Raw genomic sequence first — 144179 nt, forward strand, 5'->3', positions numbered from 1 at the left:
AAGTTGTCTGCTTATTGTCTATGTCCTGAGACTTTCTTTGAGGCTGATTTTAAAAGTGATGGAGATCTTAATCTAGCTGTCTAGGCAACACAGCATTCAGGAAGTCTCACGGGTGTTACTGGCAGATTTTATTGTGATATTCGGGAGTAGAAATGTTTAAAGAACTTGAAAGGCAGGAGTAAAACTAGGGCTAAGGAAGTTGCAATTGTTATAAGACTTTACTGACACTAAAGAAATGCTGAAGACTATCCAGAAGAAAGATGGCTTGAGGTTATCTCAGGAGCTGGCAAGCCCACACCCACCTCAAACTCAAGGAAATAAAAGTAAAAATTCTCTTTGAGACCAGTAGGACACCCTTCTTGCACAAGGGGGCCTAGGAAGTTGTTTTTCAACATGCTCAGCAACGCAGACATTCACATGCTGCTTCAGCAAAGGTCCCTGCAGACTTGGCTACTGCTCAAGATGGTGACAGTCTTGGTGTCAACCATGTGGTGCTGGTTCTGCAGGAATTCAGAATGCTGGAGTTAGGGGGTCATGGAGGCTTCCACCAAGATTTCAAAGGAAGATCTTGGAAACCAGGCAAAGTGCAGCAGGGTCAGAGTCCCTGTGGGCATGCCCTGAAAAGATAAGGTGTGGAGATTTGAGGAGGAAGCCAAAGCTGCAGTGGAGACCCCCAAGATTAAGAAATGCCAGTAACATGGGACATCAACCTAGAAAAGCTGCAGGAATTGAGCAGAGACAAGCCAACACAAAGGCCACTTGGGCTGCAACCAACAAGGCCATAGGGATGTAGCTACAGAAGACCTTTGGAGAGGACATTATGCCATGTGCTCCAGATGCTGGACACATAACTATAGGCGCTGTTTGCCCAGCTGGATTTCAGTCTTGCTTTGGTCCCATTACTTTTTTCCTATGCCCCTATTTTTGTAAATGGAAATGTTTACTCAGTATCTTTATACAATGGATACCTGTAAATTGCTTCTAACTTTAGAAGCTCACAATGCCAGATTGCCTTGAGCCTCAGAGAAGACTTTGAACTTGAACTTTGAGCAATCTTGGAACTGTTGAGACTATAAGGACTCTTGGGAATGGACTAAACATAATTTGCATTGTCTGATGAATGTGAGCTTTTAGAGGCCAGAGGTGGAATGTTATGGTTTGGATATGAGAAGTCCCCCCAAAGCTTATACATGAGACAATGCAAGAAAGTTCAAAGAAGAAATGATTGGGTAATGACAGCATTAACCCAATCAGTGAATCCTTCTGATGAAATTAACTGAGTGGTAACTGAAGTGGTAGGGTGTGACTGGAGGAGGTGGGAATTGGGGTGGTGACTTGGAAGTATATATTTGTATCTGGCAAGTGAAGGCCTCTCTGCTTTCTGATCACCATTTGAGCTGCTTCCCTCTGCCACACTATGATGTCCTGGCTCAACTTGAGCCCCCAGGAATGAAGCCTGCTGTCTGTGGATTGAGACCTCTGAAATCACGAACTCCTAAATTCTTCCTCCTCTACAGTTGTTCTGGTTGGGTCTTGTAGTCACAGCAATGACAAAGCTAACTAAAACAATGCCTTTCAGCTATTTTTTATTATTTAAATTGTCTTGGAGCTACTCTCTCTACTCACTTACCACTCTCATTTCTGGCAGGGATCCTGGCAGAGCAGTTTGTTCCTGATGGGCCCCACCTACACCTCTACCATGAAAACCACTGGATGAAGCTAATGAACTGGCAGCACTGCACCATGTACCTATTCTTTGCAGTCTCAGGAATCATTGACATGCTCACCTACCTTGCCTCCCATGTCCCCTTGGGGGTAGACAGATTGGTTTTGGCTATGGCAGTATTCACTGAAGGTAACTTAGTAAAATGGATGGAGAAAAGGGAGGAGAGTCAGACAAGTTAAATTTATGAGATCAAAAGATAAATGACCAAAAATATTGCAAATTCAACTCAGGACTCCCAAACCTTGAATAGGACTTTGTCCTATGCTCTGGATGATCCCGACTGCATAATCTATAAAGCATCTCATGAAAGCTTAAGGCCTTAAGACAGTTCTCAAAGGTTCTGGCTAACACTGCACAGAGCCTCCCTGCCTTCCCACTGCCACCATACTGCACTCATACATGTGCATACTCCTATGCACGGGTGCACACATGCACATATATTCACATAGATACAATGCTTCAGGACTGACTGACTGCTACTATATATGGGGTAAATCCTTTTGGTTAAGGAAGAGACACTGCACCCTACTCCACCTCTTGGGGTGTTATTGTGTTGGCCTCCATTACAAGTCTCAAGAAACACACTGCATTAGTCAACTTTCTACCACTATTATTAAACACCTGACATAAGCTACTTAAAGAAGGTCAGTTGGGCTCACAGTTTTGAAGTTTCAAGTTCAAGACTGAGCGGCCCTGTCTGACCTCAAATCATGAAGATTGCACATCAAAGCAAGAGCATATGTAAGAGCAAAATGGTCACATTTTGAACCAGGAACAAAGAGAAGGAGAGATTGGGTTTCCCCGTGAAAAGCAACCCTTCCCCATGACCTAAAGACCTCAAACTAAGCCCCTCCTCTTAAAAGATCCACAGCAACTCCCTATACCAGCACCCTGAGGGCCAAGCCTTTACATATTGACCTTTGAGAGACACTCAAACATAGCACCCACCCAACTGCTCAGGGGAAAGTGGTAGAATCCCAATATACCTCACATTAACTGAAGTATGAAGAAAGCATTTTGTAATCCAATCACTTCTACCTCAGCAGAGTTGAAACAGAAGGTTGAAGAAGGGAAAAACTGAATTTCAAGTATACGTACTCACAGCTTGTTATAAAGCAGCACCATATATCACTTATCCATTCTGTATAGAACCTTACTATGGATTCTGGAGAGTTATCGTTTTAATACATCTTTCTTGACACTCTTACCATACCTACGAAATTAACTTAATCTGCACCTGTTTGTTGTCCTGGAACACTTCCTAAAAGAAGAAGCTATCTTTGAGACAGATCTAAGAGAAAATTCCAATAACAGGAAAAGCCCAGGGTGAATTCTCTTAAGTATTAACAAGCAAGTCTCTGATGGCTGTCATTTGGTTCGTGGCAGGTTTTCTCTTCTACTACCATGTTCATAACCGATCTCCACTGGACCAGCATATCCACTCACTCCTGCTGTATGCTTTGTTTGGAGGCAGTATCAGTATCTCCCTGGAGGTGATCTTTCGGGACAATATTGTGCTGGAACTTTTCCGAACCAGTCTGGTTATTCTTCAGGGAACTTGGTTCTGGCAGGTGATTATTCACACCAACATTCTTTATATGGTCTAGATTGAGGAGTCCCCTCAAGTGTGCCCAAGAAAATCCTGAAGGCAAAATGTCTGAAAACGCAGCATACACCCCACAGGAATGTTTTCAAATGGCCCCTTTCTCCCTAGGCCCATACCCTGACCTATGTGCTTTTTCTGTTACTATCCTGTTGCTGCATTAACCTGTGGCAAGACTTCCCTAGTACAGGCAGGCACTGGTACCTTCTACAAGTCCCACTTCCTAACTTTCCCACAATTAACATTCCTGTATGAAAAGGCCTGAGATAGTGGGTAGCTTAAGCAAACCTGGTGGCCACTGGGGAAGGCTGGCTTCTCAGGACAACTAACCAAAAGACCAATTTCTTCTTCATCTAACCCACCAGATTGGGTTTGTGCTGTTCCCACCTTTTGGAACACCTGCATGGGACCAGAATGATGAGGCCAACATCATGTTCATCACCATGTGCTTCTGCTGGCACTACTTGGTTGCCCTCTGCATTGTGGCCATCAACTATTCTCTTGTTTACTGGTATGTTCTTTTTTTGACAAGTACTAATCCTAGGCAGTGTTGATTAACTTCTACTTGTGTTAATAGGTGCCAACTATATGCCAAATCCTAGGTAAGGCACTCGATACTTCAGAATAGTTATTACAACTCTCATTTTACCAATGAGGATGATAAAGGCTTTTTGATGTTAAATGACCTGACTAGGTCATAGTACCCTGACATACCAAAGTCTCACATACAGCTCTGATATTAAGGCTGTAGTACAATAGGGAAAACTCTGAACTAGGGATCAGTACTGGGCTGTAGACCCTGCTGTTACTGGTTCATCTGGGACTCCTCTTCTATTTCTGGTCTTGTTTTGCCTACTTGCTAGAAATGTTATCAAAACATATGCCGAGGCAGAAAGTGCTCTCTAGAGTGCTTCTTAGCAGTACAGACTATAATAGCTATTAACTCCCACGTACTCACTGTGTCACAGGCATAGATAACTCTCAACACTGTATTACCCCACTTTGCTCTATAGCTTTATGATGAACTGTTAATGTTTTACAGATGGGGAAATCAAAGTTTCAAGACTGAGTAACTTGACCAAGGTCATCCAACCAGTAAATGTCGGTGCCTTGCAGTACAAGGATGACTTACAGCATATGGTTTTACAGTTCTATGGCTGTTGTAGCTGCCCCTCCTTTTTTCCTAGGTGCTTATTTTCCTAGACCCAAAGCAAACACACTACACCCAGAAGAGTCCATAACAGACCAAACAGAAAGGAGTTATAGTCATGGTTACCATCAGTCTACTCCCTGGTCAGTGAAACAGCTGAATCTGAGCTCAATTATGACATTTCAGTCACACTAAGTATTGTCTGAGGTGTCAGATATACAAACACATATCACAATATTTAATAGAGATGTGAAGAAAATGCTTTAAGAACCAATAGGTATTTTTAAATCCTCAGATGAGGAAGGATCTTTTTCTGCCTAATCTAATTGGACCTCATTGTTTTTTCTATTACAGCCTTCTGACACGGATAAAGAAACATGGAGGAGAAATTATTGGGATTCAGACACTGAAGTCCAATCACACTTACCAGACTGCACTTTTGAGTGGCTCAGATGAGGAACGAGATTAGGCCATGGACTTTCGGAGACCTCCTATCCCTTTGAGCCCCGGAGTGAATATAGCTTATTCCCTCATTTTGAGGCTTACCTTGGTCTGCTCCTAAGGCTCCATACATTTGTACCTCCTCATTTAATACAAGGCTGGAGGCTTTAGTACAGGAAATTAGGCCTCTGATGTTTTGTGTATTTTGCTGTTTGGATTCTTAAACATAAGGTAACTTAGTCTGTGTTAGTGTAATATCCTTCATAAAAAGAAATGAGGTAATACCTGTAAGTAATAAGCCTGTGCATCTGTATAGAGAAATCAAAGACTGAACACCTAAAACAGGAAATGACCTTGTGAATGAAATAATATGAGTCGTGCAAGACGTCATGCTGCTTTTCCTTCAAGAAAACAGGTTATTTTCTTATTGGAAAAACATCAGGACACATGTGAATGATAGTGCTTTTACTTTAAAGCTATAATTCTAACTTGTATTTTTTTTTTAAGTAAAGCAATTTACAAGCAAATTTTAAATATTTTAAATATTACTTGTTAAACATTTTCTAACTAATCTTAACAGAGCACTGCAATGCCTCCATTGATAAGGGACAAAATTAGGCCAAAGATATATATATATATATATATATATATATATATATATATTTTTTTTTTTTTTTAAACAGGAAGTTAATTAGTAGCCCAGCCAGGCTTGTGGAACTCAGCTGTTTTGACTTCTAAAGTCACCCAAAAGAGGGTGCCAAAAGGAAATCTGTACAGTGAGGTACAGAGAAAAACATCAGGTTATGGAATGCCTTGAATTTCAACACAGCTGAAAGCAAAAGACATGAATTCTGAATTAGTAATATAAAATCTTGATATTATATAATCTTGGTTTCAGATGTTTTTTCCTTTAAAAAAAAAAAAATTCTTTCAACAGATGTCTACTTTGCACCAGATCTGAAATGGTTGTCCCAAGTAATGAAATATGTGTTCAGCAAGGAGCTGACAGTCTAGTGTTAGGGGGGAGACAGTGTAGGCATTTACACAGTGTGGTGGGGCTTTGAGAGGTAAACACGAACCAAGATAGAGGAAGCAAGAGAGTTGTTTCTATAGGGAGTCTGTCCTACAAAGAGCTTACTCCAGGTACAGAAAGTGCAAAGGCAATGAAAAGGAGGAAAGAACATAGATAATTAAATATATGAAGTTGAACAGGCAGATAAAAGTGAACTAGCATAAAGCTGAAGGGTCTTAAGAGACCACCTAACACCTTTTATTTGTACAGCATTTTCTGGATGAGATGCATTCTCTCATTTGGTTCTCACAGCTGTCTTTCAAACTTGACGCCAAAACTTAGGGATTAAAAATGAGCTACTAAAAACATTGATTTAGTTATTATAGAGAGCTGGATCCCCTTTTTCCATCTACCTTGGTGTTGCCAGCTGAATGGGAACTCAAACATTCAACAAACAGTGCCAGGCACAGCGGTGCAAGTCTGTAATCCCAGCAGCTCAGGAGGCTGAGGCAGGAGGATTACAAGTTTGAGGCCAGCCCCAGCAACTTAGTGAGGCCCTAAGCAACTTAGTTAAGATCCTGTCTCAGAATAAAATATAAAAAAGGACTGGGGATATTGCTCAATGGTAAAGCACCTCTGGTAACCCCCATCCAAAAATCAAAGTATTGAAGGACTCATTATTAGCAATTAATGTAAAATATGCATTTTTCATAGGGACTAGAGGTGGGAAGAACTTAGTTTCTGTTTTATTTTCACAAGAAAGATATACATTTGGGGTCTTGTTGTTGTTGTTTTAAGGGGTAGACTAAGAAATGTAATACTCTCTAGAGTGAGTAGTTGAGGTGTGAAAATCGGATAGGAGATATTAAAATTTATTTTGATGCAAGCCCCACATCATGGTTTGGAACACCTTAATGGAAGTGATCAACCCTGGCATAAACATTCTTAGATATGATACTAAAGTACAAATGGATCATGATGTTGTTCATCAACTTCTCTCTTGGATATGTTGTCTGAATAATTTTACCAACCTCTGTCAACCAGCTTAATGGCTGTCGCCAGATTTCAAGAACTGTTCCCCATCAGAGCTGCCCCATCACCTGGAGTTCTGAAGTCTACATGTGAAGGAAGCATATATGGTACAAATACTGGTGCTCTCACCATAAACAACTCTCACTCTATGCTATTCCACCATCAGGCTGAATAGTGTCAATATTAGATCTCCCAGGGAGTCAAGCCACACTGACATCCTAAAATAGGCCTGTGTTTCACATCCCTGCTCTCTAGAACATACACATCTGTAGCACAAAGCAGTTAGATAACTTCAGTAGATTAACTTGTAGGATAGGGCTTCAGCTGAATGCCAGCGCTACTTTTATGGCATCATTTGTTAAGTAAATTCAGAAGAGGTTTGTTTTTAACCAGCAATAAATATCTCAGACAGAATATCTCAAATTTCTATCTTTTTCTCTTTCGTGCCACATGTCACATGGCTTCCTATGTGAAAAGTAACTCTTAGAATGATCTCTATATTATAAAACACAGATGAACTCTACTTCACTCAAGTAAAGTACCCTGTTGTTCCCTCCCTCTAGTCTCTACCTCTCACCATTTCCAGTCTTATTTCTGTGCCAGTCTTCCATACACCCATCAAGAGTTCTATCTTACCTGTCTCCTCTGCCCTCTGGAATTTAGGGTTCCCACCTTCCAACTCTGATTGTCCCCAACGCCCATCATGATACATCCTAGCCACCCTCCCCTTAAGAATGCAGCAGAGAAGGAATCTTAAGATCAGAAGTCTGAGTTTTCACCTTGGTTCTGTTTTTAATCTTCAGTCATACTCATCTTCTCACAGCTAAAAGGGGGCTGATACATCTATTTTACAGAACTGCAATAGGAAATTATAAAACCACTGGGTAACCAACAAGTCACTCTAACCTTTTTCTCTTTCTCAGCACCTTGCCTAATACCCACCTGCAACATAGCTACCATCTAAACCAGGCCACTTCCATTCTGTGTCCTCCAGCTCTACTTCCCCACCCAGATCCTATACAAGACCACCACTAACAGTCCACAGGTTCAAGATAAATTTTTTAATAATATGAATAACTTCTAAGTGAGATAGGGAAGCCCTATCACTGCAAAAAAAGCATTCCTACCACCCCTGCCCCATGATAGGTGAGGCATATGTTATAAATGACCAGTTCCTTAAGTACTTGGGACATTTTAAAATACCATTCTGAGTTCCACTTAGAGCTGAAAGTGGCTGAGGACTGCAATAACCAGGAATAAATAAATTGAAATCCAGACTAACCTCTTCTGAAGCTGGTAGTGCCCAACCCTGCACACTGCCAACTTTCTACCTGCTGTTTCTCCTGCCAGAGATCAACATACTTTTTCTTAAAGGGTTATAAAAGTATATCACTTCAGGATTGAGGGCCACACAGTCTCTATGATATCTACTCGATTCTGCCTGCTAACTTGAAAGCAGCCATAGATACTACATAAACAAATGGGTGTGGGCTATGTTCCAATAAAACTTTATTTACAAAAACTGGTGGTTGGGCCCAAGAGCCTGGGGTTTGTGACTCCAACTCTAGAACAAAACAGAATGCACAATCTCTGAAATGCAACAAAGTTGGTGCTGCAAAGTCTCTGTCACTGTACTCTGCCCACTGGGCAGACGAAGGTATGGACCACAATCAAGACCCCAACAAAGAGGTGATGCCAGAACAATCCCATTTTGGGGAATCCACACTACCTAACTTCTATGTGTTTTTTTTTATCTCATAGACTCTCAACTACAATGTAGTTATCAAATCAGCCACCAACTGGCTAGGATTCTCATTCTGGTCAAAAAAACAAGTGGTCATTTTAGAGGGGAGCTAAAGCCCACATTTCTATTTGATGAAGAGTGCAATAGGCTCTTTAAAAAAATAAGTTACACAAAATTTTCAGAACACAAAACTCATATCTAGACCACAAGTCACAAAGAAAACCAGAAACTAAAAAATACAACCCTTAGAACAAGGCTTACACACTGCCTGCCCACTCTAAATAGTAAGCCTTCCCTGGGCGTCCTACTCTCAGGAGAGAACTTTGGCTTGAATGATGGAATCATGACCTTCCACGACTGTTGACAGAATCTTCTCCTAGATTGGTAGAGAGCAGACTCAGGAACCTGGAGTAAAACATTCTTAGGGCTCCAGTATGGTGTATGGCAGCAGAATCAAGGCCGTTTCTATCCTCCCCACTAGCCTGCCTTTAACAGACAAGCTTGGAGGAATAACGAAACCTCCGTGCTCCCTTTCTTTGAGCCAAGGCAGACCAGGAGTGATCTTTTATGGAAGCCACCTCTGTCACAATCACTGCTGTTCAGGTGCCTGTTTAGGAGATGGAGCTGTGGTCACAACAACAGTGGAGACTGCTTTGGAGGAACCAGAAGCTGTACCCTGCTGGAGGTGAGATGCGGGAACAGTCTGGATGCGCACCTGTTTGCAAAGAGAAGGTCTGGTCAGTGGACTACAAGTAGGTGCATCAGTTAAGAACAGTAACGGAAACAGAAAAGTCTGATGTGGCCAAGAGTCTGCCTTGGACCTTACCTGTGTGGCCTGACCTTGCTGCTGAAGTTGCTGCAACTGTTGGGCAGTGAGGAAACTAACAGGCTTATTGCCAGCAATGAGCTTAGTACCTGCTGGCATGGTGGTGAGGATGATATTTCGGCCCAAGCCACTCAGGCTGTGGAGGGAAAGCAGAAGTAAGGTATAACTATATCATGGGATATTGTCTCTGCCCTGGATTTAGGTTGTGCACTGAAGGAAAACAGGCAGGTCTGGTGTTCAGTCAAAACTCCAGCATTCCAGATTCACATGGACACAAGCTGCTAAGACCCCACCCTTCTTCCAGCTTCTATGCTTCCCATGGCAGAAAAGGGTGAGCACAGAAGGCCCTAGCACTCTGGATAAAATGGTCCTAGACTCTATATCTATTACCCTAACCAGAAGACACAGCCCAGAAGGGTGTGTGCTCCTGGCAAAAACACCTCCTGAGCCAGATGTGGTGTTGTGCACCACAGTGCCAGCTATTCGGGAGGCTGAGACAGGAGGACCACTGGAATCCAGACGTTCAGAGTCAGCCTGGGCAACATAGCAAAACCTCAACTCTTAAAACAAGAAAACGAGCTGGGCATGGTGGCACACGCCTGTAATCCCAACAGCTTGGGAGGGTAAGGCAGAACTGCAGGTTCAATGCCAGACTCAGCAACTTAGTGATGCTGTAAGCAACCTAGTGAGATGCTACCTCAAAATAAAAAGGGCTGGGGATGCGGCTCAGTGGTAAAATGCCCCTGGGTTCAATCCCTGGTTCCCAGAAAAAAAGAAAAAGAAAATGAAGCCCTGCCTCAAATAGCCATGTCACATAAGCTGGTTTGATAGTGGTAGACTTGATTTCATCCTGCCCTTTATCTTGATTAAGTCAGGGCCACAGGAAGTCATCATCCTCCGAACTGTCCTAAGTTCAGAGCTCAAACGTCAAAGGCAGGTGCCTCACACTCCTCTTCTATCACTTGATGCATTAGGTTTTTTTTTTTAAATTACTCCTCACCCCATCCTGCAATCTATGTTTGAAAACAGTACAGATTTTTGTCCATTTTAATTAGAGTACCTAAAACAGTACTACATGTTCAATAAATATTGTTGATGAACATGGCAATTATTGATGAGCATTGGTGTGGGGGACACAGAAATACCAGCTGCCATCCCATTCTGTGACAAGGACTGACATTATATTCCATCCCCACCTCCACCCCTGAGGATGCTCCTTCACTACAAACAGACTCACTTGGCTCCCAGGTTGCCTTTGATGATAGGGGCTGTGACCACACTCTTGCCCTTCATTGGCTGGCTAATCACAGACAGTGGAACTGTGATCCGTGTAGGTAGCTTCCCCTGCAGAGAAAAAGAAATTGGCTTTTGAGGAATAGAAGAAAGGAAGACCACCAAGCATCATTACAGGGAAAAAGAAGTGAGGAGCACTTTCAGTCCCTATTTTTTACCACAGTCCAAATATTCTGAGGTCAGGGCCCAAGCAACCCTACATAAAAGGGTTCACACTGGTAGTAAGGTGTCACCTGGCCTATTATCATCTTACAATCTTCTTTCATGGGTATAAAACCTGTACCTGAACTACATAGTAAAGTGTGTGTTCATTCACTACAGTCCTAGGTTTTGAGCCCCTAGGAGGAGAGGCTTAAGCATCTCAGTATCCCCCAACATATGGTACAGTGCTGGGGACCTAGAACTATGAGGTGGAACACACATGAGGAAGGAGCGAGAAGCCCAAGAGTTAACAGAGAAAGGACACAGCTACCCCCTCACTGGAATGCAGGCTCACTGAGGGGGAACAAACAGCCAGGCATGCAGGATAAAGAACAAGTCACATTCTCCAAGTGCTTTCTGTTTTTCCAAGATAAGAGAGGTCAGTTAGGGGATACCAATAATAAACTCAACCAAGTGAAAAGTCCACTAAACTTACCAGCTAAGTCCCAAGAAGAACCTAGATGAAAAAAAGGGTAAAGGCCAATATATTAAGGGTTCTGGGAGGGATTAATGGTCACCGGTTCCCAAAGTGCCTGGTTTCTAATGCATGTTTAATAATACAATTTGTTTTGGGCAGTGCTGGGGATGGAACCCAAGGCCTCATGCACATTCCACTGAGCTATACTCCCCAGCCCAGTAATACAATTTCTATGTAGTAAAATCTTAGGTAAATTAAATCTAATTTTTAAAAAAAAAATCAAGAGGGGTGGTTGTGTCAGGAGTGGTGGTACACACCTGTAATCCCAGCAACTCCAGAGACTGAGGCAGGAAGATACCAGGTTTAAGGCCAGCCTGGGCAACTTAGCAATTTATTTCAAAATAAAACACAAAAAGGACCAGGGATGTAGTTCAGTGGTAGAACAATGCCCTGGGTTCAATCTCCAGAACCACCACCACCAAAAAAAAAAGAGGGGACAGTTGATAAGAAGCTAAGCAAAGACATAGATGGGCATGCATATAATTCTAACTATTTCGGTAGCTAAGGCTGGATAAGCCAGTTATATTTACCTAGACTGAATGTCTGAGTGACACAGGGAGATGCCACTGGGTAGGACCTTTTGGTGTCAGGAGGAAGATTCAAGAGGGCAGAGGTAGATTGGGTAAACACGGTTTCCTCACTTCCTTAACTTTACCCTTTGTGATTTGGAAACATATAATTATTTTCCCTTAACCACATTACGTAAGTTTTTTTTTTTTTTGGTGTTGTTGCTTAAGAACATGTATATCCGTCTTCCTTCATCACCCTGGCTTTTATCCCAAATTATTAAACTTTTTCTATGTAGCTTGCTTAGAAAAATAAAAACATGTTTTATATCCTCCATACACTAGAATGGTGTTCCTTACTCCAAGATCAAAGAAAACACACATCTAGAAACACGTTGAGGTTGATATAGGGAGTTAGTTCATAATAAACAAATCATTTCAAGTTGGTGAGAAAGGGATAAACTAGTTGATGATTTGGGGATAACTTGAAAATATGAAATGAGATCCCTACTTCATGATACAGAATTATGTTTTAAATGGACAATCACTTATACTTTTTTAAACTCATAATTTTGTAAAAATAAAATTCTTAGTTATCTTTATAATCCTGGAGAAAGGTAGGCATAGGCACAAAACCTAGAATACGTAAAGTGTTAATAAGATTTAATCAATAATATTGTAAATACCTATAAAGTGAGAGGTACCAAATGTAAGGATGAAAGATGACAGACTGAAATATATTCTATACACATAAAAAGGGCCACCTCGAACAATATAAAAAAAGTCAAATACCTCCCTTCCCTCAAAAACAAGCAAAAATTTCTTTTCCACTAAAGAGCACATGCCAATCTCTATACAATGTATGCTCAACCTCACTCATGATCAGGGAAACAAAACTGAAAAGGAACGCCCTTTCCACTAGTAAGACAGGAACATAAAGTTAAACAGCCTTCTAACTTGAACCAGCCAGCTCTGGTTAGGGTTGGAGACTTGCTGATGAGAACGATTGTGTGGCCTTTCTGACAGCACAAGTAGAGTATCAAAGCCTCCAATTGTGCCTCACTGTGCCTCCTCCTCACAATCTCCACCCTAAATACAAACAACCCAGAAATACATACATATTCAAACACACACACCACAACATTCACAGTGGTACTGGGAAAGTGGAAACTGTATTCTTTTTTTTGGTACTGGGGATTGCATCCAGGGGCACTCAACCACTGAGCCACATCCCCAGTCCCTTTTTATATTTTACTTAGAGAAAGGGTCTCACTGAGTTGCTAAACACCCCACTAAGTTGGTGAGACTGACTGAACTCGTGATCCTCTTGCCTCAGGCTCCTGAGCCACTGGGATTACAGGTGTGTGCCACATCCTCTGGCTTGGATATATATTAACACAATCCCTTTTATGAATCGCTACATCATCAGAAAGGATGTAGCCAGTATCTCTCTCTCTGGTGTAGAATCTCTAAGACTTCTTTAAAAAAAAAAAAAAGAGAGAGTAAGGGCTCTTGTAGATTTTTTTTTCCTTAAATTATGTGTATATATATATGAAAATGCACAGGAAAAGGACTCATAGGATAAATGCTGTGTTACTAATAATAATTAGCAGTTATAAACGAAGAACTGGTAGAGGGATGAAAGAAATTTTACATTTTACTCTATACTGTTAGCACCATTCTTACAATTTTGTGTAAGAACGTATGCATGAACTATACCATTATAAAATGTGGTTCATAAAAATACATAAATCCATTTGGATCAAAGAAAAGAATACAGACAGGACTTCTAATTTCCACACCTACAAAGACATTTCTTTGGTCCTAGCGAGTCTCCTGAGGGATGGGGAGCTAACAACCTTAAGAGACTTCCTGAAGAGAGGGATACTCTTTACCACTGACATTACTCACAGCCTGGGACGTGGACACAACCGTGGTGCTGACGGGGACCTGCCGCACAGTGGGGGCTCCTGTCCCGATGCTGATAGGTGTGTTTGCAGCCCCAGAAGCTACAGCCACAGTCTTGGACACAGCAGCATTCATACTGGGCAAGGATACTGCTGAAGAATGGACAGTTCCAGACCCACTGGCCACTGAGGCCCCTTGCTTGGCATGGGCTGCAACAGTGATGGTCTGGCCTGCTTTGGGAGGCATTACTCCCAGGCCCTGCACGATGCGAATTGTGGCAGCTGGCTTCGCTTCTGAAGAGGCCACTGTATTTTTTCCCTTCTGATCTGCCACACTCACACCAAGGGCTGGCATCAAGCGAAAAGCTGAACTGGAGGGCTCTGCTGGCTTGAGGTCGGGAGTCACTTTGACCACAGTGGTGCCTGCTGGAGCAGATGAAGGAGCATTGGCTGAACTGGCCTTGGCAGGGCTATCAGTTGCATGGACTGGATTGGAAGTGACATGTAAGGTGGCAGAGATGCCTTTGCCTGCAGTACCACCTCCTGTCCCGAAGAGGTCCTGAGTCAATTTTACTGTGGTAACTTGGGACTTAGCCAACGTGGCCATCATGTCCGGTGTGATTCGAAGAACCGTCTGGCCCTTGGCATCTGTGGTGATGGAAGAGGGCGGCAGTCGCAGTACATCCTTACCCTGAATTCGGAAGTTTGTGGCTGTGAGTGGGATGCTGTTGCCTGTCTGGGGCTTCACACCAAGCTGCCCAGTGATGGCCACCTGTATGGGGGAGACACAGCATTAATGAAGGGGTTCATGATGCTGACTGATCACACAATAAAATTAAGCAAACCTCTATTTCATGTATGTTTCATATATCTTTACCTTTTTATTTTGAAAATAATAAACAGGCACAAAAGTAGAGAAGACCACAGCATACACCCTTCTCCCACCTTCATAAGTAATCACTTTGTATCCTTTCCCACCTTGGGGAGAGAAGGGTAGAAGAGAGGAACTGTAATTTTTTGGGGGGAGTAGACATTGGGGTTTAAACCCAGGGCCTTATCACTAAGCCACACTTACATCCTCAGCCCCTAGGAACTGGAACATTTTAAAGTCTATCCAAGATTGATCATTTTACTAATCAAGACTTATCTACAGGGCGGGGGTTGTGGTTCAGTGGTACAGTGCTTGCCTGGCATGTGTGAGGCACTGGGTTCAATTCTCAGCATCACATATAAATAAATAAACTAAATAACAGTTCATCAAAGACTTATCTATACAGAAGTTCAATAGATTAGACCAAGAGGAATGAAGGGAAGGAAGGGAGAATAGGGAAGACAGTGGAATGAATCTGACATAATTTCCTGTGTACATGTATGTGTGTGTATGTGTGTGTGTGTGTGTGTGTGTGTGTGTATATACACCACAGTGAATCTCAATATTGTGTATATCCACAAGACTGGGATCCTAATTAGAGTAAGATATATTCCATGTTTGTATAAATATATCAAAATAGATTCTATTGTCATATATAACTAAAAAGAACAATAAAAAATTTTAAAAAGACTTATCTATATATCCCTAACCTAGGAAAGGACTTTAAAAAAATTTTTTTTTAAAAATCACAATGCTATCATTACTATTCAACATAATTACATCTGTATATAACAGTATTTCCCCATCAGTCTCAAGTATATTTTATTCTATTTATGGTTGGATCACCTTTATTATGAGAGTAGTAGTGTGCTGAGGTATCTGGCTCTAGAGCCAGACTCCGTGGGTTCATATCAACTCAAAAAGAAAGTCAAATGCTCCATGAGAACCTTCCTCTCTATGGCCCCTCTACTGGACCACTGCCACACAGACATGCCATGACACTGGACATCCTAAATACAAACAACCCTGGCTCTGCTCCATACTGCCCTCCTTGCTTCACTCAATTCCCCTTCACATTCCACTCCAGCCCAGTTCTCAGAAAAGCAAAATTCCTCTAAAAATTACTTATACTCACTAACTCTGCTTCATCATCTTACACTCTTTTGAAGCCATTCCCAAAAAGCCCCTGGAACTCGTCACATTTATTCAACTATATACAATGAGTCTCTTCTTACACTCTTCACCACACCCAATATAAGCACTGCTTTCTCCTGCATGAGCACATTTTTGTATCTGCCTTGCAGTCCCTACACCTCAGTTTTCTTGCATCTTGGAAAACGAGACCACTATCTAGTCACTGCAACCAAAGCCCATGGGGGCCATTTTCAACTCCCTTTTCTTAAGCCACCATGCTTTAGCCATATGTTCATGCTTGCTCACTTGTAAACCAGTTACAATGGCTTTCCTGCTGTTTCTCAAATGTATTCACTTTCCATGCCTAAGTCTGGAATGCTTTATCTCCTAGTCATCATCGTAACCATAGCACACCAACTTCATTTGTCTCCCTCAAATTTCATCTCCTCATAGAGGCCAACTCCCATCATCGTGGATGAAATTAGCACACTACCATTCTCCAACACTGCCCTGTCTACTGAGCCTCACAGCATCTCTCTTTTGTGTGTGTGTGTGTGTGTGTGTGTGTGTGTATGATGCTGGGGATTGAACCCATGGCCTTGTGCTACCAACTGAGCTTTATCCCAAGCCCCTCACAGCATCTCTTATTCTCTGACACTGATGTACTTATCTGTCTCCTTGCCCTCCGAGAACACAAATTCCACAAAGGCAGGGCTCAGTCTACTTAACAGACTACTAAATCCCCAATCCTTCACATAGTGCCTGCCACAAGAGACAGTGAACAACTGCTGAATGAAAAGGCTACTTCATTGTTATATAACTCCACTTCATTTATAAAATGAGAATAACAGAAGTATCTATCACCCTCCAGTGCTTGAGAAACAGACCACTAACATCTATAAAATGGCAAGGCATGGTACAGATACATAGGAAGCACTCCTGTCAATATTTCTACTAGTCTGCAAATACAAATGTATTCTACCATTACTGGTGTAAACTGAAAAGCCAATTAGAATATGGCCATGGGAATTTAAATAAGTCCTTGGAGAGTCTCACTAAATCCATAAACTACTACCAAATGCTAAATTATATGGAAAGAAATGGAAGACATCCCTTGAGCATCCACAGAAATTGCAACTGTCTTGAACGGAAACATAGCTGAAGAACCTATAAACAAAGAGCCCAAGATGACAAATCTTTTTTCCACAGACATCTGTCTGTTCAGGACCTCCAGCCTGAGGTTTCTGTTTTGGGACAAAAAAAAAAAAAAAAAAGAGAACCACCTGGAGAATTCCACGTACCTGCTTGATGATGTTCTGTCCTGTAACATTTTGAATGACTGCAGTTGTAGAGGCACTTGGAGCCGAGCTCCCAGGGGAACTTGTGGCTGGCTTGCTCACAGGGCTGGCTGCAGCAGGGAGACTTGTCACCGTAAGCCCTGTCTGCATGGGTCCAGGCCGCTGTACACTGGGTGCCCCAGTTTGCGCTTTGATTGGAACAGTGGCCATGACTGCCTGTTCAAGGTGTGAGGCAGAGAGGTCAATTAGACCCTGAAATGGAAATCAGCACTCCAAGGCAGGATCTCCCCATGTGTCACCACCCAAGAATGTTCTTCTAAAAGTCCTACTACTCTCTCAGTGTTCAAGGCTCAACACTCTCTGAAACAGACACTGCAAATTTCCTGTATTTGTATAAAACACTTTAATTTTCAGAACATCTTTACATTTAGCATCTGGTTATTCCTACATATTCAGGGCATATATTCTCCTTTTATATACAATAAGAGAAAAATGAAGTAAAGAGGATAAAAATCTTCTGTAAAATCATACAGACAGTCATTGGAATACCCAAGACACATGGCTAAGGCACAATGGAAGGAGCCTGAGATTTAAACTAAAAGGTTTATCAGATTTATATCCCACCTCTACAACGGTACTATTGTTTGAACAATGGGAAAATTACTGAAGTTCTCCTGAAGGTCTGATTTCCAACATGTAAAACAGAGTATCTAAAAATGCTTACATGGTTTTAAATATAAAATGAGTTATCTTAGTGAACTTTATCCTCAGGAACAACAATCTATGATCCCCTGGTCCTTCTCCAGACTTTGACCATTTGACTCATCAGCCTACCTCAGTCAGTCCACAGTCCTGTTTCCCAGTGACCTACAGTTTCCATTTACCTGGGGTACTACTTTGGTCTGTGTGGCAGTGGCTGGCACCCGGATCTGTGGTCCTGGTGGCATCTGTGGCAGTGTCTGTGTTGGTCCTGCTGACTGCTGTGGGACAGCAGGAAGGCTAGGTTGAGCCACCACCCGCACCTGGGGCAGTCCAGCTGAGCCAGAGTGGCTTACAACTCGGGCAGCAGCCTGTGAACTGGGTGGAGTCTGGCTGGAAGCTGGGGATAGCATTGTTCCTAGCTGTGGCATTGTTGGTGAGGACACCAGAAGAACCCTATGAGGAACATCAAGGAAACAAAAATAAGAATTTAAGTGGTGGCACACACTTGTAATTCCAGCTACTCAGGAAGCTGAGACAGGAGGATAAAAAGTTTGAGTCTAGCATGGGCAACTCAGCAATACCCTACCTCAAAAACAAAAGTTTTCAAAAAGGTGTGGGTATATAGCTCATATAATGCTCCTGAATTCCATCATAGCCCCAAACACACACACACACAAAGAAAACAACCTTAGAACATGCATACAAGAGGATTTTGGAGGGGAAAATATAGAAACAAAACAGAGGCACTTACCCTGAACTAGACTTAGCTGGTTCTGAGACAGAAGTAGAGCCACTTTTGTTCACTGATGACACAGGCGGAGGGGAAATTGGGGTGGTAGGCAATGCTGGTGTGGTGGGGGTTACAGGAGTTACTGGGGTGGGTGGCATACTAGAGTCACTGAGGCTCATCTGGCTTTGCTCAGAAGGTCCACTGCTGAGGACTTTTAATGAAGTCTCCTTGCTATTGGACTTCTAGAAAAGATGAGAAAGGGAAATTTACCACAGGTGTCATAAAGGCTCCAGAAAGGAAGGCGTGGGTGGACTCTTCGGCTCCTGATGCACAGTGTTAAGTACCTAGACCTAGTCCCAGGATTCTCAAGAGGGTTCTTCATGAGATCACTTACCACCTTGGATGGGGGCTTGGGTTTTTGCTGAAGGGCTTTTCTGGCTTTAGCCGCAGCTGCTTGTGCTTGGTGAATCCGCTCTATAAACAAAAGTGAGAAGCTTCAGCAAGATTTGGATCTTAGTATATTAAGGGGGTGGGAGTGGGGGGGGGCACTTTGCTAAAACCCAAGGCCTTGCTGGTGGTAAGACCCTGCCTCCATAATCCTATTCTACCTGAATGCCAATGGAAAGAATGATGGAACTGGGACAGAAAGTCAGAATCATCACTGGTCTACTTGGACACACTCCCCAGAAGCCTCACACACCAAACTCTTCTTCGCTCCGGTCCCGATGCAGGTAGATCCACAGCTTCCGTCCAATGTCATATTTCACACAAGGATCTTTTTCATAATGTAGTCGATCCAGGGCACCACTCACTACTGTGTTGACCTGAGAACAGAGAAAAGGGAAGTAAGGGTCAGGCCAGAGCCAGATAACAGAAGCTGTTTGGAATCCAGAGAAAAATCCCTAGATGATTCATAGCTGACGATATAACAGACTATATCTCAGTCTAGCTATGTCTTCTTAGTGGCTCACCAAATCACCTGGCAAAACAAAAAATGCTATAAATTCCTGAGACAAAAAAAAAAAAAAAAAAATTCCTGAGACAGTGATGTTTTCACTGTAAGAATATTTTGAATTCTAACTATAGCAACTTTTCTTTTACTATAAGCTAAAGGAAAACCTAGAGCTGCTTCTGTGTTTCACTGACAGGGGTTTTGGTCACCACTGTGTGCATTTTTCAAGTTCTTTTTTTTTTTTCCTTTCTTCATTTAGTTGTGTTTTTGCTTTTGAGACAGGTTCTCACTGTGTTGTCCAGGCTGGCCTCAAACTCACAATCCTCCTGCCTCAGCCTCATGATTAGTTGGGATTATAGGTACACCACTGCACCGGTTTTTCTTCATTTTCCGGGGGGGGGGGGGGAGGTAATAATCAGGGATTGAACCCAGAGGTGCTTAACCACTGAACCACATCCCCAGCCCATTTTTATTTTTTACTTTGAGATAGGGTCTCACTAAGTTGCTTAGGGCCTCTCTGAGTTGCTGAGGCTGGCTCTGAACTTAGTGATCCTCCTATGTTTCCTAATAAGTTTTCCTTCTTTTTTTAAAATATTTTTTAGTTATAGATGGACACAATAGCTTTGTTTATTAATTTATTTTCATGTGGTGCTAAGGATAGAACCCAGTGCCTCACACGTGCTGAGGCAAATGATCTACCACTGAGTCACAACCCCAGCCCTCTAAAAAGTTTTCTGAAATACATTCTGAAAGAAAGCAAAGCAAAGTTGTTTCTCCAATTTACCTGAGTGCTGGTAACATCTGGTGCAAGAAACTGGGAGTCCTTGAGCAGTTCGCAGATCTCTGCCCGTGTGCCTTCTCCATTAGGCAGCCGAGCTGCTGCATCCCGAACTGATAACATTAGGAAATGCAAAGCCCAAGAGTCAAGCAATATCCCCCTACTTGCTCTAGTGGGGTGATGCTCCCTGCAGTTAGTGCTCTTCAGCCTCCCAACTCAGCATCGGGCACACTGACCCCTAGTGGCTGAAAGCTCTGCCACTGGTGTTTCCTACACACTTTCACAGAGGCAAGAATAAAGTCCACAGATATCTTAGAATTCAGTGGGTCCATCAATTCAGGTAAGAAAAATTTATCTTTCACTGAAATTTAGAATCTCCTTTGATTATAAACACAAGGTAATAAACCATGTATTGGCAGTGCTGCGATGTTGTAAGAGAAATTAAATATTTTCATATTATAAATGTCAAACACATCTCCATATCTGGAAGTTACAGATATATTTATAAGACCTGTTGCTAGATCCTGTCAATTAAAACAAAAACTCATATTTCTACACATTGTTTTAATTGTTTTGATAACTATTTCAATATGATTGGCTTCTTTATAACTCTAAGAATTTAATGTATATTTAGAATTAGTATAACTATGGGAAGGGATCCATGAGTTTCACCAGACTGCCAAAGGGATTCATGGCACAACAAAATCTTTAAGGAAGCAAAGTGATATAGTTAAACCTATTCAGCTGGCCTCTGAGCACTTCCTAAATGAACATAAATAATAGCACACCTTCAGAAAAGAACAGTGATTCTTGCCACCAATCTCTAAGAGCAGAATCCCCCCTTCATTTCCCAATTCAAAGCTTCCAAATGCTACGCCTGACTCACCCCAGGGTGGAGGAGGCGGGTGGGGGGTATGCAGGGAGGACAGAGATGACTTGAGGAAAGATTCAGAATGAAAAAATAAATCACCACATACCAAGAGACAGGATGGTGACATAGGCAGGCCGGTCAGAGCGCAGAAGGGAATGTTCCCGAGCTTTGTTGAGGGAAGTCTCCTTGTCAAACACACCCTTCACTGGCCCCACCACAGACTCAAAGCCATGCATGCGAAAGGTGAATGCCTTATGGGGTTGGCTGTATCTGTAACGCTCCTACACAGAGAAAAGGGAGAAGGCTTCTGAGTCAGAATCAGTGGAGTTCACTCTAGATCCACATGGGGAGATTAAAATGGGAATGGAATGAAAAATTCCCCCAAGGATGACGAGCCAACTACAGTGAGAAAAGGATGGTCCTCAGAACTGGTTATTGAGCAAAGGATGAAGAAATAAAATGCATTTTGCTAAAGAAATCATCAAAGTAGTTTGTTTCTCTCTCTCTCTATATATATATATACATTATATATATATACTGTGTATATATATATATATATACACACATATATATATACATATACATATATATATATATACATTTTTTTTTTGCCCTCCTTAGGTATATTAGGCAGGTGAGAATCAGCAAATTCTTACGATCTCTCAGGCCCATTACAGCTCTAACAGACTAAAACTTTCCCCACATCACTTCTGCAACCCCCACGCCCCCGCCACAATCAATCCCAACCAACAGAATATCCACGGTGAAGGTATGAATTTCCTCCATGAAGGTAGACTCAAGAGTCAGGCTCAGCACTTCAATCTACAGGGCCTCACAGAAACAGACCTACTCTATCTTCTCCATATTTCTTACCTGCTCCTGAAAAACCCGTTTCTCCTCCCCAGTGCTGGGCCGCACCACATAGTCAGTTCTTCTGAAACATAAAGAATTTTGTCTTAACTCTGACTTACTAGCAGATAGGTCACAGATCCATCTCCTTTCTTTAACACCAGAACCATTCTCTTTGAAACACACAAAAAAAATGTCCCTTCAGAAATGTCCCTTTAGATGTACTCAACTCTTACAAACTCCACTTTCCAGCTCCTACCAAGTAACTCTTGATGGTATTTCCAAAAATTACTTGATACTTAGAAATCCAGAAAAGTATTGGGCAGGTGGAAATTAAGCTGATATCTTGCTGCTAAATCCAATTTAATGGCAACGAAAAATTAGATAGCAAGGGTATATTTCCTGGCTCACAGGAAACTTACAAATGCTTGTACTACCCCCACTTCTACTAAATGCACAGGCTTAGGGTGCAGCTCATGGGTAGAGTACTGGCCTAAGATGCATGAGGCCCTAGGTTTAATCCTCCATGCTGAAAAAAAAAAAAAAAAAATCTAACTGCAAAACCACACCAGACAGGAAAGAGCAATATGAGAGGAGTCACTCACGGGATGTAAATTCTAGTGAATTCCTGTCACTAACCCTCAACAAATAATGTAACCTCATAACCCAACTTCTTTACAGAAATGAGGAGGTTGGGGGGCTGAGGTTGTGGCTCAATGGTAGAATGCTCGCCTAGCATGCTTGCGGCACTGGGTTTGATTCTTAGCACCACATAAATGTAAAATAAAAGATATTGTGTCCACCTAAAACTAAAAACTAAATATTAAAAAAAATTAAAAAAAAAGAAAAGAAAGGAGGAGGATGGGTTAGATAACTCATTTTCAAATGGGAAACCCAGGAGGACAACATGTGGAAAATAGTATGTTCACATATAAGGGAGATCAAATCCCCTCAGACTCTACTGCACATCCCCTCCTAGCATCAAGAACTCCTGGGGCTGAGGTTGGGGCTTGGTGATACTTGCCTGGCACATGTGAGGCACTGGGTTCGATCCTCAGCACCACATAAAAATAAATAAATAAAACAAAGGTCTTATATCCATCTACAACTAAAATAAACATTTAAAAAAGAAAGAACTCCTTCCACAGGCAGCCATTCATATCAATGGATATATATTGCCCTCGTTAGGTATATTAGGCAGGTGAGAATCAGCAAATTCTTATGATCTCTCAGGCCCATTACAGCTCTAACAGACTAAGACATGTAAGTACCAGGAATCATAGTTTCATGGGATACCACCCACCATTAGAGTGCTATACTCACACCCGAGGGACAGGTGTTGTAGCATCTGAGCTGTCTTCATTTTCTTGCTGGAGAAAAGGAAAACATTAACAGGTAAATGGACTGGAGAATTTTCACTAATTTGAGAGTTCTAGAAAACAAAAGGGGAAGAGTTGGTATTTTGAAAAATTATACCTTACAAAAGGCCTGGTCTTTGGTCTCTAGCCACAGCTGGAAGAGCGCAGCTAATTCCTTTTCATTATCTTGAGACTGGCCTATAAGAAAGTGGGGGAAAGAAGACAAAATCTAAGGTGTAACTCAGAATCCCCCTTTCTCTTTACCTTCTTAACCTATGACAAAGAGAGAATACATCAGGACTGAAGCCAAGATCCTTAGCACTGCCTTTCCCTTCACAGACTATACCCTCACTGCTATGTATCACCTCCTTAGACAATTCACTCAACAGGTATTTGCTGAGTAACCACTATGTGCCAGGTACTACCTGTGGAGAAGCTGGGGTCATCCAGTGAATTCAGTCTCTGCCCTCAAGAAGTTTATAGTAAAGTGAGAAAAGAGCATATATTAAATAAACCCAATATGGAAAGTGGTAGGCATCACATGTTATGAAAACTTACAACAGGGATTGGCTAGTGAGCCACAAAGGCATTCTAAACACTGGCACAGCAATCAGAAGCCTAAGACAGGGGAAGAAGAAAAAAAAAGGACTCCTCCTGGTCTGCCTAGAAAAGAAAATCACTCTGTCGGTGCCCTTCTCTCATTTGTTCAGAGCCCTCCTGAAGCTCTTGACACATAATGTACCTAAATCTCTTAACCAGGCTAGACTAGAAGTCACCATTAATCAGCATCATCCAGGTCTGCTTGTGAGAGAATGTCCCTGTGCTTCCCAAAAAGGTCACATCCACCAAGATGCTTCTCTTTGATTTCAGTAGTTGGCATACAATACCACCAATACCCATCTCCAGGAACCTTTGTGCTTCCAGAAATGCTACTGCAAAACCAGGTAGTTCTATCGCCCATCTTTTTCTCCTGTTTGGTGGTTCTTATATATTTTAGATATTAGCCCTTTATCACATATATGGTTTTCAGGTATTTTCTGAGAGAAAATTGGTTCTCCCTTGATTCTTAACTATAGGGAGGCTGACTGCTCATTCTCTCATAGCCATGTCCTTCAATGAAGTCAGGAGACAGAGGTGAGATTTTTCAAAGATTTCAGACATTTCTCCTAGTTCTTTTTTTTTAATTTTTTTTTTTTTTAGTTGTAGATGGACACAATATCTTTCATTTTATTTATTTATTTTTATGTGATGCTGAGGATCAAACCCAGGGTTTTGTACATGCTAGGCGAGCAAGCCCTCTCCTAGTTCTTTTTAGAAAAATAAGAACAAAAGCCTGTTCCTAAAACACAGAACCCAGAAATAAACCCACGCATATAGTCAATTCACTTTTGGCCAGGGTGTTAAGAACATTCAATGAGGTAAAGACAGTCTGCAAAAAGCAGTGTTGGGGAAACTGGATATCCACATTTAAAAGAATGAAATTAGATTCTTCCATCATACTATATGCAAAAACCAATGGTTTAATCATTTAAACATGTGGCCTGAAACTATAAAACTCCTATGAGAAAACCACAGAAAGCTCTATGAGATTAGTCTTAACCTTTTTGATATGATACCAAAAGCATAGGCAACAAAAGCAAAAACAAGTAAATGGGATAACAGGAAACTAGAAAGCTTCTGCACAGCATAGAAATAATCAACAGAGAGAAAAGCCAAGCTACAGAATAGAAGGGGAATAACTGCAAACGATATATGTGATAAAGGGCTAAAACATCTAAATTATATAAGGAATATCTACAAATCAATGATAAGAAAATCACCAACATGATTTAAAAAGGAACAAAGAACCTGAATAGACAATTCTTATATTTCTATTCCAAAGAAGAAATATGAATGGCCAACACGTACATGAAAAGGTGCTCAATATCACTAATCATCAAGGAACTTCAAATCAAAAGTACTACTGAGATATCACCTCACACTTATTAGGATGGCTACTGTTAAAAAAGACAAGAAAAGAAAAAGATAAAGTAGAGGGAAGAATATGGAGAAAAGAGAAACCTTATGCACTGTTGGTAGGAATGTAAAATGGTGCAGTAACCATGAAAAATAGTACAGAAGCTCCTCAAAAAAATTAAAAACAGACCTACCATATGGTCAAGCAATCCCATTTCTAATTATAAGGGGGAAAAAAAAAAAAAAACCCTGAAATCAGGATCTCAAACACATATCTGCACTCCAATGTGCCCTGCAGCATCATTCACAATAGCCAAGATATGAAAACAACCCAAATGTCCATCAGTGGATGAATGAATAAATATGCTATAACATAAAATGGAGTATTATTCAGTCTTAGAAAATAGGAAATCCTGCCATTTGCAACAAGGATAAACCTAACGGACACTATGTTAAGTGAAATAAATTAAAGGACAAATTTATTTCACTTAACACTTATACAGGGTGCCTCAAATGCTCAAAGTCACAGAAACAGAGAACAGAATTGATAGTTACCAGGAGCAGGAGTAGTAAAATCAAAGTAGGGGAATAGCTGCTCCAAAGGTATGAAGTTTCCATTATGAAATGTCAAGATGAATAAGTTCTAGAGACCTGCTGTAGGACTTAGTTGTGTACTTAATGAAACTGTACTGTGCCACTTCGAAATTTATTAAGAAGATGGATGTCATGTTAATGTTCTTGCCAGAAAAAGGGGGAAGGGAGATACAGAAGTTTGAAAGGTCTATCTTGACTGTGGGGATGGTTCCCAGGTGTATGCGTGTATGTCCAAACTCATCAAATTACATACATTAAATAAGCAGTTTTTAATGTATCAATTACACATCAATAAAGCTGGGGGGAAGCCTGTTCCCTGAGGCTTTTGCTCTCCACCTGTACACCCCAATCCCCACTCCTGCGGTTTTGCATCTAGTCCTTTCTCCTCACAGGAACTGGCTCACCCTCTCTGACTACTCCACACCCTGCCACTATGAGGAAGACCCACATCCACATGAGCAGTATATCCAATATCCTAACCTCTCAGTTGGTGAAATCTCCTCCTCTACCATAACCTCCTCCCTCCACTCCACTCCACTCCACTCCACTCCACTCCACTCCACTCAATCATTCCCACAAGCACACCAGTTCCTAAAGCTGCTCTATTTTCAAAATGCCTACTTCAGTTTCTCAACTGGGGTTGCATTTTGAAGAATTACCTGGAAACTTTTGAAAATATCAAAGTTCAGACCCCATCCCAACCATTTAATCAGAATCCCTGTGGTAAGGTCCAGGAATAGATATTTTTTTAAAAAAATTCCACTGACCATAGTACACAGCCAGTCAGGATGAAGAACCCACACTCTGCTTTCTAAACATAATGGCCTGGATTTCACCTTGCCCGTTTACTCCCATGAAAGCTTCACTTGGACCCAGCAGGACAGTTCCCAATGACACCTCTACTTCTCAGCTGCCACTGGCCCAGATCTCTCTCTCTTTTCTCTCCATTCAGTGCAGATTCCTGGTCCAGTAATATGCTTCCCAACAGAGTAATACCTTTACCTCTGCCCTCTGATTTTCTGCATCATTTCAATCTAGCAAAATTCAAATTCTGAACTATCCACATTCTCCATGCTTCAAATTAAGCAGCTGAGGACCCCTAGAGGAAAAAGTGCACAAACAGACAGAAGAAGGCCAAAGAAGTGAACAATGAGCAGCCTCCCCTGGCAGCACTCATGACTTCCTAGCTATCCTATGTCATCTATGGTCACACTGCTTCACACAATGACCATCTCCTACTCTCCTCAGACTTCCCTTCTCATCAGCAACAATCTCACCTCTCTCACCTTCTACTTTACACTGAAAATGTCAACAGACCAAACTTCCTACAAAGACCAATCAGCCCACTGCTATATATCCATTATTTCCTTCTTTCCTCCTGCTAGTTAGGAAGAAATGTGCTAGCTCCTGCCATACAGAGCTCACCGTCTTCCCACTTCCCAGGAATATATGTGATGCATTTTCCCTTCTCTCTTTCATGTTCAATCTTCTCCTCAAGGTCCACAGTACCCTTCCCATCAACATTTAAACTTACTCAAGGTTTCTCCCATTTAAAATTCCTCTATTGGCCACAAATCTCCCTTACTATCCTGCCCTTGCCCAGCTAAATCTCTAGAAATTCACTGGCTCTTTAATCAGTGATGTGCTGGTAAATTTTTAACTGGTTATACGAAAGGGGGCCCTGACTGGTCACATTTACAGATTCCCATGGTGTACACCAATACATGGCAAACTAGCCACCTGCTTTTGTAAATATATTTTTGTAGAAAACATCCCCACCTGTTCATTCCCCTACTGTCTGGAAGCTGAGCATTATAATGGCAGAGATAAGGGGTAATAACAGAAAGCATCTATTCCACAAGCTTAAAGTACTTATTATCTGGTCTTATAAGGACAGTTTGCAGAGCCAATGTAAATATTATCACTATGGTTGACTCCAGCCACGACCTGAAGACCATAGGCACAGCAGCACCATGAATCACCTTCAACTCACACTGTCCCCAACCCTCATCCTTCACTAAGGATTCACTATTCACTAAAAATTTTGCAATCTGTTCCATATTTACAATCTCTTATATTTACCCTACTGAATCTTTTAATCACTTGGCTCCCAAGAGTCAACAACCTCAGAATTTTCTTCCTGTCTCTGTAGCCATGTCCTCTCTACATGAGCTGCATTCAGCTGTCTCTACTGTGGAGTTTCTCAAGGCTTAGTCCTCAACCCTCTTTTTTCCTCACTTGACACTTCCTCCCTAGATGACAGCCTCATCTGTGCCCTTCTGATGTAGACAGCAAACCCTCTGGGAATTTCAGTAGAAAACCAATACTGAATTAAATTATTCTCTTATCACCATCACCAGGTAACAGCCAATAGAGTAAGCAGAACTTTATAAATTTAAAATAAAGGACACTGTTCTTTAGAAACTGCTTTACTTGGGGCAGTCCTATATCTCACTGCACATCATCCTTAATAAAAAAGCCCATTTTTAATAAATAAAAATAACTGTAGTACAAATGAATCCCACACCATTGGCATGCTTAATATAAATGCTGATGCTACTATAAAATACAACAGCAGATTTGAATGTCACCATCCACAGGCTATATCATAATAAAAAGACTATTCCATATTACTCAGCAATAAAAGAGAATAAACTCATGGCATTTGCAGGTAAATGGATGGAGTTAGAGAAGATAATGCTAAGTGAAGTTAGCCAATCCCAAAAAACCAAACGCCAAATGTTTTCTTTGATATAAGGAGGCTGATTCATAATGGGATAGGGAGCGGGAGCATGGGAGGAATAGATGAACTCTAGATGGAGCAGACAGGTTGGAGGGGAAGGGAGGGGGCATGGGGTAATTAATAATGGTGGAATGTGATGATCATTATTATCCAAAATACAGGTATGAAGACACGAATTGGTGTGAATATACTATGTATACAACCAGAAATATGAAAAATTATGCTCTATATTTGTAATAAGAATTGTAATGCATTTTGCAGTCATAGATAAATAAAAATAATAATAAAAATTAAAAAAAAATAAAAAGACTATTCCATTTCAGCTTTGGGAGCAAAGTCCAAATGGGGGTGGAGATGAAACCTATACTTTAAGAGTACAGGGGTCTTAAAGAATTCCTTCACAGACAAAAATAAAGTCGAATATCGCCCTTTTGCCAATCTCCTGCACTATATTGACTAGAATACATAAGAAGCTGGAGAGGACAGGAGAAAGGTAGGTAATACAAATTACTTACCAAGCAATTTCCACTGCTGGGTTTTCTCTTTGAATTCAACAAATGGAGAGAAACTGGAAGGAACAGCTGCAAGAAATAAATCACATGAACCAACCACACAGGTGATAGAATGTGTTAAACTCAGGACAAAAGGCTACATACCCCTGAGCTCTGAAAGATTCTGAGAACTTTATGGTGTGGCAAAAGACATGGTATGATGCAAAGGCAAAATAGACCAAACAAGAATTTAGGCAAAAATTTCTCTATGAATTTGTCTAAGAATTTAGACAAAAAAAGAAAAACAGTGACCCTTCAAAAAAATGACCTTACCTCGGCTTTCTCCAGCAAGATACTGAAGGGCAGGCAATACCAACTCAGCCCAGTTAGGGGCTGCAGAGAACCAGCTGTTGAGGGAGCTGGCTGGAGATGACTGCCAATCCAAAACTCTTTCCTCCAGCTGGCGGGGAGAAAAGGAAGACAGAAGCCAGTTAAATTCTCTATATCAGCAATTCAAGACATGCTAGTGCAAGCTGGGTCCGTTTGCTCAAGTTACCCAAGTCCCAGAGCAAGCTGGCTGCAGAGCTTTGGGAGGAATCCCCTCAAGCTAGGGATTCCAATAATTTCAAAACTTTAGTGTACAGGACTGGGGTAATGGCTCAGTGGTAGAGCACCTGCCTAGCACGTGTGAGGCACTGGGTTCAATCCTCAGCACCACATAAAAATAAATGAAATAAAGGTATTTTGTCCATCTACCAAAAATAAAAAAAAAAAAAAAAATCTTTGATGTACATCTGACTTTTCCAAAACTCTTACCATAGGAAGGCTAGCTTGATTCTCCAGAAGCAAGATCTCTAATAGAAGAGAGAAAAAACTGGAAGAAATCTCATTGATTCCAAGGCAAGGCTTGAGGTCTTCCAGGGGCCTAATGAGAGAAGAAAAATATAACAACAACCACAAAGACCAAAAACACATTCTAAATTTGTTCAAGTCCCCCAAACTTCCTAGCAGTTATAAAAGCTCAAGAAAGGGACACACAATACATTTTCCTAACAGGATCCCTGACACTCAGAGCCAACTCACACATGCCTCAAAGGAACAGTTATAGCCTCCAGCTTAATCTCCAAACTTAAACCTTAACACCATGTAATCTATTGCTCACTTACTCTTCCTTGATAGAAGGTATTGCCAGTGGAGATGGGGCCTGTGAGAGAGGTGGGACCCCTTCAGTGTTGCTCAAAGTTTCAGCCAGATCCTCTGCCTCTGATTTAATCAGCTTTATTTTCTTCTTTTTCTTTTCCTCTTTTTCCTTCACCTTTTTTTTAAGGACAGCCAAGTCATATAAGGCTGGGAAGAATAAGGAACATAAGTCACTGAACTGCTTCTTCTATATTAGAAATAAGGGGTCTTTATCTGCGTATTTCCTCAAACCCAACAAAGAAAAGTCTTAGTAATTTACTAAGATATTTAGATGTTTTTAAGACAAAATGGAATGAGTGATTTACAGCTTAATTTTAACACCTAATGATACTTTGTATTAATTTTGAATTCCTAAGGGCAGTAACAAAGTAAAAGGTATCAGCATGAAAGATGTGGATTCATTTATTTTTGCCACATGTAGACAGACTCATACAATTTAACACCAAAGTCAGGTGAAAATCATCCGGAGGAAGAGACCTATAGTCCTTTACCTGCTAGTGAGCCCTTCCTGCCAGCATTTACTCGAGTCATGATGTCACTGAGGGTCAGGTCCCCTGTCAAAAGGTCCGGGTGATCCTAGATGTGATATTCAGAGATTTGGTTATGGCCCAGAAAGGAAGCAAAAACTGATGGTGACTGTGCCAATTTACCTAACAACCAGATGTCCCAGACACCTGAGGAAATCATGTTGAATTAAAACTACACAGAGATAAAAACAATTGCTCTTCATAATAGTACACAGGGGAAACTTTGGTGTTCTGTTGCACGGCATTTACAATTCATACAGCTCTTCTGCATTCCTTATCTCATGTGCTCTTCAAGCAGTCTTCCTAATATTGTTAGTGTTTAAAATGTTTGAAAAAAGCATTCAGAGGAGTTAAGGGATCTGCTCAATGTTCTGACTTCCAATGTAGGACTCTTCTTATCTCACTGCTCTGCCCAGACTACCCTCTTTTCTCCATCGTACTCTCTGGCTTGATTTAGTTGAGTGGAATAACCGAAATAGTAAAAAGTACGGAGAGAAAAGGGTCTGGCTCTCAGCTCTAGCACTTACTGGCTGTTTGACTGAAGACAAACTCCTTAACCTTGCTGAGCGCTGAAGACATGGAGACAATTCATTCACATACCAAACAGTGCCGTGGCAAAGCTTGAAGCTTGCCTTATAAAGCCAAAACACCTGTCATCACCTCTTATCTCTGATGCTAATTAGCCTCTCTAATTGCTCCCATCCTCTAACAATAACAGAGAAGCACAAAAGAGGTGGTGACTACTAGTATCCTCCTCGGGATAACCATGCCAAAGAGAGTCAACTGAAAATCACAACTGGCCACATCCATCCCAATCTTACTGGTTGATGTTTCCGCTTCTCATGGTGCTTCTTTAACATTATCTTCAGGTCACTGTCCCCCAGTTCTATTTTATCTGAGAGAAAATGAACCAAACCACATGGACTAGGTCATTCACTACAACAGTGCTCTAATTTAAATCTTCCTGGTCACTTGTGACATTCAAAAGTAAGATAATCCTCTGAGTTTCCCTTTTGATTCCTGTGTACTACAAGTACCAAAAACCTTTATTCAGTCACCGTCAGCACTTCTCCTTTCCTTTTTTTTTTTTTTTTAAATGATTTTGTTACTTGGCTGGTCTAAAAGCACATTTAAGCTTCATAACATTTTTGATTCCTATTCCAAATTCAAATTCTTCTCCAATTTCAGAGACATTCAAAGGAATTGCTAAAGCTCTGGTTATCTCTTTTGTGCTATGACTGAACTATTATTTCAAAATTCTGCTTTCTATATCTCAAAACACTAGCTGATCAGCTCTGGACAATTGTTTTTTGTTTTTTTGTTTTTTGTTTTTAAATGAAAGAAGGTCTACCTCTAGATATAAAAAAAGCAGAATGGTACAAAAACTTATCCCCATCACCTTCATTTAAGGAGCACTGCTTGTTTTGGGGCAGGCGGGAATCTAGACACTACCTCCCTTTAAGGAGTTCTCACTTCTGCACTGTGATTTCCTAGGATAGCAATGGCATCAGCTCAGTTCTCACCTGTAGTTTTCATATCCGTGGTGGAAAGCGTGGGCACCACCCTCAGGGGCACCGCAGGACTAGGAGAACGCGCTGGAGAGCTCGGAAGCCATGAGCTGAGATCTTCAAAAGAAAATTTTTCTTGTAAATCCAACGTGGCTGTGGACTCCAATAGGGGAGATTGGGTAAGTGGCCATTTGGGTTCAACAGGGCTAAGCCAACAACATGGAGGCCAGGGTTCCACATTCCTTTCTGACCCTTCCCCAGATGAGCTGGAGCACACTTAGGTCATTTAAACGGCTCTTCCAGGAAGAGAGACTTCAACAGAGTGATGGGGTCGCATTGCAGCAGGCCAACAGTCACTACTACTCTCCTGTAAGGGGAAAAGCAGTTCTCTCAAGTGGCACAATGGCACCAGAAGGCCTACTGTGGAGAGACCCTGCCCTGCAGGGATTAATCCAAGAGGTTCTCACTAACTCAAGTGCCACATAAGCACACAGTAAAAAGGGCATGGAGTCACTCCCACCTGATAGCAGTGTCTCGGTGACTCAAAGACCAAGGGCTAATGAGTCCCACTATCCACCCCCCCAGACAAGACAACTCATAAAGGACTTCTTTACCAAGGGGATAAATGGGCTACCACTGGCTCCAATGCCCCAGCTAACCCAAGTGCCCAAAGACACTCACCCTCTTCATCAGAGGATGGGGCAGTGTCGCCACACTCCTCCTTCACTTCCCTCAAGACCTTCAAGTAGCGCTGCTGGGTCCGCCACTCCCGCTCCTCAGGGCTTCGGGATGGTGAAGGACGCTTCTGCCTGAAGGGAAGGGTTGGGCCACTCCTTCGGGCCATCTCCAGTAAATCCTAGGCAGAAAATCAAATGGGAATACATGTAATCATCAAATCTTTAACATACACTGTATACTCGTAAGGCTACATTTAAAGTTTAATTCCCCACTCCATCATAGAGAAAGATGCAGATACATGAACATGTTCAAATAAAAATGACATATATTAATTACAGGTTGAGCATTCCTAATCCAAAATCCATAATCCAAAGTGCTCCAAAATCCAAAACTTTATGAGTGCATGACACTACAAGTGGAAAATTCTATACCTGACCTCATATAACAGGCTGAAGTCAAAACAAAAGTGTACTAAAAATAGTATATAAATTACCTTTAAGCTATGTACATAAGGTATATTTGAAATGAATGAATTCATGTTTAGACTTGGGTCCCATACCCAAGATATCAATATGTGTATGCAAATATTCCAAAATCCAAAAAAAGTAAATAAAATCTGAAATCCAAAACACATCTAGTTCCAAGGACTTCAGATAAGGATTACTCAACCTATATTAATGAAAAAAATCCCAAATCTGAACACTGAATTTCTCCACAGAAAATGAATACTTATGCTACATCCAAATATTTCTATACTTAAGTTCAAAAAACCACTTAAAGAACTCAGAACAACTTTGCCTCTGAGAATTACCTGGCTGGAAAAGACCCAGAGGCCACTGAGCTTTATGTTCTACAGGTCCATCACAGCAGAGGCCTTGTGTACACTTGCACATCAATTCCAGAGCATCCTAGTTTTCCTCAATAACCCATGATGAATCTGAAATCCATTTGTTTATCTTAGTAAATATGGAAGCTACTATATTTCATTAATTTTAGGAAGCACTTACTGTTTCATGTTTTAACATCTCTGAAATCAAAACACATTATAAAACTGATAAGGAAAAAAAAAGACATAGCTGGGAAGGGAAAAGGGAAAATAAAAAGACACAACTTAAATGTATTGTAGCTTAATTGGTAGCATTTTTTTCTTAGTGGTTATCATCTGTGTTTTGCCTCTGAACCATTTCTTGATACCTGTGCATATACTGCCCATATTTTATATTCAGTTCCCAGCATTACTTACACTCCGGGAAGCAAGAATCTGCTTTAGCAGTCGATGGAAATACTGCTGCTGAGAGTTGAGGTATCGCTTGTACTGTGACTTGAAGCATAGCTGCCGATACTTGACCACCTCAGGGTTAAAGTGTCCATCTTAAAAAAATAGAGATACAACTATATACATACCAGTCAACACATTTAATGGGTGTTTAAGATGTAGTTGTAGCACAGAACTAAAGGGCATTCAAGAGAATCAGACAAGAGAACGAGAAGTAAAAGAATGCAGAAAACGATAGCTCAGTTAAGACTGATAATCGCAAAAACCATGCAACACAACTGAAATCAGCAAAACCAGCACACTGAAACATGTCACTACTTAAGACTAAAATATAGAGAAATGTCTGCCCTGACATCCCTGTGTCCTTACCAGACTACCCCACTATTTGGAGGAAGCATGTCATCCTTATATAACCTCTCTAAATCAACCAAGTTTCTCTCCCTCTATTCTACAGGAGAGGACAATGTACTTCTACTTGAGACTCTAGCTTCAGTAAAGAAAACCTCTGCCAACCACAGAGGGGAAATCCTTTTTAAGTTAATAATGTGATGGGAGGGAATATGCCCAGGAGTGAAGTATGCCTATGGTCCCAGCTACCTGGGAGACTAAGATGAGAGGATCACCTGAGCGCAGAAGTTCTGGGCCAGTCTGGGCAATATAGCAAGCAAGACTCTGTCTCAAAAAATAATAGGGGTCTGGGGGTATGCCTCAGAAGTAGAGCACTTGCCTAGCACATGTGAGGCCTTGGATTCAATCCCTGACACCATAAAAACAAACAAGATGAGGAAATGCTAATTTTAAATCCTTAAGATAATGAAATATTTGAAATTATAAGCCTGTTCTCTGTAGTTTTAGCAACTGTCAAGTTGACCAATTTAACACAACTCAGGGAGATCTGCTGCCCTTTCAGGGCATCCTGCCAAAACAAAATCACCCCATAAGTGAAGGGGGAGTTTCTTTTGCTCCTCTCCATAGACCACAGGGCAAACTGTGACTTAAGCATGGCCCCCATTTTGAAAACCTCTGAAGTAATAGTTTACCTGGTCAAGAATCAGAAATGAAATAAACAGTAGGTAAAAGAAAGGCTTTAAAGATATATAAAATTATCATATGATCCCAAAATACCACCCCACACATGGCCTTTTAATTACAAAGGATAAAAGGTGCCTTTATAATCAGAGGCTGGACAGACACCACTTAACAAAGTGACCATACATCGCACTACCAACAATGAAAAAGTAACACCAATGTGCCTCCTGAGATGATGCGATAGGAAGGACATTTCCCATACAGGGTTTCTATCAAAAGCATTTGACACAAACCTAATCTTGAAGTAACAAGATGACAAATTCCCAGAGAGCAGGACTTTCACAATCCAAGTGTCCCAGGTCCTTCAAAAATGCCAATGTCACTGGGTACACATTTCTGTAATCCCAGCAACTCAGGAGGGTAAGAAAGATAGCAAGTTTCAAGGGTAGCCTTGGCAATTTAGTGAGGCCTGAGGCAACTTAGTGAGGCCCAGTCTCAAAAATATAAAAATAAACAAGTTGGGGATGTGGCTCAGCAGTCAAAAAACAAACAAATACCAATGTCTTACAAAGACAACAAAAAAGGGCAAAGAATTTTCAAGTCAAAGAACTGAAGTGACACAAGACCCAAAAGCATGAACCCTGAACAGATCCTGGATTTAAACAGCAACTTACAGAAGACATTTAAGGACAACTTTTAAAAATCTGAACATGCACTATTCTATATTATTTGCTCAATATAAAATTTCTTGGGTCAGATAACAGGACTATGATTATGTGGGAAAAAGTCCATGTTAAGAGAGATACATGATAAAGTGCTTAGTAGTAAAATGTCACATTTTCTAAGGGAATAAAAAACAAATGGCAAATTTGGCGGGGGATTGAACTGAAAACTCAACCACTGAGCCAAATCTCCAGCCCTATTTTGTATTTTATTTAGAGATGGGTCTCACAGAGTTGCTCAGTGCCTCACTGTTGCTAAGGCTGGCTTTGAACTTATGATCCTCCTGTCTCAGCCTCCAGAGCTGCTGGGATTATAGGCATGCGCCACCATGCCTGACTGGCAAATTGTTTCTTAAAAAAACCTTGAAGACTGGTCATAGAGAGCACCTCTGGGATGCTGGTAATATTTCTTTCTTTTCTTTTTGTTTTTGGGGGGGGGGGTAGAATTTTTTTAATTATACATGGGTACAATATCTTTATTTTGTTTGTTTATTTTTATGTGGTGCTGAGGATTGAACCCAGTGTCTCACATATGCGAGGCAAGTGCTCGTCACTGAGCCACAACCTCAGCCCTTTATGTCTTGTTCTGGGTGGTGGTTACAGAGCTCAATTCCTATTATGTATTTCCTGTATGTGTCAACAAAATTTTATTTTAAAAATATAGCATAGGCAGCACACTATTACACAATGCAATTCTCCACTGGGTCATTTCCTATAAATTAAAATAAACAGAATAAACCAAAGACAGAGCAGGGTGTAGTGGTACACACCTGTATACCCCATCTGCTCAGGAGGCTGAAGCAGGAGGATCATAAATTTGAGGCCAGCCTAGGCAACTTTGCAAGACCCTGTCTCAAAATAAAAATAAAAAGGGATAGTATATAGCACAGTAGCAGAGTACTTGCTTAATACAAGTAGGAATATGGATTTAATCCCTGTTACTGGAGGGAGGGGGGAAATGAAGGCATAACTGCAAAAGTGAACAACCCGTCCCCCCACTCCACCCTATCAAAAATAGAATGCTGAGTTACAGACCTCGGAAAAGCTTCTGAGCAATGTGCAAAGGGTTTCCAAAGCGAAAGTTCTCCCCACTGAACAGAGCTAGGATGAGTTCATTCTGCTGCTCCACACTGTCTGCAGGAAAATGAGGCAGAAACTGCTGGAGGTGTTCCCGCTGAGAGTCGCTTAATACTTCCTGCCATGTTGAGAGACTGACGACATCAAAGAATATCTCAGGCTAGGAGAATTTAGGGGAAAAGTAAACAAAAAAATAAGCTTATGTGTACGTAGTAAAATAAATGTAACATGAAACATTATTTTTTAGTGTACAGTGTAGTGGTTTTCAGTACACTCACATTTGACTCTGGGATTTTAATTTTTATTTTCTCTTTTGTTTTAGTTTTCTCTTTATTCTAGTTCATTCACAATTGTTATGCAACCCTCATTACCATCCAAGTTTTTTGTTTTGATTTGGTTTGGTTTTTGGTGGTACTGGGGTTTAAACCCAGGGCCTCTTGAATTAGGCAAGTATAGTACCATTGAGTTATATCCCCAGCAATTTAATTTTATTTTGAGATAGGTTCTCACTAGGTTGTCTAGTGTGGCCTCTAATTTTTGAGTTCAAGTCAGCCTACCAAGTAGCTGAACTACAAGTATGAGCCATCACACCTGGCTTATAGCATGTTTTATTACTGCTTAACTGTATTTTACATACTCTTCTTATATGTGATGCATTTCATCTTTTTTTAATTAATTTTTTTTCAGGCAATGTCTAAGTAAGGATGAGGAAGGTGGGGAAGGAAATAGAAGACAGAAGTAAATAATTTATAAACCTATTAGGTAGTTACGACTTTATTCCAAGGACAAAAAATAGCCATGTAGGGTTTAAGGAAGAGACAACCAAGCAAACCAACTATATACCAGGCATTTTTGCTCAAATGTATCAAAAGCATCTCAGACTCAATGTTGAAGATCTTTCCCTTCTGCATACCATTTTATTTCAAGCACCTAACTCAGTGTCTGGCCCAGAGCAGGTACTAATAAAATAATTGCTTGCTGAATCAATGACACAAAGAGATTGCCTTGAAAGAGTACATAAAGAAAATACAGATGTGACTGGGCAACATACTTAGACCTCATTTCAAAAAAAAAGTATGGGAACTATATATACCAACTTCAATACAGTTGCTACTGCAAGTAGAAAGGAGGATCAGAAAAGAGCACAATAATGGTTCTCATTTTCTCTACAATGTCTGAATATTAATAAAGAAAAATATGGAACAAGTACAGCTAAATGAAATGATGTTCTAAAACTGACGCACAGGTACATATTTGCATATATGCTTATTATACTACACATCTACATGTTCGAAATGTTTAAATGAATGTCTTCACATACATAGGTCTTGCACATAAGCACTTTATAAATGGTAACCACATTAATGATAATGATAATGATACATCTTACCTGTGAAAGTGATTAAGGGTACGCTGACATCCTATCCCAGGACATGTACTCTTACTTGACTAGAGGATTAGCATATAGACAGAGATAATACGTCTGGGTTTTGTTTAGTGATTCCCAACACAATAACCATTTTAATGTAAGCACATATACAATTCTGCTCTTAAAATATAAACCTTTACTAATTAACAAAAATTAGCTTATTAAAAATAAGGCTTATACTACCAAATTATTCTGACGTTATTAAGCACACAGAATGTATATAATCTTCCTTAATCGGCATACTAAATAGACTTCACATTAAAAAAAAAAAGCACAGAGATCACTCTGTCTGCAATGTAGAAAATAAAATGAATGGGAGCACAAAAACAGAAAACTTAGGAATAGAAAATGTTCAGAATAGCTGCTATGGGGAAGCTGATAAGAGGGGAAATGCTTGCAATGATGTTACTACTTACATCCTCCAGAAGGTCCTCAGGTAGACTAACCCTGGTGCCTCCCAAGAGGCAGTCTTCCATAATTCGTGTACCATGGCCATCTCCACATGGACCTAGTTCCAAGGGATCTGTCAGCATATGGTCCAAGGAATCCATTGTTTCTTCTCCAGAAGTATTCTAGGCAAATAGATGCCCCTTAAGGAAGAAAAACAGAAAGCCCAGGAATCTAACCCTCTTCCAGAAAATACTTATTCTCAATTCTGTTCTTACATGTTGTCCTTTCCCCCTAATTACAGCTAAACAGCTATTCTCCCTCCCTTCCATCACAGTATTCCCACTGGAATTTTCATGTGCTACCAGGTAGGACTCTGTGTTCAAAATGCTTCTACAGTAATTACTAAATTCACAAGTTTTTTATACTTTCATTTTATAAAAGAATAAAATGATTCAGAGATTAAATGATAATAAGATCCACAATTTAGAGTTTCCAGGTCAACAATCTAACACAACATAATTTAATAATTGTTTAACAATTAATTCTTTTGCTGCTAGAAAATTCACAGGAAAGCCACATACACTAGGAAAGCTGAGACACTAACAAAATAAGTAACTTTCCCAATTCCTAATGCAGTACTGAAATTTGCATGCCTGCAAATCCATATTCCTTTTTTTTTTTTTTTTTTTTTTTTTTGTGGTGCTGGGGATTGAATCCAGGGCCTTGTGCATGGTAAGCAAGCACTCTACCAACTGAGCTATATCCCCAGTTCCCCCATGTTCTTAATACTATAAACAATTTCTCTTCCATAAACTCTCAACTTAAATTATGAAAAGAAAGGTTTTTGATATGATTTTATTGGTCTCCATCAACTCCTGCAGCTCCAAGCACCTGACCATGACAACCAGTTAAGTAGGTGGCCAATCGACTTTTATTTGGTCCACCTGATCTTTATAACCACATAAATTAATGCTATTTTTTTCTCCTTCCTACAATAACTGAACCTTGCTGACCATCTTTGGAAAAGTACATACCAAAACATTTTCAGAGCATCTCATAAAGCTGATGGCTGGAATCATGAAAAAAGTTGAGGCCACAGGGACCACAGGGAGTTTGAACTCACTCTACATTGATTAAATCCATTCTCTCTAGCTCCTACCCTACCAAATGGGCTAACAAGTACACTAAAATGAAAAGAAAAAAATGGACTTAGTCAAAACATAAGATTTCTAACTTAGATCTACCACTAATTCTCAGTGACATCCCACAACTCTTACCTCACCAGGTGTCAATTTCCTAATCAATGAAATAAAGAAGAGTTGGACCAGATCTTACCTACTGTTACTTCCAATCTTGGAATCTTGCAATGAATGATCTCCAGCTAAGTAAGTTTATATCACTAATGTAGGGACTTCTCATTTCCAAAACTCTTATATGATAAAGGGCAGACCTGTAATGCTACATATAAAATAATGCACCTTCCCACTAGATTATCTAAGTTCTCCTGAAGTAATTTCAGATTATGTAAAGATATAGCATTAAGATTCGTGTTAGCAAGGCAGCTGGGTGGTCCCCAAGCAATTGTGCCCCCATACCCCCCCACCCTTCAGCACACTTTGAAAGTAAGACATCCTGAACATACCTGGTGCTCAAGTAACTGAGGCAGATAAGAAAGAAAGCCCATGGCACATTGTTGAACAAAATTTTAAAATAAAGGGAAAATGTAAAAGCAACCTGATGCTTACAATAAATCCTCTTAACATAACTGGCACACAACAGTCACAAATGCAAAGTCAGTATCCTGGCTGACATTTATGTACTTACTTACAAAACTTGCTTACAAGTTTCTTCAATTATGATGGATATTTAGCTAAATTTTATATATTCCAGTGTCAACCTTTGCCTTGTCACTATTCCGAATAGGATCTCAAAACATAAAAAGCAGCAGCTACAGGAGAGGTGAAATCCCGGAAGCCATCGATTTCTGACTTGGGAGAGCCCCGGACTTCTTCACTAGACCAAAAGGCCTCTCCTCTGCACCTGAGCTAACCTTCCCTCCTAGACCCTCCCCAAGCAGAAGTTAAACCCTTCGCTCCTTCCGGAGCAACGGCCAGTTCCAAATCCGCGGACCCCAACAACAAAACCGCACCCTACCCCAACCTATCCAAGGCCAAGGCCCAAGTCCTGCCAGTCTAAACTGCGGTCCTCGCCCCCCCACCCCTCCCCCACACCGTGCCTAACCCTAACCCTCACTCACCCGGGCCGCCTCGCTCCCCACGCCTAGCTGCCTTGCCCCAACCCACGGGTAAGACGACCTCTGAAACCCACCTCCTTCCTCCGCCCGCCGGCTACACTTCAACCCTCTCGCCGCCCCCAACCCGTCCTCACCTGAACTGCAGGCACAGGTCTCCCAGCCTGTGGCCCTCCTCCAGCCCCGGACTCCCGAACGCGCTCGCTCCCGCAAAGCGTCTGGGTGCGTGCACGCTCCAGGCTCCAGCGGCGGAAGGGGCGGGCCTTACGGGGCGGGGGCCGTGGAGGGCGGGGCGGGGGCCGTGGAGGGCGGGGCGGGGGCCGTGGAGGGCGGGGCGGGGGCCGTGGAGGGCGGGGCGGGGGCCGTGGAGGGCGGGGCGGGGGCCGTGGAGGGCGGGGCGGGGGCCGTGGAGGGCGGGGCGGGGGCCGTGGAGGGCGGGGCGGGGGCCGTGGAGGGCGGGGCGGGGCCTGAAGCCGCGCTAAGGACAGCGCAGGCCTGGCTGGATTTCACCCCCTAGGGCAGTCTTCGGGATGCTAGTTTCAGACTGCGTGTGAGACTCACCAGTTTCGGAGCTTCCGGAGGGCTGAGACTGTATGGGTTGTTTTTGATTTGGTTTTTTTTTTTTTTTTTTTTTTTGCCTGGCCACAAATCAAGACTTTGGAAGCTAATGTATGAAAAGCATACCCTGCTCCCTCCACCTCACCATGCTAACCACTTTCCAACTACTATCTCTGTACTGAAACAGTAAGCTCTATACACTAATAGTGCCCGTTTGAAAGTGAAGGAAATCGTAGTTTCTCCAGGTTCAATGAGATGCGGACCTCGGCCTGGCACGTGCCTCCGGGCAGTCCCCGGGCTCCCAACCAGCGGAAAATAAAAACATCGAAAAAATACCTTTCAAATTAAGGTCTGTAACGCTCTTCTTATTTAAATATGGAGGTTCTTTCCCTTTTATTAACTGGATTTTATTTAGAACGACTTCAAATTACTTATTCCACAGCTACTCTCACTAGTTCCTGTAGAGACCATGCTCAGTATGGAAATGTCAGAGAAAGGGGAGGGGGCGGGCAAGCTAATGTTCCTCCCTTGATGGAAAACAGAGCCTTCCAAAAACACAGATCTCTGTTTTTCTACTGGCTCCACTGATGCCCATAATTCCTGTTAGACTTGGAAGTTTCTTGAATTAGAAGCCACCAGATATAAAATGACAGTGGGACATCGTTCCATAATTGTCATCAATATTTCCCTTTCCTTGGGACCAGACCAGAGATAGAGTGCAAGTCAAAACATTATAAATTGTAATTTTAAGTAGAATTTTTAGAGCAGTTTTAAGTTCACAGCAAAACTTAACAGATCAGAGATTTCCCATATATTTCCTAATTCCAAACCTGCATACTCTGCCATTACCAAAATACCCCACCAGAGTGATACATTTCTTACAACTGGTGAGCCTACCTGACTTACCATTATAATATATATAATATAGTTTCGCTCTTGTAAAAATCATCTGTGCTTCACCTTTGCATTCCTTCCTCTCCCCTACCCTAGGAAACAAGAACTTATTGTTCTCTCTTAAACTATGGTTTCTGCATTTTGGTATGTCTTATAATTTTTTTGATAGCTGGAAAGTTTTTTTGATAGTATATTGATTTTTTGATAGCTGGAAATTTTTTTGATAGTATATTGATTTCAAAGCATTTCTGTAAGTGAGCCTTTAATAATGTAATAAGGAGTAGAGGAAGGGAAATTTTCTACAGCCCTATTATTGGCCTTAGTCTTCTAGTGAACCTGTGTCTCTGGACATTGACCTTCACACATGCTTCTCAGTTTTCCCCTTAGGCACCAAAGAATGGCTACCAACAGCTGGAGTTGGGTATTTCCCTTTCCTCAAGTCAGGTTGGCTCTGATAAAACCCCTGAAGGTTAAGCTCTGGTTTCTCGGTTTCTCCTGAGAACAGGCCTTCTTAAGAAGGAGTGCTCTGGGAGCAGCTGCAGGCAGCGCGGGCGGCAGCGGGTGGTAGCGTGGCCCAGCGAAGGCAGAGGCAGCAGAGACCACGGCTGGAGGCAAAGCTGGAAAGGACTGTGGGAAGGCCAAGGCCAAAGCAGTGTCTCGCTCACAAAGAGCTGGACTACAGTTTTCTGTGGGCCGCATCCACAGACACTTGAAGACTCGCACCACAAGCCATGGACGGGTGGGTGCCATTGCTGCGGTATATAGTGCTGCGATTCTGGAGTACCTCACTGCTGAGGTGCTGGAGCTGGCAGGTAATGCTTCCAAGGATCTTCAAGTAAAGCCTATTACTCCACGTCACTTGTGGCTTGCAATCCGTGGTGATGAAGAGTTGGATTCTCTTATCAAGGCTGGGTGTGTGTGATCCCTCATATCCACAAATCTCTGATTGGAAAGAAGGGACAGCAGAAAACTGCTTAGAGGGTTGTTTTAACCAACCCTCTTCCTCCCCGTCATTGTACTGTAACTGAGACAGAAGATAACAGTGGGGATATGTGGAATTTTAAAAAACAGTTAAATGGAAAGGCATAGACAATTACTGTAGACATGCTAAAAGAAACATTTGTATGTTCTTAGACTCGAAGTTTGATAAAGTACCTTTTCATGTGGTGACAGTGTGTGTTGATTGGCTAGGTTCCTCCCTTATGTTTTATACAAAATGGAATTGATAAACCATTTTTTTACAAAATTATTATCTCAAAATTGTTCCGTTCATGATGTATTGAAAATATTTGGCTCAGCTTTTGAAATTTTTTTAAATCATAATCACTATTCAGAATAGTCTTAAAGTAGAAATTGGGAATATAGCTTTATCATGATTGATATTCCATGTTATATTGAATGTTAGATGCTATCAATTTGTTATAATGCTCCATTATCTTATTATATACCACTAAGGAAGGAAAACTCCTTGAATTAATGCCATCAATTATAGGATACATCTCAATTTCAGAGATGTTAGAATATGTAAAAATGTGCATTTAAGACCAAAATGGGGTAGTAAATTTACTGGAATCCTTTACTGAGTACTTACCACGTGCTAGGCCCTGTGGTCAGTGCTTTCTAATCAAGAAATCTTATCCTCACATTATAGACATGGTTCCTGAGGTTCACAGAAATTAAATGATCTGCCAAAAAATATCTAGCTAGGACTAACAGAGCTAGAATACACACCTAGATTTTAATGACTCTAGAGCCCACACCCTTACCTAGATTTAATGTTAGATTTATTAAACCTTTCTGCTTTTGGCTTAAAATTCCAACTTTTGGTGGTCTTTTATTGATATAGTAACAGTAATTTGTACAATATTTTTAAAATTATTTTTCGTTGTCAGTTTCTAAATAACTGTTAGAAGATTTAAGTTAATGTACTAATTAGTGGTCCATCAGAAAATTCTATTTTTCTGTCAGGAAATCTTCATAAAGAAGGAAATTTTTGATGTTTTATAGTATAACACTATCAAAACAAAACTCAATTTTAAAAATATTTTATTATGGAAATCCTCACAAATACACAAAAATAAAGAGAACAGTATGATTAAGCCCATCTTCCAAAAAAAAAAAAAGTAATGCTCTGGGGTGGGGTTGTGGCTCAGTGCTAGAGTGCTTGCCCAACATGCTTGAGGCACTGAGTTTGATCCTCAGTACTACATAAAAATTTTTAAAAAAGGTGCTGTGTCCATCTATAACTAAAAAAAAAAGTAGTGCTCTGCTATATTTCAAAAGAGTTCCTTCTTCCCTACCTCTCCAGGATCTTGAGGGAATTTTTCTCCAATATTCACTGGGAGAACCTAGTCAAGTTTATGGAGGTAAAACTCAAAAAATGTGGATTCCCTTTATCTTCCAATGACAGGGTTCCCTTGGAGCTTTTGTGTCTCATGCTTGTACACAGTGAGCTTTCAGCAATTCATTGATTACACTTCAGGATTTCCTACCCTGGCACTGGTTCCCTTAGAGGCTCATATTCCTTTTTGGTTGTGGATTTCTGCTGATTTTAGTTTGAGATTCTACATTCACTTGTCAATCTCTCCAATTTTGAGGGTGGCAGTTTGTTCTGTTACCTCACTTTCTGATGGATCTAAGAAGAGTTGTTGAGTCTTATGTAATGGAACATGGTTATATTCCCAGTTACACAGGAGGCTGAAGCAGGAGGATCACAAGTTTGAGGCCAGTCTCAGCAACTTAGAGAGACTCTATCTCAAAAGAAAAAAGTAAAAAGGGCTGTGTGTATAGCTCAGTGGCAGAACACCCCTGAGATCAATCCCCGTTCTAAAAAAATAAATTTAAAAAGTTGTTGATTTTTCAGTTTCTTCAACTTTTTACTTGTTGGTAGGATGGAGTAGCAACTTTCAAGCTTCTTAAATGCTGATTGGGAACCAGAAATTACATTGTAAAATTTAAAAGGAAAAAAAAAAAAAAGAGTTTAACCATCTCAGTAGTTCTTATAGCTTTATATATACAAACAAGAAACATGTTTATTAAAAAAAATATTTATTAATTTTTACACCTGCTGCATAGCACAAGACTATTAACACTATAACTCACTGAATGTACAAGAAATGTTCACATTTAAATAATAGGATAGGGTCAACATATTCAACCAATGGGTAAGCTTTAGCATCTCATGAAGTGCTTTTTAGCCCTAGCTATCTTAAGACTTTTCTGAAAGGATAATTCCAAGTCAGAAAATAATTCAAGATCAAAACAAAAACTTTTTCCAGAAGAACAGAAATTTTACATGATGAAATGTCTATTTGGGTATAAATCAAACAATAAAAATGTAAAATTTATATCCACCCTACTCCAAAATATCACTCTGCACTGAATAAAGTCTACAGTGTCAGTGTGTTTTGGGAGTGGCCACAAAACAAACATTGGCTACATAAGTGTTTCCCAAATTAGGTCTTCAGAGGAATTATAGTCTGCTATCTCTTCAAATCCAAGTCCTTTGGAAAATATTGCCTTGGAATTAATGTGCACAATACCTGATCCTAAAGCAATGTTGTTTGGCTTTAGTGCCACCTGCATCTCTGGTTGATAACGTTAGTTTTAGAGTCTTAATTTATTCCACATAAGGACTAAAAAAGACAAAGGAAAAACTTAGAAGGGAAAGAGACAAAGTTCTTCAACAAGATCTTCCTCTGTGTATTTTAAAACTTAAAATAACTGGCATAAAACGAACATTCTATTCAGTGATAATTTTTTATTTTAATCAATAAGTTATTCCTGAGAAGAGGGAAGATTCCTTGCTGGATCAAATTAAAAAGAACCCAACAGGGCCAAATATAAGTTACAAAAACCCAAACTGGACCTTTGGAAAAGTCTAGTATTCTCCTCCTAACAAGTCTTTCTCGAGGGCAATAGGCTACTTACAATCATTACATTATGGAACTTTGGGAACTAGAGTCTGCGTTTTGTGACTCAAGATCAATTTTATTTTCTGTTGAAAATATCAATGTTACTTCTTTGTTACCAAAGATAGAAAGTCCATTTTCAGTTTCCAAACATTTTTGAAGAATCTTTTTCAAGTCCTCTTAGTGCCCAAATTTTCAGAGATAGCTATGTGAATGAGGTCTCAAAAATAAAGTGCAAGATCTACATATTAGTAAAGTTAGTAGAAAAGAATTCTTTTTACTTTTCAGAAAGATACCTTTACCATAAAGAAGCTACTATGCTTCTTAATTCATAGAACCAGTTTTCACTCAGAAATATAAATAAAATAATTAGTTGACTTAATTTTAAACGTATTTAGGTCTTCTTGATCTGGATTGATAAATTCACTATACAATAATTATTCTAAAAATGCATGTCACAAAATGTTGTTAAAATATGTACTGACTGAAATGTTTCACAGGTACAATTGGAATGTACAGTAAAAAGAGGGTAAATACTTTTCCCCACTGAATTCATAGCACACAAGACTCCTACTAAACAGGAACACATATAAGACAAACCATTTCCTCTCCCACCTGACAGTATAATATTCATAAAGAGACAATTTCTTCCAGATCCTTTATATTATCCTCATATATTATAAATGGTCCCTGCATTTTAATTTTCCCCCTAAGTGTGAAGTTGGTCATCTCATAAAAAGGTCCAGATGAGTTGCAATATGTTTAAAATTAAAAGTCTTTAGAAATAAGGAAGGCCACCTTTCCATCCAACTTTAAAGAATGTTCATTTTAAGACAGCATTGAAAGTATTAAAATACACTGAATGCTGTGAACAAGAGTTAAATGTAGGGGCTCGAGGTGTAATTCAGTTATTAGAGCACCTGCCAAGCATGCTTGAGGCCCTGGGTTTAAACCCAGCACCACACACACACACACACACACACACAAAAAAAAAAAAAAAAAAAATTAAAAAAAGAGTGGCGGGGGGAGTTAAATGTATACTTGGTAAGAACAAGGAATTCAACTTTTACCAATTAATGGTAAATGGATGCTGCAAGGCAGGATAGTGTTTCAGGTCCCCCTCTCTGCCCCCCACCCCCGCCCCCACAGGATAGTTTTAATTTGGGTAAATTCTCTTGGTACCAATATGCCCTTAATACAACTGCAACCAGAGAATGGAAGGCAAAAGTTTCATGTAGGGGCTTAAATTCTGCTAACATCAAGAAGTCTTTTCTATTTTGGGGAGTCCACCCACCGTTGTGAAATAATAAAGAAAGAACTATCAGGACATGAGGTTCTGCCTTAATCTGCTGAGGACCAAGATCTGTGAAAAGTATTATCAACCACTAACCATAGTCTTTTAATATATGAAAATTAAAAAAAAAAATCATGGTGGCCTGCCTGTAATCCCAGCTACTCAGGAAGCTGAGGCAGGAGGATCACTTGAGCCCAGGAGTTCAGGACCAGCCTAACCAACATAGCAACACCCCTATCCAAAAAAAGAAACAAGAAAAGAAAGTCAGCGATAAGAAAATTTTAAATGACAGTTTTCCCTTCAGAACACCACTGTCAAACTTTTGTCTCATCATTTTTATTTTCTTATCCAGTAAGCTCCCTTTGTTAAATTACTGAAAACTCAAACTTACAAGTCCTGATTTAAATCACACCTGTGAAATGCCCATTCTCCTTTGGTGCCATGGCTTGGAATTCAGAAGTCCAATGACCACGGACTTGGCACAGCCTGTCTCCACCTTTGGTATGAACACAAATATGCCACTTAATATTTCCATGAAGGAAAGTAAGGCTTATCAGTGTGGTAAAAAACCAACTCGAGCAAGACAAAGTTTCTCCATCCTGAAATCTACTTTCCCCTGAAAGATCTCCATTTCGTGGCAGAAGCTCTGAGGGCTTGAAGAGTCAATTTGGTAATGAAGACCTTGACAAAATAATCCCCACATATGTGTGTGTGTGTGTGTGTGTGTGTGTGTGTGTGTGAGCGCACGCGCACGCCAAAATTGTAGTCTTCAAATTCTTTGAGTGAATACTAAATCTTAAAAAAGAGGTCTGGGTATCAGAAGCTTCAGACTTATGAATGAGAAAATACATGATGTGAATGCTCCACGCTAGCTCCGCGGTGAAAACTAGGGTTTAGTGATGTGCACTTCACTGCTTCCATTCCCATTGGTCGTGGTGGTGATGATGTACTGTGTGGTCTGCTGTTGGCTGGTGGTTTGGGAATCCAGAGAGTCACTGTGTGCAGATGTCTGAACCTGGACACCACTGGAAAGGGCAGAAGTTTGCTTTTCCTCCAATTCTGTTTGACCGTCTGATAACACGTAATGACCCTAAAGCAGAAAAAGAAGGATCTTTAGAAACTTAGAGCCTATGAGGGAGGAATATAAAAGTATAAAAGCTAACAGAGGAGAGGAGAGGGAAACATGCAAAGAAATGATACAGGGGATCCAAAATAGACTCCTATAAGAGATGCTTTACCTATATCCTTTAGAGAGGATAGGGCGGTCACAGTAACTGAATACAATCATAATTCAAGGAAGTACTTGAATTACCTTTGTTGTTACCACTGTATCATTTGGTAACAACAGTTACCTTTGTTGTTACCAAACGACACAGTGAAGAACTTCAGATATAGAAATTTGCACGTGGTAGTAACCTATCTGGCAAAGAAAATATGCACTTTTGTACTGTTCCTAAGAACTTAGAACTTCAGAAAAAATATTGCCATCAATCAAATGTTAAGATTAATGCAAAATGGATCAAAGAAGTGATAAAGTCTCCTTAAAGAAGCAGACTGCCCCCCCCCATAATCAAGATCAGTGGTTCCCAGATTTTAAGCCTTCAAAAACCAGAAAAATTAAAAAAAATAATATTACTAGTCGCAAAATCTTGGTTTTCCTAGTAAGGACATTTAAAATGTCCTTATATCCTACCATCAAATATTCACTTTAACATTAAGAGTATAGGAAGGGGTAACTCAGAAGGCTAAGGCAGAAGGATTACAAATTTAAAGCCAGTCTAATGCAAGATCTGTGAAAAGTATTATCAACCACTAAAAAGACTGTCTCAAAATTAAAAAAAAAAAATTTAAAGGGCTTTTGCATGTAGCTCAGTGGTAAAATGCCCCTGGATTTAATCCCCAGTACTACAAAAAATAAAAATAAAATATCACGATGTTGAGATAACTAGACAACCATACCACCCTCTTGGGAAATAATCTTCCCTTGGGGACTATCCCAATGTCCCTAAGCCACTGAAGAGTATTGTTCTTTTTTTCTCCCAGCATCTTAAAGGTATAAAAGAAACATAAAATTATATATATTTATGGTATATAACATGATTTTTTGTTTTTTTAATATTTCTTTTAGTTGTACACAATACCTTTGTTTTTATTTATTTATTTTTTTATGTGGTGCTGAGGATCGAACCCAGGGCCTCACACTCACTAGGCAAGCACTCTACTGCTGAGCCACAACCCCAGTCTTGATGTTTTGATATATGTATACATTGTGAAATAATTAAGTCAAGCTAACATAAATGAAAAAAAAAATCAAGCTAGTATAACCATCAACATATGTTTACCTTTTTGTGTGTATGTGATAACATTTAAAATCTACTCTCAGTAATTTTCAACTATACAATGCATTACTATAAGCTATAGTCACCATTCTAGATCTGTACTCTGTACCCTAGATCTCCAGAACTTATTAATCCAAGACTAATTTTCTTTTTTTTTTTTTTTTTTGGAGCTGGGGATCAAACCCAGGGTCTCGCACATGCTAAGCATGCCGTCTACCATCAAGCTACACTCAGCCCAAGAATATTTTTCTTAATTTAAATTTGTGTACTGTCTTTCTAAAATTTAAGAAGCAGACCAGAACAAACACATGAAGAATAAAAGGAATAGATACAATCAATATTGTACCTGCCAAAGTTAAATATTATGGCAATGTTTTTCACCTTCAAATGGGTAAATTATTTAAAATAGCTCCATAATTGATTCATTATATTATTCTCTCCCAGCCCAGTTGAAGACCAATAGTTTTGAGGACTTACAATATTTCCAATAAGTGTATAAAAAAAAGTGATCATATGGATGGGTCTAGGAGGCTCATTATAGTTATTAGTTAAGCATTTGCTATAGTTTAGCTTCCAGAGCAAGGCAGAGGATTAAGTGATAGACACAACTCTCAATAAATCATCTACTGAGAAACTATAGAATAAAGCAATAAATAAAGACCAAATTGTGACAAGTGTTCTGGACAGGGTAGCTTACCGGAGTAACCGCCTTCACTTGGCCAGAAGTGACAGGAGTTGCTACACCACTGTCTGTAATCACAAACTGACCTGGGGGAAGTGTCATCATTTGAATCTCAGATGCTGAAAATAGAAAATATACAAATTTTTAATACAAGTTCTAGAAACAAATACAGATGCTCCTTTATTTAGATGATGGGGGTCACATCCCAATAAACCTATCCCACATTGAAAACATCATAAATCATACATGCATTTAATACACCTAACCCCTGTATCATAGCTTAGCCTTGCCTAACTTAAACTTTCTCAGAAAATTTGTAACAGCCTAAAGTTGAGCAAAAATCATCTAAAACAAGATCAATTTTATAACAAAGTGTTGACTATCTCATGTAAATTAGAGAATACTGCATTGATAGTGAAAAACAGAATACAGCCAGGCATAGTGGTGTAGTCCCACCTCTCAGGAGGCTGGGGCAGGAAGATCTCTTGGGCCAGGAGTTTGAAATCAGCCTAGGCAATACAGCAAGACATCATATCTCAAAAATAAAAGCAAAACTCCCAGAATGGTTATATGGTTATGCTTCTACGTCATCATTAAGGTGAAAATCCTAAATTGAACCATGGTAGTTGAACCATCTGTACCTAACCAGTGGTCATAGTCCTCACTGAGCTATTTCCCATAGATCTCCTTGCTGTGAGAGTCTTGGGATGCAGTGATTTCTTGATAGAGTGAAAGTATCTCTGATAAGAATAAATAATATCATAAGGCACTACTAAAGAGCTACTAAAAATCAGAGACAATTAATGCGTCTCCACTCAAGTGTAGCTTCCAAATATCCACAAATACAAATATTTACCTATTTTTAAAATCTGGAATTATATTTCAAAGGCTTATCTTTTAGCTTATTTTTAGCTTTTAGATTCATGTCTGAATTTATGGCACAAATGTATCCACAGTAATCACAACTAAATAGTAATCACAACTAAATCCAACTTGAATTATTGTCATTAAAGAAAATCAAAAGCAAAATTTACCCTAGCACCCTGTTGATAGTCTCTGAATAATATTTTCTGCTAAAAGGAATTAGGTATTCTCGGGAAAATGGATGATTCCAGCTCTGAGCAGAAGATGGGTAAGATAAGCCTGGAACATCACCTTTTGGGCTTATACAGTCATATGAGAAAGATGCAGGAGACAGTTTGAAGAGACTCCTGCTAGGCAAAAATGAAATAATCTGAACATCAATAAGGAAAATACTGCAATAGGTTCAAATATGTCATGTGTTGTAATTCATGAGTACAAAATGACACTAAGACACATATACATATCCTTCATTAGTCACCTTGCAAAACACTAGAAAACCCACTCATTATTTTGAAAACTGCTAAATGAAGGTGATTAATTGTGTATCAAAAGCATTTATCCTCCCTTTCCTACACAATCTGTACTCAAGAGTCATCTGGTTAATTAGGATAAAATGTTTTTCCAACTAATTAATGAAGAAGAATTATAGAATCCAAATATCACTACTTTATAAGCCCTAATAAAACAATGAAGCTAAGGAATAAACATCAATGACTCCTTACATCACAAAAAGAGAGACAACCAAACATTGTATGCCTCCTGATGAAAGGACACACACCAGGTGTGGTGTGAACCTGAACTTAGTCAAGCCTCTAGATCTAATGGCCAGTCTACAGGAAATAAAAGAGACAGAAGAAAGTATATTAAACAACAACAATATGCCAGGCTGGTGATGCACACCCATAATCCCAGTGACTTGGGAGGCTGAGGCAGGAGAATCACAAGTTCAAGGCCAGCCTCAGCAACTTGGGGAGATACTCTCTCAAAATAAAAATTAAAAAGATCTGGGAATGTAGCTCAGTTGTAAAGCACCTCTGGATTCAATCCCTAATACCAAGGGAAAAAAAAAACAATGACAAAGTCTGGTTCTCCTCTGACCCAATTTGAACAAACCAAAAGTTTGTTTGTTTGTTTGTTTGTTTTTTAATTTCTGAGACCATCAAAGAAATAGGAATACTGACTGGATATCTGAAGTAAATTTGAGGGGATTAAAGAATTATTGTCATTCATTTTTAGGTGTGATAATGTTGTATTATGATAATGTTATATTTTTTTAAATGGGATATAGCTCAGTTATAGAGCACATGCTAAGTATGTGCAAGGCCCCAGGTTCAAACCTTAGCACAAACCGCACCCCTCCCCCAACACACACACAAACAACAACAAATAACAAAAACACCAGACTTTTTAATTTTAGGGTTTTTTTCCCTTTTCTTTTGGTAATAGGGATTGAACCCAGGGTCATGTTACCACTGAGTTACATCTCCAGATTTTTCTATTTTTACTTAGAAACAGGGCCTCTTTAAATTGCTGAGGCTGGCCTTGAACTTAAATCCTCCTGCCTCAGTCTTCTGAGTCACTGGGATTTCAGGTATGTACTACCATGTCCAGTCAACCTTTCAATTTTAGAGATATATACTAAACTGTGTATGGATGAAATGATACAATGGATTATTATTGAGTTGGAGGATGGGAGAGAAGGATGGGATAGAGATGAAGCTGGATATGACTTGGTAACTACTAAAGCTAAAGGATGAGTACAGGGGTTCATTATACTATTCTACCCAAGCATAATATTGAAATTTTTTTATAATAAAAAATTTCAGTTCCAGAATCTTATCTTCATATTAGAATGTTAGCTTATACTTTATAACCATAGATAGCTGGATATCTTTATCATTTACTATGTTTCATAGGAATTAAACTAACCATAAACATCAGTCTATTTCCCAGGATTCTACTGGTATTTACTCTGGAGTCAGAGTGTCTTTCTATGTCCATAAAATAGATTTGGCCCTCATTGGAACCACCAGTATTTAATAAACAGATTTTCAAAATAACTAAATGGCAGAGCTCAAATCTGACTCTACAGCAAATCTATGTTATATAGCCAAGGATCATCCATAACAGTGATGGGCCCCTCAAAAAAAGACATCAATAGTAGGAGAAAGATCAACACTACTTCCCTGCTTCTTAGGGCTCAGAATTCCTACTTGCTTCTATTAAGGTCTGTTATCTCTCTTCCTGTTCCTTCCACATTTTCCATAATAAAGTCTCATATATTTCTAGCCCACACCCAAAGTTTTCATTCCAACCTTGATTTCTACCTATTCTGACTTCAGGCAGCTAACCTGATACTCTTCCATAACACTAATGTCAGGGTTTTATAATATATTACATATATATATTTTTTCCTTTGCTAGATGATTATCTCTCTCTTTCTTTTGGTACCAAAGATTGAACACAGGAGCATTTTACCACTGAGCTAATCCCCAGACCTTTTTATTTTTTATTTTGAGACAGGGTCTTACTCAGTTGCTGAGGGTCTCACTAGGTTGCTAAGGCTGGTCTCAAACTTGACATCCTCCTGCATCAGCCTCCCAAGTAGACAGGATTACAGGTGTGTGCCACCCTACCCAGCAGATGATGATCCCTTTGACCCAAAGACTATTTTATTAGGAGAAACAGCACAGCAGGATAATTTAGAGTATAAGATTTGGAGCCAGACAGCATGGGTTCTAGTTCTCCAGTGACTAGTTATGTCTCTTAGATAGTTGTTGTATCTAAATACAGTATAAACTGCCTTATCAGTAAAATGCAATTAACAATTGTACTCATCTTGTAGGTTGCTATCAATACTGAATGTGATATACATAATTTAGAATCATTCTCAGCATACACTAAGAGCTTAATGAAAGTTGGCTTACAGCTAGGTACGGTGGCACATGCCTATAATCCCAGCAGTTTGGGAGACTGAGGCAAGAGAGTCACAAGTTCAAGGTCAGCCTCAACCACTTAGCAGGGCCCTAAGAAACCTAGTGAAACCCTGTTTCAAAATAAAAAATAAAAAGAACTAGGATGTAGCTCAGTGGTAAAGTTAAAGTCAAGTCCCTGGGTTAGATCCCCAGTACCAAAACAAAATTTTAAAAATTATTGTTGACATTGACATTATTGTGTAGCATTACTGATATTAATGTCAACATTAATCTTTGTATACCCAGAGTCTAGCACAGTGATTAATATATAGATATTTAATAATTATTGATGGAAGGGATGAATCATTACCATTGACATATTCTCTCTTCATCTATTCTATTTAAGTCACCTACCTATACTTTCTTTATCAACATACCTAATGTCTCTGAAAACATTATATCCAACTGGCTTTCTGAGATCAAAATGCTGCCTTGAATTTTGTCATGAAACTCATTCAAATATATATATATACCATAGAGTGAAAAAAATGCCCAATTGATATTTTAATCTAAAAACCCATTATAAAGCTGATGAGATGGAAACATATGGATGGAGAATCAGCCCATGAACTATACAACACTGTACCCATTTTTCTCACTCACAGTAGCCTCGGAAAGAATTCCAAGCATTGGGAAGGTACGTGTGTTGCACAGAGGAGTTTTGCTGCTGCTGCTGCTGCAGAGTCTGCCCCTGTGTGGAAGAACTGCCTTGTATATGGGAGGGGCTGAGCCCCTGCTGAGGCTGCTGAGCGGAAGGGCTCAGTGGCTGCCCAGCCACCTGGGGAGAAGGAGAAAACAAAAGCAGGAAATTATGAAATTTCTATAGATCTAAGACCTGCAAATAACTGAAGGAAATAAAGCAGAATAATATGAATTTTATAAGCCAAAGTATATCACTGCTAAAGTACTAATATTTTTAACTAAGAGTGGAATGAACAAAAAAGCAATCAAAACCCTGAAATTCTAATTTGTTTTCAGAAGATAATCTACAGAAGTATCCAAAAAATTAATTTCAATAAACTTTCTAGATAAATGAATGAAAGCATAATTGCATACGTTATATAAGATTAAAAGAAATGAGAAGTAAAATAATTTGCCTATGTCACAAAACTAATCTGGGATCCAAATGAAAATATAACCCACAGATCACAATTTCTATTAAATTGTGCTAAATAATCCCTCCCTGGTTGTGGAGTGAAGCACAGGGACGCATTCAGACATCTGGTGTAGAGGCTTACTCCTATCAGATAGGAACATTCTTTGTCATCTGCCATTCAAGGTCCTCCAGAATCCAGCTCCAAGCTACTTTCCCTACTTTCTTTCCAAACATCATTTCCTATTCCTAAATAGAATCACTCAGTTTCCGCTAATATACCACAATTTCACAACTCTGTATTCTTACTCACAACTTGAGCTTATGCAGATCACAATGCTTCCATACCCCCTCAAGACCTAATTCAAAGACCACATCCACACATAATTTCTACATAGTCTGCTATATATAACTTCCCTCTCCTCTTTACTCCCATGCTTACTTAATATCTCAGTGACAGACTCAATCATGCAAACACAATACAGAGTAGTACTCCACAAAGTCATTGTTCCAAATCATAGAAGCAATTTAGCGATGCCATTTAAAATGAGAAGAAAAGCTAGTGCTGTTTCTAGGATATCATATCACAGGGTTCCACAGGGACAGGGGAAGTTAATAACTTAATGCAACTGGATACACCTTACTAAAATAAAAATTGGAGGCAAAGGTAAGACTTATTAATTAAGGCCCAAAAATAACAACATAATCTCAGTAGTGGTGGATAATGTCTTTACTATTCCTCTTATGGTCCTTGAGGCCACATTAACTCCTCTGAACAGTCCATAGAGAAGATACCTGGGATGATGACGGGGCTGAGGTTGTGGGCTCAGTGACTTGGATGTGCTGCACCTGGATAGCATGTTGTGTGTAGGTCTGAGGATCATGGAGCTGTCCAACATCCACAGTGGACTGCTGAGACTGGTGAGGGGAAGTGGCCTGGTGGGAGAAAAAAACAGGCCCAGAAACCAAATATATATCACTTGAGGTTAAGGGAAATCTTACCAGAGAAAAAGTTCAGTTAAAAATAATGTCCCAATAGAAGAATAAGTGTTACTTCAGAATCTAATGCTGCACACTGCACTCCCAGAGGGCACACACTTCTATGCCAAGCTGTCCAGGATTAAAATTCTAAAAATGCTTCTAAAATATAAGGTACTAAAATTCTGGAAGACAAAGAGAAAGAAAAATATGATTCCTAATAATAACCTACATGACAGTTGGGTGCAGTGGTACACACCAAGTGGTACACACACGACAAGGAGCAAGTTTGAGGCCAGTCTCAAAATTTGGCAAGAGCTTCTCTCAAAACAAAGAAGTGAAAAGAGGTGGGGATGTAGTTCAGTAGTAGAGCAACCCTGGGTTTAATCACCAGTGCTATAATATAATAACTATGATGATGATAATAATATCAGTAATAAACTGCATGAGAATCTCTCAGAAACCAACAATGTTTTTCCTTTAAATTTCGTTAATTTAGTGTCCTATCAGTTAAAAGAGACCAAGGAAGAGAACTTGCTTTTAGTTTATCACTACCTGGTATATGCTATCACTAGGTATTCTTGTGACTGTATCTATAAAACCAATATAAAAAGTATTATTCCAAGAGTAAAAAAAAAAAATTATAAGAAATTCCACATTTTTTAAATTGTTGATAGACCTTTATTTTATCCATTTATTTATATGTGGTGCTGAGAATTGAACCCAGTGCCTCACATATGTGAGGCAAGTGCTCTACCACTTAGCCACAACCCCAGCCCAAGAAATCCTACATTTTATGAGCAGTTATACACAAACTATTATAGTGTCTTGAGAGAAGTGCCTCTTAATCATAATAAATTCATCAGTATAAAATGTATACTAAAGCTTTAGTGAAAAATTATATATTTTATACTGATACTGTCTCCCTTTAAAATTAAATGTTGCCAACCTACTGTGTGATTCTGGGTACAAAATTATACGTGAAATCCTTGGCTATTCATTAAAAAAGAATTACTTTAAAAGATCTGCCAATAATCATTTCCAAATGTGGGTGCCCATTTTAATAGTAGTCTTAATTAGAACAGTTGAAAAATGAAGATAACAGTAGTGCTTTTATGTTCAGACCCACTAAAACAGTGGTCCCTGACCTTTTACATATCACAAACATGTTTGAAAATCTAGCCAAAGTATTGCTGGCCCCTTTTTCCAGAGTCAATATATATACATATCATGGGAATGTTTGTTGTTGTTGTTCTTTTCCTTTGTTTTGTGATACTGGTGATTAAACCTGAGAATGCTCTATTACTGACCTATATCCCCAGCCCTTTTTAAGTTTTTATTTTGATACAGGATCTCACTAAGTTGCTGAGGATAGTCTCAAATTTGCAATCCTCCTGCCTCAGCCTTTTTAGTCACTGAGATTATAGGCATGCACCACCTCACCTTTCTTCACATCATGTTTAACACAAAACTACAGGGCCTCATAGATTCTTAGCATAAAGCCAAGAACTGTTCCATATGGGGGGAAAAAAGAGTAAAGAATCGTTGCCAGGCACAGTGACACATGCCTGTAATCCTAGCCCTAGCTACTTTGGAGGCTGAAACAGAAGAATTCCAAATTTAAGGCCAGTCTAGGCAATTTAGTGAGATCCTGTCTCAACGTAAAATTTAAAAGGCTAAGCATGTAGCTCAGTGGTACAGCACTTGCCTAATATGCATGAGGCACTGGGTTCCATCCCCAGTGCTGCAAAAGCAAAAAAGAATAGTGAATGACAGTGGTAACTTCCATGTTGGTTTTAAATTTTCAAAACCAACTGATTTCAAAGCAACAAGTTCATTTGTGTTTTGAATATACATTCTCACAGCATAAGCGAAGGAAAGAGCCAGGCACAGTGGTGCCTTCCTGTAATACCAGCAACTCAGGAAGCCGAGGCAGAAGGATTACAAGTTTAAAGCCAGCCTCAGCAACTTACCAAGGCCCTCAGCAACCTAGCAAGACTTTTGTCTCAAAAAATAAAAGGCTGAGGATGTAGCTCAATGGTAAAGCACCCAATTTCAATCCTCACTACCAAAACAAACACACAAATAAATAAACAATAGTTCTGAGAGGATTTCTTCTTTTTGCTCCCTAATGAGTAAGAATGAGCTATTCATTATCTAGTAGAAAGAACATAGTTATAATTCTATACTAAAAAGATACTAATAAATAGTCATAGACTGAATCAAAATTGTATTTTACAACCTCTCGAATGATACAAGCCATTTGATACCCAAATAGGGATTATTCAAACTAGTGCATTATCAAGTAGTCAATGTGGATGCTACAGCACAAGGATTCATAAGAGGCTAGGTGTCATGAGTACCTGCACACTATGTATGCTAGAGCCTAAAATGTCCTGACTAGGACAGAAAGAAATCTTTTACACTGCCAAGTCCAGAGCCTGCATCACCCTGGGAAGGACAGTAGCAATAGTGTTTTACAAATGTCCCAGATCCAGAATTTCCATGCAGAAGCACATTATGTAGAGTCTATGTCCATTTCTGAGACCTGGGTGCTTTCATTGACTCTAGCTACCATCTTGGCTAATAGCAATATGATGCTTATAAATAAACAGAAGTAAATGTCACACAGTACCGGGGCCACCTGTACCACTTGAAGCTGTATATGCTGAGGTTGCTGGAGCCCAGATGCAGACTGGGACACAGGGATGTACTGAATCCTCTGGTAGTCTCCCTGTGGTGTTCGGTAATCAGTTGTTAAGGTCTGAGACAATTCTGTCATCGCTTGGGTTAGCAGGTCTGTTGTCTAGAAAAATCACACAGAACACTTTAGTTGATAAACTACTGATTGTAGCTCTTTCAGTGCTCTTAAATCCTGTTAAAATTTAATTAATCATGCCAATGGATCATGGAAATACAAAATAACCCTGAGTGCCTATCTCTTGCTCAACGGAGCTACCCTAGAGGTTCTGATAATATTGCAGTGAAGGAGTAGCACTGAGAATTCCTTGCTACTTCTTTGACAGAGAGCTTTGGAAAACACTGACTAGGAGACCCAATCACAAGCATAATGCCTTATATAGCAAACTGAATGATAATGGGCTCTATTTGCAGCCAATTAAAATAACAAGATGAGTATTTATAAATATGATGGGCATCAAAGGAAGTTAAATGTTCTCCTAGTCATAAACTTACCACCACAGTCTCTCCAGTGGCACTATCTGTCGTCAGAACAGCTGGGGTGGCACTGATCACAGCTGTGGTCAGGGGCGTCTGGATGTTATTGGGAAGCTGAGCATACTCTGGATGTTTCTTTCGAATATGTTGGACCATCTTGGTCTGAAAAATTTAAGAAAAAATCAAGAATAATTACTAAAATGAGTTGTTTTTAATCCTTTTCATATGCAAACCATCCAACGTTTCTGAAGGTCTTTTATTTTGTGCCCTTACAAAATAAAAAATCAGACAGGCTCCATGGCATACTCCTGTAGTCCCAGATACTTGGGTGGATGAGACAGGAGGATCCCTTGAGCTTAGGAGATTGAGGCTAGCTTAAGCAACATAGTTAACCCCATCTTTCAAGTTAATTAAGTAATTAAAATAAAATGAAAAATCAGAGCAACACCAACTCTATGCCTGCATTTCCAAAAGTAATATAAGGATATGAAAGCAAAAGAAAAAAAGTAGGTGGAAAAGTAAAAACTTATATGATCCTACACCATCAGGCAAGTCCAAAATCTTCACAGCATCTCTTACCCCCTTAATATCCATAACAATCAGTCACAATCCCCATCACCAGCACAAATGACCCCCTTTTCAAGAACTACCATTTCAGTTCCTACAAAATGCTTCCATAAGCCTAAGCTTATAAACTATGAGTGCAGAATATTCAAATCTGAGACCCTCAGCAGGCCAAGGGCAGAAGAGAACAGTCAAGTGTTCAGGCACTAACTCTAGGGAGTCTACAACATTCTCCTCCCACTCATCACTGTGGGAGCTACCCTAGAGGTTCTGATAATATTGCAGTGAAGGAGTAGCACTGAGAATTCAGTGCTTACAGGGTCTAGACTGACGTCTCTTTCAATCCCCCATCAATTAGAAAGGAGACCTCTCGGCCACCTGGATGAGTAGTCACCTTCTGTTAAGACATGAAAACCTCATGTAGAGGTTTTGCTGTCAGATGTGGTCAGAAGGTGGTGCCATACCTTGCTGCTATACTGCTTGGAACAGTGAGGGCAGCAGACAGGAGGGGTGGCAATGGTGCCCGTCAGTTGGGTGTGGGTGCTCAGCATGGGGTCTGGCTCTCCAGGACCAGCAGGACGAAGTTTCCGAATGCTTGGTGGGAGCTCAGCTCCTGGATGGTTCTTCAGAATATGGGCTTTACGCTTGCTGGCACTTTTATAAACCTGTAAGTTCAAATACTTTGCCATGAAAGCAGTGTACAATTCCTTTTTCTTGCTTAAAGCAAACTAACAATTTCACTCTAAGGAAATTAAAAAAAAATGATAATGCCCCAAAGAAAATATATTAACAGATCTTCTGAAGAATAATATACATAAATACACAGAATAAAACAAGAACATACTAAAGATATGCCAGGCATCTTCCTTGAATTTTTCTGTATATATCTAAGATTTTAACTATAAAAATATCCTTTACCTGAAAGCTCAAAAGGAGGACATAAAGAAATAGAGATTCGTTTTTAAGGCCAGTACATCCTTTAGTCTATCTGTAAAAGCTCTCATATGATGTATGTGACCAACTACTAGGAACCAAAGAATCTTCAAATGGCAAGTTTAATAGCAACTAGTAGCTTTGGTAGGGACTCTATATTTAAATCATGTTCTTTACTTTTAATCTGACATAACTACATTCTACAAGGCTATATTATACACACTATTATAATAAACAGTATGTTCTCTTTCTGTCTTTTTTGTAACTGCACAAAAATTAAGAATGAAATAGTGTAAGTACTCTACCATCACAAACTTTTTCACATTCCACTCAGTCCTCTAGAAATGCTAGATCTATCACATATTTACAAGTAAGATGATAAATACTCTCATGTTAAGAACTTAGGAATAAAATGAATTCATATTCTAGGCTCTTGGTAACAAGCCTCTTCTTTTGTAACAAAAGTCAGAGAGAAGACACAATAAGAAAAACAAATTCTTAAGAAAAAAAATTTTGGCTAAAAATGAACTGCATTTGTAGCCCTTTCTGGTCTGAATGGAAAACTACTAAGAAGCAGGGAACCATCTGTTAAGAGTAACTAGTATATATTTACACACATAGACACACTTGGCTCTGAGCAGGGCTCCCACAGTGGCACAGCAGGAAGGATATTTCGCTCTCACCTTATCACAATACTGGCAAAAGTAATCCCGGTTTGGTTTTATGATGGGTAGAGTTAACTCTGGCACTTCTTCTATCTTCATGTCTGGATGCCTCTTTGATAAGTGATTTACCTAAAGTGGAAAAAAAAAAAAAAGAAAAGAAAGAAAGAACAAATGAGAAAGAGACCCCATTACAGACAAAAGCTAAATAAATGCCTCTGATGATGAGTGCTAGAAGTTAAAATTCTCTGACACAATGCCTCAAACTAATAAGGTATTTGCCCAGAACCAACATCATCAGACCCATATAATACCAAAGCATGTTAATAGTTGCTAATAGCTTGGCAAACAACTGAGGGGGAAATGGGTCACTCCAGGTCCCATCAATAGTCTCTAGCTAAAAGAAATACTGTTAGAAAAAGGAAAATCACATGAACATGAATTTCTTCCATGAATTCTCCTGATGCAAACCTGTCTTTCATTGGAATTTAGTTGCTCTAGCTTTACTGAGAACACTGAATGAATTGATACAAAGTAAGGTTCTGAATTTTAAATATTGTCCTATGACTCTCTAGCTCTTGCAGAAATATATTCTGCAACAGATACAAAGTCAAAATAAGTTGAGAGAAATGAAATGACTATCCTGATATTGCCTCTAGTCTGGGACCACATACCCTGCTTTGATGGAGAGTTTTCTCCTATTGCTGCAGTTCCCTAGCTGGTAAAAAAGAAGCAAAAATGGGGGACAGTTGGGGAGGAGGCAAAAATCCTGCCAAAAATAATATTCAGGAACACAAAAGAGAAGGATGGAAATAAAACAGGACAAGAGCAAAAGGATTAAGAAGGGTTAAAAAAAACAAAACTGGTAATGAAAAGTGGTAGAGGGCTTGGTGTGTGGCTCAATGGCAGAGCACAAGTTCAATATACATGAGGATTTGGGTTCAAACCCTAGTGCACCAAAAAAAAAAAAAAAAAAAAAATGGTGGCAGAAAAAGACCTCTTTTAAAGGTCACCCAAGAGAGGAACAGTTGTCCATACCTATAATCCCAGTTACTCAGAAGGCAAAAGGATCACAAGAGGCCATCCTCAGCAACTTAGCTAGACCCTGTCTCAACATAAAAATTAAAAAGGACTGACAATGTATCATAGTGGTAGAGCAATCCTGGGTTCAATCCCCAGTACCACAAAAAAAAAAAAAAAAAAAAAAGAGGAAGAGGTGTCACCTAAGAAGTGGTACTGAAGGGCAAAGGCAGATTGGAAAGAAGAAAACTCCAAACTGGGAACTATTAACCTGTTTCTTCCCCTAGCTATTGATAAAAGCTACTGACAAACATAACTTAGTACAGAATAAAAATACCAAAGCCATCAACATTGACAAAAATGAGGTTTGGAGGCAGGAACCTGCCTCCATCTGGCACTAACCAGCATGCCCCGTCGCCGGAAGCCCATCATGCATAACCGGCACTTGAAGGTAAAGCTGTCGTAGTCCGTGGATGTGATTCGAGGTTTGAAGGTCTTGGAGCGGCTGATACGGTCAGCTTTCTTGGCTTCCCTCTCAGGATTATGCATCCTTTGCATGTGTTCCCGTAGTTTGTCTTTTCGCTATTTGAAAAGAAGTTTTGGAAAAGGAATAAGAGTGAGGGTAAAACATTTTTATTTGAAGGAATAATAGAAAATATCAATACAAATCATCAATCACCACAACTCACTCAGAGGCATCTGAGTAGCTACAGTGTTGGGACAAAAGTGACTGGGAATCTGTTCACCAGCAAATTAGTGTCTTCTAATGAGCCTTGGTTTAAAGTGGCCACCAAATATGTATCATACTGATACCTGAGAGGAAAGATTTCACATTTATGTAGAGACAAAGAGTACATGGAGTAAGTTAGGTATTAAGAACTATAAGACAAGTTGGGTGCAGTGCTGCACATCTGTAATCCCATCAACTCTGGTGGCTGAGGCAGGAGGATCACAAGTTTAAGGCCAGAATTGCCAACTTATCAAGACCCTACCTCAAAAAGAACTGGGAATATCATTCAGTGCTAGAGCACTGGGTTCAATCTCCAGTACCACAAAACAAAACTTATAGTTTTGATAACGAAGGATAGGCAATACTAGATTTACAAAAGCCATACATTTCAACAAACATAATGACTTCCTTCTAAATCGCAAATGAACTTAGGTAAGAAATCTCTCCATTTGTGGACTTAGAAGTTCAAGTGTACTGTCCACTACAGGTAGACATCATGCTGATATGAGGCCAAAGAGAGATAATTAGCTGAACACATCCTGAATAAAAACAAATTCAACAACTGCCAAGTCCCTTATCCAGTAGGGCTCTCTGCTCTTTAAAATATCATTAAACTGTTATTAGTCTTGTAAAGATTTTGAATCTTCCTATAAAACTAGTACTTCTGGGGCTGAGGCTGTGGCTCAGTGGTAGCACACTTGCCTGCTATGTGTGAGGCACTGGGTTCGATTCTCATCACCACATATAAATAAATAAATTAAATAAAGGTCTGTCAATAACTAAAAATACATTTTTTTAAAAAACAGTATTTCTGCTGGGCTTAATAGTGAATGCCTATAATCCCAGCAATTCAGAAGGCCAAAGCAGGAGTATCGCAAGTTCCAGGGCAGCCTCAGCAACTTAGTAAGACCCTGTTTCAAAATAAAGAATAAAAAGAACTGGGGATATAGCTCAATGGTAGAGAGCCCCGGGTTCAATCTCTAGTACAAAAAAAAAGAAAGAAAAGAAAAATAATTCTTCCCATCCTTTGGAACAGGGAATTTTTTTTAACACTTCATTTTTCCAGCACATTTATTCCACAAATATTCTGGGAGTGCCTACCAAGTATCAGGAATCATGCTAGATGCTGAGTTCCAATGTGAGGTACCCTTCACTTCTTCTATTATGGATATAACAGCTCTTCTTCCTGTTCTACCACCTCTCATTCCTGGAACGCCCAGGAGAGAATATTCAGAGTTTCTTAGTCTGCAGTAAAATTTGGGTTAAGGTTGGTTGTAGTGGTGCACATCTGTTAATTTCAGACTCAAGAGGCTGAAGTAGGAGGATTGCAAGTTTGAAGCCAGCCTCAGCAACTAAGCAAGGCCTAAGCAACTTGGCAAGACCCTGTCTCAAAATAAAAAATAAAAATGGCTGGAGATGTAGCTCAGTGGTAAAGCACCCTTGGGTTAAATACTCAGGAAAAAAAAAAAGGGTTAAAGACACTGCTTTAAATATCAATATTTCTCTCATTACAGATACAATGATAAAGAACCATTACCTTTCCACTTTCTCCTGACCATCAGTCTCAAATGTTTCTCCCATCTATTCCCTTTAACAGACCAATTCCCCTTAACCAAATAATTTCCTAAATCTCAAAGCTAATACTATATCATATCATAAATCATGTCATATTAATACTATATCATGCCATGTTTATAGTGACGAGATTTGAATATCAAATCTCCATGGCTCCTTTCCATCCCAAAATCTCCAAAACCAGATCTGTTATCTCCCCACTCTCTCTCCTTCCCATATGCACCTCCTTGGTATCCACCCTCCCTCCTTCACCCTCACCCAGACCCCAGGTCCTGGGAGTTCTCCTTCCAATGTCTGCCTTCAATATGAACTCTCTTCTTCCTGTCCACAGCCTCTGCCTGAGATTAAGCTCTACTCCAAAAAGCCTCTGGCTCCCTTCACCAAAACTTTGGTTACTCAGCATAATAAACTGGCTTAACTTACCTCTCTGGCTTCATCCCACCACTAGCCTCTTCCCATGCGCCTCACCCACTCTACCTTTCACCATCTCATCTCCTTAGTCCCTGCTGCTCCCTCTGCTGTCTTCATTCCTCCCTTGTTCCTCATCCACTTCCCTTCTTCAGCTGGCAAACTCTTCCCCATCCTTTAGTGAATCCAAAAGTGTCACTTTGGGCTGGTGGTGTAGGTCAGTGCAGAATGCTTGCCTAGCAAGTATGAAACCCACAGTTCCATCCCCAGTTCTGGAAAATAAAAAATATCAGCTCATCTATGAACTCCCCTCAGCACTTTGTCCTTTCTTTTATTGTAATATCAAATACACACACACACACACACACACACACACACACACACACACACACACAAACACACACACTCTCTCTCTCTCTCTCTCTTTTTTTTTTTTTTTTTGGCTACCAGAGATTGAACTCAGAACTCAGGGGCTCTTGGCCACTGAACCACATCTCGCCCTTTTTTTTGTATTTTATTTAGAGACAGGGTCTCACAGAGTTGCTTAGCACCTTGTTTTCGCTGATGCTTGCTTTGAACTCACAATCCTCCTGCCTCAGCCTCCCGAGCAGCTGGGATTATAGGCATGCACCACTGCGCCTGGCATCAATAATATTTTTAATGTCTGACTTTACAATTAAGGTGTACACACCCTAAAGTCAGAAAGTCCTACCTTATCTTTATATATATGCTGCCCCCTTGGAAATTACTGTTAGCAGGACAGACCGTTGCAATACACAAGTATTAGGGACACCACAAAAAGGTCTTATGGGAATACATAGAAGAAACACTTAACCCAGGGACCAAGAAATGTCTCAAATGAAGTGACACTAGCCAAGTGAAATGATAAGAGTCTGAAAGTTTATTTAAAGCCAGGGGTTGTGAGGGGTAACAAAGTAAGGGCCCAAGGAAAGACAGTACCCCATGATGAAGCGGATCCAACTAATTCGTAAAGCCAGAGTGCAAAGTAAAGTGGAAACTGGAGAAACAGTGAGAAAACAGATCTTATACTTCCTTTTAGGTGGCAAGAGCTCTGGGATCCATCTGTATGAGTAGCTATTAAAGGATTTTTCAGAAGGGTCATGACATCAGATTGGTTCAGAAAAATTATGCCAGTTATAATCTGAAAAAATATAGTGTAGGTATATGGTGGCTTCGCAGTGTGTCAACTTGACTAAGATGAACTGTGTTTAAATGGAATCCCCTTCCAAGCATTGTTCCAGGTTAGAATTAGCCAAAAGAAACACTGGCACCAGATTGGGAGGTAGGAACAAAGCCACCTGGAGGTGGTATTGGTATGGAGGTGCCAATGGATTCCCACTAATCCTCTCTCCCTCCCACTCAGCCACCAGCTCTCTTCCTGACCCTGCTGGTCAATTCCATGCAGGCTGCCAGATGCAGCCACAATGGACTTCCATGGACTGTGCCAACTCTCCTTTTTGAGCCCACCTTGCAGTTTGAGGTGCCTGAGTACCCAGATTCCCAGGTAAGCTGCCATTTGTCTACTCACAGCAGTGCTTCAGAGGTTGTGCTGGAGACTTCTCTGATCCTCAGATTCTCCCTTCAGACCCTTAACTCCTCTAACCTCTCCTATAATTAATTTTTTTATCCTTTAAGAAAATTCCTTATTCTATAAAATTATGGTAGTTTTACCTTGCTGATTGAACCCTATCTAATATAGTGTGTGAAATTAAAGGAGAAAATTAAAACAGAAAGTTTTGTTTTATATTCATGGGTATTAAAATGAATCTAGCATGAAAAGGGTAACCAGCACCATAAATATATAAGAAAGCAGATAAAACCCAGACCACTTTTATTTTTCACATTAGAGTCCCCTACACAGTTCTAAACTATGTTATTATATATTGAAGGTCATCACAATTATGTTTGGTAACACACATACCTCAAGACATAGCTTTGAAAGTATTTTCTGTTTCTCTTTGTCTTCAAATCCTATACAAATATAACCTGAGTTTTTCCTTCCTAAATACCCACTACTGATTATTTTCCAATTTCTATGATACTGTGATCAACAATCATATTCAATAGTGTCTCTCAATAACATTTCTGTAGAATTGCCTGATTTCTGCACACATATATATATTTCTGCATATGTATATATTTCTGCATATATATATATAATTTTTATTATTTTCACATTTATTTATGCAACTCTTATCTCTGAGCCTCCTGCTAGCTTTTCTTTGTTGTCTTCTAAATTCCAGGAGATTAGTGATACTTATTATTTTTTACTTTAATCATTAACATTCTCTAAAGTAGCTTTCACCTTCTCAATGTTCTTCACATTTCCTACCTGTTAGATGAGAGTACTACTACCTGTGAGCTCAATTACAGGCTCTTAATACTTAATAAGTGTTCAATAAAAATCTCTTGATTTGAGTGGGATGTAAATGTTGATCTCAGGAATTCCTCAAGAGCAATTTAGTATACATTTGCTCTTAAAATCAATATACATTTGGATTCTTTCAGGATATGCATTATTAGTCTATTTGAGGATTTGAATTAGTTATTTTGAAAAAAATAAAGGTAAGCTTTTTCCTTAATATAAATAGGGTATATTTGTATAGGATGTGAAGAGAAAGAGAAAGTACTTTTCAAAGCTTATATCTTGTTGTATGTGTGTTACCAAACATAATTGTGATGACCTTCAATATTATAAACAACTAAGTCAAACATGAAGCCCAAAATTCATCCCAAGCCCAGTATTTCAAAAGTGAGTGGTAAACTGGTGAAATTAATAGGCTTTTTTTTTTTTTTTTTTTTTTTGCAGTACTAGAGATAGAACTCAGGGCCTCACATATGCTAGGCAAGCATTCCACCATGGAGCAATATCCTCACCCCTTAGCTACAGGCTTGTATCCTTAGCTTAACATAATTCCATTGCCTGTGAGTACCACACTTCAAACTGTTTGTTGGCTTCATACCTTAAACTGCTTCCCACAGGTAGAACATAGGAAATCTTTTCGGTCTGAATGCCGGAGCATGTGGAGTCGCAGTTTGTCAGGGCGGCAGAAGGCTTTGTCACACTCTGTACACTGGTAGATCTTTTCTGAGTGGAAGCTGCGCACATGTTTTTTCACCTGGCAGTAAAAACCGGGAAAACTCAGGGACTCTGAACACCAAAAGAAATGACCAAAGGTAGCTATCAACGCTAGAGGGAGCCAAAGCATTACCATGGATTTCATCAACCAGGCCATGACTTCCAATCAGATGTGATAATTGGCCTCAATACCACATACTGTCCCTGTCACAAAGAAACAAAACAAGAAGCCAGAAAACCTTTCAAGTCTTAACCTCCCAGGTGACCTGAAGAGTAGAACAAAATGTTGCCCATGTTCTTTTTCTTTTTTTAAGACTAAGCAGGGTTTCTTTAGGTTTGATTAAATCTTACTAATATAATCTATGAGAAGACAAAAAATAATTCTTCCTCATTTTTTTTCTGCCTTCTACACATATTGAAGCAATTTAGCCCCTTTTAGTAAATGATCCTTTTACATCTCCCTATAAATCAGGTTCTGGGTAGGGCTGGGGATATATAGTTCAAATGGTGGAGCACTTGCCTAGCATGTTTGAGGCCCCAAGCACTGAAACAAACAAACAAAAAAATATTAATTTCTGAAAAATTAAATACATGAATTAGATAACAAAGAAAACATTACCTATATATGATTACAACATTGGGGTCATTTCTCCTAAATTTGGACTTATTCTCTTTGCTTTTAGATAACTTTAATTAAAGAATATAGCTTCATCTTCAATTCAATTCCCAGCATACCCTCACCCCCCAAAAAAGAATATAGCTTCTGAACTTACAGCCATCAAAATCACATGAGAAAGAACTATGGGTATAACTAAGTCGTGAGTCAGATGAAACTATTCCTATAAGACATTTTGCTTCATTATTTTTGGAGTTTCAATTCTGCCTTGCAAACTTTATAATTGTTCATGTGAAGTATGAAAATTTCCAAGACTAAACACTAGTAGAACTGTAATTAAATCCTAGTCTACTTGTGCTTTGGAAATTTCATTAAGTGTATTTTTACAAGTTATTTAATTATTTTACAAGTTTTTATATGACTAGCATATAAAAATATAAACATTTAAAGTCCAAATGGAATAATGAATATTTTGGGATTTATCTTCACCTATTTTGTTCCAACAGACAATATATACTACAGGGAAGCAGTCAGTGCTTGAAAAAAATTATTAAATACTAACATATTTTCTCTTATTTCCCTTCCAAAATGCATAACCTTATAAAGTAAGATAAGAAACCACAATGTAGGAAGATGCTTCCAGGAAATGGGAGTATATCTTTTATAGATTCTCTGTAATATATGAGAAATGGATATTAACAAGGTTACAATAGACATTTTAAAAATTATAACCAGATCTGGGTGTTTTTTACTTGCAATATGACTTGAATGTTTAAATACCAATGACTGATCTGAATAATTGTTATAATACTCTTGTTTATCAAAAGTAGTTTAAAAAAATATTGTTCTCAATTATAAAGCTGTTTCAAAGAAATTATGAAAATGCAGGTACTAGGCATTTAAAAAAAATCAGTTTCTTTTACCAAAAGAAGGAAGCAGACATAAATCTCAGTAGCAGACACTCACCTGGATAAAATCTGGGAACCGTTTCTTACAAGTTGGGCAGGTGAAGTAGCCATCATTAATATGAATGGCCACATGATCTTTCAACAAATCAAGGCGGTCAAAGGATTCTGGGCAAAAAATGCAAGAGTAAGTCTTCTGGTCCGAATGGAGCTTCATGTGGCTCTCCAAGGAGGCGCTGCTGATGAAGCCCTTGTTACAGAGATCACAGGTCAATGGGCAATTCCCCTCCCGCCCATGGAAGCGCAAGTGTTGGTCCAGTTTGTCCTTTTCCCGGAAGGCCTTCCCACACTGCAAACACTTAAAAGGCCGGAAGGACTTCCGAATAAACAGATGCTGAAGAGCTGCATTCTGAAAGACATACACAAATACAATTATGTAGTGAGGAAATGGGTATGTATGTGGATCACACTTCCACAGGGAAACAAAGGATGATCCCTGCAGGACATTCACAGTAGAAAGATTTTTCTGGTGAAAATGCTGAAAATGAATCCCTCCCCAAAAAAGTTTATCTTAAAAAGAAAAAAATTTGTGGTTTATGTCTGTGTATACGTGTTTTTGTTGCTGTTGTTGTTGTTTTGGTTTTGGTTTTGTTTTTTTTTTTAAGATTGAGATGGCATTCAAAAAAGCATTCCCAACAAAGACTTGCATAAGAAAATAAACTCCAGAGTGGAAAAAGACAAAATTTGGATATTTGGAAAAAAGGACTCGGGGTAAATGACACATGCATGAATGAGGTTGTAGCACATTAGTCAAGAATTATTTCCTGAAGCCCTTGATAGGAAAGAATTTGAAGAGTAATTAAAACATCTAGCAAAAAAAAAAAAAAAAAAGATAATAAAAAGAATCAAAGGGTAGTTAGTTCTTACCAGGAGTTGGAGAAAATGGATTTGGGTAATAAAAATGATCTGGAATTATAGTGATGATTTGAGATAAATTGATAGAGATAAGGATAGCTAGATAGATAGATGTAGGTATAGTGATGATAGCTATACAGCTTTAGGAACATTCTAAAAACTACTTTAAAAGGGTAAATTTTAGCTGGGTGCGATGGTACATGCCTGTAATTCCAGTGTTTTGGGTGACTGAGGCAGGAGTTTTGTAAGTTAGAGGCCAGTCTCAGCAATTTAGCAAAACTCTGACTCAAAATAAAAATAAAAAGAGCTAGGCGCAATGGTGAACACCTGTAATTGAAACTGCTTGGAAGGCTAAAGCAGAAGGATCATGAGTTCAAAGTGAGCCTCACAAAGCCAGGCACTAAGCAACTCAGTGAGACACTGTCTCTAAATAAAATACAAAAGAGAGCTGGGGGTGTGGCTCAGCGGTTGAGTGCTCCTGAGTTCAACCCCCCCCCACCCAAAAATAAATAAAGCAAAAAGGGTTGGATATGTAGCTCTGTTGAAGAGTACCACTAGGTTAAATACCCCTAAAGAAAAAAAATAGTAATAATATAAAATAATAAAAGAGAGGATTTTAAGGCTGAAAGCATAACTCAGTGGTAGAGTATTTGTCTATTATATGAGAGGCCCTAGGTTTTAGCCCCAGCACAAAAAAAAATATATGTTTTTTAAAAAATATATACACACACACACATACACATACATGTATGTATACATACATACATAAAAATTTATATATATGTGTATGAATGTATATACACACACATACACAGACACACAGTGAATTTTATGCTATGTAATGTCAGATCTCAATTTAAAAAGAAAGAACTGAAAGGGGGATGAAGAATTCAGATCTATGTGGATGTGTTTGTTCATGAGGCATGATACGTAAGGACACGTCATAAATAGAATATATGCATTGCATTACTTCCTTCTTAGAAAATGCAGAGGACAAATTCCTGGGGTAGCCAGTTAGGTCTACTGGTTAGAATGCCATGCTAACAAAGTTAAACTTATTGCTGTGTTTCTAACTAGGGCAATTTCTCCTCCTCCCTCTCTTACCCCCCCACCCCCCCACCCACCCACCCCCGCCTTTGGCAGTCACAGATTGCACTTCTAATGCTGATTAGCCATCTTGTAAACTCATGCAGTTGTTACAGGGGATTCAAATAAGAGAAGATGGATATTCAGAGCAAATCCATCACGATTGCTAGAGAAACATCCATGCTCCACTGGGAGCAGATCTACAGAATCATCTTCCACCCAGAGAGTACAGAATATTTAGTTGTGCTATTATGAAGACTCATTCGTAAGTTCCTCAAAAACACTAATGGAAAGCTGTAGATAGCTATACGGGAGAAAAATCCCTCAAAAAGTACACCTGTTGAGTGAGTATGTCTGTTAGCTATAAAGGAGTAGTAATTGAAGGATTAATGAGATCTTTGTGCTATGAAGAAATTACAGTGAACACTACTTTAACTCTTAATTACTTATTAGCAACTTCTACATTAATGTGAAATAATCATTTGGGAGGAAAGCAAAATATTTATATTTAATTTATTAAAATTTCTAAACATACTTCATTCCATATAACAGAAAATTGCCTTCTCTAGCTTTCTCTAATAGGGTTAGGAGAGATGTTTAAAGATGCTACCTACTCATTTATCTTGAGTAGGTAAACAGCAATTCTGCTGTCTTTCCAAGCAGACTGGGGCTGCTAAGGGGAGGGGGAGGACATCATATTTTATTCATTTATTAAAGGATTAGCTTAGCTCATAGGATACATCCAATAGTAGTTTGAAAATTAATAAAATATATTTCAAATAAAACTCAAAAAATTATTTCTAGTTTTTTTCTACAGTATCCATGAAGATCTTTACAAACAGACCTTTTCAAATCAGCCACAGAGCTTGCTTTCACTTCCTCATAATGCTTAGCTGTCACCTCATCTTTTTACTCTATCTGGACACATTTTTACATTACATAAAAGTTCTTACTATTTTCTCTACTTTCAAAACTTTATGGAAAGATGCCATATAAAACAGATGCTATTCTTAGGTTGAGAGAAGATTCAAGATTTAGAGCATGTCTGCCATGGAAGAATAATTTCCTTTATCCAACTTTGGTCAAGTTTCCAAGGACAGACACAATGCACAACAGTTGACAATGGTCCCACTGAGGATTCCATTTCTCCTTGGGTGCCAAATCCAGAGCTAAGTTTTGCTTTGGTCCATTATGCTAACTCAGTACCACTCCATAAGTAATTCAAATTATTTTAGAGCTGGAAGGGACCTTGGAGATCACTTAGTCCTAACCTCCATTTCATACAGGAAGAATATGCAGCCCATAATTTACTCATTAATCTATTTGCAAATGAATTATAATTATTCATTAATATGCATTTATTGGAGCAACCAAATTGTGCTTTTCATCAGGATTTAGTAAATAAAGGTTGCAATGAACAGCAGGTCAGGCAAACACTTAAATAACATTCTGTTATGTGAAACACAGGAAACAAACCTACCTGCAGCTCCAACTGAGCAGGCAGCATTAGAGGAGAGAAAAATAGTTACATTACCAATTGGATTGGAAGACTTCCCTTCAGTTGGTCATTACCAATCTGGATAAAAAAGATGAAAAAATACATAGCCCTGCTTTTTAGAATATGTAAGAGGAAAAAACAAGATAGGTCAACTAAGACTGACTTCTAAAAGCCACATGCCTGTGGCTTTTGTTGTGACACAAGGAAACTTATATAGAACCAGTACCCCAACTTCTTCAAGAACAAGTACAGAATAGACTATGCTTATACATCTACAGCTTCACTACATGTGTAAGCTTAAAGTTTTTTCCTTCAAAGAAAAAATAAAATGAAATCTAGCAAGCATTTCTCTGGACTTAGTAAAATATCAGAATAGCCAAAGCAGAAAAGATAGTAATTGAAAAGAGAAAAAAGTAAAGATTGGGAAATAAAGTAGAACAATGGATGAGAAGATATTCATAGCTTTTTGTTTTTCTGGCCTATATTTACATGTTTATCGATCCTTTTGAAGTAATACACACTGAGCCACAGTTGTATGTGTTTCAGTTTATAGGACCCTCATAAAGGGTACTGAGATAAAGAGTTCTTAAGAGCCCCTCAAAGCTGTCATGTACCTATGAACGTTTAAAAGTATTTTTACATGAAGGCCTGGACTATTTTTCAAGGTCCCTTCTAGCCTATAGGCAAATAAGAAAACCAAAAGAGGTAGCTGAACCCAATTTCTCTTACCCACAGCAAGATCCCTTCGCAATGTTATCTGTACGTACTACCATGGACCCTCTGAATACAGTCTAACTTATCATCTTTAAAAAAAAAAAAAAAAAGACCAAAAGAAACATAATCTAAACCAATCATCCATTTAAAATTTGTAAAGCCTGGGAAGTTGTGTAAAAAATCTTTTTCATCTAAAGTCAAGTACAAATCAAAGTCTTCAGCTGGCCACAAACATGGGTTTTATGTCATTGCTTTTTGTCTGCATAGACATCACACAAAACCATACTGTTTTCTACAATGCAATCCCTGCAGTTACTGAGACTCAAATGCTGACTGTGAAATAGTAAGAGAAACACACATCTTAACTGGAAATCATGGAAGCCCTGTAGTCTCATGATCTAAGGCCAAGACACAGGTCACATAAGTGAGATGTTAGTTAGCTCCTGACATACAACTTTACTTCATGCTGTCCCAAGTGTGTGGACTATACCTGTCATATCAACTTGGACACAGTTCCCTTTGCATTGACAAATAGTAGTGACACTTGCCAGTCTCCCCTTGGAAATAGTAGATAACCAACTTTAGTTACCCACAATTAACTTGAGAGCTATGATTAGAAACAGACAAGCCTGGCTTAAAATAATTAACATAAATAATTAGGGCTAGGGATGTAGCTCAGTGGAATAGTGCTTGCCTAGCATGCAGGAAGCCCCGGTTCCATCCCTAGCACCAAAAAGAAATAAAAGAAAAAACATATATAATAATTATAATTAAGTATACTTATTTCTCCATTTCTAATCTATGAACTTTGAGATGTGAAGAGCTATCTTATTTTCACTATACTAATCCAGGAGCTGCCAAAATCCAGGCTGATAAAATCTAGGACCAGCCATGCCAGCCTGCCATAGAATACAGAAACATTAAGAAAGAGAACTTTCTTGCAAGTATGTGATAGGCTAGATACAAGATTTCAAAGTGGATGGTGAACAGGCTGGAACACCAAGCGTTGAGGGGGAAAAGGAGACCAGCTGTAAGAATGAGCATCCCACTTACTCGGATGCGTTTGGCCCTGCGCATGTCATCTGCGGTCAAAGTGCTCTGGGTGGGTACCACGCTCTCTTCATGCTGTGGCTGTAGGTGAAGGGTGTGAGTTTCTGGTTCTTGTTCCAGAGACGACTGAGTTTCCTGTGGCAGCTGAGGGATTGGGATAGTGGTCTGTTCTGGTTGATCCAGCCCATTCAGAGTAGCTGGTTCAGCCTCATCAAACTGCTCCTTTGTGGGAAAATGTAGCAAGTCCTGAAATTGCAATAACCAAGAATTATATACTTACCTAGATAGAGATCAGTGCTAGAAGGACTACCAGCTCAGATTTAGAATTGCTGCTTTTTAAAAAATTTTTTCTTAAGAGACAGCGGCCCGAAATCCTGTACTCAAGTGATCCTCCCCACTCAGCCTCTCAAGTAGCTAGCCACTGTGCCCAGCTATTGCTTATTTTTAAATGACCAGATTCATAATACTCAGAGAAAAAAAAAATACTCTCCCTCCAGGAAAATTAATTAAATACACACAAAATACAAAAATCACGAGATATTTCAGACCACTGAATGGGGAGGATCATGATATGAACCTTCACAAATATCAAATTTTGTAATGGTTTAAATTAATAAAACAAAATTGCCTCTTTAAATCTCTGGCCAATTTCAAATTTTGGGGGGCAGCAAAGTTGAGTTTTTGAATAACTGTGAATAATTGTGAATAACACTTGAAAATACATGCTTTCTGCCCTTCTCCAATCCCACTTAAGTTAACAAGCAGCAAAGCTCTGATTCTTTGACAGGACTATTAACATCTGAAAGGTGCTTATGTTTAAATCCAGCCAGAGTTCTGAAAGTTATCTAAACAAGCATCTAAGAAGGAGTTCTTTCCCAATTCCCAGTACCTGTGTCCCATCATCACTTTTCTCTCCATTTTCACTGGTTATTTCCAAGCGGATAAATTTTGGAGGACGCCCTGGCCTTCGACCTGGACCAAATCGTCTCTTGCCTCGTCCCCTCCCTCTGCCTCTTGTTCTGGGGACAAAAGATTGGGTTACGGATAGTTATAGTTACACCATACTCCATAAAATGTTTCCCTAAATGGTCTGTACTAACCCCAGATTTTGAATTCCCCTCACTTGATTAATTTCCCTGATTCTTTTCTCTAATGGAAACACTTTCTAAAGTTCTTATCTTTGCCCTCTCTAAAGCACAAAGAGGTGTCTTCAAATTATTCTGGGGGAAAAAAAGAGCTATGTAGGGCTAGGGATGTGGCTCAAGCGGTAGCGCGCTCGCCTGGCATGCGTGCGGCCCGGGTTCGATCCACTGCACCACATACCAACAAAGATGTTGTGTCCGCCGAGAACTAAGAAAAAATAAATAAATGTTAAAATTCTCTCTCTCTGTCCCCCCCTCTCTCTCACTCTCTCTTTTAAAAAAAAAAAAAAAAGAGCTATGTAAACACAAAGTGCTGACAACATTTTGCTTCTGAAAGGAGGTGAGAAATGCAGACAGAACATGCTAAGCCAGTGTGTTTTGAGGACACACTATCTTAGACAAGATTCCAGCCTTCCTCTCTTAACCTCAGTTCAAGATTTCTTCCACAAAATGTGGCTAAATGCAAAGTATTTTGTTTTACCAAAATCTTCAGGAGGGTTAGTACAAATTTCTAATTCAACTATTCCAAACACTAAATTGTTTTATTTTATTTTATCTTGCTGTTGACATTGTAACTGGCACAACCCTTTTGTTTCCACATTTTTTAAATTAATGCATTATAGTTGCATATAATGGTGGGATCTGTGTGACATATTCATTCATGCACACAATATAATATAATTTGGCCAATATCATTCTCCAGTATTTCCCCTTTCCCTCCTATCCTTCCTTTCCTTGGTCCCTTCCCCCTACTGATTGCCCTTCCATTTTCATGAGATCCCTCCCACCTTTCGTTTTTCCTCTCCAGCTTCCACATGAGAGAAAGTATATGACCCTTGACCTTCTAAGTTTGGTTTATTTTGCTTAACATAATGTTCTCAAGTTTCATCCTTTTTCCTGCAACTAAGAATTTCATTATTCTTTATGGCTGAATAAAACTCCATTGTGTACATATACCCATTTTCTTTATCCATTCATCCATTGATGAACACCTACTTTGGTTCCATAGTTTGGCTAAGATACTGAATAAATTTTACCTCCTTTAATGAATGACTAACATACAAAAATTCCTTATTAAGATATTTCAAAAGTACATCACAAAACATCTTTTAGATATTTTGTGAATACCCATCATATCAAACTCTTCTACCTAGCTATTTAACAAAGTTTTTCTTTTCTTTTTTTTTTTTCTTTTCTTTTTCTTTTCTTTTTCAATGTTGCCCAGGCTAGTCTCAAATTCCTGAGCTCAAATTCCTGCCTTAGTCTGCCAGGTAGCGGGAACTACAGTCACATGCTCTCCACTCACTCTTAAGTATGGAAAATTCTAAACACACACAATTCCATTATCACACCTAAAAAAAAATCAGGTAGTTGCTCAATATTATTATATCTAGTCAAAATTCAGATTTTCCTCATTTGTCTCAAATTTCTTTTATCAGATAGAAAGTGAACACTTTACTATGTGTCATACACTATGCTTGGCACTAAAGATATCAAGTTAAAGGTGATCTTATCCTCAGAATTTAGCAGAGGCAGCAGGCCTGTAAGTCAAAAATCCTAATATAATATAAAAAATGATACAATAGAACCATGAAAAATGGGAAAACCTAGGAGTAAATATCTTGAATCTCATTGCATCCATCACCTTCAGATATTTATCCCCAAGGTCATATCTCAGACCTGTCATCCTCAATATAATCCCACTGCCCCTGTTTCCACAAAGGCCCATTCTGACACACTATCTCCTACCTCTCCAGCTCACTCTCTCCAATACCCAATTTTAATAACCCTTCCACCCCCATCATCCCCCAGTCCAACCCTTCCTTTGTCCATAGCACACCTCCAAGGTCATTCACTGCAATCAATACCTTGTATTTTCTCTGATCCCCATCCCAGTTGCTGCTTCTTTGTTGTCACTGTGTTGGATGCTCTCAGCAAAACCACATTTTTTTGTAACCCAGTTCCCTGCCTGCACTGCAGCAGCTAGATGGGGCTTGAAAACAACATATAGTCTTGCTTGTAGTCTCTCATTTTATGACTGTGAACCTCATATGGACATTCAGTGTGGCAGGCAACTGTACAGTACTTCCCTAGAATATTCTCTTTCCCACTTTCCTAAGTGAGGTTTCACACCATCTTGTATCTTTCCAAATCCTTTAAGTGGACAATCCTACATCAGTCCCATCTAATCTAAAGAACACTCTTTCCTCACCTGAACTGTTGCAATAGTTCTGACTGAACTCTGGGTCTTTACTCTTACTCCAATATGCCCTTACCCTGATGTTTAAATGCTATCTGAAGGATTCCTATTTCATAATCTCTAGTTAAGGGAGACTTAACTGAAGTAAGGGGATTTTCCATTGTTGGGTATTGGTTATGCTAGAAAAGCAATAAATAGTTAATAAGGAAGGGGTTAGTTATGAAAGACAATCCTCGATAGCTACCTAACTGGTTACCTGTGTAAGCATACACACTCATTAGTCTATGTACAAAAATGATTCCAAACCTGATTTGAGAGCCTTTGTCCTCATACATACCTGCTAAACACATCCAATTTCTCATCATGAGAATTGAGATGCTGCTGCAATTGCTCTGAGCTTATAAACCGGCGGTTACATTCATAGCAGGGCCAATTCTTCTCTTGCTCTCGAAGAACTACAGTCACAGGAGAGAAATCATGAAAGCTGATGATCAACAGACACCAGGAAAACTCTGATGCCTGTTATCTCTGCCATTCTTATCTTCCTGCAGACAGTATCTGCTATTTGTATGACTTTCTTGTTATAAAATCAAAGACTAGAATTTGGCACAGAGGTGAGTTATAGGCTCTTATTTTCTGACACATTCATGCAGGACATCAAAGGAACAACACACTCACACCACTCTACACACACACACCCTTCACCCAGAAAGAGAGAAAGCATTGTAAGGAGATCTGTATTTAGATAATCCAGTGATTCAGATCCAAGTTTCATAATATTCCTTTTCTTTTATGGTACTGGAGATTGAATCCAGGGGCAAGTTTTACCACTAACCTATATTCTAGCCCTTTTTATTTTCATTTTCAAACAGCATCTCTAAGTTGCTGAGGGTCTTGCTAAATTGCCCAGGATGGCTAGATTTAAAGGTGCGATTCTCCTGCCCCAGCTTTCTGAGTCACCAGAAATACAGGTATGCACCACTATGTCCCGCCCAAGTCTCATAATTTAAGGGTATATTTTATCACAAATAACTTAAAAATCAAAGCCCAATATAATGACTTCAGTAAAATGTTTGGAAGTAACTCCTAAAGCTGAATATATGCATAACATAGGACCCTGTAATTCCACCCCTAGATGTACACCTAAAGGAAATGTGCACACGTGTTCACCAAAGACATGTACAAAAACAGTCAGAGCAGGCACTTTTTAAACAGCCCAAAACTACGAACAATCCTTATATAAGATAAAGAATCTGGCCAACCTTAGTCTCTGGCTCCTGGGAGGAAAGCTCTTAGTAGCTGGAATTTCCTGAGTGACAGAAGTGCCTTTGTTATCATCATGGCCCCTCATCCTACCTGAGTTTATGCTAAGGAGATGACTCAGAGTCAGGGGTAGCAGTGTCAGAAAGTTCAACCTTGTGATTAGGTTGGTGCTTTGCCAGGTGCTTGGCACACACCTGTAATCCCAACCACTTTAGAGGCTAAGAAGAGAAAATCACAAGTTCAAGGCCAGTCTGAGCAACTCAATGAGACCTTGTCTCAAAATAAAAAATAAAAAGGACTGGGATAGAGCTCAGTGGTAGAGCACCCCTGGCTTCAATCCCCAGTAACACACACACACACACACACACACACACACACAAAGGGTTGGTGCTTTGAAACAGTTAATACCAGCCCTACCTCCCAGAGGAGAATGAGAGCTAGAAACTGAGTCCAATCACATGACCACTAATTCAGTCATGCCTATATAATAATGCCTCAATAAAAACTCTGAAAAGTTTCTATGATTGGCAATGATACATCAATGTGCCAGGAGAATGATATATCCTGAGAGGACACAGAAGCTTCATTGGGGACCCTCCTAGACCTCACCCTAGTTCTCTTCATTTGGCTAATCCTGATATATATATCCTTTATAAAAAACTGTGATCATTAAATAAAGTGTTTTCCTAGGTTCTATTGAGTCATTCTAGTTAATTATCAAACCTGAAGAGCAATAGAGAGCTCCCTAAATTATAGCTAGTAGTATAGGTAGGTTGGGAATCACGGAGCTTGCATCTGATATCTGAAGCGAGGGGACTCTTAATGAAAACTGTGCCCTTAACCTGTGAAATTTGACCTAATTCTGGGTAGTTACTACGATAATTGCATTGTACAATCAAATCTACAGCATAATAGATAAATAAATGGTTATACATTTATACAACAGAATATCAAACAACAATAAAATTAATAAATTGCAATCATATCCAATAATATGGATGAACCTCACAATACTGAGTAAGATGCCCAGACACAAAAAGTGTATATATCATTCTATTTATGTGCAATTCAATAACAAGTAAGTCTTATGTGTGGTATTGAAAGTCAGGAGAGAATCACATTTGGGAACTTACACAGAGAGTAATCACATTTGGGAACTTACATGTGTTCACTGTAAAAATTCATCAAGCAGTATACATAATAATTTGTTCACCTTTTTATACAGAGATGGCATTTCAGTTAATATTTACATTAAAGATAAAGTGAATGCCTGCTTTACCATATCCTCAAAGATGTTCAAGTCCAGATAAGAATTGTCCTCTGATCTAGGTTCTAATTTAGTATTTGCAGGTTTTTATTATATTAAATACTATTTTCTAGCACCCATGAAAGAAATGTAAATATGTCATTGTTATTTGATCCTACAGTTAGATGGAGGTGTGTAGCTCTAAGAACCTGGAATATCTTCTGAAATACACTGAAATGAAAAAATTAGAGGTTGCATGAAGATGTAACATATACAACTTAGAATTCATGTAGAAAATATACAATATAAAAGTCCAACCACCTTTCCTTTCTTCCTCAGAAATGTCATGAATTTTCTGGTTCACAAACTCAGCATAGGATGCAGCATACCACACCTGCAAGAACCAAGGACATCAAGAATTAAGGAACATCACCAGATGTGCTTTGCATGCTTACATTATTTCTCCTGTTAAATGAAACAATTCAGGCTTTTTCACAGCCCATTAAAAAAAAAAAATCACACTGTGAACCTGGCTCCCCAACACCCATCTGGCAGATCATCTGGCAGGAAGTCAAGACACACTGCCTGGTTTTTTTCCCTTTTTAAAAATTTTGTGTTTTTTTTTTAAATTAGAATAACTCCATAAAAACTTTATTCATAGTCTCTTCATCTAGATAAAACAGCCTCTTCTGATTTGTAAAATAATAATAATAATAATAATAATAAAGCTATATTTAAACACAGATTTGAATATAGCTGCAATCATAGTGGCTGCCACCAAATAGCTCATACTGTGATCACAAATGGGACTGTACCAAACACTTCCACATTCTCCCAGGGCTCTTCTCTCCTACGCCAATGATAGCTGTTTCTCTCCTACCTCAATGGCTGCTTCTGCTCACTCACCTTAGCTGGCTCCTCTTCCACCTAACCTCCCAATATTAGTGCTCCTCAAAGCTTAATTCAAGTCCTGAGCCTTATTTTTCCCTCCACTGATCACATCAATTTCTAACCACTCTATACTAATGATTCCCAAATTAATATCTTCATCCCAGATGCCCCTTCTCTGATCACTCCAAGGGTATTCTATTTCTGATCTGATATTTGGGATATTTCACAAACAGCTTAAATTTAACATGCCCAGAATGGAATTCTTGATGCCTCCCAACTCATATATCCACCTCTACCTATCTTCTCATTTCAATTGCCTCACCTTCCCCCCAAGTGCTCAGACTTAAAACCTAAAAGGTATCTTTGGTTTCTCCATTTGCTTCTGTAATCCTTCAGTAGAACTGTTACTTCCTCAGGTGTTCTCCATCTCTGCTTCTTCCACCTGGAGGCATGCCACCACCATCTCTTGCCTTCAAACTAGCCTCCCTTTTTTCCTTGCAATCCACACAGGAGCCAAAGTCTTCTTAAAATAATTGTCTTCTTAAAACACAATTGAATTTGTTTTACCAGAAATGGCTTATTTCATAATAAACCTGAAATGTTTAATCCTCCAAGGGCTCCATGATCTCCTCTATCTTACTAAGAAACCTCAGCTCCTATCACTTTGCCCACCTTTAGGCCAAGATGGCCTACACTCAGCAACTCAAACATGTCCAGTGCCTTCCCATCCAAGCCTTTGCCCTTGTTGGCTCACCCCCTGGAGTGCAAGGTTCTTCTCCTTTGCTCTTCTTATAACCCTCTGCAGGACTGGTCTCTTCTCATTCCCAGTCCTCAGCCTATCACCTCTTAAGCAAGGCTTTTTCTATGAAGCACATCTAAATTGGTCCCTTTCCCGTTATTTGCTCTTTCTGCACCATGAAACTTAACTCTTATTGGATATTTTTTGTTTGTTTACATCTTTCCGTCCACTTCCCCCCTAGAATGCAAGTTCCCTGAACACAGGGAAACAAGCTTGTTTTTTTCCTACTGTCTGAAACACAGTAGGATTTCAACTTATTAATCACTAAATGACTTAATCATATGTAACTTTTATAGAACATTAATTTAAATATAAGGGAATATTTATAAAGGCAGATTTCATTTTGAATGGTGGAGTAATATTATGTAGAATCTGTATTCCATAATTGACTCAACTGTGCCCCTATGGTTGTACTTTTAGGTGGTTTATATTTTGCTATTACAAACACACACTAATCCATCAATTCCAAGATGTACCTTTTTTCATATTTAACACCTCAGAAATCAGAAAGCATCTCCCACTCTGGCTGGCACCCTACAATTGCTGCCATGATGCAGCACTCAGAACCTGCACAACACTCCTGCACAAGTCTGGCCCAGCTCTCTGCACTGTTCTTACCTCATTCAGTTATAAGCCCCCTTTGGGTTCCATGACTTGTTGACACCTGCCAAGCACTGCAAATGAAGGCCAAAAAAACTGCCATTTCCCTCAGAATAAGAAAAAATTTCAAAGTGGTTAAGAGACTGGTTAGCATTCTACAGGCCTCTCATTAAGGCTTCAGTCAGAACTGTCAGAAACTTCCTACTGACTTGATCAAAAAACACTTCGCTTCCAAGGGCCCGTGATTCAATTTAGGAAAAAGACACAGATGAATTCAAATGAATGTGAAAGCACAATATTCAAACTTGATAGGGGTATGGCTCAGTGGTATAGCACAAGTGTCAGGCCCAATTCCAACCACCATGCATACAAAAAGTTACGTGGTATGGAACAAGATCCCAGAGGCAATGGTGGAATATTTATTTTTTTTACTACCTTTATTTTTTTTTATTTTGATGTGGTGCTGAGGATTGAACCCAGTGCCTGACACATGCTAGGTAAGCACTCTACTACTGAGCAACGTCCCCTGGACTATTTATTTTTAAAAGATTGTGAGGAGTTGGGATATGGCTCAGTAGTAGAACAAAATCCTACCGCATGTGAGGTCCTGGGTTTGATCCCAGGCGCAAAATATATATATGTAAATATACATATAACAATATCAAGGACTGGAAATATACATATAACAATAATAAGGACTGGGGATGTGGCTCAGGGGTAGAGCATTTTCACAGCATGCATAAGTACCACACACACAAAAAAAATATATCATCAATATCATCTAAATGGAACAGAAGATGGCAGAAGACAGAAAAGCAAAAACATGAGGCCTATACTTATAATCCCAGGTACTTAGGAGGATTACAAGTTTGAGGCCAGCCTATGTGACTTAGTGAGACCTTGTTTCAAAATAAAAATACAAAAAGGGCTGGGGAGGTAGGTCAGTGGAAGAGCATTTACCTCAGATGCAAGAAGCCCGGAGTTCAATCCCCAGTACTGCCCCTCAAAATCACAGACATCATGATGTAAACCAGTGATTGAAAGGGGAAAAATTGACAATGCATAAAAAGCAGTTTTATATCTTAACTTTTTACCTAAGTATGCATTTTCATGCATGCACAAGGATGATATGATTTAAAAATTATTTCTAATTAAATCTAAAATAGCTCTTTTGATAAGTATAAAGTAACCATGTTTATCAATTTAAAAAATGCAGGCAGGGTGAGTGGCTGGACCAGCAGCGGTGGGTATAAGGCCAATTCTGGGTGCTTGGGATCCCCATTATGAACAAAAGGAGAATACGGCTGAGAGAAATAGCAGCAGAAAACTAGCTGGAAGATGGTGGGAAGAACAATAGTAGCCATGTAAAGACTGTTTTTTTTTGTTTTGTTTTGTTTTGTTTTTAAAGCTGATTGAATGTCTGCCAAAATGTTCAAGTCCACCAAAAGAGAGGCACCGTTGTGACACTAATGAGAGATCATGACACAGCTGTCCTTGGTTGGATTTCTTTTTAATAATGTGTGACCTTCATCTTTGATCCCCTGATCTGCATTACATTAGATAACATTTCATGTTTTAATTTAATTCCGTTTTTAAATTTTTGGTGTATATTTTGGAACATCTCATTTCTCAAAGCTTAGCACATTGATTTCCTTTAAGTGATAATGAATTTGCAAACTGTCGTCTTCAAGTTCTACATTATAAATCATTTTAGTTTTAAATACACACACACACATAGATAAATAAAAGTTTAAGCATTTAAAATAGTTTAATTGGGGATATTTTTTTTCTTTTCTCTTTTGTCCATTCTGGATATGGAACCCAGGGTCTCATACATGCTCACTCCACCTTTGAGCTATAACCCCAGCTGCACCAAACCCTCATGCTCTATTGGGGAATGAACTTTACCACTAAGCTACATTTCCAGCACCTTTCCTTATTATTTTGAAATAGAATCTCATTATGTTGCCCAGGCTTATCTCAAACTTTCAGTCCTCCTGCCTCAGCTTCTTAAGTCACTAGGATTACAGGCATGCACCACCACACCTGGATTAAGGGTTAAAATTTTTTTTTAACATTTCTTTTCCTTTTTTAAATAGAGTCTATTCTTGGTATTTGTTCATTTGTCCATCTGGATGTAGTTAAGTTGAAGGTATACAACTCTTTGTCTCAGTCAACATACTTAAAATCTTTTACCCTGTATTACAAATACTTCCCCATTTTCTCATTCCTTCTATCTGTTGTTTTGGTTGTTTTATTATACTCAACTATTAAATTCCTATTTAATTATTTCTATTCATCTTAACCTCTACAGTTACACTTACTTTTTTACAAGAGAAAACAGAGCTAGAGTAAGTTAGTTCAGTGGTGCAGCACTGGAATAGATGGCATGAGATGTTAATCTCCTTTGACATTCTTTTTACATATTTTCTTCATGGCTGGTGGATTATCTAGCTGATGGTTTCCAAGACAGAGGTTTTGCACCTTTCGAATAAAATCCAGGACTTTGTTCTCCCACTAAAGAGGAGCAATCAGTTTCTAACATTGACACACTATGCAATTCAGTGTTCATGTACTGATATAATCATTTCTCATCTATTTTTGTTATTTACCTCAGGAAGTTAAAGAGTACTTTGGCCCCCCTCTTTTGTCCATGTTCCTAATATATGCTAAAGAAGGAAGGAAGGAATCTTGGGCAGGAAGAGTTGCTTATTGATCAAGCACTTGCCTAATGTGTAAAGCCCTGGGTTCTATCTCTAGTAGCATAGAAAATTAAAAAAAAAAAAAGAATTTTTCTTTGGGAATCATACCAAAATTTCATTATGTCATCAAAAGTCAATATTTAGACAAATTCTAACAGGGTTACCCCAAAAATACATATTTCTGAAATCAGAAGTCAAAGAATTCTTTGAATAAAATGAAGTATTCAGATAAAGAAAAGGAATCTTGCCTATCCATCTGAATTTTATTTTATAAAATCCCACATTTCACAACAAATTCTTCTTTAGTTATGTATAAATGACATTAAGTGATACTATCTTTAATTCCCCCCTCACAAATATCAAGTCAGCTCCCCATAAAATCACTTTCTTATCCCCAGACCTAATGCCTTTCTGTAGGCTCTTGATGAGAACAGAGCCCATCTACTTCTCATTGTTTTATTTACAAGATTATTACCGATCTGTAGTACATAGTACAGTCGGCCCTCTATATCCATGGATTCCCCCAACTGCTGATCGAAAATACTGTCCAAAAAAATTACATCTGTACTTAATATACAGAGTTTTTCTTGTCATTAGTCCCTAAACAATACAGTATAAAAACATTTATATAGCACTTATATTTTATTAGGTACTATAAATAATCTAGAAATAATTTAAAATACATGGGAGAATGCGTAAGTTTTATGCAAATATTACACCATTTTACATAAGGATCTTAGGGGAAACCCGGAACCAATTTCCCCTAGGGATGGCTCCAGAGGTAAATAAATTACCAGTAAAGAACCAGTTTAGTAAGAATCATACTTACTAGAAGGAAAAAATTAGGATATGTTCTTTTTTAGCAGAGAGCCCTCCAGATCCAGCACTATACCTTCAGTTCCTGCTTGGGTTCCACATTCTTTATCGTTGTATAATATACATGGTGGCCATATTGGTAAGCCACCAGGTTCTGCTCCAGGTGGTTTTGGGCTGGACGTACAAACATCATCCAGTTACACAGGGTCTCATCAGACAACTCAAACCATAGGTCTTCATGCAAATCCCTGTCTTTTCTGTCCCCTTTATCAAGAGAAACCTGCAACCAAAGAAAAGGTAAAGACCCACACCAAAAAAACAATACTATTAGCAATAATATACAAAATATTTCTCCTTAAATTAACCATATATCTTCCCTTTGTATCTAGAAAGATACTAGAATTGTGACTTAAGCCAAACATAAAGAGAAAGAAAGGATACTTCCTGAAACCACTCTTACCTATAGGAGAATTACATGGCAAAATCTAAAAGTTCACCATAAAACTATATAGCTTTAGTTAATATCTCACAAAACTAGCACAACCAAAAATGCTGTAAATAAAAATCAAGCATAATACTCTCCACTTCATTATAATTTGCATCATTTGGAGATTCAACTGTATCCATTTATAATATTCAGCCCAAAGACAGGTAATATTCTTGCTTGGAGATCTTGAGCATTGGTTTAAAAGAAATCCTCTCTACAACAGCAGCTAATTTCTCCAAAATACATTTCAGATATTCTCTCCTTCTTACTGCCCTTTCTTAGTGCTTCAGAGTAGCTATTCAAAACAGCAGATAGTAAAGAGGGTTGGATAGAAGCAAAATCATTAAAAGTAAAGAATGCAGATCAAAATAAATATTCTTCAACATACAGCAAACTTATTTTTTGTTGTTTTGGGGTAGGTTTCTTGTTTGTTTTTGTTTTTGTTTTTGCAGTGCTGGGGATCAAACCCAGGGTTTTGCACATGCTAGGTAAGAGCTCTACTACTAAGTAACAGCCTAGCCCCAGTGAACAATTATTTAACAGAAAAAATTCAAACCGAACCTGTTTTAATATTGAAAAGTGGGGTATTTTGAAAACATTAATGGCACACAGCAGATTACATACATCAATGTAATTTTCTGTATTCCAAAGTACTGTGTTTGGGGGCTGGGGATATCCCTCAGTTGATAGAGTGCTTACCTTGCATGCACAGGGCCTGGGTTCCATCCCCAGCATCAAAAAAAAAAAAAAAAGTATCCAAAGAACTTTGTTTTTGTTTTCCTTTGTTTGTGGTACTAGAGATTGAACCCAGGGGCACTATAACACTGAACTATATCTCAGCACGCTTTTTTTATATTTTTTTATTTTGAGGCAGGATTTTGCTAAGTTGCCCAGTCTATCCTCCAACTTGAGATCCTCCTGCCTCAGCTTCCCTAGTTGCTGGGATCACATGTGTATACCACCATGCCCAGCCACATTCCAAAGTTCATTTTAAAAAAAGAAAGGAAGTTGTGTCCCTCAACCTCTAAGTCATGTGGGGACCCTGTAAACCCCCAGTACTTCAGAATGTGACTGCATTTGGAGATAGAACCTTTAAAGAGGTAATGAAGTGAACATAACATAATTAGAGTACACCCTAATCTAATATGACTGGTCCATTTAATAAGAGGAGATTAGAAAAGACGCACATAAGTACAGAGGAAAGACCCTGTAAGTGCACAGTAAGAAGACGGTCATGTGCAGGTCAAGGAGAAACCTGCCAACACATTAATGTTAGATTTCTACTCCAGAGCTATGAAAAAAGAAATTTCCATTGCTGAAGCCTCCCAGTCTATAGCATTTTATTATGTCAGTTCTAGCATATTACTACAGACCCTAAAAACCACACTTCTCAGAATTATTCACAGGGGTCTAAAATTATGACCTCCATTTTATTGGGGCGGGGAGTAATGTTTCCATTTAAAATTAAGCATAAAAAGAAAAATACTAGCAAATAACTGTTATGAAATGAAAACAAAAAACTCAGCAAAAGAAATGAATGCCCCTTGAAAAACTGTTAAAGAAAGGAGTGAAATAGGAAAAAGTATAAATTACCTTTAGATGAATGTAACAGTCTTTCAGTTCAGACCCCCTGACAAGGGGTCCCTCCACAGGGCCAAACTGGGTACGCTTGGGAATACGCCTTTTTGAAAACACTCCTCCAAGGAACCTGTCTATGTAGAGGACCAGGGGGAGACTCGCTCTTGCCCGAGTGAGCACAGGCCGATTGGGGATGGGATGCAAGGGGCCATGCTTGGGGCACACTGAAGAATGGGCATTATTACATTCCTCACACCCTGCAAAAGAAAAAAACCTTGAAGAATAGTCAAGTTTCTTGACATCATTTTACTCTCAGGTAAAATGCATGCATTTCTAGCTCATTCTAAAAAACTCAGCACCAAGCCAGTCACATTTCTTGTTTGCCAGTAGCATCCATGTATACATTATCCACCAGAATAAGATGTGCATCACCATAAAGCAGGGGAACAGTGGCTGGACCATACAGTATTCACATTCATGTTTCACCATTTCACCTCCTTCAGCAATGTGGTAATCTGGTTTAGATATTTTTAATTCCTATAATTCTCAAATAATGGAGAACAACTTTGTATTAATATTTATTAGTAAAGTGGCTTTCTGCGCATTTGACTTAGGAGTTCCCCTGAAAACTTGTGAGTTCAAGGGAAAATTAAACAAGTAAATTTTCTGTTGGGTAATAATTAAGTACAGGGCTAAACACTGGCCCCCTAGAGAGAGAGCTTACCAGCACCACATGGATGGCCCAGGAGAGGTAGTGTAAGGCCACAAAGCTCTGAACAATCTCATTCACTCAAATGAACGAGGTCATAACTTTGCTATATGTGCGTGAAGATCCACAGATAAAACAATGATTTGGTAATGGAAACTCTTAATTTTTTTGTTTTGTTTTGTTTTTTTTAGTACGAGGGATTGAACCCAGGAATACTTTACCCCTGAGCTTCACTCCCAGCCCTTTTTATTTTGAGACAAGGTCTCACTTAATTGCTGAGGATCTTGCTAAATTGCTGAGGGTCTTCCTAAATTGTTGAGGCTAGCCTTGAACTTATGATCCTCTTGTCTCAGCATTCTGAGCCACTGGAATTACAGATGTGTACCACTGCACCTAGCTGGGAAGCTCTTCTTGTGAAGAAAGTGACAAAGCAAACTTGTTAGAACTGATATGGCTGAATAGTCCTGGACTAGGTCAACTACAATAGAAGGCTGGTATCAAGAGTGACCAGACTCAGATGCCTCATCAGCCACGTCACCCAGAGCAGTTGCCTAACCTCTTTGGGGCTTTTTTCCTCATCAGGAAAATTGGAAAACAAATACAAGTGTCATGACTCCTTCCCAGGGCTGCTGTGAAGATGAAGTGGGATGATGCACACAGAGCATGTGACACAATGTGTGGGATGTGGGAAGGATTCAGTGTAAATGAGCCATGTTCACATTCACACACACTCATGAAAAAGAGCATGTGGCTTCCTTTGAGAGTCCAGTGACTGCACTTACACAAGTCGTGGGGGTCAAAGGGCCGGGGTGGGTCTGGCTCCCAGTCATCCAAATCAGTGTCTTCACCATCTTCTTCCTCCTCTTCTTCAGTATCCTCCTCCTCCTCCTCCTCCTCTTCTTCTTTTGCCTCCAGTCTAGCTATTGGATTCTGCAGAGTTGCCAAAGGGTCAGAACCATCCACACTTTCAATGGAAGGCAGTACCTGGTTATGCACAGGTAATGAGGCCTAGAGGGAAGTTTAAGGTAGAAAATAAGCAGACATCTGCTTTCAGTCAATTGGCACACATGCATACACAGAGGATAGGTGGTGGAATACATTCTTTAAACTAGTGGAAAATGGAAAAATGGTTTCTACCTGTAGGCTATAAGAAATAGTCTGACTCTTTCAGATGTCTGATGCTCACAGCTTTTAAGCTCAGCTCTCTTTCCTCCCATTCTGCCTGTTATCTGAAAGGCTAAGAAGAAAGCCTAGGTCTCTCTCCTCTGATTCCAGCAGGAGATTCAAACCTAACAAGGCCCTAATCTTAAGCATCTAACCCCATCCCTTAGACCCAGTGATGCCAAGGCTCTACTCCTTGAATTGCACCCACAAGCCAATTCACACCTACTCTAGAGGACCACCATGCTTCCTCAGAGACTTCCAGAACATGCAACATCTTTTCATCATCTCTTGGGGTATGGGGGATCCTCAGTCTTCACAGTATAAACTAAATCTGGGGTGAGGGTCCCACCTGCCCTTTCAGGATACCACCACACAAAAGAGAGAATGACTTGGCCACTCTTCAACCACTTTGTTTTTGTTTTTGTTTGTACTGGGGATTGAATCCAGGGATATTTTACCACTAAGCTACATTCCTAGCCCTTTCTATTTTTTTTATTTTGAGATAGGGTCTCACTAAGTTGCTGAGGCCAGCCTTGAACTTGTAATCCTCCTGCCTTAGCCTCCCGAGTTGCTGGGATTATAAAACTGTACCATAGCACCTGGCTCTTTTTTTTTTCCTCAAGAGATGGGGTCTTGCTATGTTCCCCAAGCCGGCCCCAAACTCCTGGGCTCAAGTGATACCCTGCTTTAGCATCCTGAGTAGCTGGAACTATAGGTGTGCATCCAGTCTGCTTCACTTCCACCACCATTTTTTTCCCCAGTTTTGAAGATAGAACTTAGGGTCTCCCTATGCTAGGATACTGGGCAAGTGCTCTACCACTAATCTATATCCCCAGCCCCTACCTACTTCACTTTTAAATCCAAACATGGTGCAATACATGGTTGGTTTAATTCTATGGTTGACAAGTCTCCTTTCAAACACTTCAGAGAGCTAAGGTTTTCAGGAAGGAACAAAGGAGGTACCTATTGGCTTCCTGATGTTGAAGTCAGGCTCTTGCAAATAAAACAAGATTTGGGTGACATATTGGATTAATATTATATCATCAAATACATGGGTAGAAAATAAATGGCACCTTAAGAAGTTCTTCTAAAAAATAAAAATTTAAAAAAAAAAGAAGTTCTCCTGCTTCTCATGTGTTATGGAGTTATATTATACCCTAGATTCCTTTTATTCAGTATTATCTCTCCTACCCAATTAGTTCATAGGTCATATTCATGTCATGTACCCTCCCCTATTCAATGAATCAAGCATCTAAATATATTTACTCCCTTTTCCTTCTTCTTCTCATATACCATTTTCTTCTCCTAGAATGTTCTTCCCTCACCAATCTTCTAAATCAAATTATGTTTCAGTTTCCCAATGAGCCCTATATGTTGCTTCTAGGCCTCTCTGACTACACCCCCTATGTTCCAAATTCCTATAGCATTTAAGAGTCACAGAATCCAGATCTCCACAATCCTGAGCCTCATTTCCTTACCAGGCAGCCCAGATCATTCTGGGATAGCCCTGACAGCTTCTGCTTAGTCCAAATCTCCCCACACACATCTTCCATTCAGTGGTCAGGGCCTAGGACTTTCCTCTAGAATTAGGTAGAATAAGTCTAATCCTTCAGCAACGTGAACTAAACACTTGTGGACCAAAAACCCCTAATTCATTCAATCATTCCTCACATGGCTGAACTCTTTGCTACTATTCACAAGAGGTCTCTGATCCTCTTGCCTTCAGTTATTTCTCAATGGATTCCATATTTTTATGAATATAGTATCAAACAATATTAGCATCTATGACATCTACTCTTCCAGCATGAACTGAACCTGAACTTGCCAATAATTAAAATTAATTGTCAAGTCCTTTTTTCCCCCTCACAGAGTTTATTAAACCATCTTTTCCCTCCTCAGGACTTAAATAGCTGCTTTTTTACTTAAAAGGGGGATTTTGCATTTATCTCCAGTAAATTTCATTACTCCTGTTATTCCAGTCTGCTAAGATCTTTGAGAATCTTGATTCTGACATCTCACACATTAGCCATTCCTCATAGCCTTGTATCCATTGCCAACCACCATCTGCTTTGTCCCTGAGTATTCACTTCCACAAGTCCATCTTGGCTGTCCAACTATGCCTTAGGAAGTAAACCATGGTCTCAGAAATCAGACAGATTTAGAAAGAGTCCTGACCCCACTACTTAGCAAGTTATTAAATTTCTCTGAACCTCGGTTTCATCATTTGTCAAATGGACACATGAATATATACCAAAATGGTTGTTGTGAGGATAAAGTGAAACAATATACATGTAAGGGCAGTAACAGAATTGTTGGCACTTAGTACTCAGCATTATTATTACAATTATAATCTTAACTTCATTAAGGACCAAGGTGACATCATACACTTCCTCTATAACTTTAAAAGACAATATTGCTGAGCATAGAGTACTTGTTCAACTAAGACTGTTTGAATATAGTTTGTTGAACTATATGTGGCCCTTTGGGAAATGACTTCAATCCCTTCAGGCAACTAGAAAAACTCTTTGCTACTATTCACAGAGACATTCTTTTGTTATTGTTGTTGTTATGCATCTAAATCTATGAAGAAACAGTATTGAATGTATTTATAGAACACAGCCTGTTGTGATAGTTTAAAGACCACTGCTCAATATTTGAAACACTCTGGCTCCAAAAAATCACATAAAATCAGCTACCTCAAATAGAATACATGTTTTATTTTCACTATTTTTAATTTGTTAAAACACTTATTAAAAGATGAGGTCTCACAGCTTGGGAAGCTAAGACAGGAGGATTATGAGTTCAAAGCCAGCCTCAGCAATGGCGAGGCACTAAGCAACTCAGTGAGACCCTGTCTCTAAATAAAATACAAAATAGGGCTGGGAATATGGTTCAATGATTGAGTTCCCCTGAGTTCAGTCCCCAGTAACTCAAAGAGAGAGAGAGAGAGAGAGAGAGAGAGAGAGAGAGAGAGAGAGAGAGATGAGTTCTGAGAGAGAGAGAGAGAGAGAGAGAGAGAGAGATGAGGTCTCAGCCAGGCACAGTGTTGTATGCCTGTAATCCCAGTGGCTCAGGAAGCTGAGGCAGGAGGACCATGAGTTCAAAGCCAACCTCAGCATCTTAGCAAGGCCCTAAGCAACTCGGCAAGAGTTGCTTAAAGAGTCTTAAAAGAGTCTCTCTAAATAAAATATAAAAAGGTCTGGGGACAAGTCACAACTCCCAGCCTGCCTCAGCTTCAATAGAAACAGAAGAAAATACTGCCTGAGGGTGAGAACAAGGGGACATGGAGACAAAAAGAGGACAGGGGACTTCTAGCAATGCAATGGCTTTGGCCTCCTCATCACATCCTACAAGAAAGCTACTTCATTCTCACCATTTCAGAGCACAGTTTACTCTGTCACCTTTTATTCTAAACCACTTAAATTTCATGCCAGCATTAGTGATGAATGTTATCACACACTAAACAAACCAAAGCATAAATTCTTTATGTCTCTGCCAGGACATCCTGGAAGAATGAATTCAGCAATTCAGAGTTATTCTAGAAAAGCTAAGATGATATATATTTTGTTCCCAATAAATGCTGTCAGGACTCTCATTCAGTAAGGTAGCTGTTGGTTACTTGCCAGTGCTGAGAAAGCTGACATCAAAATATCACCAACAATCTTCACCTCCCCCATGCTGGGATACTCCCAAAAGACTGTCAAAGGAAAGACTTGAATACTACTACATTATCTTTTAAGGACTCATGCTAAAGCAGTTGAATGTACACCAGAACCAAGAAAACTACTGTTGAAGGGCTGGGGTGGGCCAGGGTGGGGGTGAGGGGGTTGGTGATCATGTCTAGATAAGAGCTATATATTTCTAGCGAGTATAGACCTGAACACACAGTAGGATGCACTGCAAATTTGTCTGATTCAAATTCAACTGACATTTACTGAGTGCCAGGCATATATTTAAATTCCTTTGAGTCCAAGTGTTATCACACAGCTCCTAAGTGGCAGAGTGAAATTCAAATTTTGCCTCTGCCCTGCTTTTTCTACTTCATCACAATGGCCCCCAGGGAATTCAGAATTTGAAATTCAATCTATCCAACCAGGGAAGCAAAGGTAAACTTGGATGCCAGGGCAACACACATGCTCCTAAGGTACTAGCCAGGCAGTGAGTTGGTAAGCAACATGTGCCTATTTTATTTACAGGAAAAGAATAAGAAATGAAATTATTTTAGTGTCTTTATGTGTTGTCATGTACAATCAAATACAGTAAAAGGAAAAGGGATTGGTTTAAATTTTGGTATTCTTTCTTCTTCCATTTAATGCCATTCTAAATTATTTCTGAAGCTACACAATGTATTTTAGGATACAATTTATCTGAGAAGTGGAATATGAAACGCCACTGGACAGCAGCAAACACGACAGAAGGCTTCTTGGTTCCTACTGAGACCAATTATCAGTGCAGCATATTTTCTTCTCAGTGTGTGGGGAGTCACACATGTTCATTTTCAGAAACAAAGTGGAGACTGTGCTTTCACATCTAGAGACTATGCATTCTTTTCTTAAGGACAAGGGAAGGCACATATGAAAAGGGCTTTAAACAGATTTTGCTACCACTAAAAACAATTGGAAATAGAAACCTTTTCACTAAGGCAACAATAACAAATGCAAACATCATCTGTGTTAAAGCCTCATCCCAATTTTCTATCCAGAATTTATCCAGGTCACCACGTAGAATAACAACTGCCAAGGTATGAAAACCAGAAATAAAAGATGTGCTGATTGAAAGGAAACTACAATAAAGAAAGATGCTGGGGCTAAGGGTGTAGTTCAGTTCAGAGGTAGAGCATGTGTCTAGCATGCACTAAGCCCTGAGTTCCATTCTCAGCATCAAAAAAAAAAAAAAAAAAAAGGAAAAGGAAAAGAAAGATGCTAAGACAACAGTTACACTGCCTTTACAATGCCAGGATTCATAGGGCTAAGAGCAACTTTCCTTTTGTACAAAACATGAAGTAAGCAGATTGTTTCTGGAGATTGGAAAAGATGAAGAGTACTTTGAAGTGCAAATAGCAACAAGTCCTTTAATTAAATCTATGCCTTAATATTAAAATCCTCTGACCAACAAATCTGCCAATCTGATATTGCTTATCAGATTGGCAAAATTTGAAAAGAATGTAAATAACCAATGTGGCAAGGCAGCATGAAAACTGGCATACTCATATATTTTGGGTAAAAATAGACATTTTTTAAATATTTTTTAGTTTTAAGTGGACACAAGATCTTTATTTTACATTTATGTGGTGGCGTGATCAAACTCAGCACCTCAATCATGCAAGGTGAGCACTCTACCACTGAGCCACAACCCCAGCCCCAAGAATATACATTTTTTCAGTATCCAAAAGCAACTTAAAGTCTTATCAAAATAGTTTTTTCCATTTGTAAGAACAAATTTCAAAAATATATCAAATAGAGAATATTATGATAAAACTAATGCACTTGCCATTCTACTTCAATAATTATCAACTCATAGCCCATCTTTTTTTTTAATTTATATATGGCAGCGGAATGCATTACAATTCTTATTACACATATAGAGCACAATTTTCCATATCTCTGGTTGTATACATAGTATATTCACACCAATTTGTGTCTTCATACATGTACTTTTGGATAATAATGATCATCACATTCCACCATCATTAATAACCCCATGCTCCCTCCCTTCCCCTCCAATCCCTCTCCCCTATCTAGAGTTCATCTATTCCTCCCATGCCCCCGCTCCCTATCCCACTATGAATCAGCCTCTTTATATCAAAGAAAACATTCAGCATTTGGTTTTTTGAGATTGGCTAACTTCACTTAGCATTTCTTCTCTAACCCATCCATTTACCTGCAAATGCCACGATTTTATTCTCTTTTATGGCTGAGTAATATTCCATTGTGTATATATGCCACATTTTTTTTATCCATTCATCTATTGAAGGGCATCTAGGTTGGCTCCACAGTTTAGCTATTGTGAATTGTGCTGCTATAAACATTGATGTGGCTGTGTCCCTGTAGTATGCTGTTTTTAAGTCCTTTGGGTATAGACCGAGGAGAGGGATAGCTGGGTCATATGGTGGTTCCATTCCCAATTTTTCAAGAAATCTCCATCCTGCTTTCCATATTGGCTGCACCAATTTGCAGTTCCACCAGCAGTGTATGAGTGTACCTTTTTCCCCACATCCTCACCAACACTTATTGTTATTTGTATGAATAGTTGCCATTCTGACTGGAGTGAGATGAAATCTTAGAGTGGTTTTGATTTGCATTTATCTAATTGCTAGAGATGACGAACATTTTTCCATGCATTTGTTGACTGATTGTACATCATCTTCTGAGAAGTTTCATAGCCCATCTTACATCTAACTAATCTCCTACACTTTCTTCCTCTCTAGATTATTTTGAAGCAAACCTAGATGTTATACATTTTCATTTGTAAATAGTTTAATATATATCTACAAAATTATTTTATATTTCATATATTATATCTAAAAAAATTGTCTTAATATTATCAAATATCCAGTTAGTAATACTATTTCCCCAATTGTCTCATAAATATTTTTACCTTCAGTTTGTTCAAATCAGTTTCCAAACAAGGACCATATATTGCATCTAACTAATAATGTTCCTGAAGTCTCTTAATCTGTTAGCTCTCTTACCTCCTCTTTTTGCTTGTGTTTTATTTGTAGGGGAAAAAAGTCAAGGACTAAGGGTGTAGCTTAGAGACAGAGCACTTCTTTAACATATATTAAGCACTGGGTTCCATCCCCAGCAAAAGAACAAATGAATAAATAAGCCAGACCATTTATTCTAGAGTTTCCCACAGGTTAGATTTTGCTAATTACAATCTTGTGTGTCTTTTTAACTTCATTAGTGAACCATGCTTCCTATAATCTGGCAGCTGAATCTAGAGACTCAATCAGATTCAGATTTGATTTTGGGGGGATGAATACTTCACACATGGTATACAGTAATTTCAGAAGTACCCAACACCAGGAGGTATGTAATGAATGGTTTTCTCTCTTCTAGCAATACTAAGAAGGGTCAGAGGTTTAAGTTGCTATTATTCTGATCTATTCTAAAATTCCTCACTAAAACCAACTTTTCTTGATGGTTTTAGTATGCTGTTGATAATCATTGCCTAGATTCATATGTCATTAGGGAATACAAATAGTGCTATATTTATTAGTTGGAATGCTTCTATAAAGAAATTTCCACCATGGGCTGGGCTTGTGGCTTAGCGGTAGAGCGCTTGCTTAGCACGTGCAAGGCCCTGGGTTTGATCCTCAGCTCCACATAAAAATAAATAAAGGTATTGTGTCCAACTACAACTAAAAAATAAATATTAAGAAGGAAAAAAATATTTCCACCAGTAAAACTACACATCATGTAAAACCACAAGAATGGGATCCTAATTAGAATAAGTTATACTCCACGTACATAAAATACGTCAAAATATACTCTACTGTCATGTATATCTGAAAAGAACAAATAAAAGAGAAAGAGAAAGAGGTGGGGGAGGGAGGAAGGGAGGAAGGGAAGAAGGAAAAAAGGAAGGAAGGAACAAATGAACGAAGGAATGAAGGAACGAAGGAAGGAAGGTCCTTCGTATGAAGTAACTGGTTACTTGAATACTTCCAGAGAGAAAGTACTTCATTCCCTTCATTTACCAGTTTTCAGGATAATGTGGTGATCCCTAGCATCAAGAAAAAAGTGACCAATGAGTTATTTCTTTCAATATCAAAATAAATATGCAGACTATAAGTATATTTAAGTACTTTTAATCAATTATAGATATTAGCCTTTCTGACAGGTCAATTGTCCTATTTTGGCCCCTGCAAATTACATCTTGAGTTGCTTCCGTAGGACACCAGAAGTTTTTAACAACTCCTTTGCATTCTGAAAAGATGAGATGCTCCAAATTCATCTTGTATATTCCTTCCCCTAGTTTTGAAATCTGACATTTCTTCAAGAAGCTCTAATTCCTTTCACTGGAGATCTGTACTTAGAGACCACACTGAGGGGTGTTAGGGATGGTTGGTAATACGAGACTGATCCTTTGTGTCTCTACACCTCTGCAGTGACCAGAACTACAGAACATTTTTTGCAGTGCTGGGGATCAAATCCAGGTCTCATACATGCAATGCATATGCTTTCCCACTGAGCTACACCCCAGTCCTGATAACATGTTTTTGTTTTTTTGTTTTTGTTTTTTTGGAAGAGAAAATATATCTTGATTTCGTATTGATATTCCAATTCAAATTTGGGATTCTAGGCCTTTATTTGATTTTTATTCTTGTATTTTTATGCACTTTCAAACAAAACCTTGGTTCTTATTTCTTTTTATTTTCAATGCTGAGGATCCAAACCAGAGTCCTGTATATGCTAAGCAAGCACTCTATCACTGAGCTACATCCCCTAGCCCAAACTTGGTTCTTAAATAACTTAAAATGTGAATATCTTTTGTCTCTACCATTTCTCCTTGGGAAACTTAGCCAAAGGAAATAGTCTAATATGACATCCATGATAGTGTTCTTTACAGTATTAAAAAAGAAGAGAAAATCAAGAAGAATTTCAGTTTTTCAGAAGCCAGAATAAGGAAGGCTATCACCAAATTGAAATATAATTTAAGCTAATATTTCTTCAGTATTTGAAAATAGAACAAGTACAAAAACATTTCCAAAAAAAAAGAAAGACACATTAAAAACTCATCATTAGCAGGGGGCAAGGTGGTGCACATCTGTAATCCCAGTTTTTGGAAAAGCTGAGGCAGGAAGTATGCAAGTTGAAATCCAACTTTGGCAATTTAGTGAGACCCTGTCTAAAAATAAAAAGGGTAGGGGATATAGATCACTGGCAATGCACTTGCCCAGCATGTGTTAGACCCTGGGTTCAATCCCTAGTATGAAAAGAAAAAAGTTTCATGATTATTCTTTGGAGCATGAACCAATGTACTGCTTATATCCTTTTTTGGTTTTTAGAGATGGGGGTTTCACTATGTTGCCCAGACTGATCTCAAACTATTGGGTTCAAGTGATTCTGCCTCTGCCTCTCCAGTATATGTTGTTTTTCTTTTTAAAAAAAAAAAAAAAAAAAAAAAAAACTTCTCTGACAAATCACTTTTTATTACCAGCCATTCTAATATTTACTGACTGGAGTGTGTTAGTATTATGTTACGTTTTGCTTTATTTCCATGAAAAGAAGCTCTCAGACAATGTTCTTAGTATTTAAGAAAAAAAAATATTCAGAAATAGCACCAGGCAGAGGATTAGAGGAAAATTCCAGGGAACTGACAGTCACAGTATTATCCACAAACAACAAAAAGGTAAGTCATTACCTGCTGAGCTGTAGTATCCTGTTGGACATAAGCTACCTGGCCTGGGTCTGTAAACAGAGTCTAGACCAAAAAGAAAAAGAAAAAAAAATTATCAATAGATCTTTAGACATTTGCCTACACAGGAAAAATTATACTACTGCTAAGCACCAATGCTTAGGAGAGTTATCTACCATCATAGCTGATAATTCTTCATTAATAAAGAAGATATAGATAGCAATCTTACATTTGGCTAAAGAAAGCTTTTCATTCAGATGGCTCCAAGGAGATGGTATGTCTAACGATCTCACATGGCTAACATGTTTCATTATTTTACTTTTAACCAAAGTCTATCTTGAGGTTGAATGTCATACCTAATTCAAATGGTATGTCATGAAAATATACAAGACATGCTATGAACAAGGTTATATATATTCACATAACATCATTCACTGGAACAGATTTGTGATTCAAAGAAAATGGAAGGAGATATATAGACATAGAGAAGATTATCATAAAAACAGGGTTTTCAATGCTATCAAATGCAAACTCATGTTTATTATCAGAAGAGAAGTAGAAGTAATATAAATTGAACTTAATGTCCCATAGGTTTGGAAAAAGCCAGTAAAGTCACAATACAAGTTAAGAAAAAGTGATCACAATTAGTGGGGTCATACTGCAGCAAAGTAAGAAGAGAAAGAAAATCTTCAAGACTATATCATAGCCAAGGCACCATGGTTAACATCCTGACCCCAAAAAATATGCTCTCTTCTAAAGCTTTTAAAAGATTTTAATTTGCCCAAGATTTTAACAAACTTATGGGAATAAGAACTATGATTAAATCTTTTAAATTTTTTTTTTTTTTTTTTTTTTTTTTTTAAGGAGAGAGAGAGAGAGAGAGAGAATTTTTAATATTTATTTTTTAGTTCTTGGCGGACACAACATCTTTGTTGGTATGTGGTGCTGAGGATTGAACCCGGGCCGCACGCATGCCAGGCGAGCGCGCTACCGCTTGAGCCACATCCCCAGCCCCTTAAATTTTTTTTTTAGTTGTAGATGGACAAAATACCTTTATGTATTTTTATGTGGTGCTAAAGATCAAACTAAGTGCTTCACATGTGTTAGGCAAGCACTCTACCACTGAGCCACAACTCCAGCATCCTATGGTTAAATTTTAATTCCAGAGAAATATAAAGAACAGTTTCAGGCAGTATCAGATTTCTCATATTTGATTTTTTTAAATTATCAAAATTTAGATGTTTAGGGGCTAGGCAAGCGCTCTACCACTAAGCCACAACCCTAGCAAGGCCCTGAGTTCAATCCTCAGCACAGCATAAAAATAAATAAATAAAATACAGGTATTGTGTCCAACTACAACTAAAAAGATAAATATTTTTTAAAAAAAACTTTAGATGTTTAGTAACATCATAATAAACTATAGTTGGGCACAGGACATTCTTTTCATAAATTATGTGGTCTTATTTTAATAGAGTTAGAGGACTAAACCTAAGCAGAGGAATTCCAAAAGTACCATCAAAGTATTTGGCAATTTCATCATTATATAGATTAGAAAAGTATTAACTAGGTGAGCCTCATATCTTCTTGTGAGTGATTGGAAGTCTCTTGATTAAATATTGTATGAGGGGCGAATTTCATTATCAGGATCCTACCACAAAGTATATAATTTGTTTTTTAAAAACATGTGTTTGGCAATTGGAAATAGGCTCATGGTAAAGCATGTGCTTAGCAAGCACAAGGCCCTAGGTTCAACATCAACACATAAAAACATGTTTAAAGGTACTTTACACATTGTAAAGTATGAACAATAGAAAATAACATTTGTAAACTAGGGAATATTTGTGGGAATATCTAGGGAATATCTTTGGGAAGTTCAAGCCGCTGGGAAAAAAATTAAAGTAGCTACAATTGTACAGCATTTACCAGTAAACACAATGGCTTCTGTTATAGACTAAGAATCAGTAGGTTATTAATAAAGGGTATTTAATAAGCTATTAGAACTTTTTGCTTATACATTTAACTGAAATAAACCATACATTTTCACTGAACCATCTATGATTAAGCTATACAGAACTAAACGCCTGGTTACTGATACTCAAAAAAAGTAACAAATTCACAATCTAGTCACTAGAGAGAAGAACTGATATAAGGCTAGTGCTCTAAATACTTATTAGCCTTAATTTAAATTAAATGAACGATCTCTTCTCTGATGAGTTGGTTATGAGCTCCTTGAGAACACAAATCTTATCTGAACATTACCTGCTTCACCAGTACCTAGCACAATGACTGGCATAGAATAAATATAAGTAACTGCTGAATTAATTAATTAATTAACAAATTAAAAAACACTAATTCTTCACATGCCTGTGCAGCTTCCACAGGATGGATGTATACCAGTGTGTGCTCAGGACCATCCACTGAAGTGTAGGAGGTACCATCTGCCGTGTACACCACCTGCTGGGGTGGACGGACCTGGTCATCAGTGTAGACAATCTGAGCCACAGTTCCAGCATCTGGAACAAAGTGCACCTGGTGCAAAAAAAAACAGACAAGTATGTAGCAATTATTCTTGTAAAAAGAAATCAATCTCACAAAGGTACATAGTCAACCAAGCACATTTGCACTCCTAAAATATCCCCAATGAAAGAAGAATGAGAATTTAGGCAGTTCCATCTAAGAGACAAGGAGACAGAGTGTAAGAACTGTGTCATAGATTTATCACTTAATGTGAGAGAATGACTTAAATTCCTCTGCCTCAAATGTCCAATGCAGATAACTCCTTTGGGGAGTCATAGGTGGTAGGGGGTTAATTGATCCTGGAAAAGTGACTGCAGATTCCTCTTTCACAACACCAAAAAAATATAAAACACAAATTATTCTGCAATGTGAACAAATATGTCAAGACCTCAAAAGCCAATTGCTCTCAGCATATCACAAAAAAAATCTATTTCATAACAGTTCCTTTAAGTTAGTTATTAAAATAAGGCCATATTAGGAGCTGGAGTTGTGACTCAGTGGTACAGCACTCACCTAGCACATTCGAGGCACTGGGTTCGATCCTTACCATTACATAAAAGATAAATAAGTAAAATAAAGGTATAATGTCCAATTACAACTAAAAAATTTTTTTAATAAGTCCATATTCTTTCCTATAAGTTCTTTCACACTAAAAAAACATACTGGAGGCATATCAGTCAGCAGAATCAATAAATGAATAACGAAACTCTTCTTTGCCAGCGAGGTAAACACACAGAAAATCCTTATTAAAAAACTTTTAAGGGATTCTAGACAAATATTTAGTTGTCACCAGGGTAAACAATTTTCTATCTTCCAAAGCCTAAAGAACTAAAAGCAAAAACTTGAGTTTTATAAAATACTTTCTGAATGGTCAGCATGTAGGACTGCATGTATGAGGGCTACAGCTTGGAATGTGGCCTAATGCCCAAGATTGAAGGTCTAGAAACAGATGCTTGAAGTACACATTTAGGAGAGAGATCATTTATGTACTGATGTGGAAATCACGCTTTCAGGTTAGGACCCTTACCGTTCCACTGCCTTGGCAGTGGACCTAACATTTTTGTCAGTTTTCTCCAGTGGGGAAATGGATTCCAAAGCGGATATAAACTAACTTAATCCCCAGAAAGAAACCCAGAAGCCAAATGTAAATTAAACATCACAAGAATACAGCAAACTTCCACTTCTATACTAAATGATTAGTCTGTCTTCTATGTAAATTTGATTTATCCATAAAGATAAAGTTTATACAGATTTGTTCATTAACAAAGCTTTGAACTAGGTCCAGTGCTTAAAGAAGGAAAAAACATTTCCCAAAAAGATGAGCCATCTAAGATATAAACTTTTCTGCTTGGTCTTCCTCACTCAGATTCTGCCAATCAGAATTTGAAGAATTAAAAAAAAAAAAAAAAAAAAAAAAAAAACCACCAGAATCAATTTCCTAGCCAAGAGCATGAATGACTAGGAAAAAAAAATATATAAGGGGCCAGGTGAGGTGGCCCTCAGCTTGGAAGGCTGAGGCAGGAGAATCATGAGTTCAAAACCAGCCTCAGCAACTTATTGAGGCCCTAAGCAACTCAGTAAGCCCCTATCTCTAAATAAAATAGAAAAAAGGGCTGGGGATGTGGCTCAGTAATGGAGTGCCCCTGAGTTAAATCCCCAGTACAAAAAAAAAAAAAAAGAGAGAGAGAGACAGAGAGAGAATGCAATGGAGGATTCCTGGCCTTAGCTATCTGTTATTTGGTTATCCAGAGATAGGGACTCTGGTTATGTACCACATCACAACCACATTCACCTTTGTTTTGCTTTTTGATAAGCAAAATATATGAGAACACTATGAAATTGTCTCTTTTTTTTTTCTCTCTCTTTTTTTTTTTTTTTTTTTTTTTGTACTGGGGTTTGAACACCCAGGGTGCTTTACCCTGAGCTATGAGCTACACCCCCAGTCTTTTTTATTTTTCATTTTGAAACAGGTTCTTGCTAAGTTGCTGATGCTGGGCTTGAACTTGTGACCTTCCTGCCTCAGCCTCCCAAGTCTTAGGATTGCAGGCATGTGCCACTGCACCCAGCTACAACTGCTTTTTTTAAAGTTTTCAGACTGAGACTTTTAATTCATAGCAGATGATCAGTTTTACATATTATAATATAAATGATATTGCTTAAATTAAATAAGACTTACCTATTTGAATGTTTCAATGTTGACTTCCTGATTTTTATGATAGTACTGTGGTTATGTGATTGAATAAAAATTTGAACAAAAACTTCACATCTATCCTAATGTATAAAAATTAAGTTTTATACTTTGGTCACAAATAAAACATGGCTCCCTAGTACTGCTGACCCATTCCAAATTCAAATCCACACCAAAAAAAAAAAAAAAATGCAGAGATGTGCCTCTACCAAGAAGTCAAAAGAACATGCAGGTGAAGCCAGGAGGCTAAGGCACACAGATTGCTTGAGCTCAGGAGTTTGAGATCAGCTTCAGCAACATATGAGTCCCCTTTGCAAAGAAAAAGAAAATGCAGCTGGTTCCACCAGCAAGTCAAAAGGTAGAGATCAGCCAGACAGCAACTCAGGAAATAGCTGAGGCAGGAGAGCAAACTGGAGGCCAGCCTCAGGCAATCTCACAAGACCCTGTCTCAAAATAAAATAAAAGTCTGGGGATTGAGGCTGGAGTTGTGGTTCAATAGTAGAGCACTTGCCTAGTATGTGTGAGGTACTGGGTTCAATTCTCAGCACCACATATAAATAAATGAATAAAATAAAGGTCCATCAACATCTAAAAATGTTTTTTTTTAAACATTTAAAAAGGCTGGGGATATAGCTCAGTGGTAAAGTGCCCCTGGGATAAAGAAAGAAAGAGAGAGGTGGGGGGGGGGTGGGAGAGAGGGAGGAAGAGAGAGAGACAGAGAAAGCTAACAGAAAAGAAAAAGCCAGAGATTATCAATGACAACAGCATTTGAATAAATGACTAACCAAAATTTGTGACTCTTAATGGGACAATTTGCATTTAGAAGTTTACATTTTAAATTTAAAAGAAAAGGCCACTCACTTTATAAACACACATTGTATCTTATAACTCACATAGAATCAAAACCTTATACTGAATGGCATAATAGAAACAACAGTTTGAGGCTTTCAACACCAAAAATGAAAAATAAAGTAGGGTCTAAAAACTGAAACTAAGTTTCAAATAAGGCAGAAAAGCCTGGGGCAGGGAACCAAGATTGTGGGGTAGTGGATATGGGTTTTTCTAAATCACGGTGAAACATGGCAATGGAGCATTCAGAGTGCTATGCACAAGTTCTTCCTGTCAACTCCCTCCCAACTACTCATTACTACAAAGTAGCTATTATTTCTTTAGCTATCAGCAAACTGAACCCAACAAAAACACTACTATCATTAGCCAGCTGGAAGAGAACACCCTTCACCTGTGTGGCATTCTGTTCATGCTCTGCAGACGTCGGCCACACGTGTGAGCTTTCATCTTTGGAATCCATACTTTCCTGCTGGACAGCTCCAAGTCTGGGCCACCTACAGCAGCACAGGGCAGAGGACAATCATCTGTCCAGCATCTGTACGCTCAGGAAGGACAAAAAGGTCTCTCTGCAGTGTGTCTGAGAAAAGACAATGTATTTTAATTAATTACTTTTTATCAAAGGAGGGGGAGAAAAAGCTTTGTTAAAAAGCAATACACTGGGCTCGGGTTGTAGCTCAGTAGTAGAGCACTTGCCTAGCATGTATGAGGCACTGGGTTCGATTCTCAACACCAAATATAAATAAATATAATTAAATTAAATAAAGGTCCATCAACATCTTTAAAAAATTTTTTTAAAAAAAGGCAACAGACCTATAATCCCAGTGGCTCAGGAGTCTGAGACAGGGTGATTTCGAGTGCAAAGCCAGCCTCAGCAACTTCGAGGCACTAAGCAATTCAGTGAGACCCTGTCTCAAAATAAACTACAAAATAGTGGATGAAGCTCAGTGGTCAAGTGGCCCTAAGTTCTAATTCCCCATACCCCACCAAAAAAAAAAAAAAAAAAAAAAGACAATACACCTGAGCAAATGCAGAAATCATTTAGAATAATAATACCATGTATCGTGTGTTTGGTGTGTTCTAGGCACTCGTCAGGAAGAGTGTAAATGTATATACACTGTATATATACTGTAACCATCATTAAAAATGCTGAAGGTAATTTTAGTTATCTTGAGAACAGTTTTCCAGACATTAAACACAGGCAAATTATAAGTTCATAACCTAATCTGATCACTGTGTAGCCCAAGCTTTTTTCTGGTAGACACTACCTGCCCATACCCTCTCTCCTTAATATGAATAGAATAATAATAGCAGACATAAAACAAGGGGGGAAATGACAGGTATAGAGAACTAGATTTTCTGGGTCACAATTTGTGAGTGAAAATATAAATTTTGTTTCCCATTTGGTCAGTACAGGAGTGATCAATGACCAAATCAAGTTTTACTAAGCATCAATATGCATAAAATCCACATCTTAAAGTCTTATTTCTTTCCAAATAGACTTTTAAAGCAATAATCTTCCTATTTAACAATAAGTCATTGACATTTTAGATATCACATGAGAAATGCTGTGTTAACATGGCAGCAGCCAACCTGATAGTTCTTCCCAATCTCCCAGTAAAGTAGCAGACGTAGACAGGAAAAGGTAAGATGATCAGAACACCAATAAAGATAAGAAAGACTATGAGTCAACAGCCAGTCAGAATGTTCTCCATTATTAATTGCACATTTTTAGACCACACATCCTCTAATCTCTGAACCAAAATATATCCCAAAAAAGAAAGATACTAGAACACCCTATGTCTGTGCCTAGCTCTGGAATACAGGAACTGCTGTGTCCAAATTGCATGGGAACCATCTTCTGAGTCACTCAGGAGCCTGTTCCTGCCATCCTCACCCCTCCTACACCATCCCCCACACTCACTCACCTGGCATACACCTTACTCTTCCTTTCCCCATTCAAAGAGTACTTAACTCCCATGTCCACCAAAAATTGAATGTATAAACAAAGGGGCATGAAAGAACTTTCTGGAGAAATGGGAATATCTTTTATCTTGAATCTGGATTGGAGTGATGGTTACATAGAGAATATATGTATCAAAAATCATCAATTAGGGCTGTGGCTGTAGCTCAGTATAGAGCGCTTACCTAGCATGTGTGAGGCACTAAGTTCAATCCTCAGCACCACATAAAAATAAATAAATAAAATAGAGGTATTGTGTCCATCTATAACTTAAAAAAAAAATTTAAAGTCAACTAGGCCAGGCATGATGGGATATGTCTGTAATCACAGCAGTTCAGGAAGCTGAGGCAGGAGGATCAAATAGGTCAAGGTCACCCTCAGCAATTTAGCAAGACTATAAGCAACTGACAAGACCCTGTCTTTAAAACAATATAAAAATAGGCTGGGGAAATGGCTCAGTGGTTAAGTTCCTATGGGTTCAATCCCCCCCCACTACAAAAAAAAAAAAAAAAAAGTTATCAACTAGCCAGGTTTAGTAGTGTACATCTATAATCTGAGCAACTCATAAACTTGAGGTAGGATTACAAATTTAAGGCCAGCCTGGGCAACTTAGTGAGATTCTGTCTCAAAATAAAAATAAAAAAGAGTGGGGATGTAGCTCAGTTTCAGACTGTTAGCGTAGCATATATGAGGCCCTGGTTTTTTGTTGTTTTGTTTGTTTGTTTTGTGGTGCTGCGGATTGAACTTGAGACAATGGTTTTAATCCCCAGTACTGAGAGAAAAGAAAGAAAAAAGTCATCAACCTCTTCAATCAAAATATGTGAATTTTATCATATGTAAATTATACCCTTATAAAGTTGATTTTTAGAAAAATGCCTCCCTTATATAGTGGCACTATTTAAAATCTATGTAAAAAGATCTTCAGGATGAATTGCACATGGTATGTAATTAGACCTCGACAAAGTTGTTATTTAAAAAAACAAAAATATTAAGAAACCTAGGGAAAAAAATGTCACCAGTAATATAAATATCTATAAAAAGAGCCAATCATGGTGTTACACACCTGAAATCCCAGCTACTCGAGAGGCTGAGGCAGGAAGATCCCAAGTTCAAGGGTGAGATGTAGCTCAGTGATGGGGTGTCTCCAAGTGCAAAAGCCTGGATACAATCCCTAGTACTACAAAAGAAAAAAAAAGTTTTTATTTTGAAACAATTTCAGACAGAAAAGTTACAAAACTAGTACAAAGAATTATTGTATTTTTCAAATACTAACATTTTACCATGTTTGCTTTATTATTATTCTTTCTCTTTTTTTCCCCTACCTGAACCATTTGAGAGTAAATTGCAGACCCAATGCCCTTGTACCCCTAAATTATTAAGTGCCTCACTCCTAAAAACAAAAACATTTTCTTTTTTTTTTTTAATTTTTTTTATTGGTTGTTCACAACATTACAAAGCTCTTGACATATCATATTTCATACATTAGAATCAAGTGGGTTATGAACTCCCATTTTTACCCCAAATACAGATTGCAGAATCACATCGGCTACACATCCACATTTTTACATACTGCCATGTTAGTGACTGTTGTATTCTGCTACCTTTCCTATCCTCTACTATCCCCCCTCCCCTCCCCTCCCATCTTCTCTCTCTACCCCATCTACTGTAATTCATTTCCCTCCATGTTTATTATCCCATTCCCCTCACAACCTCTTATATGTAATTTTGTTTAACAATGAGGGTCTCCCTCCATTTCCATGCAATTTCCCTTTTTTCTCCCTTTCCCTCACACCTCATGTCTCAAAAACATTTTCTTATAATTCCAGTAGTATCATCAAAATCCAGAAATTAACATTAAATTTGATCAGCTCAATTATCTAATTTATAGACCTTATCCAAATATAGTCAACTGTATAATTAATGTCCTTTATAGCCAAAGAAACATTTTTCCTTCTGGCCCCAATCCAATCTGGCATCCTACACAGTGTATTCAATTGTCATGTTCCTTCAGTCTCCCTCAATCCAATAGTCTTCTGCTCTCTTAAGTCATTTATGACCTTGACATTTTTGAAATGCACAGGCCATTTATCTTTCAGAATGTACTTCAATTTCAGTTTGTCTGATGTTTCTTCATGGTTAGATTTAGGATGCATATTTTTAGCAGGAATAACACAAAAAAGTTGAGTCCTTCCAATAAGGGAATTTGCGATTTTCTCTTTTTTTTTTCAACTTGGTTCCTTGACTGCACAAATACTGAGTGCACACTAAGCTAGGCACAAAGCAACTGTGAGAATCAGGCAGGCATAGCCTATGACCTCACAAAATACATAGCCTAGATAGAGTGTCTTACTGCCTTCATTTTTCCAATCACAAAGAGAAACACGCTCTTAGGGCTCCAGTATATCTCAGTAGTAGAGCTCATGTTTTAAGTGCAGGAGGTCCTGGGTTCAATCCCCAACACCAAAAGAAAGAAACATAACTACTGATTCCTTATAAAGTCCCTTTTCTTTTATACCTTGTTCATTCCATATAACATCATGCTTTTTATATCGCTGCACATCTGTATATATTTTCCTCATTATTTGTTATACCTGCACAATTTCATTGTATGAATATATCATGATTTTTTTAACCAATTTTGTATTGAAAAACATTTAGGTTCTTTCTAATCTCTTGCTATTACCTGCAATACCTTGATGAGTAACTTTCAATATACATTGTTTTTCCTGTGTTGCACTGTATGTGTTAGTATACTGTGTCCTTTTGGAAACTTTTTTCTTTGGGGGTGGGGGTATTGGGGATCTACCACAGAGCTACATCCCCAAACACTTTTATTTTTTGAGACAAGGTCTTACTAAGTTGCTTAGGGCCTCTCTATATTGTTAAGGCTGGCCTTGAATTTATGATCCTCCTGTCTCAGCCTCCTGAGTTGCTGGGATTACAGCTATGTGCCACCATGCTCAGCTCCTTTTGGAATCTCTAAGGGAAGATACTGAAGCAGTTAAAGTGGTTGTATGAAAATTGAAGTCATTATTAGTTTCCAAATACCTACACTGGCACTATTCTTTGAATAGTGCTTGAGACCACCTGAGACACAGAACAAGTGCACTGATGCATGTAGGGGCAAGAGACAGAGTGGGGAAGGACAGGAGCTCTGGATCTGGATTTGGGTAGCTATTCTGAGGCTTAACTGACCTTGGTTGGGGTAGAGCACAGAAGTCTTCTATATTTCTCTTCCTTCTCTGTAAAATAAGGATCATAAGATTATTGAGAGAATGACACAAAATAATGAACACAAAGTGCATAACACAATGCTTGCTACATAGTAATCAGTTTTTGAAAGTTATACAATCATGTTGCATTTTCTTATCTACTTGTCTGCCTCCTCTATATTCCTTAAGGTCAAGGAGTTATGTTTTGTTAACTCCTGGCTTGTGATAGACCTAGATGATTTTGTTGAGTGATTTAAAGATATCATAATGTGCAGTGGGAACACAGGAAAGGATATCTACTCCAAATAGGGGTGATCAGAGATGACTTCTTGGAATAGGTGAGTAGGAGGAAAAGAGCAGGAACACCAAGGATAGGACAACTATTCCAGACTGAAGGATCTCTTCTAATCTTACCAGTATAAGGAAATAATATTTTATTTGACATAAAATACTGGCAAACTAGGCAAAGATTTTGAAGGGAGTGGTAGGGAATAACTACTTAGCAGATAGGATCAAACAAAAAAAAGCGGGGGGGGGGGGACAAATAATATATTACCAAGGAAAACATACCAATAAAATTTAATAATGTGAATTACTGCCCATAATGGCCCCTCCCAATAAAGTTTAAATACTGCTAGTAAATAAAGCCCAATGTGATTGATATAAAACACACATTCGGTCTTTGTCTCCTTTACCTGATGTACAAGTCCTAAAATTCTTGGATCTTCAAAGGGATAAATATCTTTGACATGACATGATCAATGGCTTCAGATGAAAACTGGTCACCAGAAAGACCAAGGCAGGATTAGAGGGTTAGGACTTTTAGCCTGGACCCCCAATCTGGGGTTAGGAATGGAGGAAAGGGGAGGTCTGGAGGCGAGGGGGTGCTGAAAAGGTTAACCTGATCACTAAAGGCCAGTGATTCAATCAAGCATACTATGCAGTGATCCTGGTTGGGGTAGAAGCCTCCCAAAAAACCCTAAAGGACAGAGTTTTGGAAAATTTCAGATAGCTAAGATCATGGAGGTTCCTGGAAGGTGGAACACCCAGAAAGTGTCCGTCTCCCCTACTTGCCCTATGCATCTTTTCATTTGGTATTCATTAATATCCTTTGTGATGTGCCAGTAAATGCAACTAAAGGTTTCCCTGAGTTCTATGAACCACTCTAATAAATTAATTGAATCTGAGAAGGGGGATGGGAACCCAGATTTATACAGGTCAGTCAGAAGCACATGGAAAACAACCTGGTGCCTTTGATTGGCATCTGAAGGGGGGGTAGTCTTGGGGGCTGAGTCTTAAACCTGGAAGACATGAGCTATCTCCAGACAAATAGGGTCACAGCTGAAATGGATTAGAGAATACCCCACTGGTGCAGAATTGATTGCTTGCTTGATAGAAGGTTGGGAGCCCCTACACAAGTGGCCAGAGAAGTTTTCTATGCTGATTGTTCAGTGAGAGTATAGGAGGAAAGTTGTTTTTCTTTTTTTATTTTCCCAAGATGGTGAAAACACTTTAATTAAAAAACTGTCTGGGGTGTCACTCAGTGGTAGAATGTTTGCCTAACATGCATGATGCCCTGAGTTCCAACACCAGCATACAATAAAAAAGTGTTTGGAATCCAATGTAGTAACACCAGATATCCAGTTAGTAGTTCTTGTTCTTTAAGATATGGCTGTAAGACACATGGAGTTTCTATAACTACTAAACTATTTGAAACACCAGTATAATGTTCTGCCATTATGTATTATGTAATACATTTTTCAGAAAACTGAACTCTAGGCATGACTCCACTAACCAAGTAAATCACCTTAAATCCTCTGGACATTTGCAAAACAAGAGCATAAAATGGTTTCTAAAGTCTACTCTAGGGTCTGGGGATGTAGCTCAATGGTAGAGCACTTGCCTAGCATTTACAAGTCCCTGAATTCAATGCCCAGTATTGCAAAAAACAAAAACCGGTTTATCAGAGGGCTGGGGTTGTGGCTCAGTGGTAGAGCACTTGCCTAGGATGTGTGAGGCACTGGGTTCAATTCTCAACACCACATAAAAATAAATAAATAAAGGTTCATCCACAACTAAAAATAAATATATAATATATATAATATATATATATATATATAATTTTTAAATTTTTAAAAAAACAGTTTATCACATCTCACATTGGTCAAATCTCTGAAACTCAACATCATCATATGTAAAATGGAGATAATAATTCCTAAAGTAATTCTAGGCACAGGTCTAGCACATCATAGATTCTCAAATGTATCAACTTTCAAAATTTGTAGACAAAGTATACAGTGCTTCTGTATTTTCAAAACATATTCTTTTGAAAACTAACAATTCTTAGTCCATCCCTATATAAGAACTTCTTTTGTAATGAGTCTGTATATAAGACTTGTCATGTTTATTTTCCTTTTTTTATTTATTTTTAATATATTATTTGCTTGTTTATTTATTTATTTTTTCAGAGCTGGGTATTGATCCCAGGACCTCAGGCATACAAAGAAAGTGCTCTACCACTGAACCCATATTTATTTTATTTTTAGCTGCACAATTTATAGAGCTCATTGATGATTTATAGGAAACACAGGAAGAACCCCAGGAGCCATGTTAGCGCTGTCCAGCAGGCAGGTGCTGATGGGAATGAACTTCCTTCTACTCCTCCACTTTATTTATCTCCTACAGATCTGAGAGAACAGGAGAACCACACCTATACCTTGTCTAAAAGGAGGCATCTTTTTCTCTCCTTTCCCCATTGTCCAAAAAGAGAGACTTCAACTAGATGTGGTAGCACATGCTTTTAGTCCCCGGGGGTTAAAGAGGCTGAGGCAGGAGGATCACAAGTTCAAAGTCAGTCTCAAAAACTTAACAATACCCTAAGCAACTTAGTAAGACCCTATCTCAAAATTAAAAATAAAAGGGTTGGAAATGTTGCTCAGTGGTTAGGCACCGCTGAGTTCAAACCCTAGTACAAAAAGAGAGAGCAAGAAAGAGTTAATGGCTTCATTCCCAGGAAAAAGACAAGCTTCAAGCTTGCATTTCTACCTCCTAATGATCAACTTTACTCAACAATATTTATTAAGTACTTTGTATGTGCCAATCATTGTTCTCAGTCTGTAAAAAAAACCAATGTAAGGGCTAGGAGTGTAGCTCAGTGAGTTCAAGCCCCACAAAAACAAAAACATCAGTGTATCAAAGAAGGGAAGGGAAGGGAAGGGGAGGGGAGGGGAGAGAAGGGAAGGGGATAGGGGAGCGGAGGAGAGAGGGGAGGGGAGGGGAGGGAAGGGAAGGGGGGACAGTGGGGGAGGAAGGGGGAGGAGGAGGAGAGAGGGGAGGGGAGGGGAGGGAAGGGAAGGGGGGACAGTGGGGGAGGAAGGGGGAGGAGGAGGAGGAGGAGGAGGAGAAGAAGATGAAACAACAAGTGCAGGGCACAGGCCTGTAGTCTCAGCTACTTGGAAAGCTAAGGCAAGAGAATCACTTGAGCCCAGGAGTTCGATGCCTGCCTGGGCAATACAGCAAGATGTTATCTCAAAAGAAAAAACTCTACCCTCCTAAAACTTTACTGTTTTTTAAATATGTTGTATAGTATAGAATGTGAGCTTTAGAATCAGACAAATCTGAAGACTAAGCCCTCAAATCTACCAAGTACTTGATAGATGAGATCTTAGTAGTCACACGCTCTGATATTTTATATCTTCTTTGGAAAATTCAAATTATCAGCCCTGCATGGTTACTTTAAGAACTACAGATTTGTAAAATGAACAGTCTATACATATTTCATCAAATCTATGATGCACTTTCCCCCACATTTTAACATTGTTGAAATAGGAAACTATTTCACATTCAATGGTATGGCGCAGTCACTATCATCCAGATGCAATCAGGAAGTAGGGTCACTGCTGGCCCATTAATGGCCTCCTTGTTCATTGTAATTCATTATGAGTCTGGCCTCACTTCAACTGAGTCAGGTATATTGTTGATACTGGACACAATGAATCTTAAGTGCTTTTTTTTTTTTTTAACTTTTTTGTTTTCGGCAGTACTGGGGATTAAACCCAGGTACTCATGTACAACTGAGCTACATATCCAGTTCACTTTTTTTTTTTTTTTTTTTTGAGACAGGGTCTCACTAAATTGCCCAGCTAGGCATTGAACTTGTGATCATCCTGCCTCAGACTCGCAAATGAGTGGGATTATAGGCAAGCGCCACCATGCTTAGCTCTAACTGCCATTTTAAATGTCCTCAAAAAGATCACACTATAACTTGATATTGAAACTGAAAGTCATGAAAACAATAGTAAGGCACAAATTTGATTACAGAAAGAAATATTCACCATTAGAATAATGACCTGAACAATCAAGGTCTTTACAGGACCTAGATAGAAAAGATAGCCCACGTGGATAAAACTATAGGAAGTGTTGATATTACTGAGATTTGTGGGGAAGAATGGCCAGTTACAGGCTGAATAAGAAAACTCCAGGATCAAAACTTACAGAACATTATACACTCATCATATTCCTGGAGATGGTGGTGTGCCCTCTTAAGAAATGCCACATCACTCACATTCTTGTTAGGACAGAAAACAACACTATGTGGGAAACTACCATAACACAAACTACGAGTCAAAAAGATTCTAAAAAATCAGACTCTTAGAGTGAAGAAATCTTAGGAATACTTTATCAATTTATCTTACTTATATTTTCCCTTTCATGTACGCACATGATATGATTTAAAAATCTAAAGGTAAATAAATTTCAAAGAGCTCTTTCAATAAGTATATAACAGGGCTGGGGACAGCAGTTGAGCTCAAGGGGAGAGCACTTGCCCAAAATGCACAAAGTCCTGGGTTTGATCTCCAGCACTACAATGACAACAGAAAGTACATAACAAACATTCTAAGCTTAAAAACAGATCAAAACAAACAAACAAAAAAAAAAGCACTGGAGTCTGAATTTAATTAACAAGAGTTTTTTTCTTTCTTACTGATACATCTTACCATCAGCATGTTAGATTCCATAAAACATGGCAACATTTGTAATCTTGTTCAGTTTAATGATGAACATTCAAGAAATGGTGGCAATGAGCCAGGCAAGGTGGCACACACCTGTAATCCCAACAGCTCGGAAGGCTGAAGCAGGAGCATTATGAGTTCAAAATCAACCTCAGCAACTTAGTGAAGCACTAAACACCGAGACCCTGTTTCTAAATAAAATACAAACAAGGGCTGGGGATGTGTCTCAGTGATTGAGTGCCCCTGAGTTCAATCCCTGTTACCCCACTCTCCCCACCGCAAAAAAAAAAAAAAAAAAAAGAAAAAGAAAAGAAATGATAGCAATGAAAAAATGGTAGCAATTTTCTCTTGCCTGATAACATCAAACACATTAGTATGTGGAAAGCACTGGGGATTTAAACAACAATAACAACAACAACAAAAAGCAAAAACCCTGCTTCCATGGAACTCATCTCATCATCTAGTAAGAAAGATGACAGCCTACTTCCCAGCTTCCCATAGGTGATACTTATAGGGTAGCACTGATGGTAATAGAGAGTAAGGAAAAGAAAGAAGAAAAAAAAAAAAAAACTCCCAATTATCATAGGGCCCCAGAGAATGGAGTTCCCATCCTGCTACCCATCCCACAGCCCTACCCACTCTTATCATCCACCAGCACTGTACCCACCCATCACAAGGTCCTTCTCTGCTAAAGCCACTACTCCAGTAGTTCCTATATGAAGAAGAGGAAAAGGCCCAGCTCCATCTTCAAAGGTAGATGGGTGCCAGGATTCCAGGTTGAACCATAAATACAATTTTCACTTTAAAAATGTTATGATACAGCCAGGCACAGTGATACACGCCTGTAATCTCAGTAGCTTGAGAAACTGAGGGCAGAAGGATCACAAATTCCAGGCCAGCCTCAATAACTTAGTAAGACCCTGCCTTAAAATAAAAAAACAAAAAGGGGCTGGGGACATAGCTTAGTGGTAAAACATCTCTGGGTTCAATCCCCAGTACCCTCTCAAAAAAACAAAACAAAACATGTTATGATACATAGTGGTTACATTCCCCAAAATTGTTAATACATTATTAACCTGAGAAAAACATTAATCATCAACAGAGGTCAGGCACAGTGGCACACACCTGTAATCCCAGCAGATTGGGAGGCTGAGGCAGGAGGATTATGAGTTCAAAGCCAGCCTCAGCAACAGTGAGGCACTAAGCAACTCAGTGAGACCCTGTCTTTAAATAAAATACAAAAAAGGGCTGGTGATGTGGCTCAGTGGTTGAGTGCCCCTGAGTTCAATCCCAGTACCCAAAACAACAACAAAAAAATTACCAACAGAGGTTTCTGCACTGTTGTGGCCTCTTATATGCTAGACATAACATTATTGTTCTGGAAAGAAGAGAGCTACACTCCAGACAATGTACTTACAAGTAACCTTGTCTGGTTCAGTACAAGCTAACTAGCATATACTGCTGGCTCCCTCCTGAAAGCCAACATTAGACATACCAAAGAAATAAAGTACTGGGAAAGTGATGAACCTGAAAAATGATCATAAAAATGGACAAGTTGAGTCTCAGTCCGATTAGAAGCTGCAGATGGACCCAAGAAGCAGCCCAGGAATCACAGAAGCGGGAGGTGGAGGCAGAATTTGTCTGTTGTTCTCTCCATGGTATAACTTTAAGTGCCACTGCTCACACCTGCACTCATCAGCACTGCAAAGCCAGGTAATGCCCAGCAGTGGGGAAGCCTGAAGAGGCACAAGAAGATACCAAATGCTAAGAGAATGGCTAGCTGCTGGGCATTCTCTTCTGCCACACACTGCCTCCCCCAACACTAGGGAATAAAGGTTTGTCTAGGGTAAATAGGAAGCAGCCAAGCCCAGAGACTCTCTAGCCTAATGAACAAGCAATTGCTTATTTTAATTTTTCACATTTCTTTCAATGAATATGTTCCAAAAAAGATGGCTACATAGTGACTTTTGCAGACTGAAGCATCAAAGGAACATTCTTCTGGAATACTTACATAGAAATTAGTCTCTATTTAAAGGAATGATGCCTGAATTTATTTTAAATAAATGACCACACATACTACAGTCACTGGATTAGGAATTTGGATTTGCACATACTGATATTAGAGCAGGCTTTAGAATCAAGACAGTGTGTCTTAAAATTTTGGATGTGTCATTGACAGCTTTTGGCAATTTGCTTGATCACTGAGCTCCAGTTTCTTCATCTATACAAAAAAATAACCTAAAAATATTATATATTTAACAAATAAATAACATTTGTAGCTAATGTATTATATAACACAAAAACACCATGATAAGAAACAGGAATCCCTTGTGAACTCATATTTAAAATCAAATTACATTTGGTAACTGAAAAAAAGTGTTTTCCCTCTAGGTTACAGAGAAAATACTTCTTCACAACACTGAGTTATAAAAAGGGGGAAAGATAACAGTAAATCCAATTCTATAGCATAGAATAACAAAACTGGTTACAGTATTAGAAGAGAAATTCCAGGCCCATGATTCTCAATTACATTCAGATGACAGAGCCCATGAAATTATGATACCATGAAATATTAATATATATGTTTACATCACATAATAAGAATAGCTAACACTGTATAGCACTATGTACCAAGCATGTACTGGTTCATTTAATCCTCATAATAATCTATGAAGTTGGTACATTTTGTCTCCTATTTACCTTGGCAGGCTGCCTAATGTGGGGTTTGATTGACAGTGATTTTCTTCATCATTACTCTGGCTCAAACTTTTCTTTGATGTGAAGGTGAGGGACTAAGAGGGAGATTAAGTGACTTGTTCAGGGTCACAGAACTAAGACACAGTGGAGCTGCAATGCAAGCCAGGCTTTGGCTGCAAGTCCATATATTTAGCCAGCATCTACACAACTTCTCATCCCATACTAAGAACCCTTGGCCTGTGTATAAAGGACTCCATTGATGATCTACATAAAAATCACATCCAGGTCAGGGGGCATAGCTCAGTTGGTAGAGTGCTTGCCTCACATGCACAAGGCCCTGGGTTCAATCCCCAGCACCACCACCAAAAAAAAAAAAAAGAAAGAAAGAAAAAAAAAAATCACATCCAACCTTACTATCCTATTTTTTAAAATGTTAGTTTAAGCAAAATTAGGTATTCCCAAATTTCCCACTTTTTGCTACTTGTTCATTTATTACATCCTTGAGCTGACCAAGATGATAAGCAGCAATAGCAACAAAAAGTTAAGGTGACCCAGGCACAATGGCAACATGCCTGTAACCCCAGCAACTTGGAGGTTGAGGCAGGAGGTTCCCAAGTTTCAGGCTAGCCTCCATAACTTAGTGAGACCCCGTCTCAAAATAAAAAATAAAACAGGCTGGGGATTTACCTGAGTGGTAAATCTCCCCTAGGTTCAATCCCCAGTATCACAAAATTTAAAAATAAAAAGTTAAGGTCAAAGGAGCTGGTTGCCAACACAGTCCCTTTTGAAATTCCTAAGAGCCAATCAGCAACTCTATTAGAAGGGTGGTCACAATATCGAATCTTCAAGAAGCTTGGCACAAAGTAAGCAAACAATAAATAGCAGTGACTTCCAATAGTGCTCATGCCCTATCAAACTTAACCTCAGTATCACTCTCTCACTTCCTAAGCTGTTGTGTTTAGTTGTACTAGAGGTGGGGTCATGGGGAAAAGGCAGTGATATTTGGTCTTATATAATACATTATCTACATAGGTACCTCTAAGACACTTTGGGGAGTGGGCAGGACAGAGGGGGAAGAGAGAGAGAGAGAGAGAGAGAGAAAGACAGACAGACTGGAGAGGCTGCAAAGAATGCCCTCATGAAGTTCACAGATGAATCAGCACAGCCCTATGGACCTATATGAAGAGCTTCTTTTCCCCATGTCCTGGGTTTCTTAATTCATAAATTCTCAATTTCCGGTTTGAGGTTTCAATTTTGAATTTCTGACTTCTGACCTAATTCACATGCTTTATATGCAGATGTTGAGAGCCACAGTTTAGTCGGAATGACGCCTGGCATTTTGCTAGAGGGAATGGTTGAAAGGTGACCCTGCTCTGGGATTAGGACGGCTCCGGGGATTAGGGTGGATCCTGCTGGGATTAGGGCAGATCCTGCTGCCTTTGGAGTTCCCACTGGGTTCTGAGAGAACTGGCGAGTGGAGCCCGGTGGAGGGAGTGTGTTCCCGGGAAGTGTGTATAGAGTGCCGGTGAGAGTTCGGGAATAAAGAGTTGCTGTTTGAACCTCCAAGGCTTTGTGGCAGCACGGTTATTTTGTGCCCAGACAGACTGCGTGCGGCCTGCAGGATTTGGGGAAATTCCCCAATGCACCAGCCACACTAGAAACTACAAATGTAAGACTAATCTGACCCTACTCTGGCCCACCCCGGGGCAAGGTGAGGGGAAGGAAGACAATGGGTTCAGGGCCAATCACAGGGACAGAACATGAGGACAGCTCACACACACTGAGAGCTTACCATGTGCTATACTGGCCCAAGCAGTTCACTCTTATCAATTGATTTAATTAGTTAATGCCCACACCAACTCAAAACTCATGAATAGAAAACATATAATCTATACTAAATAATAAACTAGTGCTGTACTCTGAGCAGCTAGTTTAAAACAGTTAAACTTGAGAATCATAAAATGAGACCAAGTTCAAAGAAAATAAAGAGCTTCTAGTGCATTCATTCATTTGCAATCAGAAGTACAGATTTTACATTTAATTGATATCTGGAACAAATAGTTTAGAACTCAGAAGAAATGAAAAAATACTGAAGCGGGTTGAGGTGGTACATGCCTATAATCCCAGTGACTCAGGTGGTTAAGGCAGGAGGATCACAAATTGGTGGCCAGCCTCAGCAACTTAGCAAGACCTGTCTCAAAAAATAAAAAGGGCTGAGGGGCTGGGGATGTGGCTCAAGCGGTAGCGAGTTCGCCTGGCATGCGCATGGCGCTGGGTTCGATCCTCAGCACCATATGAAAATAAAGATGTTGTGTCCACCAAAAACTAAAAAATAAACATTAAAAAATTCTCTCGAAAAAAATAATAAATAATAAATAAATAGGGCTGAGGATGTAGCTCAGTGATAAAAATGCCCCTGGGTTCAATCCCCCATACAAAAACAAAAACTGGGTGAGTAGACAATGGAAGAAAAACTTTAAAAGAGTAGCACTCTTTGATGTTACTAGACTGAACTATCCGATGCAACCAAAAAACAGGTATATAATACATCCTAAAAAAAATTTGTTCCTGCTAGGCAGGAATACATATACACCTGAGACAGAAAGCTGAGACAGGAAGATAACACAAGTTTGAGGCCAGCCTCAGTAACTCAGTGAGACTCTGTCTCAAAATAATTTTTAAAAGGCTGGGGATATAATTCAGTGGTAAAGCACTTGCCTATCATGCAAGGCCCTGGATTCATTGCCCAGCACTTATAAAAAGAAAAAGGTAAAAGAAATGTTCCTCCTTTGTTTCTAGACATCATTTGGAAAGATACTGTGGGGGCTGGGGGCATAGCTCAGTGGTAGAGTACTGGTCTATCATGCAAAAAGCCCTGGGTTCCATCCCAGCACTGCAAAAAAGAGAACACACACACACACACACACACACACACACACACACACACACATATGGTGTAGCCGAAGAAAACTAAACCAAGATTTGAAAAGAAAACAACCAAGAAGACCCCACTAGACTGGAAAACTGGACAACAAAAGCAAGCACAGGAGTGAAGCAAATTAAGCAGACCTGACAGTCCCTTCTGGGGCACAGGTCCTTCTGTCCCTAAAGCCAGGTAGTAACTCCTCCTACTTTTTCTGTGTGCACAAAGGGCTTCAGGGAGTGTCACCTAAGGGTTTTTTTTTTTTCTATGAAAGAAGGTTCTTTTTTCCAGTCAAGATTGTAGCACTCCTTTCTTCATGCTTCAAAAGAGACATGTAATTAAATCTTTCTTCATATTAACCCAAGAAATGTGGACTTTTTTTTTTTTTAACCCTAGTTCAGATAAGAACTTTTCAGGTACCAAAAAACAAAGTCAGATCCTCCCATCCATTTTGATGGTTCATGATGCATCAGGGCCCATCTAGTCCTTCAAAAGAATCCTTACCATTCTCTCAAAGAAAAGAAAAACCCAGGCTGAGAGACTTGGGGGTCTGAGCCTGACAATCCTACATGAAAATTCTTATGAGTTCAAAAGGAACCAAGAGTCAGTATGAGTTCTAAGGAATGACAAACCTTGATGTTTGCTTTTTCCTCTATAAAGAATGGCTGGTTGGCTGATAAAATGTGAAGACAATTTCAAAGAGAAATCTGTCAGGGATCCTCCAGTTTACTCTCACAAGATGTTAGGTGGAAACCTCAAAGCAGCTCAGTGTATCCCATGCCTACAAAAAACTGCATAAATCATAAACATCCGACTTGGGACATACATCTGCCTCATGGAACAGACCACCATACCCAGAAACATCCAGATGCCCTTCAGGAAGGGCACCCACCATCTTTGTCCCAGAGCCACCCTCTGGCAGGCTGCAGAGTAGAGGGCAAAGCACTGAGCTGACTTGAGTTTGATCTCTACTCTCTGTTTGCCCCGATCTGACCTTCCAAAGCTCCTAGGGAAATTCTGCAGTGTACATTAGAGCACCTCTTCCTTAGTGGGCCTCAGACCACACTTTCTGTCTCTTTAGCACCAGGAAACTACAAAACCCCTGCCTCTTACTAGGCAGCTATGTTTTAACTTCTTTCCTTCTGACCAGCTCTGACAACTTAGTTAGCAAATACCTCCAAGGAAAACCAGCTTCATGTCCCTGAACCTCCCTTCTCTAGGTGTTGACTCGGGGTTCTCATTGCCTTAACAGCCCTTCTACTCACAAATTTGTTATCTCCCCAGTTCCATAAGATTGCCTAAAGCTTTCAAGCTTCTCTCTCAGCAGCACTTCTGATAGGCTCCCCAGTCTTTCCTCCCATCTCAAGGATAAGAAAATGCCCCAGGATGAAAAAGCAGGTACATAAGTTACATTTATTTCCCTAAGTATACCCTCTCTACAGGGTCTGACCAAGACCTGGCTGCCTTGATAGGAAACTGAGGGCAATCCCAAAGGTGTAAGACTATAAAAATAAATATAAAAATACTTCTTTTTACTTTATGACTATATTTATCAAAAATTTGAAAACTTGCGGACACTAGTGTGGGCAGACTGTGGTAAGAAAAATACGTCCTGCTGGGCGCAGTGGCACATACCTATAATTCCAGCAATTCAGGAGGCTGAGGAAGAAGGATCGTGGGTTCAAAGTCAGCCTCAGCAAAAGCAAGGTGTTAAGCAACTGATGAGACCCTGTCTCTAAATAAAATATAATAGAGCTTGGGATGTGGTTCAGTGATTGAGTGCCCTTGAGTTCAATCCCCAATAGTACCCCCCCCAAAAAAAAGAAAAGAAAAACCAGGGTCCTATGGTATATCTGACATGACAAAGTAAATCTTGCAATCAGGAAACAACCACAATCACTGAATATGTCTCAAGAGGCACACAAGTGATGAGAAAGTTTTAGAATAAAAGCAGTATGTAAAATTTTTCTGTTGTTATTAAAATATAATTCTACTGTTTGAGATTAAATACCACGTGCACTATTTTTTTAAATATTTTTTAATTGTTGATGGACTTTTATTTTTATTTATATGTATGTGGTGCTGAGAACTGAACCTAGTGCCTCATGCATGCTAGGCAAGCACGCTACCACTGAGCCACAGCCACAGCCCTTTTTTTTTTTTTTTAAGTTTTTTAGTTGTAGACAGACACAATTCTTTTATTTTATTTGTTTATTTGTTTATGTGGTGCCAGGGATGGAATGCATGCTAGGCAAGTGCTCTACTACTGAGCCATAACCTCAGCACCCACCAGGATCTCGCTAAATTACTTAGGGCCTTGCTAAATTGCTGAGGCTGGCTTTGAACTTGTAATCCTCCTATGTGCAAGCCTCCCAAATTGCTGGGATTACAGGGATGTGCCACAGCGCCCAGTCCAAAGCTTTTTTTTTTTTTTTCCCCTTTTCTTTTCTTTTCTTTGGTACTGGGGATTGAACTCAGGGGCACTAAACGAGGGAACCATATCCCCAGCCCTTTTTTGTATTTTATTTAGAGACAGGGTCTCACTGAGTTGCTTGGGGCCTTGCTAATTGCTGAGGCTGGATTTGAACTCATGATCCTCCTGTCTCAGCCTCCCAAACTGCTGAGTCTAAAAGTGTGCACCACCACACCCAGCTAAAACATACTTTCTTTTTTAATACCTTTAGTTGTAGATGGACACAATACCTTTATTTTATTTATTTTTATGTGGTGCTGAGGATCAAACCCAGTGCCTTCCACATGCAAGGTTCTATCACTCTTCCACTGAGCTACCCCAGCATGTCCCCCCATTTGTATTTTTTAATACAAACTTTCTTGAAAGCAATTTGGAAACAAACATCAAGAAATTTTACATATCTTAAACTATACTACAGAGCAATAGTAACCAAAACAGCATAGTATTAGCACCAAAATAGTAGACCAATGGTACAAAATAGAAGACACAGAGACAAAACCACATAAATACTGTTATCTCATACTAGACAAAGGCACCAAAAACAACCATTGGAGAAAGATACCCTATTCAACAAAAGGTGCTGGGAAAACTGGAAATCCACATGTAGTAAAATGAAATTAAACCTCTATCTCTCACCCTGCACAAAAATCAACTCAAAGTGGATCAAAGACTTGGGCACTAGGACAGAGACCCTAAACCTAATAGAAGGAAAAAATAGGCCCAAATCTTCAGGCTTACAACCTGACTTCCTTAACAAGACTCCTAAAGCAAAAGAAGTAAAATGAAGAATCAAAAAATAGGATGGATTCAAACTAAAAAGCTTCTTATCAGCAAAGGAAACAATGGATAACGTGAAAAGATAGCCTACAGAATGGGAGAAAATCTTTACCACACGCACCTCAGATAGAGCACTAATCTCCAGGATATATAAAGAACTCAAAAAACTCATCACTAAAAAAAAAACCCAATCAATAAATGGGCTAAGGAACTAAACAGACACTTCATAGATGAAATACAATCGATCAATAAACATATGAAAAAAATGTTCATCATCTCTAGCAATTAGAGAAATGCAAATCAAAACTATAAGACTTCATCTCGCTCCAATCAGAATAGCAATTATCAAGAGTACAAGCAATAAGGGCTGGGGCTATAGCTCAGTTGGTAGAGTGCTTGCCTCACATGCACAAGGCCCTAGGTTCAATCCCCAGCACCAAAAAAAAAAAGAAAAAAAAGAAAAGAAAACAAGCAATAATAAGTGTTGGCAAGGATGTGGGGAAAAGAGTACACTCATACATTGCTGGTGGGTCTGCACATTGATGCAACCACTAAGTAGCATGGCAATTCCTCAGAAAACTTGGAACCACTATTTGACCCAGTTATCCCACTCCTCGGTTTATACCCAAAGGACACAGCCACATCAATGTTTATAGCAGCTCAATTCACAACAGCTAAACTATAGAACCAACCTACATGCCTTTCAACTGATGAATGGATAAAGAAAATGCGCTACATATATACACAATGGAATATTACTCAGCCTTAAAGAAGAATGAAATTATGGTATTTGCAGGTAAATGACTGGAGCTGGAGAATATCATGCTAAGCGAAATAAGCCAAACCCCAAACCAAAGGCCAAATGTTTTCTCTGATAAGCAAATGCTGATCCATAATGGGGAAAAGGGAATGAAGGAACTCTGGATTGTGCATAGGGGAATGAGGGGAAGGGAGAGGGTATATGGATGGGAAGAACAGTGGAATGGAACAGATATTATTACCCTATATACATGTATGATTACATTACCAGTGTGACTCTGCACCATGTACAGCCAGAAGAAGAAGTTGTGTTCCATTTGTGTACAATGTATCAAAATGCATTCATTCTACTGTCAAGTATAACTAATTAGAACAAATTAAAAAATAAAAAGAAGAGACTTTACATATATAGAGAAGGGGAAGGGGTATATAATATTTGCCATTAGAGCAAACATGAGTGCATTTTTTTTAACAATGAATTTTTTTTTTCAGTTGTAGTTGGACACAATACCTTCATATTATTTATTTATTTTTATGTGGTGCTGAGGATCGAACCCAGCGCCTCACACATGCTAGGCAAGCACTCTACTGCTAAGCCACAACCCCAGCCCCCAATGAGTGCATTTTTAACAAGTTTTTTGAGAAAGTTCCAGGGCAAGAAATTAAGGATATGCTTAGGGACTAGTGACTATGAGAGAGAAAAGCCTCAAACAGTTAGGATGGATCTAAAAAGGTCTACAAAGGCCACAAGTGCAAGGTGAAGAATTTAAACTTTATTCAATTAGCCTACAGTTTATAAAGTTTGTAGACTAGTTTTACTAGGATCAAAAAGGGAGTTAGTTGAAAAACAAACTCCAGAATCTCACCCCTGAAGATGGTAATGCAATTAATTACAGGGGTAGAAGGAAACACAAAAATGTTTATAAACTTCCCCAAGTGATCCTTAAATGAGCCAAATCTGGCTTAACTCCTGCACAGCAGGGAAAGAAAAATACCTCATCATAGCAGTGACAATTTGGGAAATCACTCTAGAAGTAACATGAAGGCCTGATTACAATGAGGCCAGACCACCTTCGGTAAGCACTGGACAAAGATTAAAGCTCTGAATTCCTACTCTGACTTAGTAACATTAATAAATATTCTTACACAAACCATCAATGGCCAAAGTCACCACCTTTAAAAAAATTTTTTTATTGGTAAACAAAACTTAGTAAGAACTTGTATATCTTCTTTCAAAACAACAAAGCAAATCAGGCACAGTTGTACACATCTGTAATCCCAGCAATTCAAGAAGCTGAGGCTGGAGGATCCCAAGTTTGAAGCCAGCCTCAGTGCTTAGCAAGGCTCTAAGCAACTTAGTAAGACCCTGACTCAAAATAAAAATAAAAAAAGTTGGGGTTGTAGCTTAGTGGCAAAACATTCTTGGGTTCAATTTCCAGTACCAAAAGAAAAAAACTAAAAACAAAATTTACAAATCACCATCTTCCCTAATATCTGTATGATCTTTATATCTCAGAACTTAGAGAAGGCTGGGGTCCAATTATGGTGAACAGAATTGTTTTCTTTGCCAACCAGACTGCTCTCATGGGGATTATCTCCTAGCTTCCCTTTACCACATAGTTACAGGCAAATTTACACCTGAATGTAAACACAGATTTGCAGAGGACATTTGAAAACTGAGAGATTGCTGCAGATGACTCACTAAATAATACTGAACATTCATGTTTTTCACTATGGATACTAGACTTGCAAAAGCTCCAAGAACATGCCCAGGTCCCTTCTCAATAGCAGCTTTCATTCACAAAACAACTGGTAGGGAGATAGATAGCATCTATGGCTCTGGTTTACCTCTGCATGGAAAGTATCTGCCCCACATATCTTAAGTTCTTCTGTTGAAGTAGCAGTTGCAGTAACTAGGAGACTCCCAGGTGGGTCGTCTATGGCCTAAAAAGCCTTCCTTACTGGTGATTCTGGGTAGTAACTATGACTTAAGTCACACACCCAAGTCCTTAGGATAAAATCCTGCATTATGTAAAAAGAGGCACAGACTTAAGTGTTAATCTGTTTCCTTAATAAATTCAAGTGTTTCAAAATATTCTAAGAAAAAAAAAGTATTATAATTGCTTAGAAGAAAAGTATTTTAGAGCATAGTTTTCCTAATTAATGTAAGAAAAAAACAATTTAATTACTATTCACTCTTCCTCAACTCCTGAAAAATACAGTCAATAGTTCAAAGAGACTGAAACGCAACTCTGACCCAAGGCTAAGAAGCAAAAAGATATTAGTCTGAAGTAATTCCCTTTAATATCTAATTCCTACCTGTTGTAAAGAGGTTAATGTGGCCTGATTTTCATTTTCAAATTCCCATTCCTCATCCTCAGTCCCTTGTTAACAAAGCTAAATGTGAAATGCAGAAGAGTTTAAAATTTTTTTAATTAAAATTTTTTTAAAAAATACAAGTATTTGATTAACAACATGGTGAACCCAAGTAGAAGACATATTAAGGCAGGTATTGATATCATAAAAACTTAATCTTGGGTTGGAGATGTGACTCATGGTAAAGCACTAGCATATAAGAGGACCGGCATTTTATCCCCAGCACTGCAAAACAGTGGGAGGGAAAATCTTAGGCAGGGGCTCAGTGGTACACTGTGTACTTTGCTATGAAGCTATAGGTTCAATCCCCAATACAAAACAAAGCAAAAAAAAAGGCCAAGACTGTTGGCTCTCCCCTATCATACCAGTGACTCGGGAGGCTAAGGCAGGAGGATCACAAGTTTGAGGCCAGCCTCAGCAACTTAGCCCAAGCAACTTAGCAAAACCCTGTTTCAAAATGAAATTTTAAAAAGGGCTGGGGATGTAGCTCAGTGGCTTTTGCCCAGCTTGTTTTTTTGGTATCGAAATAGTATATTCTAAAAAGAAGCCATTCTGATTGGGACAAGGTGAAAACTCAATGTAGTTTTATTTTGCATTTCCATGATGGGTAAAGATGTTGACCATTTTGAAAGTCTTTTTTATTTCCATTATTAAACAATTGACTTGGGAATAAACATCTCTTGACTATAAGCATGGGTTCGCTCTCACCCAATATATTTCACCAGAAAATATATTTCGAATTTAAATTGATAGACTTTTCAAACTATGGTAATTAGCATTTTTTTCCTACATTGAGAGTCAAAATAGAAGCTTTCAGGTTTAGAGCACTCAGCAGTAAGTATTCTTTGCAAATACATAACTAGATCATTTCATTCAGGTATAATGTAGGACATGCTAGATTCCTTTGCAAATTCATTGAAGGAGTTAAATGAAATTACAAAATTGTAATCTCTTAACAAATGTAGCTCTTTTTTTAAAAAATCAGCATAATTGGGCTGGGGCTGTAGCTCAGTAGCAGATCACTTGCCTTGCACATGTGAATAACTGGGTTCCATCCTCAGCACCACATAAAAGTGAACAAATAAAATAGAGGTATGCTGTCCATCTACAACTACAAAAAAAAATCAGCATAATCATAGGCCATTTGATTCAAAATGTACACTGTAGAAAGGCAGCTACTTAAGTAAACAACTAGTGAATAGTAACAATTACAGCTGCTGCCATTTACTGAGCACCTATAAGGTACAGGCACTGTAAGATGTCCTTTAAATATTAGCTTTCAAAACAATTCTCACCACAACCAAGAATGGTTACTTGACCATGGCCGTAGCACTAAGTGGGATCTAACCCAAGATATTTATTACTACAGAGTTTGGACCTCTTTTCCTTTCCCCAGAAACAGCTTTCACCCTAGGCAAAGCTGCCAAGAACCCCAAGAGGAAATGGAATGGCTACTGTCTCCTTGTCTCCCACTAGATGATGTAATCAGGAGGCTAGACTTCATCTCAAGGAAACTAGAGGAGGTTGTAATTTACTAAACCCACACAAGCAGATTTAATTGAGCAAATTGCTCAACAGCCCGGGAGCTGGGCAATTATAAACCTATAGTGAAAGGTTCCCATTGTAAAAAATTGAATAATACTTTTTAAAAACACAGTATTTATCAAATGCCTGTTCTATGTACAGCATTGTCTTAGGAAAACGGAAGAACACACTGAATGGAATATTTTGTGAAAATATTCAGCAGTAAAAAACAATATTCAGCAGAGGAGGAGAATATAAATAGCATTTATCCACTGCTATGTGTACAGAACATAGAAACCCTCAAATATTAATTGAATCAATTCAGATCATAAAAATAAATTACTCCAAGTATTTTTTTTCTGGTTCTCAAGAGCATATATTTCTCTAATAATGGATATGCTAGATTTACAGCAGGCTTTTTATTTTCTTGATAATGCTGAATTGTCTTTCAAAGTAGTTACACTAATTTATACTCTTTCTAACCATGTATGAGGGTCTCTACTGCTCAACATCCTCAGGATTTGGTATTGCCTACCTTAACTTAGGTGTACAGTGTTAAGGCATTTACATTGTGGGTGTAATTTGCATTTCCTTTGCTACTATTAAAATGGAAAATCTTTTCATATATTTATTAGAAATGTGAATTCAATTCTCAGCATCACAAATACATACATATTTATATTTACATATATGTACACACATATATATGAGATTTATAACAGTTAAAAACCGCTGACTTGAGCCCAGTGTGGAAGCACACACCTGTAATCCCAATGACTTGGGAAGTGAGGCAGGAGGATGGTGAGTTTGAAGACAGCCTTGGCAATTTAACAAGATCCTGTATCAAAGCAAAAAATAATATGGGCTGGGGATATGGTAGTGCACCCCTTGGTTTGAAAGAAAAAAAGGGAGAGAAAGAAAGAAAGCCAGCCACTCAGTCATGGATCTGAACAAAAGTATTATTTTTTAAATGATATATGAAAAGATATAATTGGGGGGGGGGGTGGAATTACCAAGTGGCATGGTTTGGGTGTCTCCCAAAAGTCCATGTATTAAAGGCCTGATCCCCAGCTTGGTACTATTAGGAGGTAGTAGAAATTTTAAAAGGTGGTGAGGTCTCCAGGTAACTAGGAGCATGTCCTCAAGCGGGGGACTGTGGGACCCTAGTCTCTTCATCTTTTTACTTCCCAGCTATGAGGAGAGCAATTTTGCCCCTCTAACATGCTCCTGCCATGATTTTGCTGCCTTATTACAGGATCAAAAGCAATGGGGTCAATTGAACATGGATGGGAAATCTCCAAAACTGAGCCAAATAAACCTTTTCTCTTTACAGGTTGATTATCTTGGGTATTTAGAAAGCTAACCAACACATATAGAGTACACAGGATGAATATATATAAATATGAATGTAAAATTCCTTAAAATTTTTAAATGAAACAAAATTCACCAAAATATAATGGCTGCTGCCAGGTATGGTGGCACATGTCTGTAATCCCAGCAGTTTAGGAGGCTGAGACAGAAGAATCACGAGTTCAAAGCCAGCCTCAGCAACTGCAAGGCGCTAAGCAACTCAGTGAGACTCTGTCTCTAAATAAAAAACAAAATAGGGCTGGGGATGTAGCTCAGTGGTCAAGTACCCCTGAGTTCAGTCCCTGGTACAAAAAAAAAAAAAAAAAAAAAAAACAATGGCTGCTACATAATTTCATGTTAATTCTTAAACTATAAATACAATTATATAATATAGTTATATCGTAGTTATATCTCACTTCAACAGGTTTAAGATACTTGAGATAACCTGCATGTCACATAAACAAGTATCTTAAACATTACTCTTTGTAAGTTCTTACATTTATCAAATGATGAACTATTTAAAATCCAGAGACTGGATGGCTAAGGATGTAACTCAGTAATATAGAGCTTGCTTAGTGTGCTCTAAGCCTTGGGTTCAATCCCCAGTACCAAAAAAAAAAAAAAAAAACAATCTGTTTTCAAAATCCAGGGGCAGGTGTGGGGGTAATAGTCCAGTGGTCAAGTGCTTGGCTGGTTTGTCCAGGCCTTGAATTTAGTCCCATCACTGTATAAATAAATAAATAATACAGAGTAATTTTGAACTCATCAACTTCAATGGAATAAAAGAAGAGATGAACAAATAAAGACAAAGAGATTGAAACCTCATTAATACATGTACCATTGCTTGAGACTGAGAACCCAGCCCTTTGTTCCTATTGGCTAATTCACTAAACTTCTGTCATCTTTTTCTCATTTGTAAAATTGAACATTTCTATCAATGTCACATGTTAAGAACTAAATATAAACAAACAGGTGCCTTGGAAAGGATACTTCAAAAATTAGTCAAACACAAAGCAATAGTTAGTCAAAGGAATTATAGCTATTCCCCTACCAGAAGAACATTATATTATGAGTGCCTATAATCATGGTTGTTGCAACACTGAAAATAACCCCTAACAAACTGCCTTCAAAATCTTCAAGGAATGGTAGGATTTGGGATTTGGTCTTGCCATGTGATACCCTCTCCCATGTTGGGATATAGCAAGAAGGCCCTCACCAGGAGCCAGCACCACGCTCTTACACTTCCAGCCTCAGGAACAATTAGTTAAATAAAATTCTATCCTTTGTAAGTCATTTAAAAAAGAATTTTTTTTCAGAAGAAAAAGACATCTGAAACCATTTCTAATGTCTTAATGAATTCACTTCTGCCAGGCGTGGTGGTGCACACCTATAATCCCAGGGACTCAAGAGGCTGATGCAGGAGGATCACAAGTTTGAAACCAGCCTTAGCAACTCCGTGAGACCCTGTCTCAAAAATTGAAGAGGGCTGGGGATGTAGCGCAGTGGTAGAGCAACCATGGGTTCAATCCCCAGTGCTGGGGGGTGGGAGGGAATAGAAATAGGTGAAATTAATTGTAATAATATATTTTATCTAAATCAAACCAACATATTATCTTTTCACCATGTAATCAATATTTTAGATACTGAGGTGTATTTTTTCATACTAAATCTAAAAATCTGTTGTTATATATTTCACACATACAACATTAGCCACTTTCAAATGTTTAAGAGCCACAGGTAGTCTAGTGCCTACAGTACTGGACACGACAGATCTAAGGGATAGCTCTTCTAAAGATCACAGCAAGTAACAGACTGTGAATTGTAACATCAGAGTCAGACTGTAAAAGTGGGCAAAAACCAGGGTACTTAGTTCTAATATTATGGAATTAAATAGCTTAATGCCAGATAGGGAAAAGGAAAGCATCTTCAGTATGGACCAAAATAATAAAGAGCTCTCCACTAACCCTCTGTTCCTTTCCAAATTTCAGAATCAGGGCAGGACCATTGTGGAAAATGTCCTCCCTTTTTTTGAGTTTTTTTTGTTGTTGGTGGTGATGGTGGTGATAATGGAGGTGGTAGTACTGATACTGAGGGCTGAACTCAGGGCCTCCCATATGCTAAGTACACACTCTACCACTGAGCTATACCCTAGTCCCCCAATTTTTTTCTAACTCACTAGCCAAATTCTCTTCATTAATTTATTAAAGTACCTACAACAAATTGTCTTATTTTTTAGGGGGGAATAGTACATGCCGTACCCCAGTGGCAATTTATCACTGAGCTCCATCCTCAGCCCTTTTTTTGAGACAGGGTCTCATTAAGTTGTTGAGGCTGGCCTCAAGTTTGTAATCCTCCTACTTCAGCCTCCCAAATTGCTGGGATTACAGGTGGGGCTCATGCCCAGCTCCAGGACAAATTTAAACAATAACTTCTGCTTGTGAAAAATAAATTGCTGGGCTGGGGATGTGGCTCAAGCGGTAGCGCGATCGCCTGTCATGCGTGCGGCCCGGGTTCAATCCTCAGCACCACATACCAACAAAGATGTTGTGTCTGCCGAGAACTAAAAAATAAATATTAAAAATTCTCTCCTCTCTCTCTCTAAAAAAAAAAAAAGGAAAAAAAGAAAAAAAAATTGCTGAACTGGGTGTGTTTATACTCTTCCAGGTGGGGTTGAGAGAAGACTGTGTATTTTAGTGGCAATAGGTCAAAGTACATTAGCTTTCTAGTTTAAAACAAACTCTAAAACGACAAGGAAATTTAATATTTGTTTTTCCCAAATCATTTTTACCAAGTTTAGATTATCCAGATACCTTCTATTTACCAGTGCTTAATATGTAAATTTATTGAGGAAACTAAAATTACAGCTCAGTAGTTTCAGCTCTGATTAATTCTGCTTGTTATCCAAAAACCTATCACTATCAATTAGGTGAAGCTTTTAAAAGGTAAAATGTATTAAAATATTATTCTCGCAGCAGGTCAGGAGTCTGAGGCAGGAGGATTGCAAGTTCAAAGCCAGCCTCAGTAATTTAGCAAAGTCCTAAGCAACTTAGTGAGACCCTGTAAAGTAAAAATTTTTAAAAAGAGCTGGAGATGTGGCTCAGTAGTGCAGTGCCCTGGTTCCAAATAAAATATTCTTTTAATACAAAGAACTTCATGATGCCCCCTTTTCAAATAACGGGATAAACTACTAAAAAAGTGGCAAATCATCAGTGAAATCTTTAGGAACCTATTAAAACAAAATAGATACTACACTTAAATGCTACATTTGTGCAAATATTTTATGCACAAACACAAAGATTAAAAACACTTTAAAATATCAGGATTATCTCTAATTATAATTTAGGGTTTTTTAATGCTCTTTCTATATTTTCTATGTTTTCTACCACGGATGCATTATTGTTAGAAGAAAAACAGAAAAGTGGAAGCTGAAGCAATGCCAACCAATTTGGGATTGCATTGGATTGACATACCATAATTTCTAAAAGCATCCAAGGACCTTGCCTTATACATTATACATCCTCACCTACATTTAGATTTACAACATAGAATGCACACATCATGTAGTAAAGCAAGCTGTAAAACATTAGAGAAAGTAAATGGCTTTTTTGGAAGAACAGAACAATTCAGCACCCTTGCAAAATAAATAACATAGCTAAAACTGAGTGCTTACAGAATCAGAGGATTCACAAGCCGGTTTTTGCCCCACCCCACCCCCACCCCACCCCCAACTCTGGAGTACAGAAAACGGGAGGGGTTCTCTGAACCACACCCCTAGCCCTACAGATTTGAGACAGTGGCTCAAGAAATTGCAGAGGCTGGCCTTGAACTTGGGATCCTCCGCCCTCAGTGTCCCTAGTCACTGGGATTGCAGGCAAGCACCACCACCACCCCTGCTGGCAGGAAAAAAATGTCTCCAAAGTACAAAATGTAAACCTTCTACTAAATGCCACTGGATTATTCACTTAAAATGGTTCGTTTTACGTTGATTTCACAATTATTTGGGAAAAGTAAACACATCAAAAGTTAACTTGATTAATACACCAAGACTATATAAACACTTTGCTTTGCCCCCCAAACAATACTAATTTTCTTTTAAATCTTGTTTTCTTCATTCTAGAGCAACAAATAAACATGTCCAATGTAAAAGCTACTGTGATACTGGCGGTGGAATGGATAAATACAAAAGAATACAGTGTAACACCGTATATCCTCCTGCCTTCAAGAAGCTTACAGCCGTGGAGTTATTACATCAAAGAGGGATACAAGTCAGAAAAAGAAGCCACAAAACAGGAGTGATGTTTTAATGAAGGTAAGTACTGTTGAGTTTAAAAAAAAAAAAAAAAAAAAGAACCTAGGGATGATTAGCGGTCAAAACTTGGAACAGGTGAACGAGACGAATCAGGACACAGGACTCGGTTGAGTGATGTTTAATCCTAGATGACAGCACAAAGCCACCCCTCCTCTTCCCCTAAGTGTACACAAATATTGATTGAAAAATGGGTTAAAATCTAACTATTCTAAGTAGCAAAACCAAAAGAACAAAGCAAAACCCAAAACCGCCTTCATGTGCCTGGAGGGCAGACGGTGACTATTCCATTTCACTTAAAACCTAATACCTGGCTACACACTTAAGTTTTTACTTAATAAAAGCTGACAGTCGGCTGGACTGTCAACCCGCTCCCGAACACCGACGGGCCTCGCCGGCCTTGGCACTGCTCCGTGGGCGCAGGCTGTCAGGAGCAAGGCCGGGAGCACGACCTTGGCCTCCGACCTGCCCACCCCAACCCGGCTTTCACAGGACAGTCCCACAGGCCGTCCCAAACAACTGAAAGCGGCTTCCCTAGTCCAGGCCACGCCATCTGGTAAATAAAGGTTGGAGGACCCGCTATCCATGGCAGGTGGGCGGCTTGGCCTCGCCAAACAAAGCTGGGGCCCCATCCTACAGACCTCGGCCGTGCACGCCCGCTGCCCGCCCGCCGCGGGCCCGCCAGCCAGCCCCGAAGCCCAGACCGCGCCACCACCCCCCGCGACGGCCATGGGAGCCCAGCCGATGGAGACTGGCCGCCGGAGACAGGCCGCCGCATCCCGCGCGCTCGCACAACCGCCGCTGCCGGAACGCGCAGGCAGCCCAACCGCCGTCCCGGCCCAACCAACGCGGGCAGGGGAGGAGAGGTGCGCGCAGCCGGCAGAGCGTGCTAGCCACTCGGGGGTCGCAGGGGGCAGACTGAGCGCGGGGAAGGAAGGGGCGAGGAGGCGCTGAAGCCATCGCTGAATGCAGCGCCAGGAGGGCCTCCCGGAGGAGGTTTTGCCCTTTTCCCCTTAGAAGGTGTAGATGGTTTGACCCCCCACCCCGAGAGAGGTGCCTTGTCCCAGCCCCGGCTGGACTGTACCATCGGGCGGTGCCGCCGGGATTTCTCCCCCCCACCACCATCAATTCCCCCCCCACACCCGGGTCCGCGGTCGGTTGGCCCCGGCCGGGCTCTGAGACGCGGAAAGAGCTGGGCGCCATTTTGGGTGGGACTAAGCAAAGACGAAACACCCTCCCAGACTATGGGGTACTCTGGACCCTGGCTTATCCAGTTCCCTTAATCCTTTAGGTACTTACACGACGTTGGATGAGGGGAGCTGGAAGATCAGCGGGTCCCCGATCCTCTCTCCCTAGGGGTGATGGAAATCAAACCCCCCCGCCACCTCCAGGTGGTTCTTCCCGCCGCAGAGTGGGAGCAGCATAAAAGGCGGGGCCTTATTAGCATAATCTGCCTGGCAACCTGATCTCGACGTTATATGATTGGTTACACTCTGTAAACTCCATGCCGTGCCTAGAGACGAGAAACGCTGGGGCGAACTGACAGGCCCAGATTTAAGAGTCATGACGAAGATCCTGAGACGCTTATTCAGTCGGCAGAGAAGCCAAAAGGAGATTCACACAATGGCCCAATGACTGAAGGCCTCTTTATTTCGTGCTCTACTGTTCACGTAAAATCCAATCGAAGAGCGGGTCTCAGGCGGCGCTCTCCTGCGTTTGTACTCTAAGCCAATCAGAAACCCCGACTCTTTGCATTCAGGGTCAAGCCCCCTCTGGGGCCTGGACACTGTGGAAGAAAATATCCAGCGGTGTGTCCGCAATAAGAGGACTGACTGTGCGCGGGGATTCCCAGCCCATATTCCCGCACGCCTGAGAGGCTCAGAGTTCTGGGGAGCACACCAGGGCTGTGGCGGGACAGGCGTCAGCTGGGGCCTTCCCGCCCCACCAGGAGTTTTCATCCCAAGGGGCCTGCCAGCCTAGCGCGGGCGAAAACCAAACACTACCACAACGCTTCCAGGCTCAGCGCGCCCAGGACACGCCTCAGTCTTAAGTCTTTCAGGGTGCGCCCCGCTGACCCAGGCGCAGCCCATCCACCTTTCAGTCCTTGGGCACAAATCTGCGCTCAGTCCCTGTCAAACCAGAAAACGTCTATACTGCTTCTCTCCTCTCCCCTTTTCCATTCTGAAAATTAAACTGAGTTCCATAAACACTGAGAAGCATTAGTTAACTCTGGTTAAACAAGTGATTTAAGCCATTCATTTCTCAGCCTCAGACTTCCACATCTTATCCTCTCTTAAAGTTGCCTTCTCAAAGGGCAACAAAGTAGATAGGAGCTCAGGCTTTGGAATACAAACCTCAATTCTAACTACCCGCTGGCAATAGGGAAGGCAACTAGATTTCAAAGACCTTGGACCTTTGTACTTTCAGGGAATAGTTTTCTCATCCACGTTTTGAAGATTAAATGAGATCTCTCTTTAAAATACTGAGTAAAGTGCTTTCCTTAGTACACTGCCCAGAACTTAAACAGAATGCTGATGATAAAACCTACAAACTGGCTAAACTATTATCTAACAAAAAAAAAAAAAAAAAAAAAGAGGAGAAAATGGGGGGGAGTGGACACTTGAGAACAGAAAATATCTACAAGGGGAAAAACTAAAATTCATTTGATATTCTCTTTACTGATTTGTTTAAATAATTGAAAATAGTGGAAAGAAGAGGAGAGTGTTCTGTTTTTAAAAATTCAAAAACAGCTGGGCACAGTGAGGCAGGCTGTGATCCCAGGAGACTGAGGCAGGAGAATCATAAATCCAAGGCCAGTCTCAGCAATTTAGTGAGGCCTTAAGCAACTTAGCGAGGCCCTGTCTCAAAAATAAAAATAAATAATGCATTCTGCCATCATGTATAACAAATTAGAATAAATAAATAAATTTAAAATAAAATTAAATTAAAATAAAAAGGGCTGGGGTGTGGCTCAGTTGTTAAGTGCCCCTGGGTTCAATCCTTAGTACCAAAAAATAAATAAATAAAGGTTAAGAGTAATAAACCTTGCTGAATTTAATTGAAAAAATATATAAAGGGATTTGATGAGGTAAACTTTAACATTTTTGGTGAGAAGTGATATTCATTATTCACTCTTTACTGAGTATGTGGACATGAAAGTCATTTGCCTTAAGAATGAATATATTGGCTAAGAGAGTCGTTAAAATGATCTCTTTTTAGTGTTGTGAGTGACATATTATGCCAAAGGTTGGACAAAAGCTCCCACGCCTTATAACCCTTGGCCTCTGAGGAGAATTCCTTTTGAGATTCATTAGAAGTGGAAGTCTCTGAGGTCTGCTAACCAGAAATGACACAAGAAACCAAAAGAACATTCATCATGAGATGTGGGCCTATTTGAACCAGAGTGTCCCAGTTATCCTCACGAACTTAAAGAAATGTTCTAAAACTTAGAAGTACACAAATATTACAAGTAAACCGCATCCCACAGCTTGTTTTTATTCAAGATTGTCTGAAATGAATCTTAGGAATCTGATTTTTATGTGGCTTTAAAATAGTTTCTTAAAATTTGCACAGTATAGGGCTGGGGTTGTGGCTCATGAGAGGCGCTGGGTTCAATCCTCAGCACCACATAAAAACAAATAAATAAAATAAAGGTACAAAAAAATTTTACAAAGTATAAGCCATTTATTGTGGTGTACAGAAAATATTTATCATATATGTACTGTATACCAGTCATTGTTCTACACAATGAGGATAGAAGAGGGAACAACAACAACAAAAAATTAACTCCCTGCTCTCAGCGGAGCCACCTAAGAAAATTCATAAATAATTTTAGGTGATAGCCAGACACAGTAGCACACTGTAATCCCATCAGCTCAGGAGGCTGAGGCAGGTGGGTTATAAATTCTAGCCAGCTTCATCAACTGGCCCTAAGCAACTTAGCAAGACCCTGTCTCAAAATAAAAATAAAAATGACTATGGATGTAATTCAGTGCAAAAGTGCCCTGGGTTACATTCCTAGTACCTAATAATAATAATATATCATAATAAACATTATAATAATTTCTCTATTATAATTGATATAATGTGTTATAATACACATAATAATTATCATTATTCCAGGTGATTATAAATGCTGGGAAGAAAATAAAGCAAGAAATACAAAAAGGTGGGAATGCTGACAATTCAAACAGGGGATCAGACAACTCCTTTCTAAAAGATACTAACGTGGGCTGGGAGTTAAATGATTGGGGGGTGGGGTGGAGGGGGTAGCCAGTCATGCTAAGATCTTGGAGAACATTCCAGTCTGAGAAAACAGCAAATGGAAAAGCCATGAGACTTTTTTTTTTCAAAGTAGTATGGTGTGAACAAATTCATTCAATTTTCCATTGAAAAAGTATTAATTGGATGCTTACTGTATGCCAGGCATATATTAGGTTCTTTAGGATTCATCAATGAACAGACCAAAGGAAAAAATACAAAAATTTGTGCCTTTATGGTACTTTCACTCTGATACACTTGAAGAAGAAGGAGAAGGAGAAGGAGAAGGAGAAGGAGAAGAAGAAGAAAATGAAAGGACCAGAGTTGCTGAACACAGGACAAAGGGCATAGTGATACAAGACAACTTGGGAAACCAGGGAACAGATCATATAAGACTTTGTGGTATTGGAGTTGTTTTAAGTTCATTTTAAGCAAAGGAATGAAACAATTTTTTTTCTAAGATAACTCTAGCCACTCTGGTACTTATTTTGTTGGTGGAGGGTACAAGATACTAGAGGCAAGGAATATATATTTCAATGTGCTCTAAGTAGAAAATGATGGTGATCTTAGCCAAAACAGGAGCATGAATGAGGGGACATGTGTAAGCACAGATATATTTTGGAGATGAAACCAGAGAACTTGCAAATGGATAAGATATGGGATGTTTGCTGATAATGACAAGAGAATGATCAAAAATTACTTTAAAAATTGAGACTTGAGCCCGGCATGGTGGCCCACACCTACAATCCCAGCAGCTGGGGAAGCTGAGACAGGAGAATCATGAATTCAAAGTCAGCCTCAGCAATGGTGAGGTGTTAAGCAACTCAGTGAGACCCTGTCTCTAAATAAAATACAAAATAGGGTTGGGGATGTGGCTCAGTGGTTGAGTGCCCCTGAGTTCAATGCCTGGTACTCCCCCTACCAAAAAAAAATTGAGACTTGACCAAGTAAATGCTGGTATCTTAACTGAGACTAGAAAGAATGGGAGAAATATGGTTAGATAATTGTAAGTAGTCATATTAAGTTTGAAGTATCTTTTGGGGCCTCCTAATACTTACCTAGGGCTATGTTCTTATACTAACTATATAGAAAGATGAGTGTATGCCAATTGTACACCTCAGCCCAAGCCCTGTGCCTGGTCTGTATTATGAATGGGGAGACATAGAGGAGAAAGAAAGGGAGGGAGGGAAGGAAGGAGGGGAAAGAAAGAGAGAGAAAGAAAGATTTTTTTCAGAAATCCAAAAAGACACACTATAAGGGCAGCTGGGTTTCAAGGGAGGGATAGGGGCTGGAAATAAAATTTTGAAATCACCAAATTTAAGCTTTCAGAGACTTAGAGCTGGGATGTAGTTCAGAGTTGGAGCATTGCCCAAATACATATTAGCTGAGGTCTAATTAGTTGCAGCCATCTAATGACGATCAGAGAAGAAACAGAAGCCTGACATGACTATAAATCTAGCTACCTTGGAGAATTTCAAGTTCAAGGCCAGCTTGGGCAATCTAGCCAAACTCTGTCAAATAAAATAACATAAAATAAAATAATGGCGGGGGATGTAACTCAGTGGTAGAGTACTTGCCTGGCGTGTGTGAAGTTCTGGGTTTTATCACTGTTATGGTTTGGATATTAGGTGTCCCCCAAAAGCTCATGTGTGAGACAATGCAAAAAAAGTTTAAAGATGAAATGATTGGATTATGAAAGGTTTTATCTAATCAGTACATTAATCCTCTGACAGGCAAGTAGGGTGTGGCTGGAGGAGGTGGGTCTCTAATTGTGTGCCTTTGGGGTTTATATTTTGTCCTTGTTCTCTCTTTCTCAGCTTCTTGGTGCTATGTCCTAAGCCACTTTCCTCCACCACACTCTTCCCCATGATGTTCCATCTCATCTCCAGCCCCAAGGAATGGGGCCAGCCTTTTGACTAAGACCTCTGAAACTGTGAGCCCCAAAATAATATTTTCCTCTTTTAATTGTTCTTCTCAGGTCTTTTTGGCCACAGCAACAAAAAATCTGGCTAAAAACAATCCCCAATACTGAAAAAAAAAAAAAAAGAGAAAGAGAATATATATAGAAAAGACAAGAGTTCTAGGACTAAGTTCTTTGGAGCTGCTGAATTTTAGAGATAAGTGACAGGAGGATAGCCATCAAAAGCTGAACAGAACCAGGCCTGGTGGTATATGCAGGTAGTCCCAGCTGCTTGAGATTTGGGAGTCAGAGGCAGGAGGATCATTTGGGCAGCAGTTGGAGGCCAGCCTTGGCAACATAACAAAAGAAAACAAACAAAAAGCACCAAAGTTATTGGGGAAGAAAAAAAACAACTCATCATTACAAAGAAAACCAAAAGGAATGCTGGAGAAAAAAATCATATGACAGCAACCATATCATTATTAAATTTTTTCAAGCAAGAATTATTCATGGATACTAAATATAATTGGTGAATTTCAATATCAATATGTTCTCAAAATATCTCCCCAAAACAGCCAAGCATGGTGCACATAATCCCTGTGACTGGGGAGGTGGAGGCAGGAGGATAAGAAGTTCAAGGCCAGCTTGAGCATCTCAGAGACCCTTACCAATTTAGTAAGCACTTGTCTCATAAAGGGGACGGGGTATGGCTCAGTGGGAAAGGTCCCCTGGGTTCAACCTCCAGTACCCCCAAAAAAAATTCCCCAGAAAGAACCCCACACACACACGGTGCTAAGTTTAGAATTTATAGCCTAGGCAAGCACTTGACCACTCATCTACAACCCCAGCAGCCCCACAAAGATACTTATTAATTACAAAGAGAAAAGCAATAACCTCACAGTGGAAAAGTCTGCAGATAATTAATTATCTTAGCCTGTTGATCAAAACTAATATACTCACAGCTTGGTATACTCACTGCCTCAGCCTCCCCAGTAACTGGAACTACAGGTGTGCAACATCACACTCAGTGATGATTGAGTTTTAATGTCCCCTGAAATGTGCCTCCCACAAGACTTGCTATGATGTGGGCACATCTGATGTGAAAAAAAGTAACAAAAAAAATATTATGAAACACAAACAAAGCCCAAAAAACTGTTGCAGACTAAAGGAGCCTAAAAAGTATTGAGTAAATGCATGCCCTGATTAGATCAGACCTGGGAGGGGGGGGAATGAGTTTGTTTATTTGTTTTGTTTTTGTTTAGTATTAGGGATTGAATCCAGAGGTGCTCAATAACTGAGCTACATTCTCCAGCCCTTTATATTTATTTATTGTTTTATTTTTCAGACAAGGTCTTGCTGAGCTGCTTAGGGCCTCACTAAATTGCTGAGGATAGCTTGGAACTTGTGATCCTCCTGCCCCAGCCTCTCAAATCGCTGGAATTACAGGCTTGAACACAGAACCTGGGAAACATATTTTTTAAAAAATAAATTCATGAGCGATGTTAGTGGGACAATTGGTACAACTTAGAACAGCATTGTACATGGAAGTAAGATCTATATATTAGACAATAATCCCATATGAATGATAATTTTCTGATTTGACCATTGTAGATACATAAAAAACCGTATCCTTCCTTTTAGGAAATATATCTTGAATCACTTATACTCAATTCAGAAAAGAGAAAATACATACATTTATATGCAGAGAGTGAGAATGAAAAATCATGCATATGGGATTTCTTTTCTGGGTAGGCGTGAGATAGAGATTGAACCCATGGCCTTGCGCACACTACCACTGAACTATACCTAGCAAAATATGAAAATTCTTGTATTGTTTTTACAACTTTTCTGTAAGTTCGAAATAAAACAAGATACTATAAAAAAAGAAAAAAGCAAGTGGGGCATAATGGCAGTTTGAGGCCAGCCTGGACAACTTAGTGAGAACCTATCTTGAAATTTTAAAAAATTTAAAAAGCTGGGGATGTGGTTTAGCGATAGAGTGCCTGTTTGGCATGCACAATACCCTGAATTAAATCCCCAGTCCCACAAAACAAAGGAACAAAAAATGCCAATCATCTGGTTACAGGCCTGCGTGGTGAGGTCAGGCAATGACAGCAGCAAACAACTTTTGTGGCAACCTGGTGGGCTGCAGAGAAAGAACCAAGGAGTTTGTGTCCCAACCAACATTGTTCAGAGCTTCAAATTTAGGATAAAAAATTCAAAAGTAAAAGAGGGGCTGAAGATACAGCTTAGTTGGTAGAA

The 144179-nt window shown here is 39.1% G+C and overlaps 3 protein-coding genes, 1 non-coding gene and 2 pseudogenes across 9 annotated transcripts in view; 4 read left to right on the forward strand and 2 right to left on the reverse strand.

The window, feature by feature from the left end:
• The window catches only part of Tmem45b (transmembrane protein 45B), a 7538-nt gene extending 2590 nt beyond the window's left edge, over nt 1-4948 (forward strand). Inside the window, exons 2-5 of the mRNA XM_026392395.2 lie at nt 1649-1855; nt 3113-3297; nt 3695-3840; nt 4834-4948. Of these exons, the coding sequence (XP_026248180.1) occupies nt 1649-1855; nt 3113-3297; nt 3695-3840; nt 4834-4948 (653 nt within the window). The remainder of the gene's footprint in view (nt 1-1648; nt 1856-3112; nt 3298-3694; nt 3841-4833) is intronic.
• A 3508-nt stretch (nt 4949-8456) lies between these two features.
• Nfrkb (nuclear factor related to kappaB binding protein) lies at nt 8457-41537 on the reverse strand. 5 transcript variants are annotated; one of them, XM_077796975.1, is made up of 26 exons: nt 41471-41537; nt 39109-39282; nt 37222-37423; nt 34403-34530; nt 33163-33337; nt 32497-32598; nt 31795-31868; nt 30938-31022; nt 30413-30593; nt 30063-30171; nt 29580-29706; nt 29271-29336; nt 23581-23660; nt 23428-23474; nt 22129-22186; nt 21362-21536; nt 20391-20497; nt 19355-19478; nt 19049-19128; nt 18676-18896; nt 18107-18377; nt 17226-17438; nt 13924-14691; nt 10772-10878; nt 9535-9670; nt 8457-9423 (listed from the first exon to the last, which is right to left on the reverse strand). In XM_077796975.1, the coding sequence occupies exons 2-26, from the start codon at nt 39241-39243 to the stop codon at nt 9298-9300; spliced, it is 3897 nt and encodes a 1298-aa protein (XP_077653101.1). In that variant the 5' UTR covers nt 39244-39282; nt 41471-41537; the 3' UTR covers nt 8457-9297. The 5 variants fall into 5 exon arrangements, with proteins under 5 accessions (XP_077653101.1, XP_026248229.1, XP_026248227.1 ...); XM_026392444.2 differs by having other exon boundaries at nt 22129-22189; XM_026392442.2 differs by having other exon boundaries at nt 32497-32634.
• Nucleotides 40449-43763, forward strand: LOC113185317 (histone H2A.V-like; annotated as a pseudogene).
• Nucleotides 43764-47869: 4106 nt separating this feature from the next.
• Nucleotides 47870-111580, reverse strand: Prdm10 (PR/SET domain 10). Of its 2 annotated transcripts, XM_077797793.1 has the most exons (23): nt 111544-111580; nt 109412-109525; nt 106780-106965; nt 103199-103363; nt 100841-100900; nt 91090-91315; nt 89614-89855; nt 87610-87813; nt 82047-82119; nt 79554-79671; nt 76764-76893; nt 75878-76120; nt 70673-71020; nt 68975-69130; nt 63680-63859; nt 62279-62389; nt 61127-61327; nt 60117-60260; nt 59557-59727; nt 56739-56879; nt 55454-55628; nt 51027-51130; nt 47870-49080 (listed from the first exon to the last, which is right to left on the reverse strand). In XM_077797793.1, the coding sequence occupies exons 3-23, from the start codon at nt 106846-106848 to the stop codon at nt 48877-48879; spliced, it is 3465 nt and encodes a 1154-aa protein (XP_077653919.1). In that variant the 5' UTR covers nt 106849-106965; nt 109412-109525; nt 111544-111580; the 3' UTR covers nt 47870-48876. The 2 variants fall into 2 exon arrangements, with proteins under 2 accessions (XP_077653919.1, XP_026248197.2); XM_026392412.2 differs by lacking the exons at nt 103199-103363; nt 106780-106965; nt 109412-109525; nt 111544-111580 and having other exon boundaries at nt 100841-100896.
• A 7978-nt stretch (nt 111581-119558) lies between these two features.
• Nucleotides 119559-119631, forward strand: Trnav-cac (transfer RNA valine (anticodon CAC)). Its single transcript has one exon. It is a non-coding gene; the product is annotated as a tRNA-Val (tRNA).
• A 21427-nt stretch (nt 119632-141058) lies between these two features.
• LOC113185345 (small nucleolar RNA SNORA51) lies at nt 141059-141182 on the forward strand (annotated as a pseudogene).
• Nucleotides 141183-144179: the final 2997 nt, after the last annotated feature.

This window comes from Urocitellus parryii, chromosome 4, assembly GCF_045843805.1.
Source record: "Urocitellus parryii isolate mUroPar1 chromosome 4, mUroPar1.hap1, whole genome shotgun sequence".
Lineage (NCBI taxonomy): Eukaryota > Metazoa > Chordata > Mammalia > Rodentia > Sciuridae > Urocitellus > Urocitellus parryii.

Bases quoted from the DNA above. Each gene is read 5' to 3' on its own strand.
- Nfrkb (XM_026392441.2), bottom strand. From the start codon at position 39,243: ATGGATTCCTTGGACCATATGCTGACAGATCCCTTGGAACTAGGTCCA. The intron at 33,338-34,402 runs GTAAGTAATGCT...TTTTCTGCCTAG, and splicing joins AGATTCTTGCTTCCCGGAGT to GATTTACTGGAGATGGCCCG. The intron at 31,869-32,496 runs GTGAGAACTGAG...ATTTTCTCTCAG, and splicing joins CACGGATATGAAAACTACAG to ATAAAATAGAACTGGGGGAC.
- Prdm10 (XM_077797793.1), bottom strand. From the start codon at position 106,848: ATGGATTCCAAAGATGAAAGCTCACACGTGTGGCCGACGTCTGCAGAG. The intron at 76,121-76,763 runs GTACTGGGAATT...TTGCAATTTCAG, and splicing joins AAAGTGATGATGGGACACAG to GACTTGCTACATTTTCCCAC. The intron at 49,081-51,026 runs GTAAGCTACCCT...TTTCTGCTTTAG, and splicing joins AAGTGAAGGCGGTTACTCCG to GGTCATTACGTGTTATCAGA.